This window comes from Azolla caroliniana, unplaced genomic scaffold (assembly GCF_043228905.1).
Source record: "Azolla caroliniana isolate FFs.n. ecotype wild unplaced genomic scaffold, voAzoCaro1.0.p SCAF_10, whole genome shotgun sequence".
NCBI classification, from domain to species: Eukaryota; Viridiplantae; Streptophyta; class Polypodiopsida; order Salviniales; family Salviniaceae; genus Azolla; species Azolla caroliniana.
Window position 1 is genome coordinate 19,753,055 of NW_028230445.1, and position 115,464 is coordinate 19,868,518.

Below are 115,464 nucleotides of genomic sequence, written 5' to 3' on the forward strand. Positions count from 1 at the left end.
TGTAGACTTGAGCTTTACCTTCAAACATATTAGTAAAAGGTGTCTTCAATTATGGAAAAAGATTTTCAAGGAAAACTAACAAACCAAAGAACCAACAAATATCTCAAGCATTGTGAGGAATCAATCACAATGTTACTTTACTTATTAGACAATAATAGATCTAAACACCATGGTCAATAATTAAATGTCCTACTTTATTGATAGTTTAAAAACTCACATTTTTAAAACTTTAGCATAGAATTGTTCTTCTCACTAATTACATCTATGACAAAATGAACTTGACTGTGATGTTCATCCAAAGTATGGCTACAAACAAGAATATTGTCCAAGAAATTCTCCTTCTCTCACTTGGTTCTATTTATTGCTATCTATAAATTTATGATTGGGATCGAGATGTCAAAATGTATTTTAGCGAGATTAATTGTCCTTCTGGCAAAAATGTTTGAGGAAGTAGATGTAGATGTATGTTGATACATTGACATCACATGAAAAGGATGAACTCCCCCCCCCCCCCCCCCCCCAAACACACCCACCTCCCTTTTTTCATGCCTTAAGTATGTGCACAAATTGGGTTTTCTTAAACATTATCTTAGTACAAAATTCATATTACCAAGCCAAGAAGTTGAGAGAGATTGAGGGGAAGAAATTCAATCTTTTAAAGTGACATGAATAAATACCTATTTATTTTCATGTCGGAGGACTAATGCATTTGGCTTACCACAACTCATTAGATTGACAAGCATACTAGAAGCACTTACAGTGTGGAAGCATTAATGGGCCATATATTTAATCTCACTTGTATCTATTCTTTCTCCATTGTAGTATTTCCATGCATCTTTTTTTTCTTTAGGGATCTTAATCTAGCACAATCAATCTCCACAAACCTTATTCAAGATGCAAATGTGCTTCTCACATTCAAATTGAGCCTAACCTCAGGTGGTGAGGATCTAACCTCATGGAATAGTTCCTCTATATCTACAATATGCACATCATGGGAAGGAGTGCAATGTAGTTACCTTTCCAATACACCAACAAGAGTACAAAAATTAGAGCTTCCTCGAAAAGGCCTCTTGGGTTCAATTCCAACCGCAACCTTATCGACACTTGATGCTATGGATACCCTTAACCTCAGATCAAATCTCTTATATGGCCCTATCCCAAATGATCTCACTAATTGTCACTCTCTTTGTGTCCTTTCCTTAGGAGGGAATGATTTATCAGGGTCCCTTTTAGACAACATTAATTTCTCATTATGGCCTAGATTACAACTTTTAGATCTCTATTCGAATAGTTTTATCGGTTCCATCCCGCCATCCATAAGTTGTCTTACCAACCTCTCTATATTAGACTTGGGGGGAAACAATTTCACTGGCCCTATTCCTCAAATAAGTTCTAATACTTTGCAATATTTTGATGTATCAAATAATATGTTGGAAGGTGTGATTCCAAAATCTTTGTCAAGATTTACAAAGAGCAGTTTCAATGGGAACTTGAATTTGTGTGGGGAGCCATTGTCTTCATGTCCTCCATCACCATCTCCACTAACCCTTATTTCACCATATGGTGCCATGCCAATTGAACCTAATCATTCTAATCACATTAGAGGACATGAAGTTATAGCATCACAAATACTTCTAGCCTTGTTCCTTACATGGACCATATAACATATACGAAAACTCTCTCTCTCTCTTTGGTGTATATATCCTGAATCAATACATCACATCTACCACTAAGGGCTTGCTTTTGTTAGTTCTTTTGTATTACTTAATTATAGAAAGTTTTTGAAAATTTTCACACATTAGAAACATTTTATATATGGAGCCATTGTTAAAAACAAGGAATAAAGTTCCCCATATGCCAATCATGAAATTACAAATAAAGACTTTTTATATCAAATCATTTGACAACTCATCTGTTCTTTTGACATGAAATTTCAACTTTGGGTGGCAAACAAGCTTGAGGGGTAAAACAATTGTTTGGCCTATTTTTTAATGGAAAAGAAATCATTCTCATTATAGTGTTTTTTTAAAGAAAAAGATACTTCCCATTAGTTAAGTAGAGTGTCTTTACACGCCAATATGTACAACAAAAATGTAATCATAGACATTCAACCATTCTATCTACCACATTATCCCAATATGTGTTTATCATCCTGCAATATGTGTGTATCTTCCTATTACTTGTAAAATTTCAGAAAAATCTTATGTACCTTCCTAGTTCGGATGCCAGGGTGAAATTCTCATTATCGTGTTGTCAACCATCATTCAAGAATGTCATACATTATAACTTTTTGGTATTGTAACTTGTCAAACATTGTCGAAGACCACCCATTCAATATCTTGATGTTTTAGAAAAGGATGTGGATTGAGCTAAGGTTTTCCTTTTTGTGAAAGATGGCTTTTCGTGGGGAATTTAGGCTTTGTGGGCAAAAGGATTTGATATGAATTCCTCATCAAAGGAAAGACCTTGCAGAAATTCTTGCATGCTTTTGTATTTTCGAGATTTCATTGACATGCTATTAAAACGAAGTTTATGATTCTGTACTGTATGCAATTTTTACAAAAGCACACATCTGTGCATTCATTCGCAACATTCAATGCCCACTAAATGATTTATAGGGGTTTTATTTACCTTCAGGTTAGGTCCAGATGCAGTGACCATACTTTGATGGTTCCTGAGAAGCTTGAAAAAGGGTTATTCGTGTCTTTTTGTAATATGACACTAGAATTATGCAGACATACAGCATCCCATTTACATGAAACTATCCACCAATTAAAACAACATAAGGAACAAAAATATGCAGTCACTGCTACTACTGCAACTAGACAGACAATTGCCACACCAAAAAAAATCAATTGCAAATTTCATCAAATATTTGTAGACATATTAAACATGCCAAACTCATTTGTTAGAGACATTTTCTTATAATAATCAACACTTGTCAAACAAGCATACAAGCGATTAACTCACAAGGTTATCACCATTATTGGTAAATGGCATCAAGTCAGCAGAAGTGGCCAAATTTCTGCAAGAAAAACTAGAAATAGATCCTAGTGCAAGTGTTCCAGTTTCAATCATTTATTTGTTCTAGATCTGAACATCAATATAGAATAAAAACTCACAAAACATAAGTTGTGTGGGGCATTACATAACATTCAACTTTTAACGCGATACTTAAAAAGATAGGATCTCATTCTTGCTCTAAGTGTAATATTTACCACATGGTAAATAATGTAAACATTTCAATTTTATAGGAGTGATCCATGGTTAGATTCTAAATCTTTAATAGAATATAACAAGAAATTGGCGCATAGTCTTTTGTGGCTATCATTGACATGAATTTAGAACACAGATACACCAAAATGTCCTGAAAGAAGAAAACCAAGAACCTTAAATATACACATGGAATCTTTCATACTTTAAAAAATATGATGTTTAGACCAACCAGTTCCTTGTAAACGTGCTAGGGCTCATTACAGTGATGAAATTAGACCAAAGGGTATCAATGATGCTATTAATCATTAATATGTACTCCCTTCTGGAGGTTGGGGTAGTTTCCTATTATGTGATGCTGACATCTCTCGCTTCAATTCTATCAATATCTTCTCCATATTATACTCTCTTTTCCAATTCGCCAACAAAGGAAAATGCTTCTTCTCAACCTGTAAAGAAAGACCACAACTTTTTCATATGAACTCTGTATTTTAGGATATTTGAAATCCTATGATAATCTATTTCAAACAAATGGTCAGATTGTGAAGTTTTTTATGAGTGCAAGTTATAGATACATATAGAACATCGTCATTCTCTTTTGATCCAAATTGTAAGGTTTTGATGAGTGCAACATGTAAACCTAGAAATTCCCTCCCATTTTCTCTCGATCCAAAATTGCAAAAGTTGAATGATGGTCTTTTCGAGGTTCAACATTTTGCTAATGACAATACGCTTGGACGTACAAAGAGGACCAAAGATAAACTTGTCCTTTCCCCTTAAAGAATGAAGAATATTGATTGGTTATATTCCTTTAAAACCATGAAAATCTAGACATTAGATACTTAAAGACAAATGTATTTTGAAAATTGATTCTCTGCAAATGCAGCTAGCTCTACAAGAAGCTATGGTTCTCTATAAATAAATCTAGCACGCAAATTTGGTTGCAGAAACAACTAGCATAAATGACCTTAAGAAGTAGAAATAAACGAATAAGTCGCCATCAAAGTGACAACAAATGATTACCACTCCAGTTTCCTGATTCACACAGCCCATGTTGATTTTCGAGTAGAACTTAACAGTGGGAGGCTTCTCTGGATAATCTTTATCACAGAAGAGCTTCAGTTGATAAATCCGCCCATCATGCATAGACTGTAGAAAGAAAGAACGGTTAATAAGTGATCATTTAAGTATCATGGCCTAGATTTTATCTTAAAGAACAATCATGAAACAGTGTGTTATAAACATTTATATTAAATTCATGCACAATTGCTAATAACTGTATTTTTCAATCATCAAAAACCAAAGAGATTTGCACCTAACATAACAATGCTAACAATTTTATCTGCAACATCTAAAATTCAAGTAATATTATTGGACTTGATGAACTCAATCCATTTTGCTTACTAAGATAACATATTTATGTACCCATAATTACAGATTTAAGATGTGAATCCTGGTAGCCTTCATCTTAAATTTTGGAATATCTTCACTATGTAAATCTCCAAATCACGTGTTACTGACATTTACGAATAGTGCCCACTTGGTAATTATGTTTATTTAGCACATTATATATAGAAGTTGCATTTAAGTACTGGGCCAAGTTAAATGGAAGCAACTAATTTCAGATGATTTAAACACGATTATAAGATAGTTAGATCATTGCCATTTCTTGCAATCAAACATGTGAGGCAAAGATATGTAGAAAATACATTAATGTGTAACAAGATATTACTTGTTTGCAATTCATGAAAATTTGAAAACTTATTTGTATGTTGCTATGCTGCAGTATTTTGCCTTACCACATCCTCTTCTTTCTAAATAATGATCTTACATACAACCAAATATGGGAAAGTGTTTGTCCTGACTATTGTTATTGTACAATGTCCTCTTATTATTGCTTGAACTATGTCTCTTAAGGATCTCTTTCAGAGTTCTCATCATGATAAAAGAACATATATTGTTGAAATCTATATCCTGATGTGGACATTCCTAATGCCATATCAATTGCATTACGCATATATAGATCATACACTGTATTTTCCTGAAGTGTGCATTCATAGCATGTGTAACAGTTGAATATGCATACTTTGAACATATAAAAACTACAAGTATAGCAATTATGCATATTCATCTCATATAGAACTCTGTATTCCTAAATGCCAATTCATATAAACCTCTGCAATTTGAATATGCACATCTGCTCATATAAAACTCCAGAATAAACACTTACATTATGGGGTCCAATTATGGTTCCTGTCCATGAGCGCATGAAGATATCATCACCATCATCCATACCATAGCTAACAGTTCCATCACCAATTCCTTTTTCACCCCTTTCCAGCTCTTCTAGCAACCGAAAGTTTCTAGGAACTACAAAAAAATTACAGTTTCAAAATATTCGAGATTCACCTCATGTTTCAGTGGAGTAAAACTTGGGATCTTAATAAGTCTTCTAGAGAGCAACAAGAATGGAATCTTCTGTCTGCAACAGGTGTGTTACAGCTGCAATATGACTTCGGCGTGCATAGATTATCAATGCAAACAGAAGAAACCAAATTCTCGTAATGTGCTTTGATACAACTATAACATAGCCATATGACTCTTGATGCAAACAGAATAAAACAAAATTCCAACCAAATTCTCGTAATGTGCTTTGATACAACTATAACATAGCCATATGTCTCTTGATGCAAACAGAATAAAACAAAATTCCAACCAAATTCTCGTAATGTGCTTTGATACAACTATAACATAGCCATATGACTCTTGATGCAAACAGAATAAAACAAAATTCCAACCAAATTCTCGTAATGTGCTTTGATACAACTATAACATAGCCATATGACTCTTGATGCAAACAGAATAAAACAAAATTCCTTTGAAAAAGACATTGGAAACAAAACAACTTGCAAATCCCCCATTAGCAGCAAAAATAAATAAAAAACAATCAGGTAATAATTGAAATAATCTGCAGATTTGGTTATCTACTTTGTGCATAGCATCATTAGATGTTGTAGCGTCTCTATTTCAAAACATATTGGCATCTTATGTTAATGCACACAATAAGCTTGCAACATGAATGAAATGGTATGAGTTGCAATCATCTTGAGAAAGAATACATACAGGATAAAGATAAGTGTAATTTAATAAGTACAATTAATCCATAATTTTCTAACCTTTATACCTACAAGGACCTAGGGTATAGATTGTAACTTTAAAGGAATAATTAAATCTGTCACCATTTCTAATGCATCATACCAATAATCCTCATAGTGATTGATGCTCAAATAATGTAATAGAATAGAGATACTTAGTAATTAAATTTTTTTAGTGCCCAAATGTTCTCAAACCTTAGCATTCTGCAGACATTGTTGCTACATTTCATTTCATCTAACTCTACTAAGTTTGTATGAATATACAGCATTATAGTGCACAAGCATAGTTTGAAACCATTGTAATAGAATGACAAGGTACTACATTTCCTTTCACCCCTCTGACTCTCTCGAGACACATGCCTCCAGTGCCAATAACTAAATAGAAATAGATATAAGTGGCAGGGAAATCGGTCAACATTGGAGCCTTACTAAGTTCTATCCTAAATTTCAGATCCATCACATGGCATAAGCAGAAATTGCTATGCGAAAGAAGACAAAACTAATCACCCAATCAAGTTCTCTTCTTCCTTTACAGGAAAGCAGACATTGCAGAACAGCAAATAGAATTAGATATCGAACTCATCAAGCTTTCGTCATCCTTTACAGAAGAGCAGGAATTGCAAAGCGACAAACAGATCAAGACTTTTGAGCTCGTGGAGCTCTCTCCTTCATTTACAGAATAGATGGAATTAGGAAGCAGGAAAACAGAACAAGACTTTGGTCAGGTAAGATCTTTCTTCTCCCTTTACAGGAATGCCATAATCGCAAAAGTAGGAAACAGAGCAAGACTCCGAGCTGCGCAAACTTTCTACTTTCTTTACCGCAGGGAATTGCAAAGCAGAAGGAGACACTGAACTCATGAGATAATGAAGAAGAAGAAGAAACAAGAGAGAAAGAGAGAAATGAGGGAATATTACCGACAACAGAGGAACCAGCGGCTGACATGTCTTCCCTCCTCTTACTCGCAGCGAATATAAGGAAACCTCTTCTCCTTCTTCTTCTTCTTCTGCTAGGGTTTCTGTGTTTCCACAGGGGTTTCTGCTTCCTCTTCACCTTCAGTTGGCGATGGCGATGGCGATGGCGATGGCGATGGCGATGGCGAGCATAGGGTTACTTGCTACAGGTATATGTACATATGTACATACAGATATATATGTATGTATGTAATAAATTATAATAATAAATGCAGTGGAAATTAATTAAGTAGGAAGTGGTTCAAAGTTCGAATCCGGCCAAAGCCTACAAAAGCACCAAACAAAATGTTTTATACATAATATACATATGTACATGCATGCATGCATACTGTATACATACAACTTACAAGCATACATACATATGTACATACATGCATACATACTTACATGCATGCATGGCCACACAAAAATGCATCTCAACTGCCCGAGAAGTCAGTCGTCCACCTGCATGTGGCCAATATAGGGCTTCGTGGGCCCCAACTGCCCGCATGCCCTCGTGCGTGTAAAAGCGAATATTTGCATGTCGATTACGGAAAACAACCATTCTCGAAATCAACCGGACATTCTCTCTCGTCATGCTGCCCGCCCTCTTCGGCTTCCCGTGTTTTATGCATGCCCCGAGGTGCTCGCTTTGCTCCCTGGACGACTCGATTAGCTCCACTTTTGCAAGCATACGATTACCTCCACTTTGAAGTACCATTTTAACAATAAGATGGAAATAATGTGTCAATTTTCAAATTTGAAAGTTTCATGCGGATCGGAACTTTCGAGCTTCACATTTTTTGAATGTACCCAAAACTAGCATGCAACATAAATCGACTTTGGGATTCTGTGTTTTTGAAAACTTTGGTCCTATACTCATCAAATGATGAACACACATTAAGTGCTCGAAAGGTGGTGGTGATGGCAATTTTGGCCAAAAAATGAGTTGTATAAAATTGAATCTGGAAACATTTTCGATACATGGTATATGCTTCACAACGTAATGTGAAATTGAACTTCCCTTAGTTAGGGTACACCACCTAACTATGATGGCTTCATTACATGATCACAGTGAAGTGTGTGCATGAGGCGTAAACTGTAGTTAGTCATTGTGCTAGGAACGAGCTTTGTGGAGTGTAAAAGTAGCATGGCCAAAAAACTATCATTTGAAGCATTTTTGTGTCACGCGTCCATCTAGAGGGGGAACATGTATTCTTGCAAGCATCACATATATTTGGATCTTGGATTGCTAGTTATGTCAGTCGTAATCATGCATTCCCACAAAGGGCCGAGTTTGATGGGTATCACCCCTATTTATAGAAGCACCGTCATGGTAGGGTGTAGATTCCTTGACTTAAATTGCAGTGGCATAGAATATTGTTGCACTTTTTGAAAGGGGGTATGAATCATTGTGTTGCTTTATGAATATACTTCCTTTAGGAAGAAAGGAAAGGAAGACAAAATGAAGTTGGAATATTGCTTTTCTTAATAAACTTAGCTTTCATGGGCCCACCTTGTGGGTCTCTCAATGTTTATAACATGACTTGGTAATATATACATGGCAAGGCGAGCGAGCCACCGTGGTCACACTAGAACAATATGTATAGATGAGAATGGCATCAACTAGAAATTCGTGATAGATGTGTATAACCACGAGGAGAACATGAGATGGAACCACCTTGTGTACCTCGTAGAGACCATGAGGCATACATGACGACTTTTATCAATAAACATTGTCACAATTGTTACCGTACGAGATGTACGGGTGATTGATAAGTGTGAGTGTGGTTGATACAAAGAGGTGTGAGTGAGTGACTAGGTGTGAATGCCCAAGGGGGCTTGCACCCTTGTGTATCAACCACACTCACACTTATCAATCACATGTACATCTCGTACAGTAACAACAATTATACAAGGACTTTATCATGAAGGTGTATACATATATCTAGCAGCTTCGCACTTAAAGTATCTACAACATGATAGAGAGAATAAAAATAAAGATACATAAAAAGACCAAGCATATATATGTATCGAACAACCCTAGAATGTTCTTTCAACTTTACCTTTTTTTTTATAGTTAGGGATAAACTTATATTTTGAAAACAAGGGATGTATGTGAATATAACTCTTTAAATATAGGGGATACTTTTCATATGACATAGAACTCAAATCAGTAGTTTGTAAACATTGCCCAAAATCTCAACGAGAAATGTATACACTCTTTCTACTATGGATACTCTATTTACACCCTATGAACATATCAAGTTTAGCCAACACCTATGAACATGGTAAGTTTAACCTACACGTAGAGATACTTAAAGAAAGATTCGTTGAAACTCCATAAGCATACAAAGACATTAAATAGAAATGGTACGTAGGCATTGTGCTTGATGAAGAAAATTATAAGAAAACCTCGGAAGTTTTCTTTATATCCCTTGTTAAGATTTAGGTAATTAACTACAGGTTAATTAGTACATAATTATGTGATTAAATTAAGCGGAAGATTATGTGATATGTGTGTGTATGTTCAAAGACTCAATGATTTGATGTGTGCGAGAGGAAGAGAGAGAGGAAGTTACACTTATAAACAACGTAAGATGGGGTATGATTACCTCTATATTAAATTAGCATCATCAAATACAAAAATACCCACAATGAGGTATATATACATCTCATGTGCAAAGGTGCACATGTGTGAGTAGAATATAGGTACAAAGGTGTAAGTCCTATATTAAATTAACATGGGAGTGGAGGATCTACAATGTATCCAACTCAAGTACAAAATCCTATTTAAGGCTTTACCATCAACACATTAACTAGATTCTATATAGGTAACTACTAAGTTATGTGTATTGACTAACTAACTAACTCTAGTTGAGCTTGATATCTCAACATGCCCCCTCAAGCTCAAGTGTGAAGCGTTTGACATCTGGTTTTGCTTTCGGCGTTGTCCGGCATTCGATGTCGGCTTCTGTTCGGCTTTCTTTGGCCTTTTTGAGGCGGTTTCGATAGTTTCGGTTCTCGGCCTTTCCGAGGCAGCTTTGGTTCCTCCCCCTCAAGCTGGTGACGAAGGATTATAGTGTGAAATGGGTGAAGGCCGACTGCTTCCACCCATCGTGGGTCACGAGCCACTTCATCGCGAAGGCATTATGATGGGTCATATACTCGTTGTAGCCGAGCCGAGCGACGGGGTTCTTCTTTCTAAATGACCATCGATGTTTTTCGCTTGCCGATGTGAGTGCCTTCTTGACTCCGGGTGTCCACATGATAGGCACACCAGACTCACTGTCTAGTGAGGGAGCTAACACATCTGAATCACTGTCATCGGGGTGGTCAACTTCGTATACGGGCATCTTACCTTTGCCTTTGTCCAAGGTCATACTTGGCTTATACGTCTCGAATCACCCGAACTGCTCGAGTCAAAGGGTTATAACACTTGTATGCATTCTTCTCAGACGAGTATCCTACGAGGATAAATTTCTCCGACTTCGCATTGGGCTTTTGTCAAATTTCGTTTGGGATGCATACATTCGCAATGCTTCCGAACACCTTGAGGCGATCAACTTCCTTCCGACAAGGAGCTCTTATGGAGTTAGCTCATGTACTCCATTAGTGGTGGATCGATTCATGAGATAGACAGTCGTGGATGCCGCTTAGGCCCAATAGAAGTTTGAGATGTGCTTCTCATGCATCATGGTGTGTGCTACCTTGGGTATTTGCCGATACTTCCTTTCGGCGACTCCATTTTGTTGGGGTGTGTGTCAGCACGAGAATTCTCTTCGAATGCCTCCACGTTGGAGGTAGGAGATGAATTCGTCAGAGAAGTACTCCGTTCATCCATCTTATCTTAGGCATCGAATGTGCCAACTGGTTTCTTTTTCCACTTGGCCCTTGAGCTTCGCTCATCTTCTTCATCGAGAAGATCCACGTATAGTGTGAGTAGTCGTCGATGAAGGTGACATAGTATCGGCATCCGCCGATCGTCGACGTTTGAGCCGGTCCCCATACATCCAAATGTATGTCGTCGAGGAGGCCTTTGCTTACGTAGCTCTCCTTCGGGAATGGGGGTCAATGTTGTTTGCCGAGTTGGCATGTTTCGCATACTCGGTCGACTCATTTGGACTCGAATATCGGAAGTTCGATGATGACTCCCTTTGATTATATCGCTCAAAGCCTTTGGAGGTTTATGTAGCCGATTCGCTTGTGCCACAACTCAATGCTTGTCTCGGTTTTGAGACCTTTGGCATACATGGCCGATTTCACCTCGTTCAAATCGATAATGAACATTCAACCATCTCTCCGTCCTTTACCTATGAGTCGGCCATCTTTCTTGATGAAGTATCCTTCGTTGTTGAACCGAACTTGCATGCCTTGCTCCAATGGCAGTGAGAGTGATAGTGATATTATACCTCCCAACATGTTGACTCTATCTTTGAGCGCGATAGAATGAAGATGTGTAGAAGTCAAAGTCTCTGGGATTATTGCACGTGATTTGGCCAACTGAGACCAAATTATTCGTTATTGTGGGCACATGCAAGACATTCTTGATGCAATTGTTTTGGTTGTCATTGCTAATGTGCCAAATCGGATCTATGGTGTTGTCTTCTCCCATCTCTATGAAGCCGGGTCCATCTGGTGTTCGTAAGTCACGAAACCACTCTTGGTGTGACGTCATATGATGTGACGCTCCGGAGTCGACGAACCACACGTCTTCCGAGTTGGAGGTGCTCGTGGAGTCGGAGATCAACATAGAGTTTGCTTTATGTCTTATTATGAATAGGCCACCGTAGTCGTCGTATTCGGAGTTGGTGGCGTAGTTTGTTAGTTGTCGGCTCATCGAAGCCGACTTGCTTCTTCTTTTTCGGCACTCCTCCTCGCAGTGATCGATTTTTCCGCAATAGTTACAAGTAGCGGGCCTCGTTTGCCGACCTTGTTTGGCATGGAAGCTCCCCCTTCTTTTGAAGGTTCCTCAATGGTTTCCGTCTCTGTTGTCGAATGTTTGAGTTCCCTTCGTGAGATGGGTTGAATTGACCTCTTCTACCGCCTTGACCTCGTCCTCGGCCACCATCCGACGTCTTGGTCTTGGTTTGGACGTGGTTCTCTTCGACCAATAACATTGATTGGAGGTTGAAGAATGAAGGAAGGTTTTCCCTCGCCAAGATTGTTGTCCTTAACGAGTCGAATCGTTGTGCGAGGCCGCCCAAGCATACTTGAACCATCTCGTCTTCGTCGATGTTTATGTTGATGGAACCAAGAGAGTCGCAAATGCTCTTTATCTTGACGATGTAGTCCAACACAGACATATCTTTTTGCCGAATGTTGTTCAACTCTTGTCGGACTTGAAGCTTTCGGGCGGTCGTGTTGGCTACGAACATGTTCTTCAAGTTCTCCCACGCCTCTTTAGGCGTCTCGAATGTGGCTAAGCATGTGGTCATGGACACATGTTGCCAAGCAATACATTACCCGACTCGCTCCTTGCTCCCACGTTGGGTAGTTGGCGTTTGTAATGTCGAGTTTGTTTTCGAGTGCGTCGTTGATGTAGCTCCAATACCCTTGGCTGACAAGGTATTGGTTCATCTTGTACTCCCAAGATGAATAATTGCTCTCATCTAGCTTTTCACTAGGTAGTGAGCTACCCATTTGTGTGTTCATGTTGATTAGTGTCTTCTCGTCTTTTGCTTTTCTTCCTTCCATCATGTACACGTGCTATGTAGCGGCACTACGGTAATTGATAGCATGATTTGTCATCAGTGTCTCGAACACATAATCACAGAGTTGGGTGGGCTTGGTCTATTTTCTAAACCACACACTCTGATACCATGTTAAGATTTGGGTAATTAACTACGGGTTAATTAGTACCCTAGTTATGTGATTAAGTTAAGCGGAAGATTATGTGATATGTGTGTATGTGTGTGAGAGGAAGAGAGAGAGGAAGTTACACTTATGAACAACGCAAGATGGGGTATGGTTAACTCTATATTAAATTAGCATTATCAAATACAAAAATACCTACAATGAGGAGGTATATATATATATATATATCTCATGTGCAAAGGTGCACATGTGTGAGTAGAATATAGGTACAAAGGTGTAAGTCCTATATTAAATGAACATGGGAGTGGAGGATCTACAATGTATCCAACTCAAGTACAAAATCCTATTTAAGGCTTTAACGTCAACACATTAACTCCATTCTATGTAGGTAACTACTAAGTTATGTGTGTTGACTAACTAACTAACTTCAGTTGAGCTTGATATCTCAACATTCCCAAACACATTTGACTTGATAGATGATATGTTTTAAGTTTTGCTATGCAATCAAATTGTTTGAGCAAAAAACATGCACGAGTTCCTTGAGAGCGGAGGTTAAGTGAAGCACACAAAACTTCTTGTTATTTCTTGGGCCATTGTGAACTCGATGAAAGAGGGAAACGGGGATGGATATATCAAATGGTTGGTCACTCAAAGAAGAAGCAATCATTAGTGTAGCTAGGAATCAACAACAATTCAGTTTTGACTTAATCAATTTGACCTAGTCCAAACCAAACTAGTTTGGTAGTTTCCAAACTCGAACTAAACAGGTTTATCCAAATTGATTAATCCTTAACTAGTTTAACTTGCATATTCAAGGGTACTTACGAGGTTTTCAAATGTACACATAAAACATGCGCACAATGCTAATAAATGCATGTGATAGGGAAAAAACGTCCAGGGTATTTCGGAGATTCCCGTAGTTGTACGTAGATACGATGCATATACATATAGGAGGAGAAAAAAACTCAAGGTACGAGTATTTCAAACATATACATATACTGTATACATTACACATATACATATGATACAAGTAAATAAATGTCGGGGGGTATTTTGGAGATTTTCAGAATGTATGTGTATGTATATACCATACATGCACGCAGTACATGTAAATAATACAGAGGGGTGTTCGTAGAGGTTTTGAAAATGTACGTATCCCAGATATGTACATATATACGTAGGTACATACGGTATAGAAGGAAAAAAAGAGTGTAGTAAATAGTCGTAGACTGTATGTATACGTAGAGTTATATGTACATACATACATACATACATACATACATACATACAGTGTTGTATAGACAGACTAGAAGAGTAGTGGAAGAAAACCCTTCTCTTCCTTCTTCGCCTTCGCCTTCGCCTTCGCCTTCTTCTCCACGCCATGAACGCGAGCACAGTTCGCGTTCTCAGCCGCTCTTCGACTCGCCTCTGCAGGTCGCCATGGCATCCTCAGGTAATTACTCTCCTCAATCCCTCCTTAGCCTCTCTCGAATATATATGCCTTTGAAGCTCTCGCTTAAACCTGCCGCGTTTCTCTGTCCGTCGTCTTCTTCCTTCCCCTTTGAGTTTGTACTCCCCTCCTTCCCTTCCCTCTTCGTTACGGGGCTCTCTATGCGATGTTAGAAAATGGAGCTTTCGACAGTTATTCCGTTTTTCCTATCTTCTTCGTGCTTAAAATCTTAAGCAATTATATGGTCAAATCGTCTTTAATGTCGAATGAGGGAATCTCGAAATGCCTTTAATGTGTCCTTAAGTTTGCTTAATCTGTTCTTCAATCTTCTCGTTGCCTCCATTGTGGTCTGATTATGTGATATCTGAAAAAAAGGTTCCTTTGACGGTATTCTTATTTTTAATCTTCCGTTCCTTTTGCATAGTTGTACAGACAAGGTCACCACCACCAGCCTCTCATTCTAGTGCGGTACATGAGCCCTCAAGTGCGGCATATGGGATTCTTTCAGGAGTTTTACAAGCGATTGAAAGGCGAATTGGAAAAGTAAATAGAAATTTGAGCCCTTCATTTTTTCAACTTTTCCTTATTCTTTTGATTCGCGCTATCACTGAGTGATTATGATGCGTGGAAGTGTACTACTTTTTTTTTACCTTAGAACTTGTGATTCTATTTCGTATTATGTTTTGCTTGTAAACTTTGATTGCTATGTTTTCATTTTTTTTCATTCCTTGCTTGTTTTCTGTGTGTTTATTTCATGCCTAAAGCTATTCACGTTGCTTATTTTATTTCTTGCCCTTATCTATCCAGAATTCATTTTTCTGTGTTATGGTTCCTGGAGCCTTATTTCTTTTGCTATATTGTTTTATTTTATTTACTGCTTATACTTTGCGTGGAACAATTGTTCTCCTGTGCATCTTATTCATATTATGCACTAGCTTTAAATGGACCTTTTCATTTGCTTGTCTTATTTCATTGCGTGTGTTGCTCTATCCAGAATGTTTTATTGACTTATGTTGCTATTCCTTTTCCGGTTTCTGTTTTACATCATTTGCTTATTGCTTATTTTATTCTTCCTTTGTAATTTATGTCTTATTCCATTTCTTGATTTGCTCTGCACTTCTTTATTTCTCTTGGCTTTTTCTTATTTCTCTTGTATTGGTTTTTCCCTTCAGGAGTCCCGAATTGCAGAAATCAATAGAGGAGCTGAAGGAAAACTCGGGCAATTTAAAAACCAGGTAAGAAACCATATTCTTGTAATATAATCATAGGTAATGTACAAAATGTTGCCGGCTGCTCCATGGGTGCAGTATTTGAGAAAAACTAGCATGCCACAACTTAAAAGTATGAACTTAGATTCACCTGTATATAAACTTCTGAACTGCTGTTTTGGAAAGTTGTATAAAACAACTTGGTGCAAATCTTGACACCTCGAAAATGGCTAATATAACTTGATTAGTGTAATAATAACAAAAAGCAACAGACAGCTGACTGAGTGTCAAATTTTGAGAGTAAAGATTTTGGATTTAGTATGATATAGAAAATCCATTTAAAATTGAAATCTCCTACCATATTGCAAATTGCAATGAAAATAAATATTAGCATGAATATTTATTATATTTATTATGATGACTGTTATTTACAAGTTTAAACTTAATATTCTACCATTATTATATTCTGATCATACCCTCTTTAGTTAATTGATAGCGCTATCATTCCTTCACCCTTATATTTTACACATTCTGCTGAACTTCAATATTTTCCACAAAAGAATATTTTGCAGACGTGTTTGATTTCAATATTTTCCACAAAATATGATTTACCTTTGGACCTCAAATTGTAAGGGCTTATCAAATTGTCAAAATTCTTTTAAAAATTGGGAAGCCCCATGGGCTGCGGTTTCTTTCAAACATATCCCATGGGGCTGAAGCCCTGAACCCTGAAAACCTAAAGCCCTAGGTTAGGTTCACACATTCTGTGCTCAAATTAGCACGCGGAATTACACAGAAGAATGGCCTGACGTTGGAAGAGGTGGAACCATGGCGCATGCAGAACAAAGGAGACTACAGACTGGATGTTCAAGAACATGGAAAGGCTGCGTGAGGAAGCTCAAACAAAGGCTAGACAGGTAAACAAAGAAATCTGTCCTCTCTCCATCTTTGCTTTTGGTTCATGTTTTGTGCGTAAACTGAAACTTCTGAGATTCTTCAAAGGTTTCTGGTGTGGTGTTGGAGAAAGTTCAAGAAGCGAAACACAAAGTAGCAGGAGTGATGCCATCGAAAGAAAAAGAAAAGGAAGAAAAAGTTGCGGAAACTGCATCTGAGGTACAATATACTGTTTAATATTGTGGGGTATGTGAATGGGTTTCCATTTTTCTGAGGAGTAGAAGTAAATCAAATTTAGGTGAAAAAACCCATGCACCTTAAAGACGACAATGAGCAAGAGCATGAGGAAAGGGGAAAGGACAGTAGCAGATCAAATGCAGATGCTTCAGGATTAGGGACTGAAGGAAGATATTCAAAAACTGATGCAAAAAAATCCAGTAGCTTTGCTAATGCTTTCAGTACACTACCCTCATCGACATCATTCTTGTTTAATAGAATGAGAGGAACAAAGGTTGTTGATTTAATTAAGCAAGGATATGATGTGATAAGTGAGGAATTAAAGGCCACATCATCAAAAAGAATGAAGGAAAAGGCAAAAGCCAAAGCGGCAAAGTTTTATGAAACATCTACTGCACCAAGAAGTAGTTGCACAGATTTAGTTCCTGTTGTGAAGAAGCAATCTGCATGGGAAAAACGGTGGGACTTTTTTAAATCAAAGGTGAGGCTTCACACATTCATTTGGGTACCGCTATAGCAATCTTGATGCTACAGATAGTACTTATCTAAATTCATTATGCTTTGCTAGGCTGAAACAAACCGAGTATACAAGAGGTTCAAAGGAGTTAAGAAACATCCTTTAGTAGTGAAAGGGCAGGAGGTAATACGATTTGACTCCGTAAAACTGTCTGCAATGCCAAACAGTGAATCTTTATGCCATACATTACTAAATGATCAGTCAATGTGGTTTTATTAATAGATTGCTGAAGATATGCGTGAGAGATGGGAGACTAGTGACAATCCGATGGTTCATAGAATACAAGAGTAAGAATTTTCAACATCCAGATGCATAGGAACATTCTTACGTGTTTTTGCTAATTTTTTTGTGGTTTGGATCAGCCTAAATGAATCACTGTTCGGTGAAACGGCAACAGCTATGGCACTAAAAGAAATTCGAAAGAGAGATTTGTTAGTTTTTCTATCTTGATATTACCATAGTCTATTAAGTTTTCTATTGGTTATCTTTGTTAAGTCAAATGTATTGTCTAAAGTATTTGTTTCCCATCATTGGCAGTACATTTACTTTCCCTGATTTTCTAGCTGAAGTTCAGGAGAATGCTCGTGATGTTCTCCGCGCTTACCTGAAGGTACAACATAATTAGCTATTCGGCAGTGACATCTAATACAGTCTCTAATATATTAAAAATCAGGGGGATATTGAAGAGCTTCAGAAAAGGTGTACACGAGAAGTCATTGATCGGTGCAGAGCTGAACGAAGGGCATATGAATCTCAAGGAATCTTTTTTGACAATAAGGTAAAGTCTGTTTGTTTGGTTTGTAATGTTGTGAGTCTCTGATAATTGAAGTATTGCAATTTAAAATGCACTTCACCTTTGTTGAATGAAAGCTTATAGTTGATAATGACGATACAAGAATTTCAAATGTATTTCACCCTTTATATGTGATGCAAGCTTATAGTTGATATTCATTAATGTTACAAGACAATATGTTTCAGTTTCTTATGATTGCTAAGAGATGTTATCTGGTTTAATTATTTCTTTAATTTTTCTTGCAGATACTCCACATTTCTGATATTGAGTTGAGAGACACGAAACTAATGGGTAATGTGCCCATTATTATTGTCACGGTAACAACCTTATAACTGGCCATCTTTGTCCTAAGAGTATATTTTGTTTGTATGGTTATCGGCTTTTGCAACACCTTGGATTTTAATGTGAATTTCCATGGGAAATGTGAATTTCCAGTTCCAGACCCAGCAGGTGTTCTGTGTGCGGGACAAACATGGAAAGATAACACAAGGTGCTAAGGTTAGTTTCAAAATTTTAGGTCTTAAAATACACAGAGGTAGCATATCATGAGTTGCGGGATCTGGAGAGGTAGCATATCATAATTTTTGCGATTCTGATATAAATGCCAAGATAGCATATCAATAACTCATTTCTTTTACCATTATTGAATTATTTTGTTCTTGGGCATTATATTTGAAGACAGTGTATCATAATGGTCTACTGTTGTCCAGGATGATATCCTTACCGTCCATTATGCGTGGGCAATGCAACAAGTGGGTCCCGAGGAAATGGATGAAGATGAGATATTTCCACAGTGGCAACTTCGGGAAATGCAGCAGTTGGGTGTGCGGGCGATAATCTAAACAATAATTTTTAAGATAAAAAGGTTAGAGAAAACAAATTTTGTTGAAGGGGTAGGTTCTTGAGAAGGTTATTCAATGCCAATGAAGGCAGTCTTAGTTTATTTCGAACTTACCCTACCCATGTATATTTCTGACTATAGAAAAGATCTCAAGGTGAATTGTTAAGAGACATTTGACCATTATTTTGTTGGAAAGTATCAGAAATTTCATTGTGGAACTATTACATAGATTTCATGGAGCTATTTTGTAGATTTCATGGAGCTATTTTGCACTCCATTTCATGAAATTGTGAGGCATTGGTCATTCTTTATATCTAGACATTACATGAAGTTATGTAAGATTTTATGAACCATTTTTGACCCTATCATGTGTGAATGCGGTGTTTTGCATTTATGTTCAACTCCAGCTTTGCCTCTTGTACATTGCCTGTAGGAAACTCCAACTTTGGAGTGTATAAGGTCTTGTTGATAGGATACCTCATTAAATTTATTTGTTCTTAAAAGTTCTGGGAAATTATAAAGACTATTTGCCTCAATTGGGAAAACACTGTCTGCTCAACAGAGAATTGAAACGAGGAATTGTTGTTGATGGTGCCATGCAAACATGTGAACAAAATCTTTGGAGCCTGCTAATCTGTAAGCATTTGTAAGAGTAAGAGGAGGTCAAAGCAATGGTAAGTGCCAACGATAATACACTCTTTTATATCTTGGTTTTTTCAACCTAATCAGTTGCCCACTGAGATTGTTACAAAGCATGTGAATTGGCTATCTTGCTAAAAAAACCATTAAGTTATCATTTCATGATACCTGAATTCATCCTAATTTTTCAATCAGTTGCTCTTGTGAGGTCATCAACAAGTAACTGTATCTAAGTTGGCGTTTTGTGGAATAGCATTAGGCTAGTATATATTTGTCATAGTATCTGTTTATTCTATCTTTCATGCTAGTCTATAGAAGGGAACACTCATGTTTGATACAAAATGATGAATCTCTTATTTTGGTCAGTGACCTTAAATGGGCCAATAATATTGAATGGCGTTGAACAATCCACAAACCAATACATACCGGAAATAAACTTGATTTGAACATACAACAATTATGGAACATTACTCTGCTTGCTTGTCTCAAATTCCGTTTACCTTATTGCACATATTTGCTGAGCTAAATGCATAGGTTATTGTTTCAAGTCTAGAGAATATTCCTCTCATTGTAGCATTGTACAAGCCCTCCACTCATGACTATAATGACTAATTTCTTAATGGCTATAAACCAAACATCATGTAGACGAATTCATGGCCATCTAGATTGGAATTTTAATGCCCAATTCTCAATGCATTTTATAAGTATTTGTTGCTAGTTCTTTATGTGTTCATATCAAGGACTTTATGGCTCTTCAACAATAACTTCACTTATGATCAATCAAAATGATATGGGAAGCAACTCGATTTCAAGATACAATATAAGCTTGTTGGTAAATATCTATAAATTGAAGTTGTTTCCTATAATTGTAGTATCAACTAAAAATATAAATCCATGATGTGTTAATATGCATAAAAGAGGACCATACATTGCACAAAAGTTTGATGGATAGATGTGAGTAGATACAATACAAGTTAGGAGTGTGTGCCTGAGGTTCCTGCATGTGACTATTTTTATAATAGCACACTTAAGAGTCATATTGAAGAGGAAAGCACTAATGCGTGACCTTCATAACACATTCAAGAGTGATGCAACACTATACAAGTCAAGAGTGTGTAATAGAGGAGCCTATAGGTGACCTTTATATCACACTCGAAAGCGATAAGAATGATATGACACGAGAGCCGAAAGTGCATGTAAAAAGACAGAGGAAGATATTGCCACTTTGCATATGTTTATATAAAACACTCCAAAATGATGTGGTACATGTTGTGTTGAGGGTGTGTACATGCAATAGAGGAACTTGCTAATAGGGTTGTCCTACCTTATATAACACAATTGAGGGTTGGAAGGATGTTGACGATACAAGCATCAAAAGGTATGAGACAAGTCTAGAATTGAATGATGAGATATGGGACAAGCCGTCAAGATTCAAATCTAGAAATTGATGAGAAGACAAAAGACACTACATGGATGTAGATGAGTTGGTAAGGTTCCCCAATGGAGGCCAAATGCTCATGGGTTCAACCCCTATATTCCACGGTGGCAACTAGTGAATTAGAGAAAATACTAAGCCAATATATTTGGATGCAGCAACATCAAGAAGAGTTGGTAGCCTATCAACTTTACTAGTTTTTAGTTACTTGCTATATCTTGTAAGAGTTGGTAGCAGCATCAAGAAGAGTTGGTAGCCTATCAACTTTACTAGTTTTTAGTTTCTTGATATATCTTGATTCTTGAGGCTTCTTGATATTGCAATTCAACAGGTTAAATCATGCATTTTTGAATCGATTGTTTGCAACAAATCAATCCACCATCCATTCGAGGCCACAAATAAATAAGTGTATAAATAAATCAGTCTTAATTCCTTGGCCCTAAGACCTACATTATAATAATAATTATGTATAACTTTGACTCTAAGTACATCATCATAATAAGTGTTCTATGGTGAAGTAAGATATTTTAGCAGAAGCTAAGTCTAGAGGGTAAGTTATGAGCATTACATTTACATATTATGCATAACTTCCATACCTAGGTTTAGTAGGGTTTATGATATTAGCCCTAATAGTTAAGTATAACATTACTTATCTTCCATACCCTGAAATCGGAGTTTCATAAATTTTCGATACAACTAGGAGATGTAGAGATGGCCTTTTTCTTCTTATATGCAAAGAAGTGGGCTCAGTGTTGGAGTTTGAGATTGTCAGTGCGGAAACAAGAACAACATCTGTGTTAAGAAGATCACCAAGTTAACATGTTAAAGCAAGATCAAGGAGACAGAATGTGTGAGAGAGACAAAAAGGCACACAATGTAACAATCTTATTCCCAAAAATTACAATAGAAGCGTAAAGAATCGATGGTGATTCTTGTGCAGCGGAATAGACTAGAGATATGTGTTGTGAGTGTGTGTGTGTATGAGAGAGAGAGAGAGAGAGAGAAACACAAGATAGATTTTTTAACAACAATAAAATACTCAAGAAGTTGTATATTACAAAGGAGATTAATCGACCTTATTACAAAGTAGGAGGAGAGTGCTTTATATAGTCACTCTCTCTCTTCATTAACTACCGAAGCTCATGGGTCATGGGGAATATGAAAACTCATTAGTTATGTGTCATAGAATATAATTCTATGACACAATGTAGTTAATGTGTAGACAAGAGTGGTGACTTTTGACCTTTGAGTGCACACTCTCAAGGGTGTGTTCACACATTAGACTAGGTTGAGCTTGATTCTCAACATATCCCCTCAAGCTCAACTTTGATTGGCTACTTCGGTTGATGTCCACTTCGGCTCGTATCCGGTTTGGACGGTATCCGGTTTTCGCTTATACTCCCCCTCAAGCTTGGCAAGTCAGGGACCATCAATCCAAGGTTCTCGGCTCTTAGGGCTTTGGTAAAGATGTCGACTGTCTGAAGATTCGTAGTGATATGTTGTAGGTCGACATCGCCAGCCTAAACACGCTCTCGAATGAAGTGATAGTGCACTTCGATATGCTTCGTGCGTGCGTGGAACACCGGGTTCCGAGCCAGATAAATACTGCTCATGTTGTTGCAGTAAAGGAGAATCAGATCTTTGATGGGAATGCCCAAATCCTTTAATATCCTCTTGAGCCATACGACTTCACATGCAACCACCTCCACGCCCTTGTATTCGGCCTCTGTGCTCGAAAGAGTGACAGTTGGTTGCTTCTTGCTACTCTAGGAGATGGCTCCACTTCCGAGGGAGAAGATGAAACCAGAGGTTGATTCGGTCGACATCTATGTACCCCTCGAGTTGAATTGGCGTAGCCGACTTATAGAGAATGCCATAGTCCATCGTTCCGGTCACGTATCGTAGCACTCTCTTAGCACAATGCAAATGGATATCTCGTGGCGTTTGCATAAACTGGCTAAGAAGGCCGACCGAATAGCTCACGTTTGGTCGAGTGATTGTGAGGTAGATAAGACTACCGATCAGTTGTCGATACTGAGTCGGCTCGCACTCTGTGGTGCCAGAAGTGGCATCTAGTTTGAGGTTTCGGTCGAGAGGTGTTGCCACAGACTTGCACTCAGTCATCTTGAACTTGTATAACAAGTTGAGAATGTAGTGCCGTTGGGAGATCATAATCCCGGCTGGAGTCCGAATTACCTCGATGCCAAGGAAGTAGTGGAGCTCTTTCATGTCCGTCATCTCGAATTTGTTGGAAAGGAGGGATTTGACCTTGTTGATGTCGACTAGATGCTCACCTCCAATGACCAGATCATCCACGTATAGGATGATGACGATTAAACTTTCGGAATCGCTTCTTACATAGAGAGAATTGTCGGATTTTGACATTCGGAAACCGATTCGATGAAGATATTGTGTTATCTTCGAGTGCCAAGCACGTGGTGCTTGCTTAAGGCCGTAGAGAGGCTTCTTGAGTTGGCAAATGGCTTTTGGATGAATGTTGGATTCGAAGCCGGGTGGTTGTATCATGTACACCTCCTCTTCTAATTCACCTTGACGAAAGGCGTTCTTGATGTCCATCTGGTGGAGGTGCCACCCTTTCGCCGCTGCAAGTGCGATCACGGTCCGCACAGTCGTCATCTTTGCCACCGGGGCAAAGGTCTCTTCATAATCGACTCCATGTGTTTGTGTGTAGCCCTTTGCCACGAGTCGAGCTTTGTAGCAGTTGACGGAACCGTCGGCATTGTACTTCACTTTGTATATCCATCTGCAGCCGATTGCCTTCTTTTGGTGTGAGTGTGGGACAAGATCCCATGTCTCATTCTTGCTGAGAGCTTGCATCTCCTCGTTCATCGCATCGACCCATTGCATATCTTTAACGGCTTCAACAAAGCTCTCCGGTTCTCGAACTGTTGCCACCTTCATCATAAAGGCATAGTGGTATGCCATATAGTTGTTGTAGCCGAATCGGCTAACCAGATTCTTCTCTTGGAGAGTGATGGAGTTTCTCATTTGCCGATGTGACTGCTTTCTCAACTCTGGGTGACCTCGTAAGAGACACATCAAAGCCATCGAACTCACTATCGAGCGGATGAGTTGATTTGTTGCCGTCGAAGTGATCGTCTTCATATTCCGGCATTTTGGCCTTCCCTTTGTCCATCTTTGGACTTGGTCGAGATGTGCTTTGGTTGCTCGGAGGCTCTTGTGGTCCGCTCAATCTGGTTGAGGTTGGACTCTCTTCGAGTATTGACCTTAGTTGATCATCGTCTTCTGTGTTGTCGAGGTCATTCGTAGATGGTTTGGGAGGAGTCGGCTTGGGTTTGTACCATGATGTCAATTTGTCAAAGACGACATCCCGACTTACACAAGTCTTCTGAGTAGAGGGGATGAAGCACTTGTACCCCTTTTGCTCCAGTGAGTACCCCATGAGGATGCGCTGAATCTCTGATTTTGGGTCAAGCTTCTGCCGCTCCTCATCGGGAATGTGCACGTATGCAATGGAGCCTAATATCCTTACATGGGATATATCTGGCTTCTTCCCATAGTATTTCTCGTGCGGGGTGACCTCGTGCACTCCGGATGTTGTGCACCGGTATTTGCAGCTTCTGCCCAATATGACTTGGGCATATGCTTCTCATTTAGCATAGCCCTTGCTACTTCGAGGATGTGCCGATTCTTGCGTTTGGCTACACCGTTCTGTTGCGGTGTGTGTCGGCAAGTGAATTCTCGATGAATTCCTTCTTGTCGAAGGTATGCCGTGAACACATCGGAGAAGTATTCCTTTCCTCCATCCGACCGAAGACATCGTACATGGCAACCAGTTGTCTTTTCGACTTCGCTTTTGAATTTTTGGAAGTGTGTAAACACTTCGCTCTTCATCCTCATGGGAAAGATCCATGTGTATCTAGAGAAGTCGTCGATGAAGGTAACATAGTACCGACATCCTTCGAATGTGGCCGTCTGTGCCGGGTCCCATACATCCGAGTGGACTATGTCCAATAGGCCTTTGGTCACGTTCCTCTCCTTCGGGAACAAGTGTCGATGTTGCTTGCCGAATTGGCATGCTTCACATACTCCTTGAATCTCTTTCTGTTTGAAGGTCGGGAGCCCAATGAAGACTCCTTTTGATTGCATTGCCTTGAGTTTGTTGAGATTGATATGGCCGATTCTTTTATGCCATAGCTCTATGTCGGTGTCGGGTTTGAGGCCCTTTGCAAACATGGCCGATTTTACCTCGTTCGCTTTGAGGATAAACATTCGGCCTTCCTTTCGACCACGAGCAATTAGTCGACCTTCCTTCTCGATGAAACAACCTCCTTGATTGAATCGAACTTGCATCCCTTGCTCCACAATTTGGCCGACCGAGACCAAATTCTTCGTTATGGTGGGTACATGTAAGACATTTTTTATGCAAGTTTGTTCACCTTCTTTCCCGAATGGGACATTGCCGACATGCCGAATTGGATGAGTGGTGTTGTCTCCGGTCTCAACATAACCGGGTCAATCCGGCTCTCGAAGGTCTTTGAACCATTCTGGATGGGACGTCATATGGTTCAAAGCACCGGAGTTGACGAACCATACATCTTCCGGATTGGAGGCATTAATCGAAGTAGAGGCCAACATAGAATTTTCTCTATGTCTCATTACAAACATTCCACCATGATCTTCATAGTAGGAGTTGGTGGCGTAATTGGTGAGTTGTCGGCTTGTGGAAGCCGACTCACGCTTCTTCTTTCGACACTCTTCTTCATGGTGGCCGATTTTTTCGCAATAACTGCATTCGATCGAGGTTTGTTGGCTCGGACCGGAATGGAAGCTCCCCCTTCTTCTGAGGGTTCCTCGATGGCTTCCATTTTGTTGCCGAAATTGGGAGTTGTTGTCAGAAGTTGGACCTCGTCCGCCTCGTCCTTGGCCGAATCAGCCTCTTGCTCGGCTGCGTCCTCTTCCTCCATTCGAATGTGTGTAGAGCATGTGGCCTTTTGAGGTGTTGCTCCCTGTTCGAACATGGTTTTCTTCAACCAACAACATGGATCATTGAAGATCGAAGAAAGAGGGAGGATTCTCCCTTGCTAGGACATCGATTCTCATTGCGCCGAACCGTGGTGCAAGGCCGCCGAGGCATATTTGCATCATCTTATCATCATCCACATTGATGCTTATTGAGCCGAGCGAGTCACAAAGCTCCTTGATCCTCAAGGTGTAGCTTGTGATGGACATGTCCCGTTGTTGGATGTTGTTCAACTCTTGGTGGAGTTGAAGATTTCGTGCCGTTGTATTGGCGGTGAATATCTTCCTTAGATTCTCCCATGCTTCCTTTGGCGTCGTGGCTTCTCGAATGTAGCCGAGCATGTGATCATGAACACATGTCGCCAAGAAATACATTACTCGACTCGCCGCTTGTTCCCATGTTGAGTAGTCAGCGTCCTTTGGGTCGGGTCGATTTTCTTGTGCTCCTTTGATGTAGCCCCAATAACCTTGACTAATAAGGTATTGGTGCATCTTGTATTCCCAAGATGCGAAGTTGTTTCGGTCCAACTTCTCGTTAGGGAGAGCGTTCCCCATTTGAGTATTCATGTTATTCGATGTAGATTTTATTCTTCTTCTTCTCTCTTGAATACGAGCTATGTAGCTGCACTACGATAGTGATGAGCCAGTTCTTCTTGAACGTCGGCGTGGAGCACAACACACGCGGATGGGCTAGATCGAGCTACCAAACCGCTCTAACACCACGTAAAGAATCGATGGTGATTCTTGTGCAACGGAATAGACTAGAGATATGTGTTGTGAGTGTGTGTGTATGAGAGAGAGAGAGAGAGAGAGAGAGAGAGAGAGAGAGAGAGAGAGAGAGAGAGAGAGAGAGAGAGAGAAACACAAGATAGATTTTTTAACAACAATAAAATACTCAAGAAGTTGTATATTACAAAGGAGATTACTCGACCTTATTACAAAGTAGGAGGATAGTGCTTTATATAGTCATTCTCTCTCTTCATTAAATACCAAAGCTCATGGGTCATGGGGAATGTGAAAACTCATTAGTTATGTGTCATAGAATATGATTATATGACACAAAGTTAATGTGTAGACAAGAGTGGTGACTTTTGACCTTTGAGTGCACACTCTCAAGGGTGTGTTCACACACTAGACTAGGTTGAGCTTGATTCTCAACAACAAGAATGACACTACATATCAACATCATCATGAACTAGGTTACGAAGCCAATTATATACTAACTAGGCTAGGGCTACTACCCTTTGACATATTTACTTTATTGTCCTAAACCTAGTATGTCCAAGAGGACAGTGTGAATACGGCCATTATACACTCGTATTCGACACTCCCTTGTAATAGGCGTATCCAACAAAAAAAATCTGTATAAAGGAATGAACATAAATACATATTTATACAAGTTTGTTGAATAGGTCGGCTTTTGTCCAATTTGTCAATGTCCTAGAAACAAGAAGTCAGATCGGCGAAGCCGAAAGGGCCGAGCTCGAGTTGGATGATTTGAAAGTGAGTTCCAATCGAAGAGTCTGGAGCCGATGGATCTAAACCTATGGATCTTGTAACTCAATTGATTGTTTTGACGGAATTGAGGTAGGTATGCCAAAACATCAAATCTTTCTTGTAGGGAATATATATATATATATATATATATATGATTATATCTATCCATACCGGTTGGCTTGGTGGTTTTTTGCATGTAGTAAAGACAACTAGTTGTAGCCTCTATGAGTATGAACATCTAAAGATCTATGTCGGTCGGTCGGTTACATCTTATGTTATGACTTATTGCATTACAGTTAAAGTCGGTTTCGATGGTCACTACATGTACAACTAACTACCCACCTAGTCATAAGTAACTAGTCTAATTATAATTGTCATTTTTCTTATTAAATTTTTCTTCTTCCCTAACAATGGGATTTTCTGGAATAAGAAGCAAATCATGAACCATCGTAGTGTGTTTAGAAGAATATTACAGTGTTCCGGGAGGTTAATTTTTTGTAATAATGCAAGATATATATATATATATATATAGAATTTAGAATTAATACCTGATGATTTAGACTTTGAGGTCTAAGAATTTGGAAGCAGATGATAGCTTTAGAGTTATATTGAAACAGAAAAACGATATAACATTAAAAAAAAGATAGAGAGTCTCAATTACATATCTATCTCCGTGGAGATGGAAACCAATTTGTAGGTGCAGATGTAGATATGGATATACATAGATAGATAGATAGATAGATAGATAAGACAAGTCAAATCAGAGAGATGTAGACTTTGAAACATCTAATGATTTAGATTTGATGTCTAAGAATTTGGAAGTAGATGGATAGCTTTAGAGTTATATTAAAACAGAACTACGATATAACATTAAAATAGACAGAGAGCCTCAATTTGTCTATCTTCCGTGGAAATGGAAATCCAATTTGTAGATGTAGTAGATATCAATTTCAAGCCAAATCAGAGTTATTTAGACTTTGACATCTAAATTATGATTTAGATTTGACGTCTAAGAATTTAGAATTAGATGATAAATCAGAGAGATTTAGACGTTGAAAGGTCCAAATGATTTAGATTTCAGGTCTAAGAACCTAGAAGTAGATGATGGCTTTAGAGTTATATTGAAACAGAAAAACGACATAGAACATTAAAAAAGACAGTCTGAGACGACCTTTCATCTCCATTAGCATCACCTGTGACGACATCAATTCCTATCTTTCCCTCCCCATTTAATCTTCTCTTCTGTTCGTCAATCTTTAAAAGTACTTTGGTTTTCTTGCAAGAAAAGGCTCTAAGAGATCCCCCCGATTTCTACTTGTTTCTAATCATACCATTGTAACAAGTAAATTTTGTCTTCCTCTTTGTGTTTCCCCCCAATTTGTTCTCGTCTCTGTTAATTAAACCCTAAAGCTCGTTAATTGTTAGCTTTGACCCATCGTAAGGGAGAGAATCATCCTCCACATGGGAACTTTCTTGATACATTTGTGAAAATCAATGGTGTGTATGTATGTATGTATGTATGTATGTATGTATGTATGATCGCGGAAACATGAATACATATATCTGTCGGGCGAAAAACATATATAATTTGTCGAATGTCTTAAAGAAAGCTGCTTCAATAAATTTAGAGGTTTGTGCTTTCTAATCTCCTTAGCTTTGAACTAGGAAGGATAGGCAGCAATGGCTGATCAGAGGAGCCTGCAGAGAATCGCCACAATAAGACATCATTTGCAGCCTGCTTCAAGTGGGACACCAAGTATGTGTGAACTTTAGTATTTGAAAATGTAGTATCACAATGTTAATCTTGTTGGGTATTTAATCAGAATACCCCCCCCAAGTTCTCCCAAAATTGACAACACACACACACACACACACACACCAAAATTTACCACTAGAGGCCGGTTTTTTTGAACTATATTGTGTCAGGCTGCATCTCATTGTAACATGTTATAATGTTTGGTTTAACAGGGCATAGTGCAGAGCTCTCAATAGAAGAGAGTTCACAAGTATGCATAAATCCCACTTCAGCTTCTTGGGGTGAGGACCTCTTGCTGAGAGATCTGTTTCTGTTTTTTTTTAGGTTATCAATGTAATTATATCTATCTATCTATCTATCTACATATATCTATCTATCTATCTATCTATCTATCTATCTATCTATATATATATATATATATATATATATATGTATGTATGTATGTATGAATGAATGTATGCATATATTTACTGTTTTTTTATGTGATAGAATTGGATGCTGAACGTGCTAAAGTGGGGCTGGATATGGCGATTGCATTCCCTCAAGCAACACCAGCCTCAAAATTTCCTCCATGTGGTAACAGCAAATCATATTTTCTTGTGTCATAGTAATTTAGGTGTCCAAGGGATAATAAAATTTAAAATTGAAAGAGTTCCAAGGGATATTAATAAAAACAGAGATTCAGTGAGTTTGCCACAATTGATTAAAAAAAAAGGTTGGAGGAAGAAAACTTGAGATATGAATTCTATTGAATGTCTGTTTAAAAGGAAATCTGGCATTAATTCTTAAGCTGGGTAGGTCTAGCCAGAGGAAGAATTTTGCTCTTTAGCATTGGAATGGTTGAAAGTTTTTTTGGCAGTAAGGATGTGATGCTAATAGAAATTTGTGTTAACTTTAGCAAATAAAAAAAATGCTAAATCTGAGGATAATGAATTTGAGATTAAGGATTAGAATGGGTTAAGGGATGCAAGATGGTTGGACAGGGATCTTAGGAATTGATTAACTATTGAACACAGTAAGTACTTAAACAATTTTTTTCCATTTCAGGATATATTAGGGTAACTATTGATGGGGCAGCCCTAACAGTATAAGAAAGAGAAATGCCATTAATACAAAAAAGAGATTGGATTTAGCCATTAAAGCTTGGAATGGTCTGGTTGGAGTAGGGGTTTAGGGTTAAATTTTCACTCATTTCCATATATATATATTGGTTTTTTTGTGTGTGTCCAGTCTCGGATTACTATCAACTCGATGAGCTTTTAACAGCTGAGGAGAAGGCGGTTCGTGCTCGAGTAAGAGAAACTGCAGAAAAACACATCGCGCCTATTATAACCAAAGTAATCGGAAAATTCCTTGACAAAAAAACAGAAAAAAACGCCCTTATTAAATTGGTCTTTGCCATTGTACTAAATTATGATTCTGATTCATGAATGCACCTAAAAATTCTGTCAGTATTGGGAGAAGGCGGAGTTCCCATTTGAACTTGTACCGAAGTTTGCAGAGTTAAAGGTTTCTGGAGGTACAATCCAGGTAGGTACATACTTTTTCTTTTTCCAAAAAAAATCTCCTTCCGTTAGTTATAAAATTTTACAAATGAGACGATTATATACAAATCCTTGTAGGGATGCAGGTAGGTACATACTTAGGTTCATTTCTCTTTTTGTAATGTAAATAGAGTAGAAAAAAAACCATTGATATTTTCTAAAGCTTTAGAAGCTTTTTAGAGAGATTACATTGGTTGATTGATTTGAATACAATATGGTTCCTTACCTAAAAGTAACAGTCGGCAAAGGTTTGGTTTGGTTTGAACCGAACCTCTAAACCGTGGCTTAACAGTTTAAACGGTTTGGTTTGGTTAGAAACCGTGGTTTAAACAGTTTATTGTTTTTTATTTTTTTTAAAATTGTAAATTTTTAAAATTATTTTTAAAACAATCTTTTCCTTTTCAAGCCTTATTCTCACATTTTAGGAAAATCTTTAAAATTTTGAAAAATTTAAAATTTAAAATAATGAAATATTTTAAAATTTTAAAATTTGAATTTTGACCTTAGTTGAAAAACCAAAACCGAACCACGAAATCGAGGTTTTAATGGTTTGAATTTTTTTAACGGTTCAGTTCAAGTTTTTAATTTTTTTAAAGGTTTGGTTTTAACACTCTCAAACCGAACCGAACTGTTACCGAATGTTACCTAAAAGAAAGAGAATTCTGATTGGGTAATAATGCTCTTAAACTCCTCAATACATTGTGAGAAGCCCTAGGTTTTAAGAATATAGAAGTTGTAGAATGAGTAAAAAGCCAACATTTTAATGTATTGTTAACAATTTATCATAAAATTATTGAAGTATAGTAGAACCTTTGGATTAAAAAGAATAATCAATTATTTTACAGAAGATGATGTAGTTGTTGAATGCAGGGTTATGGATGCCCAGGGTTATCTATTGTTGGGGTTGCAATTACTATGTCTGAAATTGCACGAGTTGATGCAAGTTTGGCTTCCTTTATGTTGGTGCACACATGCCTAGCCATGCTTACAATTGGTAAATATTGCTTCATTTCTTATCACATTTAAATGGATCTTGTTTGTAATGCAACCAGCTAATTCTCATGCCACTATTTTGCAAAACCACATGCACATGTTTGTTGTTAAATCTTATGCAAACTCCTTGGGATCGATTTTTTTTGTGTGTGTGTGACTAGCAATGTGTGGAAGCGAGGAACAAAAACAAAGATATCTGCCATCTCTTGCTAGTTTTGAGAAAATCTCGTGCTGGGTAAGGTTCGTTAATTGTTTACCAGTGCAGATGATAACATTGTCAATATATGGATCATAAATACATGATGCAGGCTTTGACGGAAGCCGATTATGGTAGTGATGCAAGCTCTTTGGCAACAACAGCATCAAAGGTATTTCTTTTTATGCCTTAGTTGTTTTGTATGAACTCTAATTTCCTGTTGTATCCTCCTCAAGCTTGTGAAGTTATCGTATTTTGGTCACATTGTGATAAATGCATTATTCCTTGAAATTTATTGACTGAATTTGCAGTTAAATTACCATAATTTATGCTACTTGAATAACATCAGTGTTTAAATCAGGTGGAAGGAGGATGGTTACTTAATGGACAGAAGAGATGGAATGCAAACTGTACTTTTGCTGATGTTCATGTTGTTTTTGCTCGGAATACACAAACCAACCAAATTAATGGGTCAGGAGTGTTCAACTACTTATTTTAACATTCTGGGTTTGGTAGATACATCTGACATGTTCTTATGTGCCTAATAAATAGATTTATTGTTAAGAAAGGAACGCCTGGATACACAACAACAAAGATTGAGAACAAAATCGCTGTGCGAGTTGTACAAAATGGAGACATTGTCCTAAAAGAGGTGTTTGTTCCTGATGAGGATCGCCTCATTGGAGTAAACTCTTTTAAAGATACAGCCAAGGTTGTAAAGTCTTTGTATATAATACTAGTTAATTAATAAGGGGGCTTAGAGGGGCAACAATGTCTTTGAAAAATATCTAAATAAAAAAATGAAGGGCAATCATCGAAAGAGAAAATAACTTAATAGGAAGTGTTAAAATGAATATAATGAAAGTGACGTGAAGGTTAACACGTGCATGTGTTTGATCCAAATTATGCCTAACATATGTGCAATAAATATTGTAATGTTGTAGGTGCTTGCAGTGGCTAGAATTGTAGTTGCATGGCAAGCAATTGGTATAAGCATGGGAGTTTATGACATGTGTGAAAGGTGCTTTCTTTCTGAATGCTAAATAATAGAAACCTTGTGAAATGTAGAAAGGTTTATCCAGATTTATAACAATATGTTCTGAAATGGAAATTCTTCAGATATCTCCATGAGAGAAAGCAATTTGGAGCCCCGTTAGCATCGTACCAAATCAACCAAGAGAAGCTAGCTCGCATGCTAGGCAACATACAAGCTATGTCTCTTATGGGATGGAGAATATGCAAGCTATATGAAGCAGGAAAGATGACACATGGACATGCAAGCTTAGCAAAGGTTGTTATGGTGCTTAATATTATACACATATGTATAGAGATAACTCTCCTAATAGATTAGATTTTATATTGTCATAGGATGTTAGAGATGACATGTGGACCAAAGTGAAATAGTTTTATGCAATGATTCTTCACTTCCGAAGAATTTTGCTTCGCATGTGTTATGTTTGAGCACACATTGAGGCCACAAGAGAGTGAACGTGTTGTGTTGTGTGTCGATAGAGCATTTGGGGGGTTGGGTTTTCTTTGGCCCTAGGAAGACTAGTAGAAGCACTTAAAAACATATGTAAACATCCACGTTCTTAAAATTCTAGAGAGCAATATTGATGAAATTAGGATGCCAAATTGATAGAAATAGCAATATGATGTCAGAAAGCTAAACAAACTAATCTTTTAACATGATTATGCATAGAGAGAGAGAGAGAGAGAGAGAGAGAGAGAGAGAGTCCACACGGTTTAGCATAGTTGGCAAAGTTGTTCTATGGGAAGCTAGAATGTCATACATTCAAACACTACGTTCGGTGGTGCTTCTTTGATGTTACATTCATCAAAGATGTCATGAGAATATGTGAGAATGGCGTGAAATTATATATATGAGCAAGATTGTGGGGTCCTAAACTATGGGAGATGAACTAAAGGAGTTATTTGTTTGATTTCGTCTTAGGGAATATGGCACGTGAATGTGCTTGACAATTTTGTGTATGTCAATATGTGCTTGGTGTCATGTTCGTGAGTATGTATATATATGAGTGGGCGAGCATGTAAACTTGCCTTTCATACCATGTTCCTGAGTATTTGTAATATACGAATATGTGTATGTATATTATATGAATAGGTGTATGTATGGATGTAGTTGCGTGAATATGGGTGTGTGTGTAAATTTGTGTGTGTGTGTGTGTGTGTGTGTGTGTGTGTGTGAGAGAGAGAGAGAGAGAGAGAGAGAGAGAGAGAGAGTTTGTTTTTAGGCTTGGAATAGTTTACGTGCAAGGGAGACAGTGGCATTGGGTCGAGAACTGCTCGGTGGAAATGGCATTCTTGCTGACTTTCACGTGGGGAAGGTTTGACTCACACATTTTTCTAGAGCCTTGGATTCGAGGATAGGGCAAAGAATAACAGAAAATACCCATGTCTTTTCGGATATTTGCCAGAAAATACCCATGAGTTTCCAAATAAATATTAGAATATCCAATAACAGTAACTCTCATAAAAATTGCCAAGTAGGGAGTATTTGGTAATTTGGAAATTTAGGGATAGTCCGGTAAATATCCAAAAATGGCAGGGTATATGCTGGTGTTTGCCCCTTGAAAATATGCAAGCTTGCATTATATGTATATACATTGCCCTAACATTTTGATTTATAGGCATTCTGCGATTTGGAACCGATCTACACTTATGAAGGCACATATGACGTGAACTCTCTTATTGTTGGAAGAGAGGTGACTGGGATTGCAAGTTTTAAAGCTCCTTTTAAAGGGGAAAGGGTGAAACAAAATGGGTATCTCTAAATAAAAAAACATTCTTATTGGTATAAATGCTTCAATCCTTTTGAATGGAAAAAAGGATGATAAAATAAATCCTTTGATTATATGTATCCATAGACTGACATATTCACATTTGTGGGGGTTGGCAAACAAATGTATACGAATACACATGCGAATGCATGAAAAAATATTCATTAAAAATAAAAGAGAGCTCTTAAAGTCCCAACTTTTTAGTTTCTTAGATATATCATATATAATATAAGTTATAACAAACAGGGCATTGGTAATAAAAAAGGGATATTTTACATCACATTAAAAAGAAGACTTAGAATTTGGAATATTCAATGAATCAATTGAGTTCATTCACATCTCACTTTTCTTATACTTTTTTGAGTATTTGAATTTTAGATATATAATACTTAGACGAGGACCTAATGTATCTTAGAGATTTGGCTTTTAAACAAATTATTTCTGAGGAAAGGGGTGTACAATGAATTTCTTTGTAGAATCTAGCATTAATGTGCATACACGGGCGATGATTTTCATGGCGGTGGATTCCTATAACCTGTTTGTTCTTAAGGATAAGCACCAAGGATGTATACCATGAATTTAAGCACTCTAAATGTATCAGAGTAAGGCTTGTATACAAGTGATTCGTACAAGTGATGACTTGATAGTGCCCATGTATGGGAGAGGGGTGTGTGTGGTGGTTTGTTGAGTAGCATGTACCATGTTTTGATGGAGGCATGGAAGCAAAATGTATTTACAAAATTTTCCACCTCAATATTAACAACTAGCTTTGAGCATATATACATACAGAGAGGATAAACAACTCTTGACATGAAGTATTTGGGACTATGCATCAAAATCTTAGTAACTATTAGATCAGACACACATACATGAAATCAGCACATCCATTCCTTCTCGTTTTCCCGAAGTAAATGAAAAGGAAGGAGACAAAGAAGAGAGATAGACAGAGATAGAGATAGATAAGTGGTGTACATAGAAGAAGAAGAGACTACATCAACATAATTGGCCAAGTGCTACTACAACATTCTTCTTCGATGGCAAGTTCGAATGTCATCTTGTCTATTCCAGGCTAATTATCCTCTTATTATTTTTGTTTTCCTTCTAATTGGGGCAAAATATATATGGAAGGGATGGATAAATGTATAAATGAGAGATAAATACAAAGTAAGAGAAGAGAAAGAGAAGATGAAGTTAATTTAAAGAAACAAAAGATTGGCATTAATAATACGCATGAGGGGGATATAGATATGATGCCAAGACCATTATATGCATATGTTATGGGAGAAGGTGAGGAGGAGAGAAATGCTCAATATTGGGATGTAATGTATGTAGTTAATAATGAAACACTCCATGAGATTTTACTGGACACTATAGATATGGTGGCCAATGTAGAAGAGGATGAGATTGTAGAGGTGGAGATGCCACGTAGAGAAAATTTAAAGGCATTTTCCATGTTTCATGAGAGAGGCATTATTTGCTTCTTTATAGGGAAAAATCCTTTAGTAAATTGGGTGGCACAATGGCTAAATGCAATGATTGGTAGAAATAGTAGGGTACAATGTTGCCCACCAATAATCATTGACCATCTCTGCAAAATGTATTTGCAGTCTTACGTGATTATTTCGGTGATATACCAAAGATATTGGCACAACGGGAAGCAACATAATTAGTGAGTGATGAAGATATTCACATGGAATGTAAGGAGAATTTGTTCTCCGTCCAAGTAGTATGGTATGTGGAAAAGTATGTTTAATAGTCAATGGGATCATATATTATGTGCAGTAGAACATAAGGAGCATGCTAAGTCTGGGTCTTTTTTTCATCATAAGCAATATCATGTTTTTTATGCTGGAGTCAATAGGGGGCCTTATTCAGGTATAATGCTTATGGTAAGGGATAGCTTGAAACTAGTAGTGGTTCAAAGAGATGTACATAGTCGGTTCTTGGTAGTTGAAGTTAATTATGAAGGGAAACAAATTTAGATGGTTGATATTTAGGGATCGAATGTTGCAAGACAACGTATGGATCTTTGGAGATGTTTAAATGAAGTTTTATGTCATGGAAGATTGTGTTTTTTGTTAGGGGATTTTAATGTGTTCTCAGGTGGGCCAAACTACTTCGATTCATGGATGCTCCCGAATGAGAGGTATGGGATTTGTTTATGATGGATGTCTTAAGGTATGATGCATGGACTCGGATCCATGGAAATGATGGTGGTTTTACGTTTCAATCGGCACACTATAGATAAACTTGGAGTAGACTGGATCACATTTATATTATGCATGATGATACATTCTTGCCAGAGTTTTTGAGTATGCAAGTGTATAGGGGGATTGGATCATCAAATCATTTCCTAGTTGTTTTGAATGCACACATCAAAACGTGGACGGTTTTAGATCTTTATTGGGAAGATAACCATTGAGATTTAATTCATCTTTTCTTGGACATGATAAATTTAAACATGCTATGGGACAATTGGTGCGGGAGTTTACAAGACAAGTCAATATCCATGGTGTTTCGTCATGGGATATTTGTCTTTCCAATATTCAACGATTTACATGATATTATGGAATTTATCAAGCATCCATCTGTAAACAAAAGATGAGTTTATTACAACACTTTCTAGATAGATGTAATGCATTGTTGGTAAAAATTCCATTTGATGATGTGTTGTTGGATATTCAAGAGACACTGTCACAAGCCTTACAAGTATTCAAGGTTCGTAGTTGTCAACAATCACGGGTGATGGCTATGAAAAATGAAGTACATGATCACAACTGTAATTCACATAAGTTTTTAAACCATGGGTTGCATGCATCGCATCCTAGAATGAATGTGGTAAGCGTAGAGATTGATGGAACTTTGAATACAAACCCACAAGTGATTATTGATAATTGTGTTAAACATTTCACGAATCTTTTTGGCCAAGATTGTATTCTGAATGATGAGATAACACAAGCTTGATCGATGTTATTTAACTCGGTCAAGGCGAGTGGTGGCAACATGTCACGGTTGCATTGGAGGAGGATATAAAGGAGGAGGAGGTGGAATATGTATTGTCACATCTTGCAGTTGATAAAAGTCCAGGTTGGGATGACATTACAAATGAGTTTTTTAAAGTCTTTGTACCAGAACTCAAAGCCCCTCTAACAATGATATTCCAAGAAGTGTGGTGTTCGGGTAAAATGCCTGATTCACGGAAAGTTGGTCTTGTTAAAATTATACCAAAAGTTGCATCTTCTATGTCTTTTGCTCAATGGATATTGATATCATTAAAGGGTGGGATGTATATGATTTTTTCCAAAGTAATTGCAAATAGAATTCAAAAGGTATTGTCATATGTGGTCCATCCAATCCAATATGGGTTTATTGAGGGAAGGGACATCTTGCATAATATTTTGAATGTACAAATGGCAGTGGACTATGCAAAGGAATACAAACAACAAATTGTAATGATACAACTAGACATTGAGAAGGCATATGATCATGCAAGTTGGTCTTTTATTACTCAACTTATGTCTCATATGGGTTTTGGGGAAAGGATGTCTTGAATATTGTTGTTGGTGGGATTAGGTGCAATGTCACACATTATGTTAAATGGTGGAGTTACTAAGGCGATACCATTGAAAAGATCAATTAGACAAGGATGCCCATTGAGTCCATTATATTTGCAGTTGCTACACACCCGATTTTGGTGAAGATGCATGAGTTGGAAACATGTGGGGAAATAGTTGGATTAGCTCTACAATCATGGAAACAATTGATCGCTCAAGCATTGCCTGATGATTCATTTTTATTTCTCAAAGCAGCACCTGATAATATAGCTAAAGCCATGGAGGTGTGGAAATGTGTTCACATTGGCGTTAAGATTACATATAAATATGCGGAAGTCGATGCTTATTAGATGCACTGATAGTGATTTGGTTGATCTTGGATGGGATGACCAAATATTAGATCAAGGGAATGTGTTTCGACACTTAGGTTACCCTATTGGTGTTGATATCTCATCATTGCAAAGTGTGAATTGGATATTGAGAACCATTTTGGGCAAATTTATGTATTGGAAGTCTCAAACATGGCCATTTAGTACTTGTCTCAAAGTGGTACAAGCTATAGTGATACCAATGATCTATTATTTTTTGTCATTATTACCGTGGACAAAGAAATCACTTGATCATTTAGCTCGTTCACTTAAATATACACTTTGGAAGAAAGACACAAATCTTGGTATGAGTTGGGTATCATGGAACAATATTTGTACCCCAAAACGGTTGGGGGGGGGGGGTACAACTACTTTACTAAATTTAGAAGATCATATGGTGGCTCGAAATTCAATCTTTTGAAAGGTATGTGCATAGGTACCCAACCTTGGGCAGAAATAATTAGTTATTTTGTGGAAAAGTTTGGTATATATCATGGGAAAACGAGAATTACAGCTTCGTGTTAATACCTGGACATTTAAATGTTCATAATCTATTATGGTTCAACAATTGGTGCGTTCTTGGCAGCGATGTTTGAACTTGTGTAATTGGAGTGCAGAAAAGATATAAATTCATTGGCAACAGAGGTATTGGCAGCTTCAAGGATATTACACTAGGATGGAAAAGAAAGTTAAATTCATAGTTCAATCGAATGGCAAGGCTAGACTTAGTAACTGTGGTAGATGGTATCTTAGAGTTGTTAGGATTGGAGTCACGTAGGAAGATGATGGGCTTTCGGACAATCAGAAATAAGTTTCATATACCACGTGGATATGGGTATATTTGGCAATCAATATTGGCATTGCCTAGATTAGTTTTCCCGATTCCAGAGTTGGTGGTCGACGATCCATGGAAAGATTGGTCATTTGGTATCGGGAAATAGATTTTTTGTGGTGCGCACTAATGATGTGTACCATAAGTTGGTTGAAGATAAAGCTTGGTTAGCAAATAAGGTTTTGGATAGATGGTACATTACTGAACATGTGAAGTGGTGGCGTAGAGTTTTAGATGCAGGGTGGCACTCTCATCTTCCATTTCATGCAAAGGTGTTGATTAGAACAATGAAACAATCTTTTAATATGATAAGTCCAATATCATATAAAGAGCCTCCTTAGATATACTTTCACATTTAAGTCTAGGTCTTTAGCAATGCATGAGTATCCAAAGGTCTCTTAAAAAGAATAGAATCTAATCTTATTATTCTAATCCCCAAGTACAACGAAAGGGGATACCCAAAAAAAGACAGTAAAATAATTTAGACTTAACACCCCAGGATTTAGAATTAATATCAAACAATCTAGAGTTAATATCTAATTATTTAGACTTTAACACGTAATGATTTAGACTTGGACACCTAATGATTTTAGATTTGACGTCTACGAATTTAGAATTAGATGATAACTTTTAGATGTATACTGAAACAGAAATACAATATAACATTTAAACAAAAGACAGAGAGTCTCTCAATTATCTATCTCCGTGGAGATGGAAATCCAAGTTGTAGATGTAGATATGGATATAGATAAAGTCAAATCATAGAGATGCAGACTTGATAGCTAATGATTTAGATTTGACGTCTAAGAATTTAGAATTAGATGATAACTTTGGAGGTAGACTGAACCAGAAATTTGTAACGATATATAAACATTACAAAAGACAAAGAGTGTCTCAATTATCTATCTCGGCCCATTCTCCGTGGAATTTGTGGATGTAGATAAATATAGAGATATGGATAAATCAGAGAGATTTTGAGTTTGAAACCTAATGATTTAGATTTGATGATAGCTTTAGAGGTATGTTGAAACAGAAATATGATATAACATTACAAAACGAGAGAGACAGCCTTCCCTCCTCCCTATTTGCATCACCTGTGACCACATCAATTCCTTTTTAGCCTCTTCTCTTCTCTTCTCTTCTCTTCTTCAATCTTTACAATACCTCGGCTTTCTTGCAAGAAAAGGCTCTAAGAGATCTCCCCGATTTCTACTTTGTTTCTAATCATACCATTGTAACAAGTAAATTCTGCCTTCCTCTTTGTGTTTCCTCCCAATTTGTTCTCGTCTCTGTTAATTGAACCATAAATCTCGTTAATTGTTAGCTTTGATCCATTGTTTTGGAATGTATGTGAATGGGCAATTCGTTTTCTTCTTGTTTCTTTTTCATTTCTCCATTGTAAGGGAGAGAATCATCCGCCACATGTGAGAACTTACTTGATACATTTGTGAAAATCTATGGAGAAGGCATTAATTTTCTGTGGAAACATAGGAAGAATGCAATAATATTTACATATGTATGTTGTGCGGTTCATAATGTCGTAGCATTTGCATACATACATACATACATATACATACATATATATATATATATATATATATATATATATATATCATATAAATCATATAAATCATATATATCTTTATGTATGTGTATATATGTATACGTATACGTGTGTACATATAAATATGCACATACTCATACATATATAGATTATGCATGTAAATACAAGTATATACACCCACCCATCCATCTACATATATGTCTAATATAGTGGATGTATATATACTTATGAATATATGCATACATCTCTCTCTATACGCTGACATATATACAATACACGTATGTATGTATACATGTATGCAAGCATATATACAATACACGTACATACATCCATAGGTACATACGTATGTATGTCTTTATGTATATATATATACATGCATATATGTATGTATGTATGTATGTATGATCGTGAAAACATACAAACATACATACATACATACATATATATATATATAGATATATATGTCGGGTGAAAACATATATCTGTCAAATGTCTTAAAGAGTGTGGCAAAGTGGCTGGTAAACATCAATTGGAAAAGAAAGCTGCTTCAATAAATTTAGAGGTTTGTGCTTTCTAATCTCCTTAGCTCTGAAGTAGGAAGGCTAGGCAGCAATGGCTGATCAGATGAACCAGCAAAGAATCGCCACAATAAGACATCATTTGCAGCCTGCTTCAAGTGGGACACCAAGTATGTGTGAACTTTAGTATTTGAAAATGTAGTATCACAATGTTAATCTTGTTGCCAGGTATTTAATCAGTATACCCCGAAGTTCTCAAAAAATTACAAAAGAATACCACTCTATAGTACCAATTCTACCATTAGAAGCCGGTGTTTTGAACTATTATATTGTGTATCAGCATCTCATTACATGTTTATGTTTGGTTTAATAGGGCATATTGCAGAGCTCTCAACAGACGAGAATTCACAAGTATGCATAAATCCCACTTCAGCTTCTTGGGGTCAGGACCAGTAGATGAGAGAGATCTGTTTGTGTTTTTTGAGGTTATCAATGTAATACAATATTTATTGTGTTCGATGTAATAGAATTGGTTGCGGAACGTGCTAAAGTGGGGCTGGATATCGCGATTGCATTCCCTCAAGCAACACCAGTCTCAAAATTTCCTCCATGTGGTAACAGCAAATCATATTTTCTCGTGTAATAGTAAAAACAGACAGTGAGTTTGCGGCTATTGTTTTAAAAATGGTTGGAGGAAGAAACTGGAGAGTGATTCTATTGAATCTCTGCCTTGAGGAATTTTGGCATTAATTCTTAAGCTGGGTAGGTCTAGACAGAGGAGAAATGCAAAAACAGAGGAGGAGTTTTGCTCTTTAGCATTGGAATGGTTCAAAGTTTTTTGCAGTAAGGATGTGATGCTAATAGAAATTTGTGTTAACTTTAGCAAAAAAACAATGCTAAAGCTGAGGACAATGAATTTGACATTACGGATTGGAATGGGTTAAGGGATGCAAGATGGCTGGACAGGGAAATTGAGATTAATTAACCATTAAACACAGTACTTACAAATGTTTTCCATTAAGGATATAGGGTACTGATTGGGCAAGCCCTAACAGTATAACAAAGAGAAATGCTACTACAAAAGAGTATGGATTTGCCATTAAAGTTTGGAATCGCCTGGTTGGAGTAGGGGAATCAAGATTGATTCTATTACCGAAGGATTTTATTTTATTCTAATTTTATTACTGATGCTACTTGGTTAGGTGTAGACATCAACCATTTGGTAGCATCAATTTTCAAACTTTAAATTTATCAGGTTAATTTTTATCTGTTTCCATATTGTTGTATCCAGTCTCAGATTACTATCAACTCGACGATCTTTTAACACCTGAGGAGAAGGCTGGCTGTTCGTGCTCGAGTAAGAGAAACTGCAGAAAAACACATCGCGCCTACTATAGCCAAAGTAATTGAAATTCCTCAAAGCTTTTTATCCTTGCCATCACTAATGATTCTGATTCATGTGCCTTTATTCTGTCAGTACTGGGAGAAGGCAGAGTTTCCTTTTGAACTTGTGCCTAAGTTGGCACAGTTAAATGTTTCTGGAGGTACAATCCAGGTATGTCCATTTTCTTTTTGTAAAGAAAATAGAGCAGAAAAAAACATCTCAGATATTTTCATATCATCAAAACGTTAGTTTCTAGAACTTTAGAAACTTTTAGAGAGATTACATAAACATTGGCCGAATGTTCTGTATACAATAGATTCCTTTCTGAAAGAAAGAAAATTTTGATTGTGTAATGCTCTTAAACTCCTCAATACTTGCGAGAGCCCTCGGTTTTAGAAATATAGATGTTATAGAAAGAGTAAAGCCTCTAAATTTGTTGGATATAAAACCATGACTTTTAAGTCAAGATTTTCTATGTATTTTTAAAACTAGGTCCAGGAAAAAGTATAGAATGTTGGCGACGGTTTATGTCACTGCCACTACAAGATCAGGCGAACATACTCCATGGAATCAGGGGCGGATGGACTATGAGATTGGAAATCATTAACGCTCTACTTATTAGGGAATCTGCTACTCAAAGGACGACAATGGAGAAATGGATAGGCTACGAGGAGGAGGAATCTCTGATCCCGAGAGGTAGGGAACCACCAGACAGACTCGAAGGCTCTGATTTGCGAGACACTAAGACACTAAGACACCAACACAAAATAACACAATTCGAGTACTCGCGTATACTGGTCATAAATGGATTATAGATCCTGATCCGATCAAAGTACAACCTAACTAATGTCAATGATAGATGTATTACAAAGGTTTAATGCATCATCACGTCCAAAACTTTACAAATGCAGATTTGGTACCCTAGCTCATGGCCATCTACATGTGTAGTTATTAATATCCCCACCTTGAGTTCTTGCAAGTTTCCTTGTCACCTGAGTTATGCTCGTGTTGTCATCCCTTGTTCCACATAAATGTTTCTCTGTTGTAGATGAACCAAACTATGAAGATCAACATTAAGTGCTTGAAGTGGTCATTGAGAACCATGAGAATACTTTATAGACCATGTAAATGACATTTGCAAGGTTCAATTACCATCAACACAATTATTAATGGTTTTTTGTTAATCAATGATGCACATGTTCACCATAAGGTATCTTGTTATGCAACATACATCTTTGCAATATTGATATGCATCATTTTCTCTTGTAAAAACATAGATTTCAATATAATTTGAGTTCATGTTTATAAAACTTCTTTTATTTGAAAAACAAGAAGATTTTTAAACATGAAATCGATATGTTGTATCGAGTTGATGTAAAAAACAAAGTTTTGATCATAATTTGATACAATGTATTGAATTCATGTTTAAAGTGTTTTTAACCGGATTTTACAAAATTTAATAATAATAAGTTGAGCTTGAGTTCATATAAAAACCAGATTTTTCATCACAATTCGATACAATGTATTGAGTTCATTTTTAAAGTATATTTTTCTAATTTTTTTTCAATTTTTTCCAAATTTTTTTGATTTTTTTCAATTTGTTTATGGAAAAAAAATTTAAATTTTAAACATGAATTTGATACATTGTATTGACTTGTGATGAAAACTCTGGTTTTTTATATAAAAAACTTAAAAAAAAACAACAAAAAACCAAAATAAATAGGAAAAAAAAACAATTTTTTTATAAAACCCAAAAAAAAAAGCTTTAAACAAGTTAGCTTTTCAACATGAACTCGATACATTGTATGGAGTTCATGTAGAAAAGTCGACTATTTGACACGAACTCTGTCATGATATGGCAAGACTCGAACCCATGACCTTAGGTTATATGGGTCGAGCTCTTGACCATTATATCATCTATTGTAATACGTAGGATATTATTTTCATTTACATTTTATTATAGGAAATTAATATATATTCCAGATTTCTCTGGAACATTCTAGAAGCTTCAGGATTACTCCTGAGAACACTATAAAAGAGGGCACTAGGCATTATGTTGAACCAAATTGGTTCAACGCCAGTCTTTAGCCTCATAGCCCTTTTGTACTTACTCTTCTTATAATATATAATCTGTTATCATCATCTCTCGTCCTCACTATCTCTCTCTCTCTCCTCTTCTCTCTTCCTCTCTCGGGAGTCTTACGCAGTCCCGTCCCCTTAGTTCTAATAGTACTTCCCTTCTCTAGTACTAATTCTCTCTCTGTTTAGTACTATTCCTGACAGTTTGAACCAATTTTCCTTCTGTCTCTCCCTTCATACTAATCTCGTATTTCTCTTTTCTTTTCATCCCATGGCCACAGTTAGCGCTCAGGTATATCAATCTGTTTTCTCGGAGTTTCAATGCTTGAAAGAGAAGTTCCTTGCTTTGGAACAAGAAAATCAACAGTTGTTGGGGGATCTTCAACAAATCTCCTTAGAAAAGCAGCAAACGCAACAACAACATGGGGAACTTGCATTACGCGTGCAACAGCTCGAAGCAACCATCATAGCGATGCAACAACAAGGCCCTGGAACACAAGGGATTCATAAGGAACCCAAAATTGGCCTTCCCACGAAGTTCGATGGAACACGATCGCAGTTTAGAGGGTTCCTTAATCAGGACCTACGATTAGTTATTCAAATGCATCCTTCCCGATATCCTACCGATGCATCACGAGTGGGTTTAGTAGGGACGTTGTTAAGTGGCTCAACATTGGCATGGTTCGCTCCATTGTTGGAAAAGGAGTCTCCATTACTCAACAACTTTGAAGAGTTTATAGGTGAGTTTAAAGCATGCTTTGGGGATACTGACAGCATAAGGACTGTAATCAACAAAATCCAACGATTACGCCAAGGAGACCGTCCAGCCTCTGCATACGCTGCAGATTTCCGTCTACTCGCCGTTGACATCCCTTGGGATGATCAAGCATTGATGGAGCAATTTCGTTATGGTTTACGCCACGATGTCAAGGATTTACTCTTGACTTTCCCTGAAGAGCCAAAGTCCTTAATAGAAGCAATCAGTCGCGCGGTAAGATGTGATAACCGCCTCTTTAAGCGACGTTCGGAACGACAGCTACAGATGCCGAGGGCAAGATCAGAGCCCACCTACGCCTCAATGGTAGCAAAAACTTTACCCAGGGAGTACTATAATGCGCATGCAGTGAATACTCCGACTCCGATGGAGATTGACACTACACGTCGTCAAGGACCATTATCCGAAGAAGAATAGCAGCAACGCCGAACAAATCGACTATGTCTCTACTGCAGTGGACCAGGACACATTGCAATAAATTGTCCCCATGGGCCAAGAAGACAGGTAAACCAAATAGTTGTTAGTTCTAATTTTACTAAACCCGAGCCTATTACAGTAGGGATATCTGATAGTACTAATAGTACTAATAGCCTAGATCTAGCGAACAAATTTGATGTCCTTAGTCAGTTAGAAGAAGAGTTAAACGACTAAGTCCAGCCAAAATAGGAGCCGTTTGGTTGGACAACCCTAGATCTGTGCAGCCCATTAGTGGTTCCATTCCCTCTAAGCAAGTTAGCAATGTGTTCGTAGCCCAAGTAACATTTAGTACTAAAAGTACCCCTCTAGTACACATCTTAGCACTTCTAGACTCCGGAGCTAACTCTTGCTTTATGGATAGGAATTTTGCCCAAGTTCATCAAATATCTCTTAGAAAACTTCCGTGTCCAGCCTCTGTAGTCGTCATTGATGGTCGTCCCATTGCTTCCGAAAATATCATAGAAGAGTCAGAACCCGTTAATATTGTCATAGCTAACTTAGCATGTGTAGTATCATTTAACATTATTAGTATCCCAGAACATCCCATCGTTTTGGGATTACCATGGTTCGAGTTACATAACCCAGACATAGATTGGAGAACAAGAGAAATCCAGTGTCGACAAACCCGAGGATCTACTCAGAAGATTGTCACCATTTCACTACATCAGTTGCAGGAAGAAGGACGCAAGGAAGAAATGTTTCTCTTCGCAATATCACTAAAACCCTCCGACACCGTTAAAGAGGAGTTCACTGTTCAGCTTCCAAAGAAGTATCATCATTATGCCGATGTATTCGATAAAGTACGAGCCAATACACTTCCTCACCATCGACCATATGATTGCCCCATCGATTTACAACCGGGGAAAGAGCCACCATGGGGACCGATCTACAATTTCTCACCAACCGAGCTAGAAGTCCTTCGAGCCTATATAGAGGAGAATTTGGAGAATGGATTCATTCGACATTCGAAATCTCCAACCGGCGCACCCATTTTCTTCGTCAAGAAAAAGGATGGCTCACTTCGTCTAGTGGTAGATTACCGTGGCTTGAATAAAGTTACAATCCGCAATAGGTATGCACTTCCCCTTATCTCAAGTCTTTTAGAATGGATCAATGGTGCCAGGTTCTTCACAAAGATCGACTGAGGGCCTATAACCTCGTACGGATCCGACCAGGAGATGAATGGAAGACCGCGTTCCGCACTAGATATGGGCACTTCGAGTATACGGTCATGCCTTTCGGCCTCACTAATGCGCCAACCGTCTTCTAGCACATGGAAAATGATATATCCCGAGATCTCTTGGATGTGTGTCTGATCATCTACTTGGATGATCTACTTGTTTATTCAAAGACCGAAGAAGAGCATGATTCTCATGTACTGTTAGTACTAAAATGACTTCGAGAACATGGTCTTTACGCAAATCTAGAAAAATGTAGTTTCGGGTGCAACCAGGTGGAATTTCTCAGCTACGTCATTTCATCAGAAGGCATCTCCATGGACCCAGCTAAGGTCAAGACGGTGGTAGAATGGCAGGCTCCGCGCTCGGTGTGGGATGTGCAATGCTTTTTAGGCTTTGCCAATTTTTACCGGAAGTTTATACAAGATTACTCAAAGCTCGTTCTGCCTCTCACATAGCTTACCAGGAAGGGACAATCGTTCGTTTGGTCTGAAGAAGCAGATATGGCTTTCGAGAGTCTTAAAAAGGCTTTTACATCGGCTCCAATTCTAGCTCATGTCGATCCGGAACTACCATTTATTATCGAAGCTGACGCATCAGATTTCGCATTGGGGAGCATTCTGTCACAACGGGGTCATGATGAGAAGCTATATCCTGTGGCTTTTCACTCACGCAAGTTTGACACCGCCAAAATCAATTACGAAATTCATGATAAGGAGCTATTGGAAATAGTGGACTCGTTTATGTAATGGAGGCATTTTTTAGAGGGATCCTCTCATCAAGTCACCGTATTCAGTGACCATAAAAACCTTGGCTACTTTCAGGATGCTCGTGTGTTAAATCGACGTCAAGCTCGGTGGGCCCACTTCCTCACACGTTTCGACTTCAAAATTACATAACGTCCGGGGAAGCACCAAGGGAAGGTAGATGCATTATCACAGCGTTCATATCTAACACCGCGTCCCGGCGAGCCGGCTTTCGATAACCAAAAGCAAGTAATCTTGGGACCGGCACGACTACAAGCAACACAGGTTTTTGGCATGCCCATGGATTCCCACGTTATCAATATCATACGTGCGGACCTGAAGACAGATGCTTTCGCCCAAGCTATACTAGCACAAATTGATCCCTCTCGAGCATCGTGTTCACAGTCACAACCACCAGGTACGGACTATCGGCAATTCAAATACCATGACACATATACAGCTAGGCATATTGGTAGTACTAAAACATTAGGTTGAGTACAACGATCATTCTGGTGGCTCCGTATGCGACAATTTGTCGAAGATTTTGTTCGTACTTGTGATACATGCTGCAGAGCGAAAATGCCAAGGCATCATCCCTATGGTTTATTAGAACCATTACCAATTCCAAGCAAGCCATGGCAATCCATTGCTCTCGATTTCATCACAGATCTTCCAGTCTCTAAGGGGTTCAATGCGATTCTAACAGTGGTAGATCGATATACGAAGATGACTCATTTCTTGCCATGTACTAAGGAAATCTCCAGTGAAGACATCGCCGAAATTGTCATGCGTGAAGTATGTCAGCATCATGGACTTCCCGATAGTATCGTCAACGACCGTGGACGCCAATTTGTGTCAAAATTCTGGAAGCACTTTTTTAAAATGCTCAAGGTCACTTGTAACCTCTCCACCGGCTACCACCCACAAACCGATGGCCAAGCCGAACGAACAAATCAAACGCTGGAGCAGTACCTGTGATGCTTTCTCAGCTATCATCAGGATAACAGGGTAGATATTCTCCACTTCGCCGAATTTGCCTATAATAACTCTATCCACGCATCGACTAAAGTTTCGCCATTTTATGCTTATACGGGATGTCACCCTCAGTGGAGTGTACTTGAAACCCCAGAGGTGTCCACAAATCCTTGCGCGGAGGATCATTTGGAGCAGTTACGCAAGATATAAGCAGATTTATCTACTCATCTCCAGCAAGCTCAACAAACACACAAGGTCTACGCGGATCGTCATCGACTTCCATCTAGTTTTAACATTGGAGATCGGGTGTGGCTGCTACGACGACACATCAAGACTACTCGCCGATGTGAGAAGTTGGATTATCGGCGATTAGGTCCTTTCTGTTGAGAGACAAGCTCAACATCGGCCGGATCGGCTCAAGAAGCCGAGGACCGGATCGGTTGGGACCGATCGGTTAGGCCGAATGCGTAAACCGGTACGCAGACCGGTGCGTAGGTAGGGCCGGATCGGTGCGTAAATTGGGAGGCCGTTAGGAAAGATATTCCGTGAGGAATATATTTGGGAGTTAGTGTAGGAGCTCTTAATGAGTATTGAAGTACTGTCAGTACTTCGGTCAGTCCTTCTGGGACTTGTATAAAAGTGTTCATTGAACACACATATGTTGAGAGAGTTGTGAATAGAGAGTGAGTATTTTTGTTGAATATAGTTCTTGTGTTTTCTCTCTCTCACTCCCTCTGTCTCTCCCGCGTATACTGCGTAAGCTCAAGCTCTCCATTAAACCTGAGTTTTCTTCCTTCTGTTCGGTCTTCATAGTTGCTTCCGCACGCTACTTTTTACATGGTATCAGAGCGCGAGGGTTAGGAACCTCTCTGCAGCCGACACAGCTTGACGAAGAAGAACAAGAAGAACGATGGATAGAGGCATGGCGAGCTCGCTTCCAACAGAGAAGCTCGACAAAACCAACTACGCGTCTTGGTCCTACAAGATGCACCAGTACCTGCTCGGGCACGGCTACTGGAGTTATGTCGAAGGAGCTAATGACGCGGCACCCGAATCGACACACAGAGACTTCCCGTCGTGGGAGCAATCGGCGAGCAGGGTATTATATTGCTTCGCGTCGTGTGTGGGTGAACAGCTATTGAGCTATGTTCGGGATGCAAAGACACCAAAGGGTGCGTGGGAAAATCTGAAGAAGATTTTCGCCGCGAGCACCACAGCCAGGAAGCTTCAGCTCCGACAGGAGTTGAGCAACCTACGACAACGCGACTTGTCGGTGGCGGACTATACCTCGAAGATCAAGGATATCTGCGACTCCCTCGCCTCCATAGAGGTGAACATCGAGGAGAGCGAGATGGTCCAGATCTGTCTCGGAGGTTTGGCATCGAAGTTCGGAGCGTTCCGAACGGCTGTGTGTACCCGGGAGAATACGCCGTCCTTTTTCGACTTACAATCAATGCTCCTAGTAGAGGAGAACCACGCGGGTGCGTCTACAAGCATGCACACCGACAACAGAATGTTGTACACGGAGGGAGATAGGCCCCGTGGACGTGGAGGACAAGGCGAGTCGGCGCGCAATGGAGGTGGCCGACGAGATCAAGGAAGAAGGCACCGAAGTGATGCCGACAGCAACTCCGGACCATCCGGAAACAGGGGGAGTCGAAGCGATGAGAACCGGCAAGGGAAGGCCATCGCGGAGTGCTAGTACTGTGGCAAGAAAGGCCACAGGGAAAGTGAGTGTTAGAAGAAGCGCGCCGATTCGGAGAGAACCGGTTCTGGAAACGGCTCCGGACATACCGACAAGGGAGATCGGCAACGATCGCACTACGCCAAAGACCTCGGGAGAGCCGGAGAAGGGTCTGCCTTCGTGATGAGACACGAAGCAAACTCAATGAAATAGACCACCCCGACATCGGACGAGGTATGGTACGTAGACTCCGGCGCGTCAAACCACATGACGAGCCATAAAGAGTGGTTCTCGTACCTTGAAAAACCGATGCAACCTGGAGTAGTCGCAACTGGAGACGACACTACGCATCCGATCGCGAATGTCGGAGAAGTTCCCCTTAGCCATGTCGGGCAGAAAGGGAAACTCATGAACGTGCTGCATGTTCCGACAATTACGAAGAACTTGGTCTCGGTCAGACAGATCGTCGACCAAGGGATGGAGGTTCGGTTTACACACCTCGGGTGCTTCATTGAGGAAGAAGGCCGTGTGATTGCACAAGGGCGCAAAGACGGGAGGATGTTCATCCTCGACTCCACTAACGGCAGCACCGCAATGTTCGTGAAGGGACAAAAATCCGAGTTGGACATCGACTTGTGGCACAAGCGGATAGGCCACGTCAACTACCAACGGCTTCAAGATCTGCAATCGAAACAGGTAGTGTTCGGATTGCCCAAATTTAGTGGCCGAAAGGCACAAATTTGTGAAGCCTGCCAGCTCGGGAAGCAACACTGACTTCCCTTCCCCAACGAGCGAAACCGGAGCCGGAACAAGCTCGACCTTATACGCTCCGATGTATGGGGGCCGGCACAAAACGTTAGTCTTGGCGGGAGCCGATATTTCGTCTCCTTCATCGACGACCACACGCGGCACACGTGGATCTACCTCATTGAGAGGAAGAGCGAAGTCTTTGACTGTTTCCGGGACCTCAAAGGGTTCGTGGAAACGGAAACGGGACGAAAGATCAAGTGCTTGCGGTCGGATGGTGGGAAAGAGTACTTTTCCAGTCAATTCAACAGTTACCTACAACCAATGGGAATTCGCCGCGAATTCAGTTGTAGATACACGCCGGAGCAGAACGGCGTGGCCGAGAAGAAGAATCGGTCAGTTGTGGAAGCGGCACAGGCAATGCTGGAGGAGAAGAGCTTGCCCAAGTTCTACTGGGCCGAGGCGGTAAGGACCGCGGTATACATCCAGAATCGGATCGGAGACAAAGTGTCGGCGCACGAGCTATATTTCGGAACAAAACCGAACTTGCGACACTTGAGGGTGTTCGGTAGCATTGCGTATGTGCATGTACCGAAGGAGAAAAGGAGGAAGCTGGACGCAAAGACCAAGAAATGCATCTTGGTTGGTTACTCGGACGAGCAGAAGGGTTATAAGTGCTATAACCCTCGCACCAAACAAGCGCATGTTAGCCGCAACGTTGTGGTTGACGAGTCCGCATCCTGGTACCAGCCCCCGACTCCAATCCGTGTTCTGACGATGAGGTCAGCGAGGCCGAGATGCCTCCAAATGAGCCCGAAATCGAGACCCGCGAAGAGAGTCCGATTTCACTCCGTTTAAGTGGACTGATTGGGCGACTGAGTTGGTACAATCAGTCCGATGAAGTGTCGGCGAGTAGTGGAGACTCGGCCTGCACTCCCCGCGCAGGAAGTCAAGGAGACGGCTTACGCGCAAAGAGAAAGGGAAGAAGAAGGTGTCGGATTCCGGCACGGATAAGAACGAGTCAGACCGACACGAGTCCGACTCTGAGGGAACCGGTGACAGGTCTTTAAAGGTGAAGACCACGTCGAACGAGAAGGCCTCGACATCGGCTAATGTGAGATTACGCCGATCTACCCACCAAAAGAACCTTGTTTTGCGGTTCGGATACAACGAGTACATGGCACATCATTATGCGTACATGACCCATATAGCAGAAGTGCGTGAGCCGGAGAGCTACGTAGAAGCAGCGAAGGACGCGAATTGGTGCGCCACAATGGAGGAAGAGATGCACGCATTGGCGGAGAACGAGACCTGGGACCTGATTGACGCACCAAAGGGTGTGAAGCCGATCGGGTGTAGGTGGGTGTACAAGGTCAAGTACAACACCGATGGCTTGGTCAACCGGTACAAGGCTCGGCTAGTGGCAAAGGGCTACGCGCAGAAACACGGCATCGACTACGATGAGACGTTTGCGCCGGTCGCGAAAATGACGATCGTCCGTGTTTTGCTCGCAGTAGCTGCGGTGAAGGGGTGGCACTTACATCAGATGGATGTAAAGAATGCGTTCCTGCAAGGTGACCTTGAGGAACAGGTGTACATGGTACAACCCTCGGATTTCACTCTGGAACGAACTCCTCGGCAGTATGCCGACTGAAGAAGTCCCTTTACGGACTGAAGCAAGCCCCGCGTGCCTGGAACGCGAAGATCACGCAACAACTGCGTCGGATGGGCTTCGTCACGTCAAAATCAGACTCTTCCCTGTTCATCCGGAAAGGTCGACTCGGACCGGTTAGTATTTTGCTATATGATGATGACTTGGTCATCACCGGCGCCGACCTAGGAGAAATCGACCGCGTGAAGATCCAGCTTGCGGCATCGTTCGACATGAAGGATCTGGGGGACCTTCATTACTTCCTCGGGATCGAAGTGATCCGTACCCCGGAAGGCATATTGATCAACCAATGTCATTACGTATTGAGTATGCTTTTCAAATTTGGGATGGCCAACTGTAATTCCGTCTCGACTCCTCGTCAAGCTTCGTCCCGATACGGGAAAGGTATGCGACCCGACGAGGTTCCGACAAATTGTCGGAAGCCTCATATACTTGACCATCACCCGACCCGACCTCAGTTATCCGGTCGGAGTGGTCAGTCAGTTCATGGCGCGACCTACCGAGGAGCACCTCTAGTGTGCGCAATGCATACTTCGGTATGTCAACGGCACTAAGGACCAGGGACTGCTATATTGGACCGGTGCAGCCGCGCAGTTAGTCGGCTACACCGATGCTGATTGGGTTGGCAACTCCGCCGATCGCCGATCCACATCCGGATACGCGTTCTCCCTCGGGAGTGCCGCGATCGCGTGGAGCAGTAAGAAGCAGCCGACAGTTGCATTTTCGAGCACCGAAGCTGAGTACCGAGGAGCGGCTGTCGCGACATGCGAAGCCATATGGTTGAAACAACTGCTTAGGGACCTGCAAGAGGAGGTGTCAGATCCGACGACAATCTTCTGCGACAACCTCAGCAGCATCCAGCTCGCGAAAAACCCTGTTTTCCACGCACGGACCAAGCACATTGAGGTGCACTATCATTTCGTCCGTGAGCGTGTCCTTTCCGGTGAAGTTGAACTTCAGTACGTTCCGACGGATCGGCAGACTGCCGACATCTTCACCAAGCCTCTTGGTCTGGACAAGTTGCGGCAATTCTCAGGTGCGCTCGGATTGCGTCACCTCGACGTGCCAAACTTGAGGGGGAGAACAGTCCCGAACGACCAAGCAAGGCAGCAGGAAAGGAGCAGAGACCACGACACCAAGTCGGTTGACTCGGTTGTCAAGTTGGACTTCGGATCGGCTGAAGAAGCCGAGGGCGGACCCGCGGAAAAGTCCGGGAGCAGACAGAAGGGGAGCAACCGAAGGAGAGAGCCGAAGCCAACCATGCATGGGGAAGATGACGCCACCGAGGGCGAGAAGACCGAAGACGAGTTGGAGACAGCCAACTTGGACGAGAGCGAAAACCGATTGGAGGTAGCCGAGTCGGTTCGGATGTTTGATTCAGATACGCTGAATCAACCGAGGCCCAAGCGGAAGAAAAGGCAGCAAGAGAAGCGTCAACACCGCAACAACAGAAGAGCTGATAAGGGCCACATGAGCAGACAAACCGATCGGAAGGGTCGAAGTGCGCGGAGTCAAATAGGCCGTGGAGCGCGAGCGAGGCGTGAAGCCAGGAGGAACCGGAGCTGTGAGCCCGAAGATCCCGAAGAGCCTCAAGTTGAGCTTGAGGGGGAGTGTTGAGAGACAAGCTCAACATCAGCCGGATCGGCTGAAGAAGCCGAGGACCGGATCGGTTGGGACCGATCGGTTAGGCCGAATGCGTAAACCGGTACGTAGGTAGGGCCGGATCGGTGCGTAAACCGGGAGGCCGTTAGGAAAGATATTCCGTGAGGAATATATTTGGGAGTTAGTGTAGGAGCTCTTAATGAGTATTGAAGTATTGTCAGTACTTCGGTCAGTCCTTCTAGGACTTGTATAAAAGTGTTCATTGAACACACATATGATGAGAGAGTTGTGAATAGAGGGTGAGTATTTTTGTTGAATATAGTTCTTGGGTTTTCTCTCTCTCACTCCCTTTGTCTCTCCCGCGTATACTGCGTAAGCTCAAGCTCTCCATTAAACCTGAGTTTTCTTCCTTCTGTTCGGTCTTCATAGTTGCTTCCGCACGCTACTTTTTACACTTTCCATATTATCAGGAAGATTAATGATGTCGCTTTTCGTCTCGATCTACCTCCTCAACTTCAGATACATCCGGTGTTTCATAGTTCTCTCCTCGAACCCTATCACGAGAGCACCATCCCAGGGCGTATTATACAACCTCCACCCTCGATCGAGCTTGAAGATGGACCGGAGTACAAGGTTGCCGCCATCCTTGATTCCAAGATTGTTCGCAACAAGCTCTACTATCTAGGTGATTGGCTAGGCTATAGTCCCAGCGAACGTACTTGGGAATCGATCGAGAATGTGACCAATGCTCGTGCGCTTCTTGAAGACTTCCATCGGCAATATCCACACAAACCGCGTCCTCCATCCAAAACGACTCGTGACACTCGTCGTTTTAAAGGGGGGATAGTGTCATGATATGGTAAGACTCGAACCCATGACCTTAGGTTATATGGGTCGAGCTCTTGACCATTATATCATCAATTGTAATACGTAGGATATTATTTTCATTTACATTTTATTATGGGAAATTAATGTATATTCCAGATTTCTCTGGAACATTCTAGAAGCTTCTGTAGATGCTTGTTGTGGGCAGAGTTGTAGTTGCATGGCAAACAATCGGTATAAGCATGGGAGTTTATGATATGTGTCAAAGGTGCTCTCTTTCTGAATGCTTATAGCGCCTCTACGTTTTATAGCGCCTCTTTGAGGTCAGGTTCATCATAGATGTCATGAGAATCTGTGAGAATGGTGTGAAATAGTGAGAAGGATTGTGGGGGTCCTAAACCAACCAATGGAGATGAAGTAAAGCTGTTATTTGTTTATTTTTGGCCTAGGGAAGATGGCACGTGAATGTGCTTGACAATTTTGTGTGTGAGCATATATAAACCTGTGCTTTGTGTTTGTGTCATGTTCATAAGTATGTATATATATGAGTGGGCGAGCATTTCAACCAGTATTTTGCGTCATGTTTGTGACTATTTGTAATATATGAATAGGTATATGTGTAGACGTAGTTGCATGAATATGGGCGTATATGTGTAAATTTGTAAGTGAGTGTATCAGAGAGAGAGAGAGAGAGAGAGAGAGAGAGAGAGAGAGAGAGAGAGAGAGAGTTTTTGTTTTCAAGCTTGGAATAGTTTACGTGCAAGGGAGACGGTGGCATTGGGTCGAGAACTGCTAGGTGGAAATGGCATTCTCACTGACTTTCACATGGGGAAGGTTCGACTCACACATTTTTCTCTAGCCTTGTATTCGAGAACAGGGAAATAATACCAAAACATACCCATGTCTTTTTGGAAATTTGCCAAGAAAATACCCAAATAATATATTAGAATATCCGATAACAGTAACTTATGGGTGCTCTCATAAAAATTGCCAAGTCAAGGAATATTTGGTAATTTGGAAAATTACGGATATTTTGGGAAGTATCCAAAAATGGTAGGGTATATATTGGTGTTTGACCCTTAGAAACATGCAAGCTTGCATTATATGTATATAGATTAGCCTAACATTTTGAGTTATAGGCGTTCTGCGATTTAGAACTGATCTACACTTACGAAGGCACATATGATGTGAACTCTCTTGTTGTCGAAAGAGAGGTGACTAGGATTGCAAGTTTTAAAGCTCCTTTTAAAAGGGAAATGGTGAAAGAAAATGGGTATATTTAAAAAACATTCTTGAAGGTATACATGCAAAGTTTTCAAGCTTGTTGAATGGAAAAAAGGATGATGAAAAAAAGCCTTTGATTATATGTATGTATGTGTATAGAAGAGGCAGGTGGGAGTCTATTTAGCAATAAGAAATGACCTCGGAAATATATTTTTATTTATTTTATCTGGAATATTCAATGAATCAATTGAGTTCATTCACAACTCACTTTTCTTTGAGTATCTCAATTTCCAATATATAATATGTAGATAGGGACCTCATGTACCTTGGAGATTTGCTTTTTAAACAAATTATTTCTAAGGAAAGGGGTGTACAAAGAATTCCTTTGTAGAATCTAGCATTAATGTGTATGTAGGGGAAAGATCAATGATTTTTATGGCGGTGTATTCCCTTAACCTATTTGTTCTTAAGGATAACCACCAAGGATGGATACCATGAATTTAAGCATTCTAAATGTATTCAGAGTACATAAAGTATGTATACAAGTAATTAACAGACAATGATGACTTGATCGTGCACATGTATAGGAGAGGGGTGTGTGTGGAGGTTTGTTGAGGATGTACCCTGTTTTGATGGAGGCATATGAAGCAAAAATGCATTTACATTTTTCCCACCTCAGTAGTTCCAACCAAATTTGAGCATATATTATACAAAGAGGATATTAAACAACCCTTGACATGAAGTATTGGGGACTATGCACCAAATTCTTAGTTAATATTAGATGAGATACACATACATAAAATCAATTGATTGTGGTAAGAAAGCGTACTTTTGTTTTTTGTTCAATTGATCCACCTATGCAACTTTGTGTGATATGCATATTTTGATATTTATAAGCTCATTACGGTGGAGGTTACATACAATGCATGCTTTGGTTTTGGCCCAAAAATCAACTTTTGATGGTTGGGAGATCTATGGCCATCATTTAAAATTTCCTCACCCTTGTCATATTTATTTATCTATGATGTTGCCCAACCAAACTCAAGGTGAGAGCATATACATAAAGCATAAAACAGATATGAAGTAGGACTTACAATGTGTACCTTCAGTCATAAGCATGTGTACAGGAAGCCTACCATAATGTGACATAATCCAATCTTCTAAATCATGTGTCAAATCAAAACCCATTGCACTATTGTCCACTTCTCCTTTTCAATGATTTCCATCTATCATGAACATGTCCCAAATTTTATACTTTTTCCAAGTTTCTCATAAGTATAACATGTTTGTTTGTTTGTGTGTGGTCTCTATGGTGTCTTATTATGTTCCTTTGCTACCATGGTCGAAGAAAGCTCTTGAAATGGTGTGACTGCAAATGTTGTTATGGAAAAGAAAAGGGAAAAGTGCATTGTCATGGTTAGCATGGGATCGTGTTTGTACTCCGAAGCGTATTGGTGGGTCATCAATATTGAATCTATATGAGCATATGGTGGCTCATCGATTTACTTTCATTCAATTTATGTTTGAAGGTGTACAACCTTGGACGGAAATGGTGGCATACTTTATAGAGAAGAACGGAATTAACCTTGGAAACAAGAAGGTTGAAGCTAATTGGTGGAATGCCATTAATTCTGAAAGAAATGTCAAATGTGCAAGGTCTCTAATAGTTAATCATTTGTTGATATCTTGGCAAAGTATGTTGGATTTTGTGGAATGGCATCCTCCACAAGAAAGGGAATGTGCCAATTCATTAGAAATGGAGGTTTTGGCAACATCAAGGTTTTGAGATGGGAAGGTAAACCAATTCTTAACCTTTAATTTAATCGGATGGCTAGATTGGGTTTGGTAATAGTCAAGGATGCTATGTTGATGTCACAAAGAAGATTAATGGCCTTTCGAACAACAAGATCAACATTTCGTATTCCAAAAGGTTATACCTTTATTTGGGATAAGTTGCACGAAATATTGCCTTCATATGAGCCAATTCCTGATTTAGATGGGGGATCTCAAGAGCTTGATTGGAGGTTTGTTGGAAATAAGAGATTGACTATGATTTCAACAAGTGTTGCGTATCACAAGTTGATTGACAAACATAAGTGGTTGGAAGAAAGAGTTATAAAGTTATGGGGTTTTCGTAATCCCATTACTTGGTGGTTTCATGTTATCAAGGCAGGTTGGTGTTCTTGATTGATGCTACGAACTAAGGTATTTTGTTGAGAATCAAACTCAAATTCCCTAGTGTGGGAACACACCTTAGGAACACAATCCCGACAATGCACAGTACTTTAGATGAATATAAACCTAGAAATGGTAAATGTCGATCCTTTAGACATAGGCAACACACGTAGATCAAAGGATCAAGGTGCGTACGCCACGAGCTTTGACCATCATTTGCTTGAACTTGGCAGTCGGCACCAGATGGTCATATATAATGGTTTAGCCAAGTGGTCGGGCTCGGAAGAGCTCACATTGTTTCCCACATGGAGGAGGGGAAAGCACAGTTGATTATCTGATAGGATGCCCTGAAGCTACCCACATGATTAACTCCTTCCGGGTGGCCCCGTGTTCTATTGGCGCGGACCATAATTTCTTATACTTCGAGCTAAAATGCGATATCTCTAACATCACCAACTCTAGTCAACCACGGCATCACACCACAATACATTTCACACATGAGCTCTCTAACATATATCCTCGACATGTTCAAGCCCATCCCTTCTCCCTTGATCCCTCCCTACCTTCAGAGAGCCTTAGTACGAAACTCACACACATCCTTCATTCCGCAACAATTAGCAGTTTCCCATATACGAAACACTCCAATCAAGGTAGATAAGGATTTATGCCACAAAATAGATGGTATGACGAGCATTGTAGGTACTTACATAGACAACTTACAATATCGCAACTCAGTGGTAGTATTACCTCAGTACAAGATCGCAAAGAAATGCGCAAGTGACATGTCGTAAGAGACGAGCATGGGATGCATCCCAATATTGGGAACTCTACCGTATGCTCATGAGTAGCGATTGATTACGGGAACCAAGACCACAAACACCCATCAAAGATCCTGAAACCTGGCACACATATACAAAGAGACTTTACCAAATCCCAAACCAACCACCCATTCCAATGCCTTCTACACCCCGACCTACCATGGGGACACTCTTCAAGACCTCTAGGATCACGAAGGTCATAAAGAAATTACAACATAGGAAGTCTATGGACCATACAAGATTGTGAGCAGAACACGTCATATATGCGAGAGAGTGCCTAACTCCCTTGCTAACTCTAATCTTCAATCGTGCCCTTGCTTAGGGTTTTCCACCACAATGGACCATGAACACAATGACCCCCATACATAAAGGGGGGGACCCCATGGACCCAAATACATATAGGACCATTATGATAGGTCATACCCTTGCTAAATTATATGGTGCAGTAATGGAGGTAGAGCTTTGTGATTATATGGAGACCTTAAATCTTCATACACCTGAACAGGCTAGACGAGCCTTCTCCACTATTGATCATATCTTCACACTTAGATGCTTAATTGACCAGACTAAGGCTCGCAAGAAGAAATTATATTGTTGTTTTGTGGACTTCCGCAAAGCCTTTGACACGGTCCCTAGAGAGCGGTTGTTTGATAGGCTTAAAAGCTTGAGGATACCAGATGGCATGGTTTGGGCCATCTACGCACTATATGAACAAGTGTCTGGGTGTATTCGATGCCCATGTGGCATATCCGATTGTTTCACTAGCACTATTGGTGTAAAACAAGGTTGCCCCCTATCTCCGACTCTTTTTGGGATCTACATTGATGAGATCACAGATTTTATTGCTCGTAAGAGAGGCAATGGAGTAGTCCTTGGGGATACGCAGGTTCGTATCTTACTCTATGCAGACGACATAGTTTTGCTCTCTAAATCTGAACATGACCTACAAAGGCACCTTAATGCCTTAGTTTACTTTTGCACACAACGAGGATTGGTAGTGAATCTAGGGAAAACTAAAGTCCTTATCTTCCACACGTCGGCCCAAGTTAGAGCTAAGTGTCACCTAACTATCTCCCATAGCCCAATTGAGGTGGTTGGATCATATGTCTATCTCGGTGTCACTTTCAGTGCCCGCTCAGGTAAATTTTTGATGACACAAGCAGCTAAGGATAGACTTACGAGAGGACATGCATCCCTCTCACTCCTCGAGAGACAATGCCATCAAGCATACTTCCAAGAGCCACAGACTAAAGGGTGGCTCTTTGACTCATTAGTGACTCCCTCACTCATGTATGCATCAGTGGTTTGGGCTCCAGGACTACCATCTTTCATGTGGACACAATTAGAGAGACCATTGGTGATGATGTTATCACGCCAACTCTGAAGCAAATCGACGGTCCCACATGACATTATTAGGGCTGAGTTCACTCTACCCCCAATGTTAATAGAAGCACTTTTTCAACTTGTAGTCTTTATCCACAGGATACATAGCCAACCACATGATAGAATATCCCATAAAGCCTTTAAAGCCTCTCGAGCACTGTATGAGTCCGGCTATACTAGCTCATGGTATGGCATGATGGTGAGTTGGCTTCTTGTGAACGGTCTAGACATTAATAACCTCCCCCCCCCTTAAGTACGACCACACGATTGATAACACTTTAATCTCTCATGAGGACCACAATAAAGTAATACGCCAAGAAATATGGCAAATTTATACTCGGTATAAATGGATCACCCCGCTAGAGGCACTCCCATCTAAAATGGTGTACTATAAGGAACACTTCATGCACTTCTCTAAGTTAAGTTTTATTACATGACCAAAATATCTAGATGTATTCTTACCACATGCACTAAGGGTTGTCATTGGTCAACTTAGAATATCATCTCACCAACTTGAGATTGAGAATGGACGTACTAATGGAGTCCCTAGAGAGGAAAGGATATGTAGGTTATGCCACATAGAGATAGAGGATGAGTACCACTTTACATGCAAATGTCCCACCTATGCCGAGATAAGGGCAAAATACCAAGACATACTTGGTTCCTCTCCCACCCTCCCTAAACTATTAGATACATTGGATATAAAGAAATTAGGCAGATACATCCTAGAATTGAAACAACATGGAGAGAATAAGTTACAAAATGTTGACAATAATGTTGCTAATGTTTACCAGCATGTAACAAATGAAGTTTTTCAGGAACAAGGGGAGACAACGAATGTTGACACACTTGCACCACTCGGGCTTTTCCTTGATGAAGCATAAAATCAAAGAAGAACCAAACTCCCTCGGATGCTGGGTTTCAAAGCAACTCGATGTGATGTAGAAGCAATAAAGAAAAAAAGGGAACGTGAGCTACACCGCCTAGAAGCCATGGATGGGGCACTCTATACACTGGGACCATGGGTCACATCCACACCAAAACCCTTTGACCTCTCACTTCTTTTCGAGGGGCTTGGGTGGAAATGAAATTAGGCTTAATGCAAAGTCACTTCTTTTTTATCAAGTATACCATGTTTTGTACACTACTAGAACTCTTTTAGCTTAAGCTATTTCTACTTTACTTTTATTTTAGTTTTGATGTTTGGATAAATACCTATTTTTGTTGTAGACCAACTGTCTCATGGGCCAATTTTGGCCTTAGAAAACGTTAATATATCTTTCTTTCTTTCTTAAATTAATTAATTAATTCACTCACTCACTCTCTTTTCTCGTAAGTACCTTACTTCCCTAGTGGTAAGTTGTTAACACTACAAGCACTGTGTCGTGGGTTCGAAACCCAATCTCCTCACCTCTCTATTATATACTTCATATACTCTTAATTCACTAGATGCCACTGTGGAATGTAGGGGTTGAACCCATGACCACTTGGTCTCCATTGGGCAACCTTACCAACTGAGCTACATCCATCTGGGCTCTCTCTCTCTCCCTCACACACACACACACACCTCTTCTGCTGCATAAAATCACTCCCGATTCTTTACATATTTATTTGGAGAGTTATGTTTGGAGCTTTACCATTGGGGGATGCATTAAAAAAAGAAACATTACTAAAGGATTGTGTTTATTTTGTTTGGTAGAATTGGAACATAGTAAGCATTGATTTCTTTCATGCTTGATGGCAATGCTGGTTTGGAGGTGTATCAATTTAGTGTGGATGTCTCTAACTAGAGTAAACATATCTTCCTTCGATTGGGTTTTTGCACATATGGAAAACAATGAAGTGATGCCTCATTTCCAAATTATTTTTCTTGAGGTATTGGGGGTTATAGGTCAATTGGAATATGCAGAATGCCTTCATTTTTTATTCACAAGTTGGGGTGAGAAAATATGTTGTAAAGTTAAAACGACTTCTTTTGTGGCAATTGAATTGGTGTGTAGGGTGGCATTGAATTTGGAGTCGTAGTAGTCTTTAGATCCCTAGATAGATAGAAGAGCTCTATAATTTGTAATAAGTTAGTCATGGTGGTGTATTTTTTCTTTCGTAATGAAAGCCATTGTTTACCGAGAGAGAGAGAGAGAGAGAGAGAGAGAGAGAGAGAGAGAGAGAGAGAGAGAGAGAAGAAAGATGTGACATTCTTGATTATGAATGTATAGAGAGAAATAGAACACAAAGTGGTGGTACATATAGTCTATATAGTATAGATGTAGATAAGATACAATCAGAGAGGGATGGGATGGAGTGGTGAGACATTCTTCTATCTTTGGTTGGCAATAACTCACATATCCAATATTCGAACAATAGAATTATGAGACGATCCGTTCCAATTTTATGAGACATCATTGGATAGAACGATGAAACAATCTTTTAATCAAAGTCCATTATAATATAAAGAACCTTAAATACTCTCACATTAAGTCTAGGTCTTTGACAATGCATGAGTATCCAAAGGTCTCTTAAAAGGAATAGAATCTAATCTTATTATTCTTCCAAGTAGAATGAAAGGGGATAACCAAAAAAAGACGTAAAATAAATTTTTTATTTTTGTTTATTTTTTATATTTTTTTTCCAAAAAAAAAAAACTCCTTCCATTAGTTATAAAATTTTACAAGATTATGTACAAATCCTTGTAGGGACGCAATGGTTCCATCTTATGTGGATGCCCACTAACTCAAGAAAGGGAGAGGACGACCATTGTTGGATGAAGGCTATTCATTGTCTTTCAACTCCATCGGAGCCACCCTTAAGGCCATCATATTGGCTCTTCAGATTGGCTACAATTTCACTCCATATCTCTTGCAGTAACCTTGTTGGATGTGCGGTTTGGTTGGAGAAGACTTGCCTACATCGTTGTTTCCATAGAATCCAAAGAGTTATTGGGCTAACCAATTCCAACACCTCTTGAGATTTGTCATTAAGAGGAGTGGAGTGGACATTGCCACTAGAGGAGAAAAGGACCTCATGTGCTTTTATCACCAAAGTCATCCCCTCCTCCCGATGCTCGTATCTGCCAACTGCAGCCTGCCATGATAGCCAACATATATTTCCCCACTTGATTGAACCTTGCACCTGGCATAATTGCAACAAGCGGCCAACGCCCCGCCATATTCGATGGGACGTTGGGCAGTCCCACAGAGCGTGTCGTATTGATTCTACTGCATGTGGGCACTCTACACAATTAGGAGAGCTAAGGTTCCCACGTTGCCATGCTCCCACCGGTAGGGACTTTGTATTAATAGCCATTGGAACGTGGTAATTTGCCTCGCGTGTTGTTTCCAAATTTTCTGCCAAAACTTGGTGATTATTGTGAGAGGAACTTGAAATGTGTGCCAAACCTTCGCAACAACCGGCTCTCAAGCGGTTTGAGCAGCTAGAATGTGGTGACCCAATCTAGTTGTGAATTGGAAGAAAGGGATGGGTTTGCTTCCTTGCCCCGCGTAGGAATCACGCCATGACCATTGCAAAGGGTCCCAACTAACCTTACGTAGCCATGTGTCTTCATGAGTACATATGTGCCAATTGGGTTGTACTTTGATCAGATCAGGATCTACAATCCATTTATGACTAGTATACGCGAGTACTCGAATTGCGTTATTTTTTGTTGGTGTCTCAGTGTCTCGCAATTCAGAGCCTTCGAGCTTGTCTAGTGGTCCCCTATCTCTCGTGATTAGAGATCCCTCCTCCTTGTGGCCTATCCATTTCTCCATTGTCGTCCTTTGAGTAGCAGATTCCCTAATCAGTAGAGCGTTAATGATTTCTGATCACATAGTCCATCCGCCCTTGATTCCATGGAGTATGTTCACCTTATCTTGTAGTGGTATTGAGAATCAAGCTCAACTTGGTCTAGTGTGTGAACTCACCTTGAGAGTGAATAGACACTCCAACGGTCAAGCGTCACCATTATGTCACCACTTTGTATTCTAGCATTTAGTATGAGTCATAGAATCATATTCTATGACACATAACTTATGAGCTTTCACATTCCCCGTTCTCCATGAGTCTTGTAGTTAATGAAGAGAGAGGGTGACTATATAAAGCACCCTCCTCCCACCTTGTATATTGTCGAGTCTTTCTCCTCTGTTAATACACTTTACCTTGTGTATTCTCTGTGTCTTACTCCTTGTCTCTCTCACTCACTCACTCTCTCTCTCATACACACACATAGTTCATATCTATTCCGCTGCACAGAATCCATCTCGTTGTCGGCTTGAGTTGTCGTCTTGTGGAGGCCGATTCACGCATCTTCTTTCAGCACTCTTCTTTGTGGTGGCCGAGCTTTCCGCAATATCCGCATTCGGTTGCGTTTTGACGGCTCGGGCCGGAGTGGAAGCTCCCCCTTCTTGCGAAGGTTCCTCGTTGGTTTTCATTTTGCGGCCGAAATTGGGAGTTGTTGTCGTAGGTTGGACCTCGTCCGCCTTGTCCTACGCCAAATTGGCCTCTCGCTCGTCCGTGTCCTCTTCCTCCGTTCGAGGGCGTGTAGAGCATGTGGCCTTCCGACTCATTGCTCCTTGTATGCACGTGGTTTTCTTCGACCAATAGCATTGATTGGAGCTTCACTACTTCCTCAGCATCGAGGTAATTCGGACTCTAGCCGGAATCATGATCTCTCAACGGCACTACATCCTCAACTTGTTATACAAGTTCGGTATGGCTGAGTGCAAATCCGCGGCAACCCCACTTGATCGCAATCTCAAACTAGATGCGAACTCCGGCACCAAAGCGTGTGAGCCGACTCAGTATCGGCAACTCATCGGGAGTCTCTGTCGAATACATGTGTATAATGGACGTATTCACACCATCCCGTTTTGGCCATTTATGTAATTAGCATAAAGGGTAGTTGCCCTAAGTCGGTCACTATATATAGTGACCTTGTAACCTCTTTGTGAGGTTGGTTGTTGTATTGTTGCTTTATGAAATAAGAAATTCTTTTGTGTCTCTCTCTCTCTCTCTCTCTGTGCAACGACCTACATTCTGTCATACACAGGGAATAAACAGGAATCGAGTGCTTCAAGATCTTCCGCACAGACGACATTGCTTCCAACATCTGGTATCAGAGCCTGCACAGTAGTCGGTCCTTCAATCCGCTGTCGGCCGTCGTCTCTGCATTCGGTTTCCTGCGTCATTCGAAGAAGAGAGAAGAAGAAGAAAAACCAGGTTTGCATCTCATCGCGTTAGATCATCTTTGTTTGGAGTAAGCCAGCAGGTTGTACTCCGTTCCCAGTGATCGTAACCGCTCGAGGTGAAATCCCCTTGTGCATCATTGACACGATCGTGCTCCATTCGGTTAAACGGCATCCGAAAAGGTCGTTAAACGCTGCTCGCTGCTCGTTGTAACCACTCGGTACAGATCGGTCTTAAGCAAACAACCCCAAATTCGTGCTTCATCTGGCTGATCGACATTCGAGAGGATCAGTTGGATCCATCTCTCTCGTCGCTGCAGTCAACCGAAGCAAAATCGGTCCAGATAATCGGTTTTAATAATCGGTATTCGGCATATATATCCGAAGCGAACCGGGCTCACTCCGACTCGGCAACATTCGGGAAGACCAGTCGGCTCTGTCCCTCAAGCTACCGGAGTCAATTCGAGCAAGTTCCGAAGCCGAACCGACTCGGGTTCAAATTCGACTAGAACGATATCGGGTGAGCCTACCGGCTGCACTCCAACAAGGTTCGTAGTCAACTCCGAACCGAGCTTCGTCAACCGAAACCGAATTTGATGGCATCAACATCCGGCTCGTCAGAAATGAGTCTACGCAAGTTCGATGGATCGAACTTCAACTTCTGGAAGGAACAAATGCAGGACTATCTCATAGTCAAGGGGCAAATCGATCCCATCGAAAATGAAGAACCTCCAGAAGGATACAAACCAATTGAGTGGCAGAAGCTGGACAGAATCGTCCGCGCCACGATTCGGATGCACCTATCGGAATCGGTATACTTCACGGTGCAATCGTGTACGACAGCATTCGAACTGTGGAAAACACTGTCGGACACTTACGAAAAGAAGGTCGCCGCAACGAAGATGTTTCTGATCCGGCGCCTCTACAACTTGCGGATGAAAGAATCCGACTCGGTCCAAGCACACCTCAATGAGTACGAAAGCATAAGCTCCCAAATCTCGTCACAGGGGACGGCAATCGAGGATGAACTCAGAGCAATGATACTCATGAGCAGCCTTCCCCCATCATGGGAAACTTTCGTCACAACCGTGTGCAACGCGTCAACCACGGCTGTTAAATACTCCGAAGTCACGAGCGCAATCCTGACCGAAGCAGCTCGGAGAAAGTCTTTCGCCAAAGACTCAACAGACGACGCCTACGTAGTACAAGGTTCGACAGACCGATCGAACATACGAGGAAGAGATTCCTCACGACCGCCGAACAATCAGCGAAGACGGAGCCAGTCACGGGATAACCGAATCTGCAACTATTGCAAGAAACCCGGACACATCAAAGCCGACTGTCGCGCACTCAAGAACAAGAACAACAAGAAGAGTGGCCGGCATGAGGAGATCAATTACGTCAGCTTCTCAGCTGATGTACTACCGGACGACCCGAATATACTATCAATAGAAAATCCAGTCGGATCAGAAGTTCTACTCACGACTGAAGAATCGAGCACATGGCTCTTGGATTCGGGCGCGTCATTTCACGTGACTCCTCATCGATCCCAATTTCGGCAATATACGATCCGTCACTCCGACTCAGTTCGAGTCGGCAACTCACAACACTGTGACATCGTCGGAATCGGCACAGTAGAGCTCAACCTTGCAGGGGGCTCTACACTTGTACTCCACAATGTCCGACATGTACCCGAGCTCACAAGGCCATTGATCTCAGTCGGACAACTAGATGAAGACGGCATTCGTGCCGGTTTTTCTTCGGGAGGGTGGACACTCCACAGGGGGAACCTCCTGCTTGCTAGAGGACCCAAGATACACTCACTGTATCCGTTACATGTTACGCTCAGAGAGGGTAACCTGTTTTTGGTGGATATTCCTGTGTCATCATTATGGCACCGAAGATTAGGACACCTCAGCAAGGCCGGCATCACGCACCTATCTAGCGCCGGATACATCCCCAAACTCTCCTTCTCGGACCATCAATTTTGCGAGCATTGCCAGTATGGCAAACAAGTAGCCGCATCACACCCGACATCAGCACCAAAAGAGACGAGACCTCTCGATTTAGTCCATTCGGACGTCTGTGGCCCAATGCCGAATCATCTCTAGGCGGTGCCTCTTACTTCGTCAGTTTTATTGACGATTCGACTCGAAAGGTGTGGGCTTATCCAATTCGCACCAAAGATCGTGTCTTCTCGATCTTCACCGATTGGCTCGCTATGGTAGAAAATCAAACCGACCGAAAGCTGAAATGCCTTCGGACCGATAATGGGGGAGAGTTCAAATCCGACGAATTCGTCAAATTCTGCCGACAACGCGGCATCCGACGTGAATTTACGGCACCACACAGTCCGGAGCAAAACGGGATTGCAGAACGAATGAATCGGACAATCCAAGAACGAATAGTTTCCATGCTCCAACACTCCCGACTGTCGGATGGCTTCTGGGCAGAGGCTCTACTCACGGCAGCACACATAATCAATATGTCGCCAAGTAGACCTCTAGGACTTCAAATTCCTCAGGAATTATGGATCGGCAGCAAGCCGAATTACGACAAGCTGAGGATCTTCGGATGCGAGGCGTACGCCCTTATTCCGAAAGATGATCGCCGAAAACTTGCACCTCGGTCCAGGAAATGCATTTTCCTTGGATATGGATCCGACGGCGAAATGGGATACCGACTCTGGGACCCCGAACGCAGGCAAATCGTTCGAAGTTCGGACGTTGTGTTCAACGAGTCGGCTATGAACCCATCCGTCGAAAAACCAATCGAAGTCCGAAGGGTAACATTTTCCGATGTGCCGACCCTTCAAGAAGGCCCCGCTCTCAACACACGGTCAGCTTCACGGGTAGCTGAACCTTACTCTACCGACTCGGACAACTCCGACTCGGCACAGCAGAACAACTCGCTTTCGGACCATCCGACCACGATACCCGATGCGACCAGTCCAATCATACCTCGACGATCCGAGAGACTGTCGCAACCTCCGGAGAGGTATTCTCCTGGAATTTTCTTCACCGACGCCGGCGAACCGACGTCTTACGAAGAAGCATCGACATCTGTCGATTCGGCCACCTGGCATCTGGCGATGGAGTCGGAAATGCACTCCATCCGGGCAAACAAGACTTGGGATCTGGTCGAATTACCTAGGAACCGACGTGCTCTTCCTTGCAAGTGGGTTTATCGACTAAAAGAGACGTCTGATTCGACCACCCCAAAGTACAAGGCCAGATTAGTTGCGAAGGGCTTCCGACAAGAATATGGCGTCGACTTCGACGAGATTTTTTCACCAGTGGTGAAAATGACAACCCTTCGTCTTCTGCTCGGCGTCGTGGCAGCCGACAACTTGGAGCTGATTCAGCTAGATGTCAAAACAGCCTTCCTCCATGGTGATCTCGAGGAGGAAATTTATATGGAGCAGCCAAAAGGCTTCGTGGCACCTGGCCAAGAACATCTAGTCTGCCGACTCAGGAAGAGTCTATACGGCCTCAAACAGGCACCGCGACAATGGTACAAGAAGTTCGACGACTTCATCCAATCAATCGGCTTCTCCAAAAGCGATGAGGACCATTGTCTCTTCACCAACACAGCTCGAGATGGATCAACCATCTTCCTCATCATTTACGTGGACGACATGCTAATTTCTGGACGCCACGCGGGCGAACTTGCCGATCTCGTTCGGCAACTGCGGTTGAAGTTTGCCATGAAGGACCTCGGTCCGGCCCGGCACATCCTTGGCATGAAGATTAGTCGGCATCGCGATAAACGACATCTTTTTTTGTCTCAGACCGACTATATCGGACGTGTCTTGGAACGCTTCAACATGCAATCAGCCAAATCTGCTTCAACCCCACTCCCTATGAATCTTCGGCTCTCTCAGCGAGACTGCCCGACATCCGGTTCGGAGGGGGAAGATATGAAGTCGGTACCGTATGCACCGGCAGTCGGCTCCCTTATGTACCTGATGGTCGCGACACGGCCTGACATCTCTCATGCCGTAGGAGTCGTTAGCAGATTTATGCACAATCCTGGCCGATCGCATTGGAACGCAGTCAAGCATGTGTTCAGATATCTGGCTGGCACAAAAGACCATGGCATTCTTTTCGGACCGAACCGAACCTCAGGCGTAGTCGGTTACACCGACTCGGACTTCGCCGGCTGTATAGACAGTCGGAAATCAACAACCGGATACTGCTTCAAATTCGGCAATGGAGCAATCTCGTGGAAGTCGAAACTTCAGGAGTGCACAGCGACCTCAACGACCGAAGCAGAATATGTAGCTGCGTCCGACGCAGCAAAAGAAGCTTTGTGGCTCGGTCGGCTGGCGCACACGTTTCGACAAGTCGAACATGACTCGGCTCCAGTTGTCTACAGCGACAGTCAAGGTGCTGTTGCCTTGTCGAAAAATCCGGTTCACCACAACGCCTCCAAACATATCGACGTTCGATATCACTTCGTTCGGGACTGCGTCATTTCAGGGAAAATCGGTCTAGAGAAAATATCCACAACCGATAATGTCGCAGATGGAATGACCAAATGTCTCTCGGCAGACCGTTTTCGGTCTCTTCGGCATCAGATGGGCGTAACGACAAACCAGTCCGGTTAGAGCCGGACACAGAGCAGGATGGTTCCCGACAACCTACATCAGCTCCTTAATGATCGGCTTCAACTGTTCCGACCCGACCAGTTCGGTCTTCTGTCTTCGAATCCTGCCGACTCGAACAAAGCTGATATGTCCGAGAACCTAAGTCTATACCTGTAATCTTAGATAACCCATGTATACGCCCATTACGGGGGAGTGTCGAATACATGTGTATAATGGACGTATTCACACCATCCCGTTTTGGCCATTTATGTAATTAGCATAAAGGGTAAGTCGGTCACTATATATAGTGACCTTGTAACCTCTTTGTGAGGTTGGTTGTTGTATTGTTGCTTTATGAAATAAGAAATTCTTTTGTCTCTCTCTCTCTCTCTCTCTCTGTGCAACGACCTACATTCTGTCATACACAGGGAATAAACAGGAATCGAGTGCTTCAAGATCTTCCGCACAGACGACATTGCTTCCAACAGTCTCATCTATCTCACGATCACTCGACCCGATCTCAGTTATCCAATCGGTTTCCTTAGTCAATTCATGCAAACACCGTGTGATACTCACTTGGATTGTGCTAAGCGAGTTCTACGATACATGAGCGGCACAATGGATTGTGGAATCCTCTACAAGACAGCAATGCCAATACAACTCGAGGGGTACACATATGCCAATTGGGCCGGCTACAAGGCCGATAGAAGATCAACCTTCGGATTTGTCTTTTCCTTCGGCAACGGAGCAATATCCTGGAGCAACAAAAAGCAACCAATCGTCGCTCTTTCGAGCACAGAGGCAGAATACAGGGGCGCGGTTGTGGCCGCATGTGAAGCCGTATGGCTCAAAAGGATACTCAAGGATCTGGGCGTACCCATCAAGGATCCGACTTCCCTTTATTGCGACAACATGAGAAATATCTATTTGGCTCGGAACCCGGTGTTCCACGCAAGGACAAAGCACATCGAAGTACACTATCACATTAGCACAAATCTTCAAACGGCCAACATCTTCACTAAAGCCTTAGGAGCCGACAAGCTATGACAATTCATGACCGATCTCGGATTGACGATCCCTGACCTGCCAAGCTTGAGGGGGAGTACTGAAGACACTACGCAATAACGCGTGGATTTCACAATCGTGCAACAAAGCCGCGAAGAGCCGATCTACTGCGCAAAGCCGCGAAGAAAGACGCAAGCCGAAGCACAAACTTCACAACTAAGCACAATGCAAGCTAGAGCACAGATTCCTCAACTCTGCATTAATGTGAGTCGACGCGGACTCCGGAATGCGAGTCAAAGAGGATTTCGGATACCGTCTGAAATTGACCCGACTTGAGCTTGAGGGGGCGTGTTGAGAATCAAGATCAACTTGGTCTAGTGTGTGAACTCACCTTGAGAGTGAATAGACACTCCAACGGTCAAGAGTCACCATTATGTCACCACTTTGTATTCTAGCATTTAGTATGAGTCATAGAATCATATTCTATGACACATAACTTATGAGCTTTCACATTCCCCATGCTCCATGAGTTTTGTAGTTAATGAAGAGAGAGGGTGACTATATAAAGCACCCTCCTCCCACCTTGTATATTGTCGAGTCTTTCTCATTTGTTAATACACTTTACCTTGCGTATTCTCTGTGTCTTACTCCTTGTCTCTCTCTCTCTCTCTCTCTCTCATACACACACACACAGTTCATATCTATTCTGCTACACAGAATCCATCTCGTGATTCTTTACAAGTGGCAATGACATAAACCTTCGCCAACCTTCTATACTTTTTTCTGGACCTTCTGCAATGTATCCCCATGACAACCCCTTAGTAATACATGATCCCAGTAGTTGATTAGATTCATCCTTGATACATGGGTTCCATAGGATACGTTGACTGAACCAGGCAGGTTCGGATCTTGGTTGATCACACTTGAGCCCTCGACGAATGTCACACCATGCCTTCCACATGGATGCACTGAATCTATCCTCCAATTGGCGGGAGAAACTAGGTTTGAGATCCTTGTTTAGAACCCATCCCGTTTGGGGGGGCCAATTGACCCCTTTTCGTGGCCTAAAAGTAAGCGAAACGTAACCTCAGTAGCATTTTCCAACAGTCATTTCCTGGTTGGAGTCCTCGCACCACAAATTTGGCAAGTAAGGCTTTTGATTGTGAAAGGGGATCAATAAGACCCAATCCCCCTCTCAACTTAGGCGTTGTGAGTATAGGCCACGCCACCTTGGTGTGAGCTACATGGTCTTCCTTACCAGACCAAATGTAGTTGTGGACCAATCGTTGAATCTGATGTATACTTTCCTTGGAGATTGTCCATCATGATAGACTATATCATGCTGTTGCGAGTAGTACCTGATTTGCCACTATGATGCGACCCACTAGCGACAGTTTTGTCGAGCTCCAATGTATCAACTTTTGTCGAATGGAATGGATAACGGGTGCAATTATAGTCTCCGACGGTATGTTGAAACCAATTTGGAAACCTAAATATTTGGTGCTCGCTCCTTGATTGATCCATTTGAAGGAGGGATGTGGGTGCCACACCGGATGTGTTTCCTGAGAGAGCCATATTGCACAGGATTTGTGCCAATTGATCATGGCATTGGATCTCTTGCAAAATACAGTTAGCCCACTTTCTAGCTTTTGGAGGTTTTCCAAGTCCCCTTGCAGGTAGACCGTTGTGTCATCTACAAATTCTATATCCAGGATGCTTTGGTGAGAATGAGGTACGAGAAGACCACGTAGGTTGAGATGTCGTGAGTTGAGAAAGCAAGAGAGTGCTTCGACTTATAATAAAAATAAGGATGGAGCTAGTGGGCATCCTTGTCGTACAGATCAGGATATTCGGAAAAAGGGACCCCTTTCACCTGCCAATGAAACGCAACTGCTGTCATTCCTATAAAGTCCTACAATGCCTTTGATCCATGTCTCTTGAAACCTGAGTTTCCCCATCACACTTTCTAGAAAGTTCCAGCATATCCTGTCATATGCTTTCTCAAAATCTAGTAGCACCACCGCTACCTTGTTGTTGGTACGCTTCGCAAGGGCTACTACTTGCCAGAATGAGAAGAGGTTGTCTAGGATGCTCCAATTTCTAACGAACCCTGTCTAGGACGGATGAATGAGTTGAGGGAGAAGTGGTGTTAAACGACATGCCACGATTTTTGCGAGCAACTTATAGACAGTATTGAGAAGAGTTATAGGCCGCCACTTGCTAATGTCATTGGCATTCCCACCACTTTTAGGAATGAGATGTATCATCCCCTATCCAAATTCCTCCGACATGCTTCCAGAGGCGATGATCTCCTCATATGCCTGGAGGAGGTCTTCTTTAATAGTGTCCCAAAGGCATGTGAGAAAGTGTGGGGTGAGGCCGTCAATTCTGAGGCAACTATCGGCATCTAAATCAGTGAGGGCCTCCCATATCTCGATGATTGATAGGGGACGCACGAGCCATGTATTCATTTCCGGGGTGACTTTCTCGGGTATGCTTTGGAGGATAATATCTGCTCTTATGTCTTCCCCTGTAGCTATAATGTCTTCGGTAAGTAGGCGGTCATAGTAACTTATGGCAATATTCCTCATTTCGTCGCCATCCTCAGTGCTCATTCCATCCTCTCAGTTGAGGCTGTGTATTGCAGTTCTAGCGTGCCCCGGGCCTTTGGAGCAGAAGAATTCCTTCGTGGTTTTGTCCCCTACTCGAATCCATGCGCCATGCTTCCATGAAACTCCATGTCATATATTTCCTTTTCCGCCATGTTAAGTTCATGTTTGGCCGTGGTGACTTGTCCTGCAATCCAAATACATGATGCGTATCTCTGTTGAAGTCGTTGTAAGGCTATTAGTCCCCGTTTTGTCCTCTGTCACTTCTCTTGAGCATCCTTGCTTTTGGTCTTGACAATCTCATGTAGGAGAGTTGAAGCTCTTGTTAATTTAGCTAGAAGTTTGTCAGATGTTGATGAGTCATTGACGGGTAATGACAGGATACTCAAAAAAAGACGTAAAATAATTTAGACTTAACACCTCAGAATTTAGAATTAATATCAAACAATTTCGAGTTAATATCTAATTATTTAGACTTAACACGTAATGATTTATACTTGGACACCTAATGATTTAGATTTGATGTCTAAGATTTTATAATTAGATGATAACTTTAGATTATACTGAAACAAAAAATACAATATAACATTACAAAAGACAAAGAGTCTCAAATATCTATCTCCATGGAGATGGAAATCCAAGTTGTAGATGTAGATGTAGATAAGGATATAGATAAAGTCAAATCATAGAGATGTTGGCATGACACCTAATGATTTAGATTTGGCATCTAAGAATTTAGAATTAGATGATAACTTTAGAGGTAGATTGAAAAGGAAATACAATATAACATTTGAAAAGACAAAGAGTCTCAGTTATCTATCTCCGTGGAAGTGGAAATAGAAATTGTAAATGTAGACATGGATATAGACATAGATTGACATATTCACATTCATGGGGGTTACCAAATGAATGCATACGAATACGCATAAGAATGCATGAAAAATATTCATTGAAAAAAAAGTGTTCGTACTTTTTAGTTTCTTCAAAGTTCATAGGGGTTTAACAAAGAAAACTTTGACAATAAAAAGGGGTTTAACTTCACATTAAAAATGAGACTTACACTAATAATATTTTTACATAATAGATGTAAAACTTAAAAGTATTTGTTTTATTTTTAATAAATAATAAATAAAAGGTTCATTAATTCCCCATTTTTACTCTCCCACAAAATTTGAAATTTTTATGTCATTAAAAAGGGGACCTCACATTAATAATATTTTTATAATATGTAGATATAAAACTTAAATGTATTTGTTTTATTTTTTAATAAAACAAAAAATCAATAAAAGGTTCACACAAATTTTCATATTTTTATCTAACATTAAAAAGGGAACCTCACACTAATGATATTTTTATAATAGATGTAAAACTTAAAAGTATTTGTTTTATTTTTAATAAATAAATAAATAATAAATAAAAGGTTCATTAATTCCCCACTTTTTACTCTCCCATCAAATTTGATATTTTCATCTAACATTAAAAAAGGGAATCACACTAATAATATTTTTACATAATAGATGTAAAAATATTTGTTTTTTTTAAATAATAAATATATGTAATATTCTTGGGGTCATTTTGTATTCTCGAATATTATGTATGTCGAATACCACGAATATCATGCATGGGTCAATCTATGGATATGGATATAGATAGACAAGTCAAATCTAAGCGATGTAGACTTGATACATAATGATTTCGATTTGACATCTAAGAATTTTGAATAAGCTGATTACTTTAGAGGTATATTGAAAAGTAAATACGATATAACATTAAAAAAGATAGAGAGTCTCAATAATTTGTTTCCGTGAAAGAATCCAATTTGTAGATGTCGATATAGATATAAATATAGATAGATAAGTCAAATTAGATAGATGTAGACTTGACATCTAATGATTTATTTTATTTATATTTGTCAAATGTCTTAAAGAGTGTAGCAATGTGGCTATTAAACATCAATTGGAAAAGAAACCTGTGTCAATATCATGGGTTTGTGTGTTCTAATCTCCTTAGCACTGAATTAGGAAACCTAGGCAGCAATGGCTAATCAGAGGAGCTGGCAAAGAATTGCCACAATAGGACAACATTTGCAGCCTAGTTCAAGTGGGACACCAAGTATGTGTTATTTGCATTTAAAATGTAGTATCACAATGTTAATCTAGTTGGGTATTAATCAGAATACCCTCAAGTCCTCAAAAATTACAAAAAAATACCAAATTTACCACTAGAAGCCGGTATTTTGAACTATATTGCATCAACATCTCATTACATGTTTATGTTTGATTTAACAGGGCATATTGCGGAGCTCTCAGTAGAAGAGATTTCACAATTATGCATAAATCCCGCTTCAACTTCTTGGGGTCAGGACCTCTAGTTGAGAGATCTGTTTGTGTTTTTTGAAGTTATCAATGTAGTTATATATATGTATGTATGTATGTATGTATGTATGTATGTATGTATGTATGTATGTATGTATGTATGTATGTAAGTATATATATTTATTGTTTTCGATGTGATAGAATTGGATGCTGAACGTGCTAAAGTGGGGCTGGATATGGCGATTGCATTCCCTCAAGCAACATCAGCCTCAAAATTTCCTCCATGTGGTAAAAGCATCGTATTTTTTGTGTAGTAGTATTTAGGTGTTGACTTTCTTGAAAGAGTTCTGAAGGGATAATAAAAACAGAGAGTGAGTTTGCCACTATTGAATCTCTAGTTTGTTAACAATTCACTAAGGCTATTCTCTGTACAATAACAAACGTGTGAGTCACCTGCATCATCTTCTACCTTCACGTTAATAGATGCATGTAACTCACATATGCACATTATTTTCAAAGGATACTCATTGACTGACATTTTTCATGTTTCCAATGTGTTCAGCTCAATTTTCAACTGAAGTTTTCTAGTCTTTGTATTTACTGCAAAACAGTTTCACACCAATTTGTCCCAAGCTTCCTTTGGGAGCAGCGCAACTTGTATATGTCCAAGCATCGAATCTATGATGCTAAGTGATAGCCAATGCAACGCTTTTCTAGCTCCTTGATTCCAACCTTTGTATGCCCTGATTTGTGCAACAGTTGCATTTTCTTCTGGGATCTCTAGAGCCTCTTCTAGGTCTCCTTCAATGCACTCCCAATACCCTTTTCCCATAAGGAAATTTGTCATTCTCAAGTTCCACGTAGGAAAATTGTTTTTATTAAGTTTTTCAGTAACTATTTGGCTTCCATTTTTGGTAGCCATCTCTATTTGAACTTCAGCACTTCAGCTGTGATTTAGTCCAACAAAGAACTGTGATTCAGCCCAGCAACCAGGGCAATATTCAGACAGTTTTTTATGTCTGCAATTTTCAAGGCAGTTTTTTTCTCCTCTTCTCTCGCAGCAACCGGCTCTGATACCATGTTAACAATTCGCTAAGGCTATTCTCTGTTCAACAGCAGACATGCGATGGGCAAGAACACTTAGTTCAAGAGTAAAAAGGGGAGGAGAAGACTCACCTATGGAGCAGCCAAAAAACCTAATTTATATCTCACTTTTCACTCAAGGATTTTTAGTGACTTATGTAGTGCTGATACCTAGTATTAGCAGTTAGAGATTTATAACTTTTCATAACCGCTTCGAGGTTGACCTATACTAACTAACGTCATTATTATGGTAGCTATTTCGCCTAATAGCTACTTTGCACAATCACAGTTATTGATCTAGTAAAACAAACTGCTTTTGTTGAGCTTGTTTCTCAACATGCCTAAAGGAATTTTGACATGAATTCTTAACCTGGGTAGGTCTTTCCAGAGGTGGATGGGATTTGCTCTGAAGCATTGGAATGGTTGAAAGTTTTTTGCAGTCAAGATGTGATTCTCTAATAGAATGTGTAACTGTAGCAAATAAAAAATGCTAAATCTGAGGACAATGAATTTGATATTAAGGATTAGAATGGGTCAAGCGATGCAAGATGGTTGGACAGGGAACTTGAGATTGATTAACTATTGAATACAGTACTGATTGGGCAGACCTAACAGTGTAACAAAGAGAAATACTAATACAAAAGAGCGTGAATTTGCCATTAAAGTTTGGAATGGTCTGGTTGGAGTAGGGGACCCAATATTGATTCTATCCAATTTATTACTGAAGGATTTTATTTTCATTACTGATGCTACTTAGTTAGGTGTAGACCTGAACCATTTGGTAGCATCAATTTTCAAACTTTAAATTTATCAGGTTAATTTTTACCCGTTTCTATATTTTTGTGTCCAGTCTCGGATTACTATCAACTCGATGATCTTTTAACACCTGAGGAGAAGGCTGTTCGTGCACGAGTAAGAGAAACTGCAGAAAAACACATCGCGCCTATTATAACCAAAGTAAGTAAAATTCCTCAAAACTTTTGTTCTTGCCATTACTAACAACTCTGATTCAAGCACCTAAATTCTTTCAGTACTGGGAGAAGGCAGAGTTCCCTTTTGAACTTGTGCCTAAGTTCGCACAGTTAAAGGTTTCTGGAGGTACAATCCAGGTATGTTCATTTTCTTTTTGTAAAGAAAATAGAGTAGAAAAAACATTGATGTTTTACTATCATCAAAACGCTAGTTTCTAGAACTTTAGTAACTTTTAGCGAGATTACATTGGCTGAATGATTTGAATACAATTGGTTCCTCACCTAAAGAAAGAGAATTTTAATTGGGCAATTCTCTTAAACTCAACACTTGTGAGAGTCCTAGGTTTTAGAAATATAGAAGTTGTAGGAAGAGTAAAGCCTCTGAAGTTGCTGTATATGAAACCATGCGTGATTCAACATTGTTATTGTATTTTTAAAATTTTAACATAAAACTACTAAATATAGTGGAACCTTTTGATAAAAAGATGAATCCATTATTCACAGATGATGTAGTTGTTGAATGCAGGGTTATGGATGCCCAGGGTTATCTATTGTTGGGGTTGCAATTGCAATGGCTGAAATTGCACGAGTTGATGCAAGTTGCTCTTCCTTTATGTTGGTGCACACATGCGTAGCCATGCTCACAATTGGTATGCTTCATTTCTTATCACATTTAAATGAATATTGTCTGTAATGCAACCTGCTATTCTCATGCGACTATTTGCAAAATCACGTGCACATGTTTGTTAAATCTTATGCAATTCTTTGTTAACTCTTCGGGATCAATTTTTTTTTGTGACCAGCAATGTGTGGAAGTGAGGAACAAAAACAAAGATATCTGCCATCTCTTGCTAGTCTTGATAAAATATCGTGCTGGGTAAGGTTCACTAATTGTTAGGAGTACATATGATAACATTGTCAATATATGGATCTTAAATACATGATGCAGGCTCTGACGGAAGCCGATTATGGTAGTGATGCAAGCTCTTTGGCAACAACTGCATCAAAGGTATTTCTTGTTATCGCTCAGTTGTTTTGTACGAACTCTGATTTTCTGTTGTATCCTCGAGCTTGTGAAGTTATCGTATTCTGGTCAACATTGTGATAAATGCATTGAAATTTATTTACTGAATTTGCAGTTAAATTACCATTATGCTACTTGAATAACATTGGTGTTTAAATCAGGTGGAAGGAGGATGGTTACTTAATGGACAGAAGAGATGGAATGCAAACTGTACTTTTGCTGATGTTCATGTTGTTTTTGCTCGGAATACACTGACCAGCCAAATCAATGGGTGAGGAGTGTTCAACTACTAATTTTAACATTTGGGTTTGGTAGATATAGCTGACCTGTTCTTATGTGTCTAATATTAGATTTATTGTTAAGAAAGGAACACCTGGATTCACTGCAACAAAGATTGAGAACAAAATCGCTGTGCGAGTTGTACAAAATGGAGATATTGTCCTAAAAGAGGTGTTTGTTCCTGATGAGGATCACCTGGTTGGAGTAAAATCTTTTGAAGATACAGCGAAGGTTGTAAAGTCTTTCTGTATAATACTAGTTAGTAAGGAGGCAGGGCATCAATGTCATTGAAAAATATCTAAATACAAAAATGAAGGGCGCCATCACAAGAGAAAATAAGTTAATAGAAAGTGTTAAAATGAATATAATGAAAGTGATGTGACGGTTAACACAGACCTGTGTTTGATCCAAATTATGCCTAACATTTGTGCAATCAATAATCTAATGCTGTAGGTGCTTGCAGTGGCTAGAGTTGTAGTTGCATGGCAAACAATCGGTATAAGCATGGGAGTTTATGACATGTGTCAAAGGTGCTCTCTTTCTGAATGCTAAATAATAGAAAGCTTGTTAAATGTATGAAGGTTTATCCAAATTTATAACAATATGTTCGCTGAAATGGAAATTCTTCAGATATCTGCAAGAGAGAAAGCAATTTGGAGTTCCATTAGCATCATACCAAATCAACCAAGAGAAGCTAACACGCATGCTAGGCAATATACAAGCTATGTCTCTTATGGGATGGAGATTATGCAAGCTATATGAAGCAGGAAAGATGACACATGGACATGCAAGCCTAGCAAAGGTTGGTATGATGATTGCTATTATACACACATGTATAGAGATAGATCTCCTGATGGATTAGATTTTATATTATCATCAGATGTTAAATATGACACGTGGTCCAAAGTGAAACAGTTTTATGCAGTGATTCTTCAATTCTGAAGAATTTTGCTTCGTATCTGTTATGTTTGAGGCCAGGAGAGAGTGGACATGTGTATTGATAGAGCATTTGGGGGGTTGGGTTTTCTTTGGTCCAAGGAAGACTAGTAGAAGCACTTAAAAACACATGCCAAACATCCAGGTTTTTAAAATACTAGAGAGCAATATTGACGAAATTAGGATGCCTATTTTTTATAGAGATAGCAATCTGATGTTAGAATGCCAAACAAACTAATTTTTCTACATGATCATGCATAGAAAGGAAGAAGAAAGCTATATTAACGTATTTTAAGAGGCTAAAATGGCCTATAAGACCAAATAAGAGACTACATCTTGAGTGTTGTCTCATCTTTGAGAACAAATCAAAATAAAATAAATACTACACAGTAAATATAAAAGTAAATAAGATGAAAAGAGAAGAAACGAGGGAATCTGGTTTTTGGCACATGTGAGATTCTCAAGTTAGGCATATTGTAGCTTTTGTCTTCGAAAGATCTCTAGCATAGGTCAATCCAGAATGGAAATGTCACGGCAAATTGCTATTCCCCGATCAATTGAAACCCCTTTGTTATGTCCTGGTCTGGAGCCCATTTGTGCATAGAGAGAGAGAGAGAGAGAGAGAGAGTCCACACGGTTTTAGCTCAATCGGCAAAGCTGTCCTGTGGGAAACCAGAATGTCATACATTCAAACACTACGTTCCGTGGTGCCTCTTTGATGTTAGGTTCATCAAAGATGACATGAGAATCTGTGAGAATGGTGTGAAATATATGAGCATTATTGTGGGGGTTCTAAACCAGGGGAGATGAAGTAAAGCAGTTATTTGTTTGTTTTCGGCATAGGGAAGATGGCACATGAATGTGCTTGACAATTTTGTGTATGAGCATGTGAACCTGTGCTTTGTGTCATGTTCCCGAGTATATATATATATGAGTGGGTGAGCATGTAAATCCGTTCCTGAGTATTTGTAATATATGAACAGGTGTATGTATAATATATGAATAGGTGTATGTAATGACGTAGTTGCATGAAGATGGGTAAATTTGTAAGAGTGTGTATGAGAGAGAGAGTTTTTGTTTTTAGGCTTGGAATAGTTTACGTGCAAGGGAGACAGTGGCATTGGGTCGAGAACTGCTCGGTGGAAATGGCATTCTCGCTGACTTTCACGTGGGGAAGGTTTAACTCACACATTTTTCTAGAGCCTTGGATTCGAAGATAGGGCAAAGAATAACAGAAAATACCCATGTCTTTTCGGATATTTACCAGAAAATACCCATGAGTTTCCAAATAAATATTAGAATATCCAATAACAGTAACTTATGGGTACTCTCATAAAAATTGCCAAGTCAGGGAGTATTTGGTAATTTGGAAATTTAGGGATAGTCTGGTAAATATCCAAAAATGGCAGGGTATATGCTGGTGTTTGCCCCTTGAAAATATGCAAGCTTGCATTATATGTATATACATTGCCCTAACATTTTGATTTATAGGCATTCTGCGATTTGGAACCGATCTACACTTATGAAGGCACATATGACGTGAACTCTCTTATTGTTGGAAGAGAGGTGACTGGGATTGCAAGTTTTAAAGCTCCTTTTAAAGGGGAAAGGGTGAAACAAAATGGGTATCTCTAAATAAAAAAACATTCTTATTGGTATAAATGCAAAGTTTTCAATCCTTTTGAATGGAAAAAAAGGATGATGAAATAAATCCTTTGATTATATGTATGTGTATAGAAGGGGCAAGTGGTAGTCTGTTTAGCAATAAGAAACAGCCTCAGAAAATATGTTTTTATTTATTTGTACTGAATATTCAATGATTCAATTGAGTTCATTCACGTCTCACACGTGATTATAATTTTCCTGAGTATCTCAATTGCAGATATGTTATATGTAGGCAGGAACCTCGTGTATCTCAAATATTTTCCTTTTATACACAACTTATTTCTGAGGAAAGGGGTGTACAATGAATTCCTTTGTAGAATTTACCATTAATGTGCATACAGGGGAGAGATCGATGATTGTCATGGCGGTGGATTGCCATAATCTGTTTGTTCTGAAGGATAACCACCAGGGATGCATACCATGAATTTAAGCACTCTGAATGTATCAAAGGTCTGTATATAAGTGATTAGTACAAGTGATGACTTGATCGTACGCATGTATGGGAGAAGGGTGTGTGTGGAGGTTTGTTGAGATGAACTCTGTTTTGATGGAGGCATGTGAAGCAAAATGCATTTACAAAATTTTCCACCACAGTATTTACAACCAAATTTGAGCATAATATTATACAGAGAGGATAAACAACCCTTGACATGAAGTATTTGGGACTATGCACCAAATTCTTAGTTAATAGTAGATGAGATACACATACATGAAAATCAATTAATTGTGGTAAGAAAGGGTAATTTTGTTTTTTGTTCAATTGATCCACCAATGCAACTTTGTATGATATGCATATTTTGATATTTATAAGCTCATTATGGTGGCAGTTACAGCTGGTGCAAGCTTTGGTTTTAGCTCAAAAATCAACTTTTGATGGGTAGGAGATCTATGGCCATCTTTTAAAATTTCTCCACCCCTGGCATATATATTTATGTAGCTATGGTGTTGCCCAACCAAGCTCAAGGTGAGATCAGAAAGCTGATATGAAGTAGGACTTACATTGTGTACCTCCAACTTACCAAACATTGTGTAAGCCAAAACCCGACAACAATTATTATTTTGAAATTTTGATTGTATTTGACGAAGCCAAATTTTGCACATAGGACAAGTAAAAACATGTACATATTGTGTGGGCATCTTTTACACAAATGGGATCACTTTCCTCATCCAAACAAAGATTTAACACTAGAAATTTCAAAATTAGGCACTCAATGTCCACCTATATGTGCATAGTGAAGTATTGATACCCTACCTAAAGATCGACAGGGTTCCTTCCAAGTTGTTTCTACGTCTTCACCAAAATGCGAGCTTACTTAGATGGCTCTTAACTTCATTTGCATATAGACGTTGCTTTTTTGTAGTAAGGTCAACATGTTGCATCTTCTTTCCTTTTGTACGCCTTGGGAATGCATTTTTCATTATGCGAGTTTGAGATGGAAATCTTCAAGTATGTATTATGGTTTATATCAAGTGATGAAGGCCCAATTTTGAATGTATCCACCACCTTGGGTAGATCGCATACTTTCATCACATGTCTCTCTTCCCCCCCCCCCCCCCCCCCCCCCAAAGGTAGGAGACATTTGGATATACATTCATTTGTCATATGGAAAGTATTTTGCACAATTCATATCATAATGTTCAAGTTCGTGCAATAGTAGGCATGTGTACAAGAAGCCTACTATAATGTAATGCGACACAATCCAATCTTCTAGATCATGTGTCAAATAAAAAAAAACCATTGCATTATCGTCCATCTATGATGAAGATGTCCCCCACACTTCATACTTTTTCCAAGGTTCTCATAAGTACAAACATATTTGTTTGTTCGTGTTTGAGAGAGAGAGAGAGAGAGAGAGACGTGACATTCTTGATGATGACTGTATAAAGAGAAACAGAACAGAAAGTGGAGGTACATATGTATATATATGTATGTATGTATGTATGTATTCATATAATCATAGATAAAGACAAAATCAGAGAGGGATGAGAAGAAGCAGTGTTGCATCTTCTATCTTTGGGAGGCAATAATAACTCACATATCTGAACCCCAAGCAGAAAGGCTCTCTCTCTCTCTCTACCATGGCCGCGGAGACATTCCCTCCCCCTTTGCATCACTTGTGACGACATCAATTCCCTTTTGTTCTGATCTCTCTCTCTTCTCCTCTGTTCTTCAATCTTTACAATTCCTCGGATTTCTTCCAAGAAAGGCTCAGAGATCTCGGATTTCCTACCTGTTTTCTAATCATTCCATTACAAGTAAGTGTTTTCTTCCTCTTTGTTCTCGTCTCTGTTAATTAAACCGTAAAGCTCGTTAATTGTTAGCTTTAACCCATTGCTTTTGTATGTATGTAAATGGTCAAATTTTTTTCTTCATGTTTCTTTTTCATTTCTCCATCCTAAGGGAGAGAACTTTCTTGATACATTTGTCAAAATCTATGGAGAAGGCGAGACTCTGTCCTGGTGCAATGGAAGTGGTAGTAAATTGGGCATTTATTTTCTGTGGAAACATATGAATAATGTTGTGCGATTAGCATTTGCATATACACAGAGATATATGTCTTTATGTATCTGTATATATGTTTGTATACGTATACGTGTAAACATATAAATATGCACACACTCATACATATTCATACACATAGATTATGCATGCAAATGCAAGTATATATATCCATCCATTTATATGTATAATATAGTGTATGTCTATATGCATATAAATATATAAATACATATCTCTCTCTCTCTCTCACACACACACAGTATATATATACATGTGTGTATGCATTTAAATACAAGAATATCCATCCATTTATATGTATGTCTATATATATACACACACATACATATATCTCTTTCTCTCTCTATACGCTGACATATAGGTGCATGTATATTATATATATATGCATGCATATATAACATACACGTACATACATCCATAGGTACATACATATGTGTGTCTTTATGTATACTCTTACACACATGCATACATATATACATACATACATTTATATATATGTATGTATGTGTGTGTGAGTATATTATGTATGTATATGTGTACAATCGTGAAAATATATATATATTTGTTGGCCGAAAATATATATTTGTCAAATGTCTTAAAGAGTATAGCTGCCAAATGTGGCTGCCAAACATCAATTGGAAAAGAAACCTGCGTCAATATTATAGGTTTGTGCTTTCTAATCTCCGTTGTACTGAACTAGGGAGGCTAGGCAGCAATGGATGATCAGAGGAGCTGGCAAAGAATCGCCACAATAAGACATCATTTGCAGCCTGGTTCAAGTGGGACACCAAGTATGTGTTATTAGCATTTTTAATGTAGTATCACAATGTTAATCTAATTGGCTATTAATCAGAATACCCCCAAATACTTAAAAATTACAAAAATACCACTCTATAGTAGCAAATTTACCACTAGAATCTGGTGTTTTGAACTATATTGTATCAGCATCTCATTACATGTTTATGTTTGGTTTAACAGGGCATATGGCAGAGCTCTCAGCAGAAGAGAATTTACAATTATGCATAAATCCCACGTCAGCTTCTTGGGGTCAGGACCTCTAGCTGAGAGATCTGTTTGTGTTTTTTGAGGTTATCAATGTAGTTATATATATGCATATATATTTATTGTTTTCGATGTAATAGAATTGGATGCTGAACGTGCTAAAGTGGGGCTGGATATCGCGGATGCATTCCCTCAAGCAACACCAGCCTCAAAATTTCCTCCATGTGGTAAAAGCATTGTATTTTCTTGTGTAATAGTATTTAGGTGTTGACTTTCTTGAAAGAGTTCCCAAGGGATAATAATAACAGAGAGTGAGTTTCCCCTATTGTTTAAAATGGTTGGAGGAAGAAACTGGAGAATGATTCTATTGAATGTCTGCCTAAAGGAAATTTGACGTGAATTCTTAACCTGGGTAGGTCTATCCAGAGGAGGATGGGATTTGCTCTAAAGCATTGGAATGCTTGGAAGTTTTTTGCAGTTAGGATGTGATGCTAGTAGAATGTGTAACTGTTGCAAATAAAAAATGCTAAATCTGAGGATTATGATTTGCAATTAAGGATTAGAATGGGTTAAGGGATGCAATATGGTTGGACAGGGAACCTGAGATTGATTAACAATTGAACACAGTGCTTACAAATATTTTCCATTAAGGAGATAAGATATTGATTGGGCAGCGTTCTCAAGATTGATTTTATTGAATGTATTACTGAAGGATTTTAATTTATTTTAATTTTATTACTGATACTACTTGGTAAGGTGTAGACCTCGACCATTTGGTAGCATCAATTTTCAAACTTTAAATTTATCAGGTTAATTTTCACCTGTTTCCGTATTGTTGTGTCCAGTCTCGGATTATTATCAACTTGATGATCTTTTAACGCCTGAGGAGAAGGCTGTTCGTGCCCGAGTAAGAGAAGCTGCAGAAAAACACATCGCGCCTATTATAGCCAAAGTAATTGAAATTCCTCAAAACTTTTTATTCTTGCTATGACTAATGATTCTGATTTGTGTCCCTTTGTTCTGTCAGTACTGGGAGAAGGCAGAGTTCCCTTTTGAACTTGTGCCTAAGTTGGCAGAGTTAAAGGTTTCTGGAGGTACAATCCAGGTATGTTCCTTTTTTTTTGTAAGAAAAATAGAGTAGAAAAAACATTGATATTTTCTTATCATCAAAATGCTAGATTCTAGAACTTTAGAATCTTTTAGAGAGATTACAATAGGTTCCTTACCTAAAGAAAGTGAATTTTGATTGGGTAATGCTCTTAAACTCTTCAATACTTGTGAAAGCCCTAGCTTTTAGAAATATAGTTGTAGAAAGAGTAAAGAATCTAAATTTGTTGAATAGTGTAAGTCAATATTTTAATGTATTTTTAAAATTTTAACATAAAACTACTAAAGTATAGTGGAACCTTGTGATAAAAAGAAGAATTCAGTATTTACAGATGATGTAGTTGTTGGATGCAGGGTTATGGATGCCCAGGGTTATCTGTTGTTGGGAGTGCAATTGCAATGGCTGAAATTGCACGAGTTGATGCAAGTTGTTCTACATTCATGATGGTGCACACATGCCTAGCCATGCTTACAATTGGTATGTGTCATTTCTTATCACATTTAAATGAATCTTGTCTATATTAAAACCTGCTAACTCAATTATTTGCTAAATCACATGCACACGTTTGTTAAATCCAATGCAACTGTTTGTTAACTCCTTGGGCTTGATTTTTTTGTAACCAGCAATGTGTGGAAGTGAGGAACAAAAACAAAGATATCTGCCATCTCTTGCTAGTCTTGATAAAATCTCATGCTGGGTAAGGTTCACGAATTGTTTACTAGTACAGATGATAACATTGCCAATATATGGATCTTAAATACATACATGATGCAGGCTCTGACGGAACCCGATTATGGTAGTGATGCAAGCTCTTTGGCAACAACAGCATCAAAGGTATTTCTTTTTATGTTTCAGATGTTTCTTACAAACTCTATTATCACTCTTCTTTTTAATCACATCTGATTTCTGGTTGTATCCTTGGGCTTGTGAAGCTATCATATTCTGGTCACATTGTGATAAATGCATCATTGAAATTTATTAATTGAATCTTGAGTTAAATTACCATTATTCTAATTGAATAACTTCGGTGTTTAAATCAGGTGGAAGGAGGATGGTTACTTAGTGGACAGAAGAGATGGATTGGGAACAGTACTTTTGCTGATGTTCATGTTGTTTTTGCTCGGAATACACAGTCCAACCAAATTAATGGGTCAGGAGTGTTCAACTTCTAATTTTAACATTTGGGTTTGGTAGAAATAACTGACCTGTTCTTATGTGTATAGATTTATTGTTAAGAACGGAACACCTGGATACACTGCAACAAAGATTGAGAACAAAATCGGATTGCGAATTGTACAAAATGGAGACATTGTCCTAAAAGAGGTGTTTGTTCCTGATGAGGATCGCCTGGTTGGAATAAACTCTTTTCAAGATACCGCCAAGGTTGTAAAGTCTTTCTGTATAATCCTAATTAATAAGGGGGCTAAAGGAAATTAATATCTTTGAAAAATATCTAAAGACAAAAATTAAGGGCGCCATACAAGAGAAAATAACTTAATAGGAAGCGTTAAAATGAATATAATGAAAGTCATGCGAAGGATAAAATTAATTCAATACAGGGAACTTTCTTGGATGCCAATTATGCCTTACAAATGTGCAATGAATAATGTAAAACTGTAGGTGCTTGCAGTCTCAAGAATTGTAGTTGCATGGCAACCGATCGGTATAAGCATGGGAGTTTATGACATGTGTCAAAGGTGCTCTCTTTTTGAACACTAAATAATAGAAAACTTGTGAAATGTATGAAGGTTTATCCAAATTTATAATAGTATGTTCTGAAATGGAAATTCTTCAGATATCTGCACGAGAGAAAGCAATTTGGAGCCCCGTTAGCATCGTACCAAATCAACCAAGAGAAACTAACTCGCATGCTAGGGAATATACAAGCTATGTCTCTTATGGGATGGAGATTATGCAAGCTCTATGAAGCAGGAAAGATGACACCTGGACAAGCAAGCCTAGCAAAGGTTGGTATGATAATTTTGATATTACACATCTGTAGATATAGATCTCCTGATGGATTAGATTTTGTATTGGTATCAAAAGTCAGATATGACATATGGACCAAACTGGAAAAGTTCTATGCAGTGATTTTTTATTTCTGAGTTATTTGCTTCATACCTGCTATGTTTGAATCCACATTGTGGCCAGAAGAGAGTGGAAGTGTGTATGGGTAGAGCATTTGGGGGGTTGAGTTTTCTTTGGTCCAATTTGTCCGAAGAAAGGCTGGTAGAAGCACTTAAAACACATGCAAACATCAAGTTTTTTAAAATACTATAGAGCAATATCGACGAAATTAGGATGCCAAATTTGATAGAGATAGGAATCTGATGTTAGAATGCCAAGTAAACTAATCTTTCTATATGATAATGCATCTAGAGAGAGAGAGAGTCCACACAGTTTTAGCTCAGTTGGGCAAAGCTGTCCTGTGGGAACCAGATTGTTATTCAAACACTACGTTCTGTAGTGCCTCTTTGACCTCAGGTTTATCAACGATGTGGTGAGAATGGTGTGATATGGTGAGCAGGATTGTGGGGTTCCTAAACCAGGGGAGATTGACCAAAACAGTTATTTGTTTGTTTTTGCCTAGAGATGATGACACGTAAATGTGCTCTTGACAATTGTGTAGAGCATGTAAACCTATGCTTCATGTCATGTTCGTGAGTATGTATATATATAAGTGGGCGAGCATCTAAACCTCTGCATTTCGTGCCATGCACCTGAGTATTTGTAATATATGAACAGGTGTATATGTATGGACATGTTTGTAAATGGGAACTTGTTTGTGTAAATGTAGTTGCATGAATGTCAGTTTGTATGTGTATGAGAAAGAAAGAGAGAGAAAGAGAGAGAAAGAGAGAATTTTTGTTTTTAGTCTTGGAATACTTTACGTGCAAGGGAGACGGTGGCATTGGGTCGAGAACTGCTCGGTGGAAATGGCATTCTGGCTGACTTTCTTGTGGCGAAGGTTTGACTCACACGTTTTTATAGAACCTTATATTCGAGAACAGGGAAAATAATACCAGAGAATACCCGTACTCTTTTGAATACTTACCAGAAATACCCACGAGTATCCAAAGAATATATTAGAATATACAATAAACGGTAACCTATGGGTGTTCTCATAAAAAATGCCCAGTCAGGTGTATTTGTAATTTGGAAACATAGGGATATTCTGGTAAATATACAAAAATGCTAGGGTATATACTGCAGTTTGGCCCTTGAAAATATGCAATCTTGCATTGTATGTATATAGATTGCCCTAACATTTTGACTTACAGGCATTCTGTGATTTGGAACCGATCTACACTTACGAAGGCACATATGAAGTGAACTCTCTTGTTGCTGGAAGAGAGGTGACTGGGATTGCAAGTTTTAAAGCTCCTTTTAAAGGGGAAAGAGTGAAATAAAATGGGTATCTGTAAAGAAACATTTTTAGCGGTATAAATGTAAATGCAAAGTTTTCAAGCATTTTGAATGGAAAAAAAGGATGATGAAAAAAAACCTTTGGTTATATGTATTTATGTGTGTATAGAAAGGGCAGGTGGTGCTCTGTTTAGCAATAAGAAACAGCCTCAGAAAATATGTTTTTATTTATTTGTACTGAATATTCAATAAATCATTTAAGCTCATTCACGTCACACACTTGATTATAATTTTCCTGAGTATCTCAATTGCAGAAATATTATATGTAGCCAGGGACCTCATGTATCTCAGAGATTTGCCTTGTACACAATTTATTTCTGAGGAAAGGGGTACAACTTATTTGCCTTGTAGAATCTAGCATTAATGTGCATACAGGGGAAAGATCGATGATTTTCATGGCACATATTTTCTTAAACAGTTCTTTAGGGTAACCACCAGGGATGAATACCATGAATTTAAGCACTCTGAATGTATTCGAAGTAAAGTCTTTATGCAGGTGATTAGCAGAAAGTGATGACTTGATCGTGCACATGCATTGGGAAAGGGGAGGGGGATTTCTAGAGGTTTGTTAAGCAAGATGTCCCCTGTTTGATTGGGGCATTTAATCCATTTATAATTTTTCCACCCGAGTATTTGTGCATATGTGAGGATAGACAACACTTGACATGAAGTATTTCGGGTTATGTACCCAATTTTTAGGTAATAATAGATGACACACATACATGAAAGCAATTAAACGTTTTAGGAAATCATAATTTTGTTTTTTGTTCAATTGAAGCACTATTGATATTTTGCAATAAATGTTTATCTTGGCCACTATTGGGTAACCATGATATTAGTACAAGCCAATCTACCAATACAACTTTGTATGAAATACATATTTTGATATTTAAACATTAGATATGGTAGTTATAGTGCACGCTTGGTTTTGGCTTGGTTTAACTTTTGATAGTTGGGTGATCTATGGCATCTTTTAAACTTTCCCAACCCTCGTCATATTTATTGATCTTTGCTTTGCCCAAGCTCAAGGTGAGCATACATTAATCAAAAAGCTGATATAATGTTCAAAGTAGGATTCATAATGTGTACCTCCAAAAGTAGGACTTATAATGCGTACGTCCAACTTACAAAACATTGTGTACACCAAAAGGTGGCAACAATGATTATTTGTTGGCTCATACATCATAAGATTTCTTCCCACTTTAATTTTTATTTTATTTGAGGAAGCCAAATTTTGCACTTGGGACAAATAAACATGTACATAGTGTGTGTTCCTCATCAAATAAAAAATTACATTGGAAATTTCAAATTAGGCACTGAATGTCCACCTATATGTGAATTGAGGCATTCATACCTTGCCTAAAGAGTGACATCCTTTGATTCCTTCCAATTTTTTTCCACATCTACACCCAATATGTTGCATATAGATTGCATGATGCAACTAATTTCTTGGCTCTCAACTTATTTGCATACAGTTTCGCCTTTTCATAGTAAGGTTACATTATGCATCTTCTTTCCTACACCTTGGAATGCATTTTACATTATGCAAGTTTGAGATGGAAACCTTGAAATATAAGGTATTGTGCTTTTGGGTCAAGTGACCAAGGGGCGATTTTGAATGTATTCACCATGAGTAGATCACATACTTTCATCAACTCATAGACAACAATAGTCACTTCCCCCAAAGGTGGGCGACATGCCAACATGTTTGTCATAGGGAAATGCATTGCACTATTCATAATTTTCAAGTTTGTGCAATAAGCATGTGTACAAGAAGCCTACCATAATGGGACAATCGTCTAAATCATGTGTCAAATCAAAACTCATTGCATTATCATCTACTTCTACATTTTGATGATTTCCCTCTATCATTAACATGTCCCACAGTCTATACTTTTCCAAGATTCTCATAAGTATAACATGTTTGTTTGTTTGTTTGTGTGTGCGTGTGCGTGCGTGCGTGTGTGCGTGTGTGTGTGTGAGAGAGAGAGAGAGAGGTACAACAAGGTTGAATTTGTAGTTTATGGGGGTGTGAATTCACTTTTTGTTAGCGATTGACTACCTATAGCTTGTATGACTCCCTATGAGGTCACTTTGATTGAACAAGATTGAAATATAACACTAATTATGCTTATGGATGATGACAAATCTTTGGACATAGATTTGGCATCTACATTGCCATATCTAGCAAAGGTCCTTATTTTGGAGAATGGTGATTAGGGTGTGTTCTATTTGGGATCAACTCTAAAGAGGTATGGAGTATACAATTTTTTATTTGTTCTGAACATCTCAATTGGAATATAGTCATCACTACTTGACAATGTAAGACCACTCGTCACATTTGGGATCATATTTCTTCAATTTGGCAGGTTTAGTCACGTTGTCGGAAGAGAGGTGTGGCCATTGGGGACATTGGGGATTACATTTCTCCGATTTGGTGGGTGTAGCCACATTTGTCAGTTGAGGTAGACATAGTGGGCAATTCACGCGCTTGACACACCTTGATCTAAAACTGAAGATTATGCTGGATGTATCGAGGGGATCGGGTCGTGATTCAGATATGTGCAGTGCATTCATTCATGTCACGATAGCGAGCACACAAGGAGTTTAAAAGCATATCTGAGGGAGTTAGATGGTTTCCATGGGGAGTGGCTTCTTCTTCTTCTCCTCCTCCTCCTCCTCCGTCTTCTTCTTCTTCTTCTTCTTCTTCTTCGTGAGTATATTGGCTTGTCAACGTGTCCCGAAATGATGTCTCATATAACGTTTGCATTTGTTTTGGTGGGGGGGACAAATGGACGGACAAGTGTGAAACCAAACGAGTGCTCTTGTCGGACTATAAATTCAACCCGAGTTTTCGTCGTCGTCGTCATCGTCTGACTTCACTTTCCGACAAAAGCTTCCTGCTGAATCGGCGATGGAGGCTCCAGGTTCTCTCTCTCTCTCTCTCTCTCTCTCTCTCTCTCTGCGTGCGCATCCGCGTTCAGGGTAAAACAAAAAAAACACCTAATCCTCGAGCATCTGCTTTACCTTAATTCCTGTATGTCGAGAAATTCCTTCACTCCAAATGTGTCGACAATTATTCGGAAAAATGTCTTACTCTTCTTCTTTCCTTTCCTGAAAATCGGATTGCTTCTTGCGTTGCCGTGAATTGCTTAAAAAATAGCCTTCCTTTCTTCCTTCCTTTCCTGAGGATCGATTTACTACTTTTTGAGTCAAGAATTGTTAGAATTTCTGAGAATCGAATTTCTGATTCTGTGTCGAGAAGATTCTCCAGTAGTAGCCTATTTTAGCTTTGACATTCTCTGAGAAACCTAATTTTCTTTGCTGAAAGTCAGTGCTGAGGACTGTTCAAAAAGATTTTATTTAGCTACCTGTGTGGAGAATTGCTCAAAAGTTAAACCTAATTTTTCTTTTCTGTAGTCAAAACACCTGGACAAAAATCTTATTTTTAATTTGTCAGAAAATTATTAAACTTACTTTTCTGTCCTGCAATGAAACTGCCTATGTAAATAATTAGGCAGAAAAGGATAATATATTAGCTCGTTTAACTGAAATTGAACCACCTGTTTGGAGAATTGTTTGAGAAGTTAAAATCTCGTTGACTGAAGTTGAACCACCTCGGAGTATTTTTTCAAAAAGCCTAATCAAACAACCTGTATGAAGAATTGTTCTTAGTACACTTGGTTCACTTTGCTGAGTAAAAGTACCATTTTCATATGAAAATCCAACCTATCCGTGCCCATGGATTCTTTAGAAAGCTAGTTTTTTTTATTGAAATAGATGTATTCATGTCAAGGAATTTTCAGCATAAAATTCAATTCGCGTTACTGAAACTCAACGAAATTTCCATCCCACTCTCTAACGTCACTTTGATCTATGAGTCACCAAAAATGTTGTAATGAAAGAATGCTGTGGTACTGATCCTCCATCAAACTCCTGTTCTCTGCTTTACTCTTTTTTATTTTTCGTGCATCAATATTACCTTCATTTTTTAGTATGGCCAGTTCTGATATAAAGTTTCACCAGTCTATTTCGACTTTTATATATTTTGTCCCTTTGAAAGAACTATTGCTGTCTGTTTAACGGAAATGTTTAGAGATCTCTGATCTAGTTAATTAACCTAAATTGCTTCTGAATTTCATTAATTATAAGATGAATCTTGATTTGCATATGATTAGGATCAACTTGGACTGAATTGTGCCTTATTAATTTTCAAATAAGCATACTTTTGAATATATGAAACAGATGAGAATGATAGATAAATTTCCATACTTTCATTGCTAGTGCCGTTTATAACCTTTTTGGTTGCTTTTAATTTAGTTCCTACGAAATTACATGCTTTTAGTCTTTTCCTCTTATATATTTGACGTGACACCTAGGATATATAATGTGTGTATGTGCCTTTTCATTCTCATTTGAAATACTTTAGGGTTAGGGTTAGCTTTTCTTTTGGTAGAGGCCAATAGCCAGTCCCGATAGCCTGCCCACTAGGTTTGAGACTAGCATGAACCCCAAGATCCCACACGATATTTTTTATGAGCTGGTGAATAAAGTACTTCACTGCACCCCTAACCCATACTCACTCTACCTTAACGTGATAACAGAATGCACCATAACGGCATATGGAAGATACTATGCTCCACATATGGGGTTTCTGCAAAAAAATCTTCCTAATAAAGAAACTCCATGCACAACAAAACTTGCACAAGCACGATGGTGCAAGTTGATGAGTTTTCTATGGTCTATCAGACACTTCCGGTATGGTAGTAACTCTGGCCCAAATGAATCCTTAACCACCTTTGGTGACTTCGGGATTAATCAATGTTGCTAGCTCGAGGAACTGAGTGAGCAGCTAAGTGAGGAACATTGTATGCTGAAACCTCTTTGTGGCATAGCAAGTTTGACCAGTTGAGCCAAAAAGGATCGAAACAACTTTGTTGAACAACAGTTGATAAGTTGCTAGGAACTAAGCAAGATGATGTACTTTGCACTTCTACATAGGGCTGTATGTGGTCCAACTTCTCATACTTCTTTTAGTGGGGCATCCTATTTTGCTACAATAATCAATGATGCAAGCTGAATGAATGGAATTTCCCTTTGCTATTCAAAGCATTTAAAAAAGATTATGCGTGGCTAAGAGCACTTCTACAGAGGGATGTATGTGGTTCAATTTCCCATAATTCTTTTAGTGGCCTATTTTGTTACAATGACTGATGATGCAATCTGAAATGAACAGGATTTCCCTCTGCTATTCAAAGCATTTAAAAAATGATTATGCATGACTAAGGGCAAAACAAGCTAAGATGCTTCGGCAAAAATAATGGTGGTTAGTTTGTCTCTGATGCACATGACATTATGATGGAGCTCACAACTCCTTATTCTCCTCCCAAAAATTTAGTCATCAGAAAATGAATTATATGATTCAAGAACAACTTGTATGCATGATAGCTCATGCTGGTTTGAATCATATGCCATGAAAGGCATCTTTAGATAATTTAAGGGAACGAAGGACACAATCATCCATTTTGGTGATTGTGAGACAGTATCTGAGGTGATAGAGATTTCTGATTTAATAGGGATTGTGGATGTTAAGTCTGCATCAAGTATTTGTTTACATCAGCTGGTGTTGCATAGAAAAGGTTTCGCAAATATTTACATCATCATATGACCACTGCATAAATTATTTGTTTGTTAGCTGAGAATCTTCTGGTATAATCAGACCTCAATGCACGTGTATTTTGGACAGCCAGTGCTGGGAAAAGTACTGATATTAATTCTTATGCAGGTTAAACACAAAGACATTATTTCCCAGTTTTTACATATGCGAGGGCACAAGGTAACTTTCTGAGGTATATATTTTTCAAAGTTTTTATGCCGAAGATATGGCTAAAAGATTTCATTTGCTAGTATTTCTCATTGGGACTCTAGCAAATGATGCATTCAAAAAACTGGGTGCCTCTATTTTAAGAAGGCAAGGAAATCATGCATTACGTAATGAGCATTTACAGTTTTTTGTGTAGGTTGGAAATCATGCATTTAACCGATATATAACTTTTGGAAAGATTTTCTGTATAATTTCTCATGTATTCTCCAAATCTAGTTTATCAATTTTATGCTTTATAATTCTCAGGTTTAAAGCAATTATGGCAGCCAATTTTTGGACTTCCTCCCACTAGTATTATCCTCTTCTCTTTATCAATTCTATTTATTGTGCATCACAATATCTGCTCTGATATATCTTTAAGAGTATTTATGCTTTCTTAGTATGCACTTCAAAAATAATATCCTAGTTAATAAAAACGAGAATATACTTTAGATATTCATGATTATAGCACATCAATTATTTATGCATTCTAACATGTAGGGTCACCAGCAGTTTTGTTTAAAAACTAAACCCTAAACCCTAAGTTATAAGATAATATTATTCTTTTCTTCTCTCCCATTTGAAATGCACAAGTACATCTAAACAGACACTACTACTTATATCAGAGAACAGAAGATGATTAGTTGCATCCTTTGAGTTCTTCTATGTACACAAGAGCATCCTCCCTTATGAGTTTATGGATTGGCAGCAAAACACTTTTTGATGAAGATAATATAGGACGTGTGCTTTCTGAAGATAGGGATTATGGATTGACAGAAGAAGATGTCAAAGTGGTCAAGATAGGCATGTCATTATGTATGTACTTCTCTTATTTACTTCTTAATTTGCAACAGATATGCATGCTTTTATCCAAATATTTGTATCCATAAGTTGCATACAAATGTGATGGTTAAATATTTCTATAATTTCTTCTATTTTCTTGCACTGTGATAGCTAGTGGCTCATTCCAACTTTCAAGAAAGGAACTCTAAATATTTGAAGTTTTTTATGTGTCTTTGATTCAAATGGTGTCTTTTCATGTCATTTAAAAAGTTTGTTGTTCTGTTAATACGTAGTATATAAATGTGTGTCAAGATCAACTACTTGTACACATTTTAATGCATCTACGGACATATGTCACCCTTGCATACACAGATAATTGTAGCAAATTGTGTTGGAGGACGTATAAACTTTATGCTTCACCTAATCACATGTTTTTATTTCTCAAGCTAACAGATAACTATCTTTGCTTTTCCAGACATTAAATTATTGGCCACCCAAGCAAAAGTAAGGCAAAGGTAACATGATGAGAGTTTTTAACCTCTCTACATCTCATGCCCACTCAAGTATCTTCTGAAAACTTTTTGGGGGCGATGTAGAGAAGACCCCATTTGAAAGACTACTAGATCTTTCTTTTGGAATTTACCTCACTAAAATGCTATAACGAACAATCAATATTTTGGAATATAGGGTTGTTGCCACTGCAATAGCTTACTTCAGACGCATATACACAAGGTAGATATGTGTGTCCACTTTACCCAATAAACTTTTTTAAATTATATTTTTTTAGGATTTCATTTGTCATATTATACACAAAACTGATGTATGCATGGATGTGCACGAATAGAGACATTGAGTAGGTTAGAATACTGAATCATATGCAAATTAAGTCGAAGCTTTAAATATTAAGAATGCATATTACATATATATATATTATATTCATTTCAAATGCTGAGGTTTTTCATAGTCATCATAATGATATTTAGTATAAGGAGAAGGCTTCTTTGCATAATGATTGTCGGATTGTTACTTCAACCAAATCTTAAATTCATTAAAGCAGGATGCTCTAGTGTAGTCAATTTTCAAGATTCGTATATCAGGATTTAGTGATGCTTATAATTTATAACGTTACACTCCTTGTACATTTATAACAAGACAGGAAAAGCTTTGCAGAATTTGATCCTTGTTTAGTAGCTCCAACTTGTTTGTATTTGGCATCAAAAGCGGAAGAGAGCACGGTGCCAGCAAAGCACCTTATCTTCTTCATGAAAAAGATATGTAAGATTCCTTAACATGTATGATGTATTATAATGTTTCTTCTTCAGCAGTGTAGGCCATCAAAAGTGTGGATATGTTATTGTTTCCATAAAGTAGGGTTAGATTCTTCAGTACGTAATCCTTCGGTTTATATAATACTCTGTAAAATGTTCGTTTCTTTCCTATGTACATTGTCTTCTAACTTATGCTTGTCTGCATCAATGAGTTTATTCTTAGTTTCAAACTGAATGTTAATAAGACACTGATTGCGAAATATTTCCTGTTTGCTGGAAAAATGTTTGCGTTGTTTCTTGATTTTAATTCATATTTCTTGAGAACAAATGCCTGTTGTTTATGCTGTCTTTTATTAACCTGTATTCATTTTAACATTGGGACCTTAGTCCTTATTTTGTAATTTGCTGAACACATGTTTTCTTGCTTTGTGTCTTCATCCTAATTCATATTACTTTAAAAAAAGCATACTGTCTATGCTAATTTATCATCGTAACATTTCTAATAATGTTCACAATTATGGTGGATTTTGATTGCCAGTTCAGGATGAAAGAAGCTCATATGAAGTGAAGGACATTCTTGAGATGGAAATGAAACTACTTGAATCTCTTGATTACTACCTTGTTGTTTATCATCCATATCGGCCTCTTGTAAGGTATGGATTAGCTATCAATCTAGTTCTCAATGATTAGTGTATGAGAAAAATCTCTACATCAATTATCTCTCTTATGCATATGATTCACAAACAGATTTTTACAAGATGCGGGACTGATGGACCTTGTAGCAGATGCATGGTATAAAACTCTAAAACATCATTAGTTTCGTTGAAAAATGCCTATATACCCTAACTCTTTACATATATACCAGACTGCCCGTCATGTTTTTAAAAATAGAACACGTGCAAATTTTTAGGAATGCTAAAACACCACTTGCAAATTTAAGTAATTTAATGAGTGATTCTGGTATATATGTTGCCCATCATGTTTTAAAAAATAGAACACGTGCAAATTTTTAGAATTGCTAAAACATCACTTGCAAATTGAAGTAATTTAATGAGTGATTAAATTTGTTAGCCTATTTTTTGATAATTAGGGCAAATCAATTAATCAGATTATAATTGCTAACTTAGCCAATCTGACCTAATTAATAATTGCTAACTTAGCCAATCTAGTAATTTTTGTAATCCAAAAAGTTAGGTGCATATATCCGTTTTTTCAACATTTTAGATATGGAAAGGACCCTTATGGTTAGAGGATGTTAAAATTTTACCAATCTATGGACAGGTCCTTGGTAAATGACACATATAAAACAGATATAATTCTTATGTATCCGCCACACATTATCGCTTTGTCTTGTATATTCTTGCTCTGCATACTCAAAGAAAGGGATGCCTCTTCATGGTTTGAGGAGCTGCGGATTGATTTGAACTTGGTACGTGTGTTTTTTTTGTGAATGTAAGGATGATGAGATTAGAGAATTAGAGATGCTAATACATTTTGTTGTGACAACTTTCAGATTAAAAAGATTTCCATGGTCATTCTTGATTTCTACGATAATTATCGTGAGGTTGAGCATTTGGATGACAAAGTGAACCTAGTATTGAGTAAACTTCGGCAAAGAACATAATGTGACAATAATTGCGTCAAATTTTTTGTTTGGTTGATTGTACTACTAACTGTATTTTTCTAGGTAGGACAAGGTCATGTACATCAGAAGTAAACAATAATTGTAGGGAAAATGTATTGTAACTGCTAATATATAAACTTTTTGCATAATTTTATCACCATACTACCAAATTGGCAACCCCACATTGCATACTTGAATAGAACCAAAGGCAAAATTAGCACCTCAGTTGCAATATTGACATGAAATGATAATTGGGAGCATACGACACATTTATTGCAAATTTATGCCACAAAATATGAATGATCACATTTATTCTACAAACGTTTGCACCTGCTGCATTTAGCTTATGTCAATGTACTTTGTATTCACAATTTCATTCCAAAGCTTTCAATAATACTGATGTGTAGACCAAACGCACCATTAATAATCAACCATTCAAGATGGTATAAATAACAAAATTAATTACAACAAAACAATACCCAGAGAACCACAGCTTGGAAATTAAAAGTGTAGCTTGACGTTTTCTGTTAGTTTTCTTTTCACAAATGAAATGAAAAGAGAGATCCCTTATCATGAATAGGAATAGAGAGATCCCTTATCCCAAGTGATTAGAGCATGCGTGTACATGTATGTATGCTTGTGAAATAGTGTTAATTACGTATGATAAAATGCTTTCACAGCATACTTGGCATAGATCCATCCCCTGGTGGGAGGATTTTTGGATTAAGAATGTTTGAGCTTGAAGTTATGAAAATTTACATAATATTCGCATTAAAATTTGTGGATGACAAATGGCGTGCACAGACAGAATGATGTGACGGTCATATGGAAATGTTGGATATTTAGTGGGCATCACAACTACAACCACTTTAATGTAATGTTGTTGAGCGTGCTTCACTATCTTGGAAAGGAGAAGAGGGTTCTCTTACAATTCAAACCTTCAAAACATTCTTTTGTTCTTTTCTTGGATTGTCTTCACGAGCTCCTTCGCTAAATACTCAAAATTTTCAGCCTCTTCTTGCATTTCTGCAGTTCGTTTGTCGATGGTCTAAACAATAATGCAATAAGAGAGAATGATCATAACAACAATAAGGATGTTATAAGACGAAAGTTGACACATGAGAGAAGGACAATATTGTTTTGCCTGAAGCTTTTGTCTTTGCTCTAGAAGTTTGTCTCGCATAACAGCTGCTGTTCCTGTGACATTCTGCCCCAAAATAGGAAATACATATGTTAATTCATCATGAAAACCTGCCCCAAAATATCCTTAGGCAAAACTGAAAATTAATTATCCTTAATTTAAACCATTTAAATTCGAGAATGTTGCTTGCTGCGTTTATGGATTTTAGAAAATATCAAATTTTAGCCTGTGTTAAGTAATGATTCTTAATCTGAACTATTTGAATTTAAGGTACTCCATAATGGCATTCTCAATAATTAGGAGAAATAAAGACTACCTGTTCTCTCCCTTGACCGTATGTTGCTTTGATTTCATCAATGGTACGAGTACCATGCCCTATAGGCAGATCATTCTGTGCTTCATTTTCAGCCTGATTTCTTTGCTTAGGTTTTTTATCCCCTGCACAAATCAAAGGAGTTTTATGTAAAGCCATATCATTTGACAATCTGTAATCAAATTCAGTTTTGTATTTTAACCTTTGTTGATTTTGATTTTCTTCTTGAACTTTTTAATCAGATTGCTGTGATTTGAGCTTGTAGCACCATCGCCATCTTCAATAACAATATCATCTGATGCATAATAAGAGGCAATAAGCTCCACTATGTTTTCTCGTGCAATGTGCAACCCAATGAATCCTCTTACCTATATCAAGATCATTACTATCTATTTCATATGATCTTGAATCATCATTTGAGTTAATAGATAATTGATGAGATGAGCTTCCTACAAACAGCTCTTCAAGTTCTAGGATTTTGCGATATCTCGATTCATTTGCTTTGTCACGAGTCTTTAAGAAGACATTTGATTTCACTCTTTTTCCAAACGATGCCTATATCCAAAAAGAAAGCAGAAGATCAAACAGTTTTCAGGTCAAACAGAGTCAAACAGTTTTCAGAGACTAAGAAAACTCTTAGTTCCACAAGACCAAACCTTTTTTTTCTCAGGGTCTAGATTAGTACTGTTCTCAGATACTCCTGGCAAAGCTAATGCAGAAAATCTGCAACAAAACTAGTTTAATCTGCATAAATATAAAACAACGGAGAATCATTGAGAACAATATTGATGTATTACCTGATGTCATGTTTGGCATCAACAAGAGACAAAAATAGCAGTTCATTATCATCATGCACCTGTTGAACGGACATTTTTTTATGAACAGGGTTGTGGTAACAGACATTTTTATGACAAGGAAATGAAAGACATTTTCAAGCAGAAAGAGAAGTATATACCAAAGTCATTTGTCCATTTGCAGAACATGACATAGGTCTGAAGAGGCCAAGATTGAGCTCCATTTTCCAGTTAAAAACATTTTCTAGTGAAAAAGACTTCAAAACATCCAGCTTTGGGAAGCCTCTACAAAAGATGAAGCAGATTTCTTATACATATGACACATCAAATTCCAGAATACCTCTGAATTGTTCTCTCTTTCCCCAAATGTCCCTAAATTTTCATTATTTTCGTAGATGAGCCTGGTGAAACCCCCTAAGGCAGCACATAGAATTTCTCAACTAGCACCTATAACACAGACAAAAGGTAGGAATTGACCATATAACTACTCAAATGGCATACACCTCCTTGAAAGAGGGAATTGACCGACCACATTTCGGGAAATAATAAAAGTTAAGGGACCTTTGGGGAAATAAAGAAAACCTGACGAGGGTATCTTCTCTATAAAAAATTAGGTTATAAAACTCAGGATGGTTGACTGCTAACCGAACTTCAATCAAATGCGATTGATACATGAGGACAAGTCCTGTTTTATTTGTAGGAGTCTGAAAAGTGGATGCCCAGGAACATGAACCATTGAGCGATGTCTTGATAGAAGATGAGCATATACCCTGTACAGATTTAAAGTTTAATGGATTCTTGAATATCTAATTCTGAGTTTATGCTTAAATATATAAAAGAACAAAATTACATTCTTAACAAACTTGATCGATGAAATTTGCACAAAATTATTTGAGCTTACCTTAACTAAAGAAGATAAATGATAAACACGCAGAGTGTCCTCAGTACAAAGTAGAATCAGACATTTACTTAATTCTGTTGACAAATTTTGAGGCTCTTGAAAGGAAGCAGTTTCAGGAACTAATTGGCATCGATAACCAGATGCCATAATAAGCGAATCACCTGCAGTGTCTGAATAGAATGCAAAAACAATCTAATAATGGTTTAGCTTGCAATATAGAATCTTAAAACAACCCACGTCTTCATTTCGCGAAATTACAGCTCAAAAATGTGTGATTAGAAAACCTTGAATTTGATTTTCAAGCATTCCAGACTTTTATTCCAAGGCTAATTGCTATTTACAAACGTCACTATGAAAAGGTTGTTGCACATAACTATCATTTTTGAAGCTTCCGAAATTCAGTAACACGGTACAATGCCAAGGAATCTTGCCTACTTGCTTTTTACTTAAAATTTTGCAAAATATGTGATTGTGTTTTCTGCATGCAACCAAATGGCCATACCTAATATATGCAAAGAAATGGCCTTGCTCTGAGTTTTCAGTTTCAATGGACTCATGCTACAACAGCCACCACTTTTTGCATCAACGATAAATATCTGTGGATCCTTTGTTGTCACAATTAATAAATTCTCTGTCTGCACATTGAGCTGCTGTCTTTCGGAACCTGTGGTTGAAGGTGAAGTAGAGCAGGGGAGAGAAATTTGCGTTGGCAGTGAAACAAAGTTTAAGGATATAATATCTGATGTCATGTTAGGATGGCACCTTCCATTAAAGAGGAGCACATTCGTTTCCAAATGAATGAGGGATATCTATACCACAATGTTTTTCCATGTTACTTCCTTTATAAATAAATCATCAGGTCTTTCATAAAGCTATAGAGAAAATGCCTTACAATGCCACATTTACTCCCAGCGGCTATACATTTACAAGGACTCGAAATGAGAATGCAAGATATAGGCACTTCTTGTTTACAAAAGTTCGAAACAAACCTCCAATTCCCTGTATTAGGAAGTTGGAACGAACAGAAACATTAGAAGGTGAAAAAAGTTAAGAAAATCTGAACAGATATAAAAATCTAAGAAATGACACAAAGTTCTCTGTAGAAAGCTTCACCTTTAGTAATTGTGTCTCCATCCTCAAAATGTAATTTATAGAGTGAAATCTGCACAAAAAAGAGGTCGTCATATGGGCAAGAGAATTTTTCAAATGAAAGTTAGAGTTTTCCTCGGGTAGTATGTACCAAGCCATTTTTGTAACCGATAGCTAGGAAACCAGACGCATAACAGAAGTCTAAAGAACAGACTTCAACTGCTGCTAGAGATGGACCTTTCGATCCCTTGCTTTCCTGTACATCCATGGTACAATGTTTAAGTTCATCTATAAATGGAAATAATTGGGAATATCAGAAAAGTTTACTTTTAGCACCTCAATTTTAATCAGAGAAACTTGACTTGATATATCCCAGAGATGCACAGAACCATTTTCATGGCCTGTCACATATAAATAGCATCCCTTATCTCTGGAATTAGTTGAAAATTCTGCATTATTGTAGCCATTCAATAAGCATTTTTCATCAACATCTGAAGATGGATAACCAAGGTAAGAACTTAACACTCGAGGCACCTGCCAATAAATGGAATAAAAGAATTTGTTAATACATGAACTTGAAAAATGTGCATAGCATGAATTAAAACTACGCAGAACCTTAAAGTGGAACTATTGATAACAACATCACCTCCAGCAAATGACTTGCGACAGTTCCATTTCGATTGAGAAGAACTGTTTTTGCTGCTGTTATTCTGGATTCAAGTAGAGGAGATGCAACTGAAACGGGCTTAACAGTTGACACTTCTTTAAATGAGCGATATATGTCTTTAAGATTATAGGTGTATAACGAATGGTATGATTTGGCAGCAGCAACAATCACTTGAACTTTTGATGGAGTATCTATCACGGATATATCTGCCAAGTCTCCAGGCACAATGAGCTCCACAGAAGATTTGGACTTCAAGGACACCACCTACATAATTCCTCTCTATCGTTTTCTTTTTTCATAGTGGGCAATCGCATTAATTACCATGTTTTACAAAAGTCATAATACTCAATGTCAATGAAAGAAACACAAGAGACGACCGCATTGCCTATTTATCTCTCTCGTGCATTTATCATGATGACATCCAACCTATTTGGACAGTATTTCTGCCGCTTGGCCATTAAATATTTTCCATAACAAATTTCGGGCACTCTTCTTGTGATAACGATAAACTCTTGAGTTGTGAAAACTACTTTGTAAACCAAGAGGAAATAGTTTGCGTGGTTGATCACAGACTATGAAAGTTTATTATGCTGAACGTTGTTCCATTCTTGAAACCACAAGTTGCAAATGACAAGCTTTACCACTACACAATTATATTCGAATATCAATAAGGTGAGTTAATAAGATAGATAGAATTGAGACAAAAATTGAGAGTGATGTTTAAATATGTAAACATGCAATGTTTGCACATTATGCTTCTGAATCTCTATAAAATTATTATTTTGCATGTTTTGGGACAGATTATTCTTTAGAGTTCCCTAAATTTATATGATTCGCCAAAGTATATTGATTATATGCGTGTGTTTGAATTCAAACAAGTACCTTCAGCATATCACATGCAGAAAAACTTTTGCCCCCAAGAGCACAAAGGTATCCATTTTTCTCCAGCTTACCGCCACTATCCTCCCACCATCTTAGAGTGGATACATGTATCATCGATCCTCCATTGAGTTTGCATAAAGGACTAGATAAAAACTTGGTATGATTATTTTCTCTATCAACAGTTTTGAGTTTTGAGGGAATGGTCCAGAGCCAAATATCTCCATTGGTGTAGCCAGTTGCAAACGTGGTTCCTTTTGGGCAACACCAACACACGGACATGAGATTCCTGACATCATCTTCATCAGTAATTACATCATTTTCTGAAGAGGGGTTTGGGGTGTTTGTTTGCCCTTTTTCTGCCTCAATAATAGCCTCTATCTGAGATTGTGTATGAGTGCGTACAGCAAGAACCTGACCATCATGGAGGGCCCATAAGATGCAAATTCCATTTGCATAGCAAAGCAATACCCTAGCACAATGTTGCACATATTAATGTGTCAAAAAGAAGATATGAACATATGCAGTTAATATAAGATGTATCAACAGATAATAATTCTAGCACGAACTTAAATGTATAATACAAGGGGTCAATTCTATATACTTTTCATATTCTGCACTTGGCTGAGGAAGCACTTCGATAACTGATTTTTCGTCATATTTTTCAATGAAATCACCTGCAAAAAAAGTCCATGACGTTGAACATAATAGAATTCTAGATCCTGATTATATAGAGATTCAGAAATCCATTTCCCACCCAAACATACAAAGGTGTTTATCCACTATGTGGATGTCCTCTCAGGAGCTGATTACATAGCCCAATGACCAATTAAGCATCAAGGAAGAGTGAATTTTCTCCAACTAGCTGGTACATTGTGCAATAGCCCATTAAGCATCACGGAAGAACGAAGTTGTTTCTATTAGTTGGTACGTAGTGCAATGCTCCATCCAGCGATGAGAAAGAGTGCAATACTAAATCTTAGATGAAGCTCTACTCAAATATAACCAAATTGTATTTGGCAAGGATAGAAATTCATTGAAAGGAAATAATGTAGGATATGTAAGCTTCATGTGTTCGAGGTCGCCATAATAAAGTCTAGATTAACAGTTCAAGGGTATCATGCGATACTGACTTCAGCATTTAAATATTTCATTCTAACTGGCATCAAAATCAAATTTGCAGCTCTAGAGTCCCAAATTCATACAGATGTATCAATGTTCATATTTATTGGTCAAATTATCAACTATTTCATTCAGTTCTTACCAAGAATTTGAGACAGTGATAGAATGTAGGGTACCACATTAAGCTCCTTTTGTTTATGATCATATTGTGCAGCAGTAACAGTCCCTGTTTTATCACCTATATATCTAAAGACGGTAGTATTAATTGGGAATAAAAGCTTTCTTTTAGCAGCCAGGTAGCGTCAAAATTATTCTCAACAAAAGAAAAGAAAAATGCATACAAGAAATTACTGTATTGTATTACTGCCAATGCTGTCACGCCATTTTCCCATTTTCTTGAGCAAAGTAGCTCACCAGTGCCTACGTTCCATATCTGCAAGAGAAAAATGTAACAATTTTAGAATGGTTGTATATAAAATATCTATATTTTCTATGGAACTCCACGGTATCCTTTTGCTCCTGGATATTGTGGAGTCATTGATATTGAGCTTAAGAGGTCCAACGTGAAAATTTAACATTTAAACTTATTATGCCACTCTTGATAAAGCAGTGTAGTACAACATTTTTCCTTGATTGTTTAGGGAGTTTTTATAACCAGACCAAAGATCACTTATTCTTTGAGATTAGTATAAAATTTGACTTGCTTCGTCACCAGTGGTAAAAAGTAGTGGAGCAAAAAAATGAATGCAATTCATTGATGGGATCTTGCCAGTTAGAAGAATGATTCTCTTGTTTGCTCCCAATGAAGATAGTGTCTATTTACATCATCGTTAATGTTCTAGCGCCCAAAAGAGTAACTAGCACTCGAACAGGACTTTTTAACATCCAAACTTTAAACATTATACTTCAGAAAGACTTGCCTCAATGTCATTTTCTCCATTAACACTCACTAGCATAGCCTGGTTATTGAAAAACTGCATACACAACAAAAACATATTAGGGGTTATAAACCTTTAAAATAGTAGTAATATGATAGATGATAGCCATTGGTATCTTGAAGTTAGAGATATGGTACGAATCTACTTCAATGATCATTACAACAGTCAGTTCTTTGAACTTTTAAGATATCTACAAAGAAGCTTACAAACAGGCAACAAACAGAAGAACAATCAACATCATGTTGATTGAACTGGTATTGTTGATTACAGGTGAAATCTTAGAGTTCAACTTTCAAGCCACTTCAAACTCCAAACCATCAAATTTCTACTCTGTGTTTAGCTTTGATTGTTTGATAGTTTCACCTCTAACCTGTAAAAGACGAATTAAAGATACTTTTGATGACTGCAGGAGAATCTCTGATCCTGTTGAAATAAACACCTTGATCCTTCCATCTCTAAGTACAGCAATAAAATGTATAAATAAGCATTTATAATATACAGTAAATTTAAGCAGTTGTACTTAGTCTAGTATTAACATATTCTCTTGACTTTTAACAATTCCCATCTAAAGCTACAAGAGAAAAATTTGGAGAAGAATTGTAAACTTCTTATTAATGTGGCCCTTCAGTTCGTTAAGAATAATCATTGACATCGTGTCCTCGTTTATTTCTCTTAAATTTGAAAATAATAAAGATCTGTCGGCATAGCATAGTTCCAAACACAGAAAACACATACCTCTCTCAGCAACGTGGAGAGAAGGAAGGACAAACAATATGATACACCTTATTAGACAATAGAAGAAAGCATTTCCTGGAGACGAAGAACAGCATATCTATCTCCAGCTAATCATAGGTTCGAAAATCCCTCAAGCCTATGCAATCCGACACATACCAGATAAAAAGCAATTGACTTCCATGGCTGGCTGGCAAATGATAAAATGCTGGCCTAGCCTACGGGCTGACTGATTTTTAAAGACTAGTATTCTTCAATACGTTAGACAGCTACTGCCATTTTCCCGTCTATAATTGGCGGTTATATAAGTATCTCTAAGCCCCGGTGCTATTTATACTCTGCAGTGTAGCTTTGGGAAGCATCTCGAGGTCCATTACTCCAGATATGTAAGAAACTCATTACATTGCACAAAGTTTATGCTGCTCTTTCTATTTTTCTGTGAATCGAATTGTATTTTCTACCAGAATTTCTTCATAATTCTATTTAGAGAAGATTGGGCTTACCATTGCTACTGCTGTACGAGAGATCATGGATAGTAGACATACGACTATTTCAGTGTGTGGAAGGTCTAGATATACTTGACACAAGGTTCAATATCCCCCTGTTAGATAAATTGACACGACCTTAACCAAGGCCATGAGAAAATAACTTGACTATTTGATTTAACTCGTGTGTCTCCCTAGAACACAACGTGAGAGACTGAAGCAGATGAATAGAAAAAGGAGTGTATGTGTGTCTCTACTACTTCCAAGTGGTTTTTTGTTTATCTTCAGTCACGTAAGAACCTAGATGTTTCATCCTTTTGCTCTTCTATCACTAAAGTAAGGCCCTTTGCATAAGAGCAATCATTTCTTCTTTTTTAGCAGCGATTTATATTACTACTGCTTGTTTTCCATTAAGTATATGGCATCAGCTGGGGTTAGATACAACCTCATAAAACTCCATTCTTTTTACATTATAAATGCAAACGTAGGATAGGCATATAAGAGAATATACTCGGTGGCTAAGGCTAGTGTGTGTTGTAAAGGATCATATGCAATCACTGAACATGGCATTGGCATTCCGTGATGCATAATGAGTCGAGGCTGCAGATCTGAATCTTCCATAGGATTTTTTATTGATGGAATCTGTAGTAAAAAGAACCAAGTCAATTCACTCGAGGATAGTAAATGAGTGTGAAGTAGAAAACTCAGAAAACAAATCTCGTTTTTATTTGAAAGCATACGAGAGTACCTCAAAATGCGTCGACTTGAAATCATTCTTCTGATCTTTTGATGTAGGATCTCCATTTACTGAACCAGTTCTGAAGCAAAATTTCTGCAACCATAATTTACAAGCATTAGGTTTCAGATATATCTGACTGGCATTTGAAAAAAGTTAAAGTTCGCACACAAGACAAACTCAGTAGAATTAAAGACCAATTTCGCGCGTGATCATTGAAGCCTTATTTCCATCTTACAGTCGTCAAGATACATATAACAAGATTATTTAGACAGATGGAATATGTCATAAATTGTGAGCGAATCTCTGATCACTTGGTTTAACTTTCGTGCAAAATTCCTGAACTAGCATTTAATGCACCAAAGTCTTAACAAATATGACATTGTGGAGTATCATTGGTAATCATCAACTTTGTATCCGATCGTTAACGTGACCCTATGATTAAGACAGAGATCAGGATATAATAAAACACAGATCAAAGTACAGTAAAAATTAAAAAATGAATCAGTTAGTGGGAGTATCTTCCGAACAATATGTCCACTGGAGAGATCGAGAGACCGTGATCATTGAAAAGTTACAACGATCAAGTCAGTTCATACATTTAATAACAGAATATATATATATATATATATATATATGGAAAACTTGAAAATGACGAAATCTATTGAACACTGAAATTTTCGCTCATTTTGTTAAATCCGAGATGGATAACAAAACCTATAGATTATAGATAAACAGTATAAGTAGTAATTATAGTATGATAGCGATGAGGCTAGATGACATTCATGGAAATGAAGATCGTCATGAAGCTTCATTTTCTGCTTTAATTTACATATCAATTCCATGGAGGTTGTTATATAAGGAGCTCCTTAATGAGGATAGTAAGAGCTTAGGAACTGAACATTACTGCCATAAAATACAGTAAGACGCATTATATGTAGATACAACTGAGATACTGATCTGACGATGATATATTGTAAACTGCAGAATGAGAGTCGGAAGGAAGGAACAAAGAAATGAATTGCATACGAGAAAGACGCGGTATTTTACCTTGAGAAGATTGCACATGCTTGCAAATAATTTAAAATTAACGTTAATGGAGTTAAAAGGCGATCCTTGCTTCTGAATTAGTTGCGACGTGATGGTGATGAACGATCAGGACAGAAAATAAAGACTGAGAAATGAAGTTACACTGCAAAACATTGATCAAGGATCGCATCTGGATATGGAGAGAGAGAGAGATTAAAGACAAGAAGAAAGAAAGAAAAAGAGAGATGATTGAGCTAGGATGCAAACAATAAATTCAAGGATGACAGTGGGATTATGGAGAAGGAGAGAGGAATGAAGCGAAGATGTTAAATGTGAATCAAGGATCGGAATGGGATGCGGAGATGGAGAAGGACTGATTGTTCAGTTCAAATGTTAAAGAGTTGAGTCAAGGGGTAGCAGCATCTGGACATGGTAAGACGAGACGAGAGAGAAATGCAGAGAAATTGCAAGAGTGATGAAGATTGAGAGATTTTTCAAGGATATGGAGAATGGAAGAAAGGCAGGCAGAAGATGCACAGAGAGAGAGAGAGAGAGAGAGAGAGAGAGAGAGAGAGAGAGAGTGTGTGTGTGTGTTTGTGTGTGTGTGTGTGTGTGTTGAGAGAGGAATTTTCACACATACTTTGCCTTGCATTTTTTGCTATTCAGAATTTACTGATGTTATTAACCCTCCATTTTGGCTTATTTATTTATTTGGCCTCCGAGAGTTTTTGTAGGCGTATTATTTATATTTTATTAACCCCTCCGCTATTGTTGGTGGGGCTCTCCTATGTACTTAACTACTCTACTACTACTGTCTACTACTATTTACAAGCAAGTAACAACTGCACTTACCACCACCAATTTGAGTAGTAAGTTAGTTCTAGCTTTAATGAGTGGGGTGTGTGTGTGTGTGTGTGTGTGTGTGTGTGTGTGTGTGTGTGTGTGTGTGTGTGTGTGTGTGTGTGTGACCAGCACTTCCCAGCTTTGTAGTGGCTAGGTAGTTTCGAGAGGGGGTTTAGGGTTTAGGGTTTAGGGTTTAGGGTTTAGGGTGCCAAAGTAAAACTCTTAAAGCCCTTGAGGAATTCCCACAAATGTCCTCTAAACTCCCTCTCGTTTTTATCAGTATCCCACGGCTTGCTAGCTCGATATTTTGTACGTGTGTCCTCTAGTGAGCAAGAGCTCGAACTGTTGCGTTGTTGCTTTCCACCTCGTTGCCATGCTCCTTCCTCTCATGCTATGGTGTGTTCTATCTAGTAATTGAGACCTTGGGCTCTAGTATATGAGATCATGGGCACTAATTTTTATTGCTTTCACCTCGTTGCAATCTACTCGTGGTCTCGACGTGGCCTCCAAAAGATATGGGTGTGATGGACTTCTAGACCCTACACTAAATGTTCGCCCAAATTTCGGCATAGTAAAGCACAGGACGAAATGGCTAGCCTTGTAGCATGTCACAAGCAAAGACATAACACCTTACAATTGTGACATGCTAGTCAAATCATCGAAATCCTTCTCCAAAAGCATACTATTATCATATTTTATTTGTAGGCCCATATCTGGAATGTTGTCGGACCCCACTATGATCTTGACCCCTTTACTACTACAGTCAATCACTTTGGATTATTGTGCATTCTATGGATGTGATTAAACAAACCATCGTTCTCTCATGATGAACCATTGTAGGCATTAGGACTCAGAAAAACAAGCAACATACTCAAACTTACATCATCAAATAGTTTTCCCACCCACGCATTCTAATGTCATCTTTTAAGTTTTTTGGTGAGTTGGTTAACTCTTAGAAAACTAGAGAAAGACGTACATACAGCACAAAGAACATCAATGAATTTCAAAAGCCAAAGAGAATTAAAACGATGTGTGTATGTACATGAATGCATGAAGGGCTTTCATCGAAATAATTCATCTTGACATTTCTCGTGTCATTTGACTTCTGTGCATATGAACATGAATTGGTATGTCATTTTATGGATCCTTCTTTTATTATAATGAAGAGGGATTCCTCGCTATTGTTATTTTTTAAGAACATTTTCTTTTGATTTTGCTATCCATCATTGTTATGAAACTCATAATTTAAAGAAAATGTCGACTAAGATTCCAGGAGATGGCAAGTTGGTGAGAAAGAGACACTCGGAGCGACCAATAAGTGACAAGTCAATCCATCGAGACACTTTCCACAATGGTATTGATTTACTTTTTAATGCCACGTTCCTTGTTGTTTGAGATGTGATTGAAACATATGCTTGCATGAGGAATTCTCGTGTGACTTTTTAGCATTCTCCATTTAAGATATCAAGGAAATTTCATCTATTACCAAGCAAAGTGCATTCATTCCCCTATGATCGACTATATTGCATTGTTTGAGGAGCATTATCATCACTTAATTGTGTCTTTCAAGGACAACAAGACATCCAAAGTACCCAAATTATCATGTTTATGTCACAAGAATAAGATTAAATTAAATATCCAGATATGGAAAACTGTGACTACAATAATGTTATGGGCATTATGGAAATGTCGATGCAACCGCCGTTATGATGCGACAGATCAACATCTCTTAGATGTCTTGCTTGAGATATGGGAGAACTTGCTAGCATTAATCCGCGGCCAATATGACAACATGCAGGGTTCACCAAAGAAAGAACAAGCTCCTTCACTTATGGAAAATGTTACCCCTATTTACAGAGTCAACTCAAGGGCCTCAATGGAACTATCAACTTCCATGGACCCTTTCTTGAATATCAGTGAAGCATGGCAAAGTGCAACAATAAATTTCAATACCTTTTACAAAGTTCTAGCTTTGGTCTTAGGATTATTGTATACCATTGTACATGAAAATTGTAAGCTTTTGGGCACACAAGCTTAAGTTGTAGCATTCACATATTTTTTCTTAATATTAATGAGGAAAATCTTTGAAGAAAAAAAAAAGATTAAATAATAAAGAAATGGCATATTTTACATGCAAAAATTATGCACATCATATGTATGTTGCACTATTGTATAGTAATTCCATATACTATATGGCTATCTAATTTGATCCATTCACAAATGACATTTTTTTGTATAAGTTACACTTGCATGTAGAAAAGAATTCTTGGCAAAACACGATTTATGCACAACTACCAAACCTTGTGAGAAATTGGGTGGTTGAAGTTCCATTTCTAAAGTCAAGGTGTTGAGGCCAACTCACACAACCTGCGTGACTTTAGGTCGACAACCATAAGAATTAAATGTAGAAATCAAATATTGGAAGACTTGTGAGATTGTTTAGCATGAATTACCAAACGAAAGAAAGGGAATGTGAACCTTATTTTGAAATTTGTGAAATTGTTTTAACACTATGGGAATGAATGCGTTGCATAGTGCCAAGATTATTTAACATTGTTTTTTATAACGTTGAAGGTCCATCTCATTGTGAAAAGGATGCAGCTAACGCTGATTTGCTCAAACTACCTAGTCTGACAATGTTGCCTTACATTGTGATGCCATCCTACATTCAAGTTTTCCAAGTTCTATTGCAAATTGGTGGAAAATAAGTGGGCATTAAGAGACTGATTTAAACAGCAAAAGTTCTTGGTATTGGTGACAATTGCAATCGATAGATATGTTTTATTCTTGACAAAGAACGAGGTCTTCATAACCATGCAAGTGCACACCAATGAGATGTTATAGTGAAAAACGAGGCCATGCTTTTGAGATTAGTTACCTCACCCACTTCGTACCTTTCAATCTGATCATTAAACAGATTGTGGTTGAAATTTGAAATGAAACACTACAACCAATCACAATGCATCTAAATTTGAGTTAACAACAGGAATTTGAGTTTTGGTAATCTGCAAGAACAAGAAAGTCC

At 38.8% G+C, this 115,464-nt stretch overlaps 7 protein-coding genes across 20 annotated transcripts; 5 read left to right on the top strand and 2 right to left on the bottom strand.

Annotated features, from left to right (window-relative positions):
* Nucleotides 1-3,363: 3,363 nt before the first annotated feature.
* On the bottom strand, nt 3,364-7,433 carry LOC147859434 (ubiquitin-conjugating enzyme E2 variant 1D-like). Its single transcript, XM_087326076.1, has 4 exons — nt 7,286-7,433; nt 5,444-5,583; nt 4,237-4,362; nt 3,364-3,662 (listed from the first exon to the last, which is right to left on the bottom strand). Exons 1-4 carry the CDS (start codon nt 7,311-7,313, stop codon nt 3,522-3,524), a joined length of 435 nt encoding a protein of 144 aa, XP_087182202.1. The 5' UTR covers nt 7,314-7,433; the 3' UTR covers nt 3,364-3,521.
* Nucleotides 7,434-14,472: 7,039 nt separating this feature from the next.
* On the top strand, nt 14,473-19,308 carry LOC147859435 (mitochondrial import inner membrane translocase subunit TIM44-2-like). The gene is made up of 14 exons (XM_087326120.1): nt 14,473-14,591; nt 15,013-15,131; nt 15,761-15,823; nt 16,638-16,713; nt 16,799-16,909; nt 16,989-17,408; nt 17,496-17,567; nt 17,667-17,731; nt 17,807-17,875; nt 17,982-18,054; nt 18,118-18,222; nt 18,483-18,554; nt 18,673-18,735; nt 18,948-19,308. Exons 1-14 carry the CDS (start codon nt 14,520-14,522, stop codon nt 19,077-19,079), a joined length of 1,512 nt encoding a protein of 503 aa, XP_087182246.1. The 5' UTR covers nt 14,473-14,519; the 3' UTR covers nt 19,080-19,308.
* A 9,959-nt stretch (nt 19,309-29,267) lies between these two features.
* Nucleotides 29,268-34,964, top strand: LOC147859436 (acyl-coenzyme A oxidase 4, peroxisomal-like). 2 transcript variants are annotated; one of them, XM_087325439.1, is made up of 14 exons: nt 29,268-29,409; nt 29,622-29,690; nt 29,899-29,985; nt 30,640-30,746; nt 30,862-30,939; nt 31,824-31,947; nt 32,108-32,181; nt 32,255-32,314; nt 32,504-32,613; nt 32,695-32,854; nt 33,087-33,163; nt 33,262-33,433; nt 34,398-34,490; nt 34,794-34,964. In XM_087325439.1, the coding sequence occupies exons 1-14, from the start codon at nt 29,334-29,336 to the stop codon at nt 34,935-34,937; spliced, it is 1,431 nt and encodes a 476-aa protein (XP_087181565.1). In that variant the 5' UTR covers nt 29,268-29,333; the 3' UTR covers nt 34,938-34,964. The 2 variants fall into 2 exon arrangements, with proteins under 2 accessions (XP_087181565.1, XP_087181566.1); XM_087325440.1 differs by having other exon boundaries at nt 29,634-29,690.
* Nucleotides 34,965-41,809: 6,845 nt separating this feature from the next.
* LOC147859437 (acyl-coenzyme A oxidase 4, peroxisomal-like) lies at nt 41,810-83,356 on the top strand. 7 transcript variants are annotated; one of them, XM_087325434.1, is made up of 14 exons: nt 41,810-41,949; nt 42,153-42,221; nt 42,307-42,393; nt 79,154-79,260; nt 79,335-79,412; nt 79,801-79,924; nt 80,078-80,151; nt 80,224-80,283; nt 80,460-80,569; nt 80,649-80,808; nt 81,031-81,107; nt 81,208-81,379; nt 82,598-82,690; nt 83,005-83,356. In XM_087325434.1, exons 1-14 carry the CDS (start codon nt 41,874-41,876, stop codon nt 83,146-83,148), a joined length of 1,431 nt encoding a protein of 476 aa, XP_087181560.1. In that variant the 5' UTR covers nt 41,810-41,873; the 3' UTR covers nt 83,149-83,356. The 7 variants fall into 7 exon arrangements, with proteins under 7 accessions (XP_087181560.1, XP_087181557.1, XP_087181563.1 ...); XM_087325431.1 differs by lacking the exon at nt 42,307-42,393 and adding an exon at nt 77,422-77,508 and having other exon boundaries at nt 41,811-41,949; XM_087325437.1 differs by having other exon boundaries at nt 41,848-41,949; nt 42,165-42,221.
* Nucleotides 83,357-85,320: 1,964 nt separating this feature from the next.
* Nucleotides 85,321-91,439, top strand: LOC147859438 (acyl-coenzyme A oxidase 4, peroxisomal-like). Of its 4 annotated transcripts, none has more exons than XM_087325442.1 (15): nt 85,321-85,434; nt 86,397-86,487; nt 86,675-86,743; nt 86,839-86,925; nt 87,544-87,650; nt 87,726-87,803; nt 88,160-88,283; nt 88,430-88,503; nt 88,581-88,640; nt 88,847-88,956; nt 89,030-89,189; nt 89,427-89,503; nt 89,602-89,773; nt 90,682-90,774; nt 91,088-91,439. In XM_087325442.1, the coding sequence occupies exons 2-15, from the start codon at nt 86,412-86,414 to the stop codon at nt 91,214-91,216; spliced, it is 1,416 nt and encodes a 471-aa protein (XP_087181568.1). In that variant the 5' UTR covers nt 85,321-85,434; nt 86,397-86,411; the 3' UTR covers nt 91,217-91,439. The 4 variants fall into 4 exon arrangements, with proteins under 4 accessions (XP_087181568.1, XP_087181567.1, XP_087181569.1 ...); XM_087325441.1 differs by having other exon boundaries at nt 85,335-85,434; nt 86,362-86,487; XM_087325443.1 differs by having other exon boundaries at nt 85,340-85,434; nt 86,401-86,487.
* A 2,584-nt stretch (nt 91,440-94,023) lies between these two features.
* On the top strand, nt 94,024-100,912 carry LOC147859439 (cyclin-C1-1-like). Of its 4 annotated transcripts, none has more exons than XM_087326029.1 (12): nt 94,024-94,159; nt 96,809-96,941; nt 97,018-97,081; nt 97,363-97,407; nt 97,805-97,911; nt 98,354-98,393; nt 98,566-98,610; nt 99,035-99,153; nt 99,685-99,799; nt 99,894-99,938; nt 100,428-100,575; nt 100,660-100,912. In XM_087326029.1, exons 4-12 carry the CDS (start codon nt 97,376-97,378, stop codon nt 100,768-100,770), a joined length of 762 nt encoding a protein of 253 aa, XP_087182155.1. In that variant the 5' UTR covers nt 94,024-94,159; nt 96,809-96,941; nt 97,018-97,081; nt 97,363-97,375; the 3' UTR covers nt 100,771-100,912. The 4 variants fall into 4 exon arrangements, with proteins under 4 accessions (XP_087182155.1, XP_087182153.1, XP_087182154.1 ...); XM_087326027.1 differs by having other exon boundaries at nt 97,018-97,068; XM_087326028.1 differs by lacking the exon at nt 96,809-96,941 and having other exon boundaries at nt 94,044-94,159.
* Nucleotides 100,913-101,452: 540 nt separating this feature from the next.
* On the bottom strand, nt 101,453-111,815 carry LOC147859440 (uncharacterized). Its single transcript, XM_087325742.1, has 25 exons — nt 111,618-111,815; nt 110,580-110,663; nt 110,343-110,473; nt 108,985-109,069; nt 108,597-108,650; nt 108,018-108,109; nt 107,819-107,922; nt 107,159-107,231; nt 106,558-107,026; nt 105,655-105,939; nt 105,345-105,542; nt 105,160-105,264; nt 105,033-105,081; nt 104,812-104,918; nt 104,422-104,728; nt 103,920-104,089; nt 103,664-103,788; nt 103,180-103,303; nt 103,022-103,080; nt 102,881-102,947; nt 102,593-102,779; nt 102,427-102,519; nt 102,228-102,349; nt 101,915-101,977; nt 101,453-101,818 (listed from the first exon to the last, which is right to left on the bottom strand). The coding sequence occupies exons 1-25, from the start codon at nt 111,633-111,635 to the stop codon at nt 101,711-101,713; spliced, it is 3,279 nt and encodes a 1,092-aa protein (XP_087181868.1). The 5' UTR covers nt 111,636-111,815; the 3' UTR covers nt 101,453-101,710.
* Nucleotides 111,816-115,464: the final 3,649 nt, after the last annotated feature.

Bases quoted from the DNA above. Each gene is read 5' to 3' on its own strand.
- LOC147859434 (XM_087326076.1), bottom strand. From the start codon at position 7,313: ATGTCAGCCGCTGGTTCCTCTGTTGTCG. The intron at 4,363-5,443 runs GTAAGTGTTTAT...TTCTTTCTACAG, and splicing joins CCATAATTGGACCCCATAAT to TCTATGCATGATGGGCGGAT. The intron at 3,663-4,236 runs GTAATCATTTGT...CTTTCTTTACAG, and splicing joins TGAATCAGGAAACTGGAGTG to GTTGAGAAGAAGCATTTTCC.
- LOC147859435 (XM_087326120.1), top strand. From the start codon at position 14,520: ATGAACGCGAGCACAGTTCGCGTTCTCAGCCGCTCTTCGACTCGCCTC. The intron at 17,732-17,806 runs GTAAGAATTTTC...GGTTTGGATCAG, and splicing joins ATGGTTCATAGAATACAAGA to CCTAAATGAATCACTGTTCG. The intron at 18,223-18,482 runs GTAAAGTCTGTT...TTTTTCTTGCAG, and splicing joins GAATCTTTTTTGACAATAAG to ATACTCCACATTTCTGATAT.
- LOC147859436 (XM_087325439.1), top strand. From the start codon at position 29,334: ATGGCTGATCAGAGGAGCCTGCAGAGAATCGCCACAATAAGACATCAT. The intron at 30,940-31,823 runs GTAGGTACATAC...TGTTGAATGCAG, and splicing joins TTTCTGGAGGTACAATCCAG to GGTTATGGATGCCCAGGGTT. The intron at 32,315-32,503 runs GTATTTCTTTTT...TGTTTAAATCAG, and splicing joins TGGCAACAACAGCATCAAAG to GTGGAAGGAGGATGGTTACT.
- LOC147859437 (XM_087325434.1), top strand. From the start codon at position 41,874: ATGGCTGATCAGATGAACCAGCAAAGAATCGCCACAATAAGACATCAT. The intron at 80,152-80,223 runs GTAAGGTTCACT...TACATGATGCAG, and splicing joins TTGATAAAATATCGTGCTGG to GCTCTGACGGAAGCCGATTA. The intron at 80,809-81,030 runs GTTGTAAAGTCT...CTAATGCTGTAG, and splicing joins CTTTTGAAGATACAGCGAAG to GTGCTTGCAGTGGCTAGAGT.
- LOC147859438 (XM_087325442.1), top strand. From the start codon at position 86,412: ATGGATGATCAGAGGAGCTGGCAAAGAATCGCCACAATAAGACATCAT. The intron at 86,744-86,838 runs GTCAGGACCTCT...TCGATGTAATAG, and splicing joins TCCCACGTCAGCTTCTTGGG to AATTGGATGCTGAACGTGCT. The intron at 88,957-89,029 runs GTCAGGAGTGTT...TTATGTGTATAG, and splicing joins CAGTCCAACCAAATTAATGG to ATTTATTGTTAAGAACGGAA.
- LOC147859439 (XM_087326029.1), top strand. From the start codon at position 97,376: ATGGCAGCCAATTTTTGGACTTCCTCCCACTA. The intron at 99,939-100,427 runs GTATAAAACTCT...ATCTATGGACAG, and splicing joins GACCTTGTAGCAGATGCATG to GTCCTTGGTAAATGACACAT. The intron at 100,576-100,659 runs GTACGTGTGTTT...GACAACTTTCAG, and splicing joins TGCGGATTGATTTGAACTTG to ATTAAAAAGATTTCCATGGT.
- LOC147859440 (XM_087325742.1), bottom strand. The intron at 104,919-105,032 runs GTGAAGCTTTCT...TTCCTAATACAG, and splicing joins TGGAGACACAATTACTAAAG to GGAATTGGAGGTTTGTTTCG. The intron at 104,729-104,811 runs GTAAGGCATTTT...ATTGTGGTATAG, and splicing joins CTGGGAGTAAATGTGGCATT to ATATCCCTCATTCATTTGGA.